A 144179-nucleotide genomic window follows, 5' to 3' on the forward strand; every position below is an offset into this window, starting at 1 on the left:
AACTCTTGGAGTTATTTGGAATGCTGATACTGCTCTTGAATCTCATATCAAGTAATTGTCAAGAGTTCATTCCATTTTCTAAAACTGCTCAGACAAGTCATTACCCATCATGCACTACATGGAATAAGACTTCTCATCCTCAGCATCAATTGTCCATCTGTAGCCTTCGCTTAAAAATCATTCTCTGCATGGAAATTCCATACAAACAAAGGTCTCAAATAAGTAGCTCAATTTTCCTGGTTAAAATACAAAATCGAACACCCTTACATTTACCAACAAATAGTGGTTAATAACATTTGTTAACACCAAACTGATTCACGACAATCTGTTATTTTTCAGACCACCACATTACGGCCCTAAGTATCCACTCCACGAATATCTTTGAATACTGAACGCCTACAGGGAGAAACGGCCATTACAACGCGGCCGTAAGCATGTGTGCCGTTTCCCAACAAGCTGAACAATGCTTGCCATAACCATGCATATGCCTAAAACAAGCATATGTGTTGTTAAGGAAGTCGCTGTTCCAGCTGTTGTTCTAGTGGGGAAAGGAACCGGAAGGAACACTGCAGGAAGGACCGGGACGCAGTGTGGTAAGTTAGGCTGGGGTTGGGGTAGGGGTAGGTTTTAGGGGTTCAGGGCGGTCAGTTTTTAGGACAAGGGGACAGTTTTTAGGGGTCACCACGGGGGGAGGGCAGAGATGTTTTAGGATGGGGGCGGGTTTTAGGGCTCAGGGTAGGGAAAGGGCAGTTTTCATGGGAGGAGCCAGTTTTTAGGGCTCGGGCGGGGTGCAGGGGTCGGGGTAGTTATTTTGGGCTAGGGGACCGGGTGTTAGGGCTTAGGGTAGGGGGTCGGGGTAGTTAACAGGGCTGGGGAGGGTATATTACAAAGCAGGAGGGTCGAATTTTAGGGCTCAGGGCAGGAGGCGCTAGGGTGGGCTCTCAGACACATTCGCCAGCTCCCACATAGTTCTTGAATGCCCCTCCAACTAGTCTACATACTTTGATGGACAGATCCCTCAACATCAATTACTTCCTGTCATGTTTAATATGCCTGTTCCTGGTGACATCAGCACATGCTTCCTCCCTTCTCTCCTTCTGCCTGCAGTTTCCTTCTGTGAATCGTGCCCTGTGCAGGTGAACTGCACATGCACAGTTCACGTTGCATACACCCGCATCACTTTGATGAATCAGGCCAATGATGCTGATTAAACCTCAGTTTCCTTCTAGCTGCTGTGTCCCCTGATCTATCTGCTCTGATATCCTCAGAATCAGCCTTCAAGGCACTGGATCCTGTTAAAATACTTGTGTGAAGCATGTGAGTAATTAAATAGTCTAAACATAAGTGTCTGTGTGTGCATAGACTAACGTAATATTACTTTTTGGTTTGCAACCCTGTTGTATACTATGCTACTTCACTCTGTACGAGCTTGCCTTAAGTCAATGAAAAGTCCCAATGTTATGCAATTTTGAATCCTTAATAAAAGGCCCTTTGCCTTTTCACTTCCCCGTTTCCTCATAAATAAGTACAATTACCATTTTCTGTCTATACTCGGGGTTAAAGGTCAAACCAAGTCAGCAGTTAAGGCTATTATTATTCGTATAAATCTGCTGAAGTAGGATTGATTCAATTCTGAGACATTGTGTGCATATAGGGTGGCCAGAGAACATCCATCTGAGAAATGTCACATTCAAAGGCTTTTTGTCTTCGGTTTGGCACCAAAGGCAAATCTTCTCTGGACAGTCGGGCCAATATACTGCGGTTTAATGAAATATAATCACGCCTTCCCCACTGCAAACAATGTCATTTATAGAAGATGCAATGATCCCGGGTGCTCGGGTCTGCCGGCTCATGAGGAGGTTTAAATAACTGCTGTGTCCAGCCCAAGACAAAGGGGAACAAGCATTGGAAATGCAATAGGTCTCGCACCATTAGAGTTAGTGTTTTTAGAATTGTTTATGGGTTTTTTTTGTAAATGTTTACCATTTTTGTTTCCTGTAGCCAATGCTAAAGAATTACAAATAAAAAAAGCCATAAACATTTCTAAAATCTCTAACTGAAATGGTCTGAGACCTATTGCACTGTGTGAGGGTGAGGGGTTGAGGGTGAGTGAGGGTGAGGGTGAGGGTGGGTGAGTGAGGGTGAGGGGTTGAGGGTGAGTGAGAGTGAGGGTGAGTGAGGGTGAGTGAGGGTGGGTGAGGGTGAGTGAGGGTGGGTGAGGGTGAGTGAGGGTGAGTGGTTGAGGTTGAGGGTGAGGTGTTGAGGGTGAGTGAGGGTGAGGGTGAGTGAGGTGTTGAGGGTGAGTGAGGGTGAGGGTGAGTTAGGGTGAGGGGTTGAGGGTGAGTGAGGGGGAGTAGTTGAGGCTGAGTGAGGGTGAGTGAGAGTGAGGGTGAGTGAGGGGTTGAGGGTGAAGGTTTGAGGGTGAGGGTGAGGGGTTGAGGGTGAGTGAGGGTGAGGGGTTGAGGGTGAGTGTGGGTGAGTGTGGGTGAGTGTGGGTGAGGGTGAGTGAGGGTGAGTGAGGGTGAGGAGTTGAGGGTGAGTGAGGGTGAGGGGTTGAGGGTGAGTGAGGGTGAGGGTGAGTGAGGGTGAGGCTGAGGTGTTGAGGGTGGGTGAGTGAGAGGTTGAGGGTGAAGGGTTGAGGGTGAGGGTGAGGGGTTGAGGGTGAGTGAGGGTGGAGGGTGAGGGGGTGAGGGTGGGGAGGTGAGGGGGTGAGGGTGGGGGGGTGAGGGGGTGAGGGTGTGAGGGTGTGGGGTGAGAGTGAGGGGGTGAGGGTTAGGGGGTGATTGTTAGGGGGTGTGAGCGTTAGGGGGTGTGAGTGTTAGGCGGTGTGCGGGTTAGGGGGTGTGAGGGTGAGTGTGAGTGAGGGGGTGTGAGGCTTCGGGTGTGTGACGTTGCGTGAGTGTGAGTGTGTGTGAGGGTGAGTGAGGGTGTGAGAGGTGTTGTTACGCAGAGGGTGTGTGACGGTGTGTGAGGGTGAGGGTGTGTGAGGGTGAGTGTGAGTCATTGTGAGGTGTTGAGGGTGAGTGAGGGTGAGTGAGGGTGAGGGTGAGTGAGGGGTTGAGGGTGAGTGAGGGTGAGGGTGAGTTAGGGTGAGGCGTTGAGGGTGAGTGAGGGTGTGGTGTTGAGGGTGAGTGAGGATGAGTGAGAGTGAGAGAGGGGTTGAGGGTGAGGGGTTTAGGGTGAGTGAGGGTGAGGGTGAGTGAGGGGTTGAGGTTGAGTGAGGGTGAGGGTGAGTGAGGGTGAGGATGAGGGGTTGAGGGTGAGTGAGGGTGAGGGTGAGGGTGAGTGAGGTGTTGAGGTTGAGTGAGGGTGAGGGTGAGTTAGGGTGAGGGGTTGAGGGTGAGTGAGGGTGAGGGGTTGAGGGTGAAATAGGATGAGTGAGAGTGAGGGTGAGTGAGGGGTTGAGGGTGAGTGAGGGTGAGGGGTTGAGGGTGAGTGAGGGTGAGGGTGAGTGAGGGTGAGTGAGGGTGAGGGGTTGAGGGTGAGTGAGTGTGAGTGAGGGTGAGGGTGAGTGAGGGTGGGTGAGGGTGAGGGGTTGAGGGTGGTGAGGGTGAGGGTGAGTAAAGGATTAATTTGATTGCAAAAGGTATGGACCATTAAAGAATTAAGATCTAAGGTGGAACAAATAATACTCAAATAAAAAAATAAAAAAATACCCTGTGCAAGCGTGCTACCAGTAGGGATGGTACATGGGTATCCAATGCTAGGCTGCGCATTAGGAAGATAAACGCGAGCAAGCCCCAGGCGAAGCTCGCTGGCAGCCAATCAACATTCAGATCTCCAGGGCGCCCTGTATCATGAAGAGCTGAGCCCGTGCAGCGCCCACCGGGAGCATATTCTATTTGTCTCATACATGAAACATGGTCTAGTGGGTAAATTGTTGGCTGCTGAACCGGGAAAAGCGCGTTTTAATCCCAACTTCCCGCCTTGAACCAATTGTGTGATCCTGGGCTAATTTGACTTCAGTCGCCTGCGCCGCAGTTCTCTCAACTCACTCAATTGGGAGTGCGAGGAAATAGTTTAAGCCGCAGGGTTGAGTGCTATTCAGAAACAAATAGATACCTAATTTTGACAGAGCATTACACTAAGATTTCAAACAGCAGTTTTCTACTATATTTTGTAAATAAAAGATGCTGGTGCCGAGCGTATGTGGCGCGGCTATCTGCCGGCGTAAATAACACCTACGTCCGCAAAATGGAATTTCATGCAGTACGGCAGTGTAGGAAATTTTCCATTGCGCGAACAGGGCGCCAGAGAGCTTTACAAATTTAAAAAAAAATGCGACACGGCGGGCAGGGGAGGGGGCGGAGCGGGGAGAGGGAACAGACGGAGGGAAGGCCAGATAAGGGGAGGGGGGAGGAGATGGTTTAAACTCAAAGGATGTAGCCACTAGGCCTGGGATGAGTTCGCAGAGTTCTGCTACGTGGAACTCCAAAAAGTGACCCAAAAACTCAGCCTCGCTACACAGAGGTCCGCAATCGGCAGTCCATTAGGTCACGCCGTTCGAAAACCCGTTGCAAGATGGCTATTAAGTTCGCACAGACTTCAATGTTTCTGAAGCTCTGGCAGTAAGCGGTCAAAGATATGCAGCCACATTCCTATGAACAGAGCCTGAACCGTTATATTTTAACGGATAACTTGTGAATGATATATGATTTTTTTCTTTAAAGTAAGTTGAAATGCTTGCGGCAAATTCGGAAAGGGTACAACATTGATAAGTTAGCTTTTTTTATTTTGAATACTCATCAAAACCGCAGTACAAAATAGTTCTAATATTTTGGTCTTGTATCAGGAGTTTAAAACATGATGAGGTTTAGCACAGGTTTTGGCCCATTTCTGATATTTCAGTGAGATTCCTACCCATGATTATGTGTACCAGCACCACTCAAAGATGGCGCCGTCAACGTCTCTCGGGAACAGTCCCTTCTTTCCTGCTTCAGTGACGGCTGCCTTGTTGCTGGTCCCTGGGACTGTACTGTCTGAAGTGCGAGCTCAGCTGGGCGGCCGCCGGGGCAGCGAGTGGCCAGGAACAGGAGCAGCCACCGGGGCAGGCTGGGGGCTGGGAGAGGCAGTAGCTATGGAGGCCCAAAAGAAAGCCGTGGTGGTGACTGGTGAGTGTGCAGCAGACTGATCGCAGCCCCTGAGCCCCTTTGTCCTCTCTTCGAGTCCGTGTCTCCACCACTCCTTTGTTAGAAACAAAAAAACAAGTGCAGAGGACTTTACAAAGGATACCTGCCTGGGTTCCAAATGAAGTGCACTTTGTGTCCCTAACATGTACCTTATGCTTCCGGGTCGTCATAAGAAAGCTCTGGACCAAAAGAATGGCAATTTTGGGCTGTAAATAGATGCTTTAGAGGTCTTTGACGTCATAACATTTATGCAGGGCTAGACAAAGTACATTTATGTTTTTAACTGTAGGGTGCTGATAATAAATCTTATTGGAGTACAAATAACGGGCCCTTAAGGGCTTAAAAAAGTACACATTGCGGGGGTGTGGGAGGAGTGCGGCTGGCTGCCTGATAGAGTGGAGAGCGGGCGGGCAGAGAGAGTGAGGGGGCGGAGCGGGGGTGTGGGAGGAGTGCGGGAACAGACGGTAGGGGAGGAGAGTAGGAAGAGGAGTAGGGGAGGCACGGCCTAGCGGCCGTGCAATCAAGAAGTGAGGGGGCGGGAGAGTAGGCAAGGCAGGCGGCTGGGGCCATGTGCACGCGCTTTTAAGCTCAATGCGCATGCGCATTGAGCTTAAAAGTCACGGGCACTGCAAGGAATCGCCACGATTCCTTACAAGTTGGGTAAAGAGTGGATAAGTCCCAATACTCTCGCTTGCTCGATGTGCATGCGCATCGACAGGAGAGACCTAAAAAGCAGCACAAGTTGATTAGCAAAACAGAAAGAAAAAACACGAGCAGACACTTGAAATGGTCTTCATGACACGCTTTTTTCTGTGAAGCTTGCACTAAACGTGGGAGTTTTTTAACTCTGTCAATCAGTACCAAAAAGCCAATATGCTTGACTTTCATTATGAGCATGCGCATTTCCAGACAGGCGCCCAGGTCCATGTACACATAAACACATGTTTTTATTTATTTATAATATCCTATTTTTCTGTTCCTGATTTCACGAGTTAAAATGTGTTGCCATTTACATCTTCACAGTTCTATGCACTTCTATGACAGTGCCCAGCTGTCTATCCATCTGTTTATTTTAATTCCTGAATATTGCTTCCATGTAATCAACCAGTGTAAAGGGGGCTCTGCTTTGAAGCGTTACTATTAGCGCTGAAAGGATCCCCAAATCCGAAGGAATGCCTGAATGGGAACACACTCCGTTCAAATGCACTTCATTTCTACCCTTGCCAGTGTCCCACGAATGATGACAACAGAGAATGAACGAATATGTAAAAGAACTAAAGGCCACTCCTGAGCCATGACATTTGCATAACTATCTCTTTTACTCTTCTTCTAGTACATTTTAAGCCAGGCTTCTCCTTTGTTGGTCCTGTAGGGCCAGATCCAGATCCAGGCCTGATTTTTAAGTTAACTACATTTATCTAAATGTGGATATGCTAAAAATCTGGCATGGATCCGGTCCCACGGACCTAAAATTGGAGAACCCTGTTTTAAGCGATAGTTTGCTAGGAATGGCACGAACGGTGTTAAATCACACCTAAAAAGATAACAAACACCCTAGTGAAGTAATGTAGAAACTCCTAGTACTGCTCTGAGCTGAAAAAGTAACTGGTAATCTGGTATCCATGGATGCTGCTACCCTTGACTTGCTCTTTGGTTCCCTTGGCACAGCACTTACTTCCCCTAGTCACAAAGGTACTATGTTTAACCACCTACCATACTGCGTTTTCATAGCTGTTGTAGAAAAGGTTTTAAATAGCTTGGAAGACACATCAAGCAGGGCCAAAAGTTTCCGGGCCAGCACAGCAGTTCTTGAAAACCCTAAAAAGTTAAGAAAAGCAAGTTATTAAATATTTAGTCAAAGAAGGTTTATCATGCAAATGCAATGACCAAAAATGCAGACTGCCTTCACTTAGCAACACGTTATCTCCTCAGATTTGTAGCAGTGGTTTGAACTGATATCTTCAAGATACCTGAACATTCTCTTGTGTTATTTTATGTATCTGAACATTCTCGTGTGCTATTTTGCGTATCTGAACATTCTCTTGTGTTATTTTGTATATCTGAACATTCTCATGTGCTATTTTGTGTATCTGACCATTCTCTTGTCTTATTTTGTACGTCTGAACATTCGCATGTGCTATTTTGTGCATCTGAACATTCTCTTGTTATTTTGAATATCTGAACATTCTCTAGTGTTATTTTGTATATCTGAACATTCTCGTGTGCTATTGTGTCACTCTGAATATTCTCTTGTGTTATTTTGTATGTCTGAACATTCGCATGTGCTATTTTGTGCATCTGAACATTCTCTTATTATTTTGTACATCTGAACATTCTTGTGTTATTTTGTATATCTGAACATTCTCATGAGCTGACTTGTGTATCTGAACACTCTCTTGTTTTATTATGTGTATCCCAACATTCTCTTGTGTTATTTTGTATATCTGAACATTCTCATGTGCTGTTTTGTGTATCTGAACACTCTATTGTTTTATTATGTGTATCCCAACATTCTCGTGTGTTATTTTGTATATCTGAACATTCTCATGTGCTGATTTGTGTATCTGAACACTCTCTTGTTTTATTTTGTGTATCCGAACATTCTCTTGTGTTATTTTGTAGAGGTGTGCTCTCAAACAGCCATCAAGCTCACACCATTTTGTTGTGCCTGAGCTAGGGTGGTTGACCATCAAGCTATCTTTAAAGTTAAAACCACAATGACGAAGTGAAGGGCTAATTTTCAACAAACATCAGCTAACATTTCACGTTTTTCTGCTATTATTGTACAAAAAGCAGTGGTTCCAGAACGGATATTTAATGAGGATGATGTCGTACACAATAATTTATTTTGCATAACTTGGGAAATTAAACTATTCCCATCTACTGTGAATTTCCTTACACCCAGTTCATTCGTTTCTGGAATAACAATACCTTTAATGAAAACGTCAAAATACACCACACAACTTCATCACGGCCCTTTGTTTGACAGCCATTTTCCCTACAAGAGAAAAGCCTGAACTTTGTTTCTGCAATCAGTGGCCAATTGTGAGTTGAGTATTGCAGGGAGCAGCTGCAAAATCTCTCATTCTACAGATAACATGTTCTTCTCATGCAGCATTTAATGTTTTCCCTAATGTCCCAGCTTCTCACAAACATACATTAACATGTTCTACTATTGAATTTATTAACAGTATTTTCTGCCCACAATGCAGAGTATGGCTGCCTTTCACACAAAAAAGAAAAGTTATGCGAATAGAAGACTAAACATCGTAAGATAAAAACACTTATATAAAAAAGGCATAAAAACATGTTAAAACATGTTATATATTTACAAAACAACCTTTAAAAAGCCAATTCTTCCTAAAACAACGCAGTCCAGCTATGGTCGTTCGAGTAGTTAAAACCAAGAAAGGGTGAGAATGTCTGCAAACCCTTGAGTAGTTTATCTCAGAACGATCATCCTGGTTCTCCTCTGGACCAGTTCCGACCTGAGGTCCCAGTTTTTTCTCATATACAATCCTGGTTCTCCTCTGGACCAGGACCGACCTGAGGTCCCGGTTTTTTCTCATATACAATCCTGGTTCTCCTCTGGACCAGTTCCGACCGGAGGTCCCAGTTTTTCTCATATACAATCCTGTTCTCCTCTGGACCAGTTCCGACCTGAGGTCCCAGTTTTTCTCATATACAATCCTGCTTCTCCTCTGGACCAGTTTAGACCTGAGGTCCCAGTTTTTTCTCATCCTGAGGTCCCAGTTTTTTCTCATATATAATCCTGGTTCTCCTTCTGGACCAGTTCCGACCTGAGGTCCCAGTTTTTCTCATATACAATCCTGGTTCTCCTCTGGACCAGTTTCGACCTGAGGTCCCAGTTTTTTCTCATATACAATCCTGGTTCTCCTTCTGGAGCAGTTCCGACCTGAGGTCCCAGTTTTTTCTCATATACAATCCTGGTTCTCCTCTAGACCAGTTTCGACCTGAGGTCCCAGTTTTTTCTCATATACAATCCTGGTTCTCCTCTGGACCCGTTTCGACCTGAGGTCCCAGTTTTTTCTCATATACAATCCTCATTCTCCTTCTGGACCAGTTCCGACCTGAGGTCCCAGTTTTTTCTCATATACAATCCTGGTTCTCCTCTGGACCAGTTTCGACCTGAGGTCCCAGTTTTTTCTCATATACAATCCGGGGTTCTCCTTCTGGACCAGTACCGACCGGAGGTCCCAGTTTTTTCTCATATACAATCCTGGTTCTCCTCTGGACCAGTTCCGACCTGAGATCCCAGTTTTTTCTCATATACAGTTCTGGTTCTCATCTGGATCAATTTTGACCTGAGGTCCCAGTTTTTTCGCATATACAATCTTGGTTCTCCTCTGGACCGGTTACGACCTGAGGTCCCAGTTTTTTCTTATATACAATCCTGTTTGTTTGGCTGCATGCCCCGACTTGTCGCTTAAAAGGAAACAAAAATGTTAACCTAGGTAATCTAGCTATTCTCTATGCAGCAACTTGCTAGTTGTACGCAATCTTATGGAGTTTTATAGGTTGCAGTCCAGCATGAAATGTTTTAAATCCTCAGTGGCGCCACAAGCATTTGCACAAGATTGCTGGATTTTTGCTACTCAAGGTATATTTTAACAGTAAACAGCTTCCTCTCACTACATTAAACAGATTCCTTTCTCTTTGGTTAACCTCTTCGACGCTCATGACGAGCTGAGCTCGTCATGAGCCGCGGCGCTCCGGTGCTCATGACGAGCTCAGCTCGTCATGGCCCGTGGAACGCTCAGGTGGGGGGAGAATTCCCCCGCTGTGTTGAACGTTCCACGGAGCCAATGCACCTGAGCACAGAAGCACTGTAGCTCATGACGAGCTCAGCTCGTTATGAGCATGGGGCGCTGTGCGCGCCCCCTCCCCCCCAGCACAGCGGGGGAATAACCCCCGCAGCGAAGGGGTTAGAGGGTAGGATTAAGTATTGCTGCGCACTACAGAGGGGTCGAACATCCCAATGTGGCTACCAAGAGATAGATTTTCCAGTAAGCCCGATTTCCGTTCTGTATCTAGGCACGCGCATTGTTTGCTTACCATGGAGATTATTTTCTTTTTCGAGACCGAATGGGCTTGAAGTAATACCAGGCTGAGTTTCTTCTTTTGCTGACCCAGATCATTGCAAAGGGGGACTTGAAATTCACTTTAAAATGTTCCTCCCAGGTCCAGTCGACTAGGTTGGTACAAGATGCTTTTAGTCTTTTTAGCACATACTTTATAGGGGCCATCTGACAGCAGCCTTCAGCAGAGGTGTTGTCACATAAAATTCCAAGACGGCCAGGGGAAAACATGATGGTAGATTGAGGACTGTTTTCCAAAATGTCCTTTTGAAATGCCAAATGCAGCATTCAATCTTATCCAGGCCTCAAAGTTCTGCACAATAAGAGATTTGGCTTCCTACCGTTGCCTGGAAAACAGGCAGTTGGAATAACGGTACCTATGTAGTCTAACCATCCTTATGATGGGGTTTGCTGGTGTCTCAGCTTGTTCAAGAGTGTTCTGGATATAATGGTAGACCAGTTGAGGTTTCTGTTGATTGCTACACATGTATTTAAATAATTCCATTCTTCCAATTTAGTAACAAAAATGCGGAAGACAGATTTGTTCTTTCTGTTTGTCTTCAATGTCAAGATTTTGGGTTTTCCTGTATTCATTTTTAGTTGATTTACTTTACACTATTTTTACATGGCTGCCAGTTGAGCCTGAAGACTCTTAGTGGTCTTGGAGATTAAGGTTGAAAGAGTGGTATACAAAAGAGCCGGTATTTTAAAGACTATCACAAGGATATCATGTGGGGCCATTCTTACTTCCTATATAGGTTGTTGATATACAGGGAGAACAAAAGGGGCTCCAGTAGGCACTCTTACTTTACCCTCTTCCTAATGTAATTGTTTTTAATAATCAGCCCGTTTTGATTAAGTTTAACTTGTGATGGTCAGTGTCCAGTAGTTGTAATAGAGACAAGCGGGCTGTGCCAATGCCCACGAATGTTATCATTTACCAAAGGCGATGTCTCGGCACCAGGTCAAAAGTCGAAAGGATGTCTAAGAATGCTACAAAAAGAGGCATTTTGTGGCTGGGCTGAATTTGTGCACGATTTGTAGAAATGTAAATATCTGATACTTGAAAATCCTTCTCTGAGTCCGCCTTGCATGGGAAAAAGGATGTTCTCTTTGGTGACTCAGTCATCCAGTGTCCTGAGAACCAATTACGAGAAGATTTTACCATAAATGTCTAATGGGCTAATCGGACTAAAAGACTTAGGGCCATCTTTCAGGCCTGTTTTGAATTGAGACTATGATACTGTTTTGGCAAGAGGATGGACACGGACCTCTGCCAAGATCTCAATGATTTCGATCAAAGTGTCAGCCCACTAATCCAGGCCAGAGAGAAACAGGGAGTTTCATGTTGGGGCCGGGGCCTTCCCCTTTTTCAGATCCACAATTGCACACCTCGCTTTTTCTTTGCTAATGAATTCGGACCCCAGGACCTTATTCTGAGGGTCAGTCCTTGCCTGCTCTTCACCATGAAGCCATTTAAAGACATATGGAGAATAATGTGCCTGATGATCTGAGTTTTTTCTGGTGGCAGCTTTGACTCATCTAAGGTGGCATAGATGGTTAATATGCCTGTCACAAAGACTGTGTACTATGCAGATCACAGAGCAGTATTTTATGTGCGTAGCCCAGTGGGTTACTGCTTTTGTCACAGAGAATCTTTTATTACAGTGCAGTTCATAAGTTACACTTGTAATCTAGGTTAGAAAGTTATTTTTTCCCCGTCTTTCCTTATTCATGTTTTTAAAAAAAAAAGGTTTGTTTGGGTAGAAATAGATTCTTATTTGTAAAGTCAACCCTGATCACTGTGTTATGTTCTGAATCCTGAGTTTGTGCTTCCCCAGACCAAGCATGTTTAAAAAATGCCTACCAGTCTAGAGGATATGTGAATCCCTCCATTTTTAGTCCTCTTTGTTTTATGGAAATTTCCTATACACTGATTTACACACAAATTATTAATTGTCTCTGTATGTGTGTGTGATGTCAAATGCTCTGACACCCTACACTGGTATCAGAGGCGCTATAAAACAAATTAAATATATGTGAGAGATGGGCTAAGGAGAAATTAGAGGCACTCTTGAAGGGTGATAGTAAGAGAATAATTGAAGAGCTCCAATAAAGATTACTGTATCTTGGTGCACTGTAAGGTCATCATTTACAATGCTTTAATAATTAATAGAATTGAATATATAAAGAAAAATGTGTTGTAGAATGCACCATTTTTACAATTATTTCCAAATTGTTTTGGGAGGAGAGCCGCCCAACCCCTCTTGGTGTGGTCAGGCTCGCATGCTGCGCTCGCTCGCTATGCACCGTATGGGGGCTGCTCTGACAAAATTTGCCAGGGTTGCTTTGGGTTCCCAGGCCAGCCCAGACTGTGCTACCCTATCTCAGCTCAAGCCTCCTCCACTGCAGACTTCATCCTTGGACTCCACACAATGAACCCTGGTCTCTCCCGTATCCGCCACTACTGGAACGCCACTTTCCCACATACAATAAATACCATTCACTTCTCTTTCCTCAGTGTTAAAATGATGGTCAGATCTTTGTATGGTATGTTAGAGCATCACAGGAACAGCACAAATTCCATACTAGAAGTCTCGAGGCTACTGAATAAACAAAACAAACATTCTTACTTTAACCCTCCTCGCTCCTTTGTTTTCCAGAGTTGTGTCACGCCCAGCTTTCTTACTGCAAAAGATGCCCGCCTCCCTTCATCCCACACTCCTCTGTCATCCTTTGAAACATCTCTTGCCCTCTTGTTTTGTGTCCCCATATTTATCCTCAGCCCCTTCCTTGTCCTCTTCTACCACTCCCATTTCAATTTACAGTTATCTATGCCCTCCTCACCTTCTGACTCCAGGATCGTGAAGCACTAATGTATTGTGGTGTTGTAGCCTTGCTTTGCTTCCACTGAGGTTTTTGTACTAACACACCTGAGCACAGTGATTTGTAGGAGAAAAGTTGAGGATTGGAGAGAGTGTCCATAATGGCCTGGTGTGAGGTGGTCACCCTACTCCTACTCTCTACTTTTCCTACCTGTGTACTGAGACCCTCCCCGATTCCCTTCTGTGCTTCCTATCTTCTTGTCTCCTGCTTTGTCTCCTGTTTCTCGATCACTCTAAAGTCAAAGTGCTCTGAAGCGGTAACATTTTATATAATACCAAATAAAGAGTTTTAGAACTTCTATTAATGCAGTTGAGTTCACAGATACACACTTTGTTAAAATATTTGTGTGCTGTTCTTAGAACTTGTGGTATCCATGATAGGCATTTCATTGCTTTTTGGCTTTTTGTCGTCGGCTGGGGGATTATTTAACTGTCTATCTTGCATTTTCCACCCCGGCTCATTATTTTACCCTGGAAATAAGCACGTTCTTCTGGACCACTGTGGAAAAGAAGCAGCAGTATGTGTAAAGATTCTGCTGACTAAATGATTAGTGGTATTGGGTAATTAGACTCTAATTACTGACTGGATGCCACCTCTGAATCCATTGCTCCTTCCACCTTTTCATTTGGCCTCGCATTTCTACTTGCCACTTTGCAGTTAATTGCCTTCCTCTGCATTATATTTCTGATCTTTTGTAAGTCTGAGAATGTGGGGGAGCAAGGGGGGGGGGGGCTAGAAGGGGCGGGGCAGCCTAGACTATCCCCACTGCAGTTTGTCTGCAAAGCATAGAAAATGTGCACACCTTCCTTAATGGCCATTGGAATGGTTCATACCTAAAATGGTGTGTGATCGAGTGGCTAATTTCAGTGAACTGATTGGCTTTCTTTTCCCTTCAAGTTCTGAATTTTATTTTGTTATTTCGTCGTCAACTAGCATAATCTGCTGGGTGGCACAGACTTTGAGAAAGATCCATGCTATTGTTTGTTCCTGCAACATATGGGCAACTGAGTAATAAATATTGCAAGTAGATAACTGCTCAAGAGGTTATTGCTCTATTCTACTAATTATTGGTGCTACCTTCTTTTTCTTCTTTTCATATATCCATGCCAACACAACAGGGTGCTTTTCCTTAAGCCACATCAACACGGTGGCCGTATTAGAATTCTAATAATGAATATGTCTCACTTCTTCGAATTTTTCGATTGGAAACAGTGTCACTTTAAAATTACCTCAAAAAACACCTTTTATCCTTATAAATCCAAATCGTCTTTGAATCGAATGTGCCTGTTTTTAGGACTGGGATTTGACAGTGCAGCTGTCAAAGAGACCTATTACTAATATATAAACAGTGCGTGTTTTAGGTCTTTCCATGGCAACCATTACGTTTCTTTGATCAGCCTCTCTTAGCCATTTTCTTGAGACATTGTCAACCAGTTCTTGGCTCAACCCAGTGGAGAATCCATCTCTTACCTAATGCTATTTGTTGTTCGCATGTATCCTTCAACTTCCACTCCAGTGCTTGCATTAAAAAGCATGAGGGACTACTTTATAGCTTTCTACTTCTGTGTCCTCTCCTGCTGGATCCTTTCCGTGTCTCCCTCTAATGTGCTAATACGGTATGTGTTAGCGTTTTAATCCAAGACCTACTGGCTTTCTTATTACAGACCAATCTCTCCCTAAGTCTTTGCACCCACTTTCTTACTCATCCTTGCTGAGGTGTTGTGTTCTATCATCAGATTTTGGGTGATATGCTAACTCGGTCGTGTGGGGCGCTGTGTCCCTTTTTCTCCAAACCATTCGTTTCTCGCATGATGATGCCTGTTGTCCATTTCGTCTTACGCTTCCGTCTTTTGCTGGCACCACCCTTACTCATGTCGCACGGGCTGTCTTTGGCTTGGAAAGGCTTCTTTAGAGATCTTTTCAATCATGAATTAAAATAAAATTTCACTTTGTTGTTCCTAGATTAAGGATTGTTGTTTTTGTTACTAGATGGGAAAGAACCACAGAATCAGCCCTCCCTAGCTTAAAGAGTGACTGCCCCAGTTGCTGTGACAAAGTGTCTAAAATGACTGCCCTTGTTCTAACCTTTTAGCTTCTATCATGTTGGCTATCGAGCTACAGTCTCACAGGATTTAGAAAAAGAAGCGACCAAGCAGTGAGAGAGCAGCAGCCATGTATGGGACAGTGCGCTTTTCTGTTGTGCTTTATGTACATATATCACAAATGAAGACCACTTCTAGAAAAAGACCAAGTCAATGTGGATTACCGAGCAGTGCTAAGGGCATCTCACAAAAAATGATGGACTGGCATCACACGCCACCAGGTGTCATGCTTCATCATCTGCCAGTCCTCGCCCTCCAGAAACCCCGTTTGGTGGAGGACAGGCATACACCTGACGACAGGGATGCACTTTCTAAAGTGAGTGGGGGCCCTAAGGGAATAGTGAGTTAAAAAGCCATCAAGAGTTCCCCAATGAAACTTTATTTAGTGAAGGAACCATGTGGGATCTAAAAACAGAGGTGCGGTGAATAAGAAAACAATCATCCAATCACCGCTATGTGAGTTTTAAAGGTAGGTCAACATGTTTCAGCCAAAATGTCACAAGGGTACATGGCTTTCATAAGGACCAGGTTGGGGGGCTCCAATCTTACCATATTGTGTAGGTAGTGCCACTCTGTGGATATGGCCTATAGCCTTTATCCACTCAGGGGGTCCATTGACCCTTTAGGAGGGAGCGACTTGCCCCATGGGAGGCGACGGTTTTTGGGGTACCAAGTGGTCACACTCGTGCGTGCAGGGTGGTTCCCCGTGGAATCACCTATGGTGTACGTCTCTCTGTTCCGACAGAAGGCAAAAGGGGCACAAAAACAAGGGAACAACGAGTGGCACAGAAGGCAGAAGGGGAAAAAAAACCGAAAAATGAGTGGAACAGAGGGCAAAAAGGCACAAAAACGAGTGGAACAGTGGCCAGAAGGGTACAAAAAACTAGGGAACAACTGGTGGAACAGGGGGAGAAAGGCACAAAAAACAAGTGAAACAGAGGGCAGAAGGGCACAAAAAACGAGGGAAAAACGAGTGGAACAGAGGGCAGAAAGGCACAAAAAACAAGGGAAAAACGAGTGGCACAGAGGGCAGAAGGGCACAAAAAACGAGGGGAAAACGAGTGGAACAGAGGGCAGAAAGGCACAAAAAACGAGTGGAACCGAGGGCAGAAGGGCACAAAAAACGAGGGAAAAACTAGTGGAACAGAGGGCAGAAAGGCACACAAAAAGAGGGAAAAACAAGTGGCACAGAGGGCAGAAAGACACAAAAAATGAGGGGAAAACGAGTGGAACAGAGGGTGGAAAGGCACACAAAACGAGTGGAACAGAGGGCAGAAAGGCATAAACAACGAGTGGAACAGAGGGCAGAAAGGCACAAAAAAGTAGGGAAAACAAATGGAACAGAGAGCAGAAAGGCACATAAAACGAGTGGAACAGATGGCAAAAATGCACAAAAAACGAGGGGAACAGAGGGCACAAAAACCACAAAAAACGAGGGAAAACGAGTGGACCAGAAGGCAAAAGGGGCACAAAAACAAGGGGAAAAACGAGTGGCACAGAGGGCAGACGGGCACAAAAAATGAGTGGCACAGAGGCAAAATACAGAATCCAGAAATTTAGGGGCAGCTCAGAAAAGAAGGCAGAACTGGCAGAGAGGCACGGGGGCAGCGAGGGGAACAGAAGGGAAAACCGGGCAGAGACACAGGGCAGCGATGGGTACAGAAGGAAAGACAGGGCAGAGAGAGCACGGGGACAGCGAGAGGAACAGAGGGAAAAAAAGGGGGCACTGACCACGTACAGGCAGCGGGGTAAGACAGACAACAGCAGTCCCAGACACAACAATGAAAATACAGGCAATACAATAAAAGCAATGAAGCGTTGAAATGCACATGTGTATAGGTTACTGTCACTTGGCAGGCAGGTAAAAATAGATGCAGCCAGGATCAGAAGTAGGATTTCGTGCTGCTGTCTGATTGCTCACTTTCCACAAGCCCTTGGGTGAATTATGTGTGCTGTCAAGCTTTCATATTCAGACATATCAAGCTCTTATTCGGTGTAGCCTTTGCAGTTTGTTGTTGGCAAGGGACGGGCAGTGGGCATCCTAACAGGAGAGGGTCATGTCAGGTGCCACGCGAGGCCTCTCTGAAATATGCTTAACTGCACTGCTCACCCCTTGGTGGTAAAATGTTGTTCTGCTGTCTGTGACTAAAGATTATGTCTAACAGGGGTTTATGGTAATTGGCATTGCATTGTTCCATGATCTGGCTGAAACAATATGCCTCTTGTGCAGATACCTTCCTGCCATCTCTTGCACTTCCATGATGAACTCCTAATATAGACCTTGAATTTGCTCTGTACACTGGACTCATCGCTTTGTGTACTATCTCGTTAGAATTTTCACAATATTGGTTGCTCCTTGGGGCATGTCTTTATTATAAAATGCTTCATAATTGTATAATATTTTAGACCTTCTTAAACTGTGAATAGGTAAAAATGCTAATAATTCACAATCATTCAACCTGTTGCTGTAAGGAAGTGTCACCACTCCAAGGCTCTTGAATGAGAATGTAGAGGTGCTGCTATGGCTGAGAGCAGGAGACTTGTACCTCTAAATAATACACTGCTGTATGCATACATGTCCATGCCAATAGACCCAATTCAGGCTGTCTCCCTCTTGAAATTGCCTCTGCTTCAAAAGGCATTTTTAAAAAGAAATGTAAATTGTACAAATTGCTTGGGGGTCCCCGGCTTCCAGTAGTGATTCAGTGGGGGTCCTCAGGAGTCGAAAGTTTGGGAACCACTCTCCTAGGGGGTTTTCACACCCCTTAATGGACGTTGGCAGTTCAAAGCTTTGGAAAACGTGCTGGAAAACCACTATTTACAGTGGTTTCAACTCGTGTTCCCTGCCACCATGTGATATTGGCTCTTCACTGGGTGACCGTGTGATGAGAGCCAATATCATGTGTCACAAGGTGGTACTGTGTGAGTTGGCAAGAATGGTTCACCCCCAGGTCAAAACTAGCCTGAAATCAGTTTCTATCCAGTAGTAAAAAAATCTCAAAGAATATCTTTTACGCTCTCCTTGACCTCAGTCAGCCATGCAATTAAGCTGAACGGGCCTGGTATACGTTTTTTCATTCCAGAGCATAAAAGTAATGCGCACGAGAGTAGAGAGAGAGAGAGATGAAGGAAGAAATGAAAGAGTTCAGCCTGCAGGTCCAAGCCATGGCACCCCTGGCTCTCTGGAAATCTGATGGGCATCTATTGTTGGGTTATGTTCATTTGCAGCGTGCAGGTTTTTTAGAGGCAATGCATACCGCCATGTCTGTTACTAACAAATTGGAAAATGCCAACACTGTGGTCTGCCTTCTCCATGATGCATGAAGGTGTATTATTTGCCATCCAGCTTTGATTCATGCATTGTAGAAACATGAAAAAGAGGAGCCGCTGCAAGACTCACAATAAATAATTGATTCTACAGCACTCTATCTGTGCAGACAAGCACACACCGGGTGTACATAGCTCAAAGGAATTCAAAGATGCATGCTGCAAAATTATTAAGCCTTTCTGGTTGACATACTGCATCTACCCATCTCTCATAGCATGTAAAGAGACAAAACTAGTTATTTTTGAGATAACAAAACCGCTAACAGCCATGACAGAAATCTGCAGGGTATGCTGCTAAAACTAAATACGCTTTACTCGCATCTTCCACAGTAACACGCTGCAGACTCACACATTTTTTATATATCAGTCTTTCATGTGCAACCCTTTTTGGATTTTTTACATGTTCATTCCTCTTATTGTATACTTCATGCAAGTCCCTCTGGAACGAATTTGCTGTTTCGGATAAGAATGAACCAGGAGCAGCCTGATTCTTTGGCCCATCAGCAATGCACCTTCATCGCATGAGCTTGACAGTTTGTTACCCGTCCGTAGTCGGTTCTCAAAGCAAAATTCTGGCAAAACATTCCTAAGTCCCGGGTTTCATGAAACTTTTGAATGAGTACACTTTGACACCAGCCGAGGGTCCAGTGCCTTGGGGACAGCACTTGGGTGTCAAGACTCACTCCAGTAGAGGCCAGCAGCAGGGTCCAGGGCAGGGCTAGTTGCAAATGGTTAGCTGGGAATTTTCAGGAAAGGAAAGGCCTCTTGAAGCATGTTGTGTCTGTGTATCTCAAAGAAGAGATCATCCAACTGACCCATGCAGTCACTTTTGGGGTCCTGGAGTCAAGACAAGTGTGTCTAGTCTACCCTCAGGTTTACAGAGAGCAGGGCAGCCCTTCCTCTGAGTATTCTTAGGTCCAACAATGTTCTGAGATCCACTTTTGCTGCACTTCCAATGTGTTTTACTGTAACTATCCCACATCCACCTAAATCCAACAAGGTGGAACTCTTCTTCTCTTTGCCAGAGCTCTCTGTGTTCCCTGTGCTCACCTAGAGCTGTGGCTATGATAATGGCCCAACTCACCCTTTTGAGGGGGGCATATCCCCCCTTTCACTAGGTATGGAACCAAGCTGACTAGGAAGACAAAGAGAGGAAAGCCTAGCTGTGAGCTACATCTGAAAGTGACAGGATAGGCACCGTTTCATGCTCAAGACGGAGTTGTGCACACCCACCAGGCCATCCTGCTCATTGAAGGAAAACACATTTCAACACCTAAACTTTTTAGCCACTGTGTGGGGACAGTGATGCTTCGGTTGGGGAGGTGATGCGTCGGTTTCTTACTGCACTTCCGTGGCGATGCAACCAGCAACGCTGTGATGAAAAAGCGTTGCAACTAAACAAGATGGCGTCTTCTTTTTGAAGCGACAACAATGTGTGCATGCCGGACAGCCGGACGGCCGTGCGGCGACTCCACTAATCTTCTGAGCCACGACAGTCCCTGTGACACGCTTCTCTGGTGATGCAACAGCGTCTGCTGCGACGGTGACACTCTTCTCTGGTGATGCGAGGAGCTTCGTGATGCGATGCAGCAGCGGCAACACCTTTCTTCAGTGATACGATGACAACAGCTGCGGCAGCGTCGCGCTTCTCCAGCGATGCAACGGTGTCTGCTGCGACGGCAACACTCTCCTCCGGCGATGCGAGGCTCTTCTCCGATGTGATGCGATACGACAGCGGCGACACCCTTCTTCAGCGATGCGATGACAGCAGCTCCGGTAGCATCACGCTTCTTCTTGGTAAGTCGCGCTTCCAGCTCCTTGCAACACTCAGTCCCTCAGGAGGCCCAGCACAACAGTAGGCACTTCAAAGTCCCAGCAAGGGAAATCAGGGGAGCTGACTCGTGAAGTCTGTTGTCCCTGAGGCTTCAGCGGGAGGCAAGCTCTATCTTCAAGCCCTTGGAGATCCTTTACACTTTGATGAAAGTAGGAAAAAGTTCCTTTCTCCTTTCTTTGGCAGTCAGGCAACCGCTGCAGGCCAATTCCCCAAACAGCACTAAGCTTCGGGATAGTCTCCTCCTCAGTTTCTCTGGTTCCTCTCCTCAGCAAAGGTTCTTCTTTTTTCCCAAAAGTGATCTAAATTTCTGGGGTCTGAGTGCCCATGGTTATACTAGCAAATCCTTTGTCCTCTGAAGGCTGAGGGTACCCAGTCCAAACCAGTTCTGTGCAGTCCTGGAGCACTTTGTTGACAAGACTCCTTCTTTCCTTTGACAGTGTGGGCTAGGGACATCAGACGCACCATAGTAGGTGGAACCAGCATTGTGGAAGGCAGACACAGCACTATTCAGATCCCAGGTGCAACTCCTCCCACCCATCTACATGCAGATGGGTCCATTCAGCCCTGTGCTGACTCCCCCTGTCTCCTGGAATGCCCCAGCCCCTGTCACTCAAACTCCAGACAAGGAATACACAACCTAGCAGAGGCAGGTTTGGATAGTTAGGCAGGAAAAAAACCACTTTCTAAAAGTGGTATTTTCAAACACAGAATGTCAAAACCAACTTCACTAAAAGGTGTATTTTATCATTCTGAGTTCAGGCATACTAAAATTGAATGTGTACCTAGTTCCCTGAGTTCAACAAGAAGTAAAGAAACCTAAAAACAATGCCAGATGGTCAGATTTTAAAGTGGTCAGTGAATTAGACATCTCAAAAATCATGTCGACCACTAAACCCAACAACCACTATAATGATCCCTTACCAGCAAAATGCTGGTCCTCCTTAAACCATCTGTTAATCCCATTTTGGACAAAGATCAAGGATAAAGCCTACCTTAAAACAGGACAAGTCATCCCTTTAAAAAAAAAACCTTCAGAGAACCCCTCTCTTCCAAACAATTTCAGACCTGTTACTGATATCCCCATGTTAGCCAAAGTTCTGGAAAAATGGGTCCGACAACAATTGAGTCTACACATTTCTGAGTTCAACCTGCTAAATGTTTGTCAATCGAGCTTCCTGCCAAACCATAGCACAGAAACTACAATTTTGCACATCGTAGATGACGCACTGCTGGCTCTTGACCACAATGAAATCTGCCTACTAATCTTGCTGGACCTGTCATCCGCGTTCAACACGGTGAACCATGAAAAAATTATAGATTGGATGAAAAACAGTATGGGCCTAGAGGGTACAGTCCTTGACTGCTTGAGCTCCTTTCTTAAGAACAGATCACAAAAATGAATGGTGAACCAAACCCTTTCTGGCCCAACAAATAATACAATAGGAGTTCCACAGGGATCAACGCTCTCACCGGCGCTATTCAGACTATACGTTGAACCACTCACAGAAACACTACAAAAAGCAACCATAGCTTTCCACATGTATGTGGATGACACTCAGTTGTACATCAAGGTCGACGGCAGCGTGAAGAGTAAAGGATGCATGCATGGAAACACACATTTCCATAGTGCGTACAATGTTTGTTCGTGCACACTGCGTGTGAAAATTACTCGACTTCACAGTTCTAGATAATTACATACTGCTGTAGGAAGTGGGCTACACAACGCGCACAAGTCACCGTGAAGGGACGCTTTCCGGATCTGCACTGCCCTTCATTCTGTGTGGACTGCGGATTCCTGTGCTGAGAGCCTGCTGCTGTGCCTGACTCGCAGCGAGGAGCGCTGGGCTGAACTGGTGTCTGCTTAGGGCGCTGGTGAGGAGCAAAGGGGAAGAGCTGCAGGGCTGCGAGCAACAGCAGGGACTCCAACTACCAGGAGTCCCTGCACGGCCAATAGTCTACACCTGGCCCGCTTTCCCTGCAAGCCCCGCCCCCCAGCGAACGGACCTTCAAATCCCTACCTGTTTCCTGCACCGGTGGGACGCTCTCCGGATCTGCACTGCCCTTCATTCTGTGTGGACTGCGGATTCCTGTGCTGAGAGCCTGCTGCTGTGCCTGACTCGCAGCGAGGAGCGCTGGGCTGAACTGGTGTCTGCTTAGGGCGCTGGTGAGGAGCAAAGGGGAAGAGCTGCAGGGCTGCGAGCAACAGCAGGGACTCCAACTACCAGGAGTCCCTGCACGGCCAATAGTCTACACCTGGCCCGCTCTCCCTGCAAGCCCCGCCCCCCAGCGCGTCACCTCCCTTATAACTCCAACACCATCTACCGCTGCGCGGGAGCGAGCGGGAGCGACCGGGAGAAGCCCGGGACAAGGGCGGGACTGTCTGTGGCCGTCCGGGGCCGTCCGGGGCCGAAGGAGGCCGGGCCGGGCCCCTTCTCTTGATCCCACTCTCCAATACAAGTAAGGCTATGCCCTCGCCACCATCACGAGAAACCCCATCAAGGGATGGGGCCTCCAGTACAGGGACACTGGACAATTATTTTAAATCCGCTAAGGGAGACGCGGGCAAGGAAAGCTCACTAGAGAAACGTAGGGCGGAGCGCAGGCGCTCCATTGAATCCATGAAAAACAGACCATTGATTGATATCATCCCTTACCCCAGTTCCCAAGAGGAAGGCACGCCCCCTAGCAGCCTAATTAACCCGACACTCGAGGACTTCCCCCTCTTACTAAGGGAAATCCCCTCCACTCCAGGGAGAGTGCCCGGAAAAAACGCAGAGCTAGCCCCTCAAGAGTCATCTCTTACCCCTGTCAACCTGATAACCCAAACTCCCCCTATGCAAATAGCAAAGAAGAGTAAGGCCAAACTAAATGTAGTGGTAGAGTTGCATAGGCCCCCACCCAGTAAACGCGCCCGGAAATCAGTAGGGGGACGGGGGAAACCCAAAATATCACATCTTGACTTTGGCAAGAAACACACTAACAGCCTTCTACCGGGGAAGCCTATGGAGATAGTGCCCACCACTCCACTTCCTAAGCCTCCAAGCCCCAGTATAATTGCTACCACCAAAGAACCAGAGGCTATTTCATCGAACTTAACCCTTCCACTCACTGCCACAGGGAGCATCGAATTCCTACTCCGCTCCCTTCTGCAGCCCATTAGCGATAGTCTGAAAAAAGTTGAGATCAGGCTCACCTTACTAGAAACATCTCTCACTACTCTGAACACCCTAGTAAGTAAGCAGACAAAGCTAGCGGGAACCTATCCTTCTGCTGGGGACCCCTCAAAAGTAGAAGCTGTAACAAATGCCAATAAAGCCCCCCCCCGGAACCCGCCATCTGCCCCTCCTCTGCAACCCCTTATGGCCATCCCACTCCAGGCACGGCACAACAACCAAAGCAATAGACCTATTCAACCACCAGACCATGCCCCCCATAGCTCTCAAACTGAGACCCCTGGAATAGACCAAGAACAGGTTAGCGCCCCCCCACACTCTCCGGTCTGGCCAACCCCTAGACCACGGAGGCCAGACCTCCCGCCAGAAGCCAATAGATTAATGGTGGTCTTAGCAGGTGCCCCCCATTTAAGATCAGGGGAAAATGAGGATTATCAATCCCTCAAGAAAAAGGTCATTAAATGGCTTAATTGGAATCGACCCCTACCATCCCATTTTAACAACGAGATCATTATGGTGAGAAGGGTCCCTTGGTTAGGGAAGACCAGGAAAACCATAGTTGGGGACTGCATTCTGGTAAATTTTAAAGACCCGGGCACTGTTTGGCATATCTGTGGAGGAGTGAACAGATCCCTGGATTCTACCATACAGACCCTCCCAGTATCTTTCTTCTTCCCCCCCATTCGCAGGCACCAGGTTCCATCGCATGATGATTGGACAAGGGTGGAACACAGACGTAGACATAAAGGCTATGTACAACGCCCGCATTTCCAACTGCCGGACACACCCTTTTGCCATTTCAATCGCTTTAATTGTCTGAACGGTTTGGACGGGGTCGACTGACTTACTGTTTGCAAGCCAGCGACCGGGGATAATGGCTCTTGCGGACTCTTGGAACTGCCCATTTTGTCCCCTGGCACAATCCCTAGCCCATTGAACGATCTAGCGGCTTTTGACTACGGCACATTCGAATCTTTTCATCTAGCCACTGATAGTGTAGCCGTAGATGAGGGGACAACCACGGTCCCTTTTCCTGCGGACAATGGTGAGCCTAGATCCCCTGTGCCATATACATCTCCTGCTGCCCTTGCCCTAGGCCCTGCAACAGAAGTGGGGCCTGGAATCATCTCCTCTAACCCCTATGGTATGGCAACCTCCACCTCCGAACACTTGAAGCTAATCTCCTGGAACATCGCGGGATTGGCCAATAAATTGGAAGAGCCGGACTGGGCAAAGTACATAGAGACTGGCGATATATGTATGTTCCAAGAAACCTGGGCCAGAGAGGATTACGGACACCAAGGCTATTCATCATTTTTCATCCCAGCAAGGTGGGAAGGCAAAGGCCGCCCATCAGGGGGGCTTACGACGTGGGTCGCAGCTCATTTGGGCTGTGTGGCCACACGGCTGCCACTCAACTCTGATGATATCCTTGTGGTCTCACTAACATGGCCAAACAAAGCTAATCTTCTGTTGGTTAACATCTACTCCAGGCCGATGGGAATGGCAAAGGAATCACCAACCATTGATGAACTTTCGAATTTTTTATCTGAACTGCCGATTGATTCATACTATGTGGTGGGTGGGGACTTTAACTCTCATTTCGAGCCACTCCCCGGCCTTCTTGAAGGTTTTTTATCGGAAGAAGAGGCTAGGTGGGCAGTACCATGGGTGGAAGCTCCACCCCCGAAAGCCTGGACCCCACTGGCACTGCAAATTACTGCCCTCACTCTAAGGTTCGGACTCAGAGCCTGTAATGGGCGAATGAAATCCGACATACCCAGCAAAAATACTTACAATAGACGGGGGAGAGAGTCTCATTTGGACTATGTCTTGGTCCAAATAGTGAGGTGGTCGACAATACAGGATTTCAGGGTGATGGACAGGACGGACAGTGATCATAACGCCCTTGAGCTAGACCTTGTCCACCCAGGCCCCCAGGCTCCAGTGTCTTATGAGGAAGGGAATAACCCAACGCTCCTCCTGGACAACAGTAGGAGAAGAATCAGGTGGGAGCATATGGTCACAAATAAGGATAAACTCCCTCTGCTCTATGCGGAGATTACTCCCATCTTGGAAATCGTTGGGAGCCTTGACATTGAGGCAAACAATAGAGATGCAAAGAGCAAACTGTTTGACGCCCACGAGGAACTTATAAAAGTTGCGGCACCCCATTTCATTCGTAGCTCACGAAAGCCAAGGGAGAGGTGCCAAGGTAAAACACAGTGGTACAATGCAGCATGTAGACGGGCCAAAACAGAACTGCTTGGAGTAATTAAGGAGGGCATAGGAGGGGAACGCCTTAAACAAAGCAGGCAAGCCTATAAGAAGCTTCTTGCTCAGGCTAAAGTAGAATGGGAGGAAAACCAGTGGGAAGAACTTACAAAGGCCTTAGCAATCCAAGATCAACGCCTGTTCTGGAGGACCGTGAATGGGGGATCAGGGAGTCTTCATTCGGCAGTAGAGCCCAATATAGCTCCTGGAGTGTGGCAGGCCCACTTTCAGTCCCTATACAGTTCTGTGCCCGGAGAACTCCCTGCTCCTATTGAACTGGAGAGGCCGGGCTCCCGAGGGGATCCAATAACATTAGGTGAGGTTACTTCTGCTATTTCAGGTCTGGCTTCGGGGAAGGCGCCTGGACTGGATGGGCTACCGGGAGACCTGTTTAAACAGGAGCCCACCGTCTGGGCGCCTTACCTCGCTGCTCTTTTTAACAGTGTCCTCGGTGGGATGGAAATCCCTAGTACTTGGCTGGGGGCTGAGGTGGTCCCTATCTTTAAAAAGGGATCCCCCCTCCTCCCAGCCAACTACAGACCGATTAGCCTGATAGATGTAGCACAGAAGCTGTTCGGCAGGGTTTTGCTGAACAGGCTTCAGGATTGGATGGAGGAGGTGGGCGCCCTCAGTCCCTATCAGGCAGGATTTAGGAAGGGGGTATCCACAGTGGACCAGGTTTTTAGACTGAATCTGGTCTACTGGAGGACAGCGAAGTTCGAGGGCGGCAGTTTGTACACAATTTTCGTGGACCTACGGGCCGCCTTCGACCTGGTGCCCAGGGGGAAACTTTGGAGCGTCTTGGAAGGGATGGGTGTGCCCCCAGATATCTTACTAACCCTGCAGAGGCTGCACCACAATAATTACGCCCGTGTGAGGTGCGGGAGGTCGGGGGAACTGACTGACAGATTCCCCGTTGGCAGAGGGGTAAGACAGGGCTGTGTGCTGGCGCCGACCCTGTTTTGCCTCTTCGTCAACGGGGTAATCGCCCATCTTAATGCCACTGACTACACAGACGCCGCCAAACTAAATGGCAACAGGGTGCCCCCAATAATGTTTGCGGATGACACACTGTTGCTATCTAAAACACCCATGGGCATACAAAGGATACTAGATGCCTTTGTGGCCTTCTGCCTGGATAGAGGGCTAGAAATCAATGCCACAAAAACCAAATTCATGGTATTGAATCCGAGCCTGAAACAGCGCCCGAATCCACAACTGGGAGCTGTGCGACTGGAAAGAGTAGCCACTTTTGAATATCTTGGTGTGACGCTCAACGAAACTATGACCTGGGGACCCCACCAGAGTAGGGCCAACCTTAAATTAATACAGACTACCGGGGGTATTTCCCGGATGATGACTGGCTCGTTCTACCGCCCATTGGGGGCCTTAATCCAGATATATAAGGCCCAGGCCAGGGGGGCGATCATGTACGGGGCTGAACTGTGGGGCCACATGCCATGCCGGAACCTGTCTTCCACAGAAAATAAGTTCATAAGACAGATAGCCGCACTTCCCCCAGGCATTCCACTCCTTCCCCTGAGGCTTGACCTAGGGCTACGACCACTTGCTGATGAGATAAGCTTGAGACCCATTGCCTTTTGGCGTAGGCTATGGAGCAGCAATGACCTCGCCGACTATAGGGCGGAACTGGTCGAACTACTAAACCACCCCAAGGCGCTTAGTATTCCCTGGGTCCAAAACATCCAAGCTATTTGCACGGATCTGGGGCTCCCTGAATTGTGGACTGAGCCGGCAAACGTAGCACCAAGAATCTCCAAGAGATCCCTGGCGAATCTGTATCATGAACACAAAAGGGCAAGGGCCCAAGCTACCCAGAGAGAGGGGTCCCTATCATCCGTGTTCCTGCAAAGCAAGGATCTCTACAGATTCGAGAAGGCTTTGGATCCTATACATCCCACACTTACTAGGAAGTTATTCCTCCAATGGAGATACGGTACATTGCCCTTTCGGTCCTTCACAAGTTCCTGGTCAAGGCCCCCTCCACAAAGCACTGTCCTCTCTGTGATGATAAAGAGGAAAATGACTTGCATGTGGTCTTTTTCTGCCCAGCCTACAAGGCAGCCAGAAAACACTGGCTCCTTCCCCTGATTAAGAATTTGGGTGGCAGGGAATACGCACCTATGTACAGGATTTTAAAATCCGATGTTTCCGGCCCAACTGTTTTTGCACTTTCCAAATTCTTTACTAATGTTTGGTACACACGCAATCGCTTTTTAAAAAATGCTGGGTAGTCCCTATAAATGCTTCACCTCTTATAAACTGCTTTTATGTCTGTGTTCCTTTTAACTTATGTATTGATGTTTTATCAGATTTTGACAGAGTTCCATGTGATTTTATCTGTAATGTGTATCTTTTATGACCGAATGGTCGAAATAAAGATTGAAAATGAATGACATCAAGGTCGCATCGACAGAAGAGATTAAAACCATGAACCATGCTCTATCAAGAACCCTCCAATAGCTAACCAAGTATCACCTGAAACTAAACCCACAGAAAACCGAATTCCTACTGATTACACCACATAAAAGCAAACTAAATTCAACAGAATGGACCAACCTTATCACTGCTCTAAACTGTACTCCAAAGATTGTAGATTCCACCAAATCAGTGGGAATTACCCTGGATAAAAACCTGAATATGTTAGCACATATTAATACAATGGCAAAAAACGCCTGGTTCCTCTTGAGCTATTTGCGAAAACTTAAAACTTTCCTAAACAAAACAGATCTTAAAACCGCAGTTCAAGCGCCAGTCGTATCAAGAATCGAATATGGGTGCACTACCCTGGCTGGACTCCCTAAGATCTCAACTGCCCCATTGAAAGCTTGTCTTAATGCAGCCACAAGGCTGATAGCGGGATCCAAAAAATTCGACCACATCCCCCCCTCACCTGAAAATGCTAAATTGGCTGCCTCTCGAAGCAAGAATTCAATTCAATTTGGCATGCATCACTCATAATGCAATTCACCACAAAACCCCAGGTTACCTGGCCCAGATACTTACGCCATCCAGAGGTAATCGACCTTCTAGGAGAAAATCAGACTTTCTTTTGAAACCGGCTCGCTTCTGCAAGAAAAGGACTTATGACCGAGCATTCTCAGGAGCAGCACCGAGAATATGGAATGCACTCCCACCAAACATCAGAAGAATTACATCCATTGCAACCTTCAAAAGGAAGCAAAATCGTACTATATGAGCAAATATTTTCCATAAAGACTATATTGGAGGCCTGCTATCTATAAACTGCCCAATTTTATTACTGAATGTATATATGTCTATATGCTAAACTGAAGTGTAAAACATTATGACGGATGAAACACTATTTTAAAGAGCTCAGCTACACCACACTGTGTCATGCTCAAATATGAATCTGTATTTTAACTGCGCCATGGCAACTGTATTATTGAATGTATATATGTCTGTATGCTAAACTGAAGTGTGAAACATTAATGACTGATGAAACGCTACTGTAAAGCGCTCTGATACCCTACACTGGGTCATGTTCGCGCTATAGAAAACACTAAATAAATAAATGAGTAAGTTAGGATTATAAACATGTAATAATCTAACAGCCCATTCTGGCCTGTGGAGAACAGGTAGCCACAATAGTGAAAAAAGAAAATGGCTGTAATTCACTATCAGGACATGCCACACACTTCAGGGCATGTCCTACATTTGACCTACAATGCACCCTGCCCTTGGGCCTACCATGGGGGTGACTAAAGTGAAGAAAAGGGAAGGTTTAGGGACTGGCAAGTGGGTGCACTTGAACAGTCAACATGGCAGTACCAGACTGCACACAGGCTCTCCAATGGCAGACCTGAGACACACTCTACAGGCTGCTTCTGTGGGTGGCACAACCAGTGCTGCAAGCCCACCAGCAGTATTTGATTTACCAGCCCTTGGGCACACTCAGTGCACTGTACTAGGGTCTGTCAAGTAAACAAAACCAGCCAATCATGGAGTCAGTAATCCATACATCAATTTACCATAGAAAGCATATGCACTTTAGCATTGATCAGCAGTGGTAAAGTGCCCAGAGTCATAAAACAGCCAATAACAGGTTAGAAAAAATACAGCAGGAAGGCAAAAAGTTCAGGGATGACCCTGCTAAAAGGGCCAAGACCAACAGACACAAATTAATATTAAACAATAAAGTATGGGAGATGGTATAAAATTGGTAAAAAGAAATAAAAAGATGAAAAGATGAAATTATGGCAGTTATGCTTAAACACTGCAGTAACCATGGATGTGCCACCATAGCCCCATGCCTGAAAAACCTCAGATGTCTGATTCATTACAGTTTCTTTAGTGCACAAGACCAGATAAGGTGTTAGGTCCTTCTCAGTCCAAGCTCGGAACATTTGGAACTCTCTTGCCTCCTTATTCTGACCACTCAAAATCCACTTGTTCATTAGTTAGCGCCTTCTCAGCTCACACCCTTCGGTACTATATCTTGTATCAAGTGTCCTGAAACTATCTTGATAACATGCATGTGTCCTTTACCAGTTGGAATAATACTACAATAACTAATACTAAAACATCTACTATAAACGCTAATACAATGGCTCCTACTCATCCTTCTTGTACTACGGCTATTGCCTTTAATAATACAGTATTACTACTATTATAACTAATTTTAAATAAAAAAGACTCCATCTACTACTACTGTAATTGCCTTTATTATTATTGCAACTGCTACTACCACTACTTTATCTATGGGGGTTTCAGAAAATGCTATATACACACAAAAATAAAAAACTATATAATTTTTACGAAGCATAACTCTTTTTGAAACTGTGCTAAAGAAAATGAATTTACAACCCTCTTTTAAACAAACATTTGCAATGCAATAGGTCTCGCATTAGGAAAGTTTGAGCTATTGGTCTTGTAAATGACAATTTTTTTATTTATGTGTTGTTTTTGAAAATAGCTGAATTAATAGCTTTGTCATTTACAATGCCAATAGTTATAACTTTCGCAAATGTGACACCTATAACCTGGGGTTGCGCTGAGTGATGCTGCGGTGGTGCTGAGTGGTGCTGAGTGATGCTGTGGTGGTGCTGAGTGGTGCTGAGTGGTGCTGTTGTTGTGCTGAGTGGTGCTGTGGTGGTGCTGTGGTGGTGCTGAAGGGTGCTGAGTGATAATGTGGTGGTGCTGAGTGATAATATGGTGGTGCTGAGTGGTGCTGTGGTGGTGCTGAGTGGTGCTGTGTTGGTGCTGAGTGGTGCTTGGGTGGTGCTGAGCGGTGCTGTGGTGGTGCTGAGTGATAATGTGGTGGTGCTGAGTGATGCTGGGGTAGCGCTGAGTGATGATGTGGTGATGCTGAGTGGTGCTGTGGTGGTGCTGAGTGGTGCTGTGGTGGTGCTGAGTGATAATGTGGTGGTGCTGAGTGATGCTGTGGTGGTGCTGAGTGATAATGTGGTGGTGCTGAGTGATGCTGTGGTGGTGCTGAGTGATGCTTTGGTGGCACTGAGTGGTGCTGTGGTGGTGCTGAGTGGTGCTGTGGTGGTGCTGAGTGAAAGAAAAGGGAGAAGAACGCGAGAAAAAAGAAAACTGGTAGGGAGGGATGGGTGAATGAGAGGGGACATGCCGGAGGTGGTCTCCTGGGAGGACCACCGTGTGCTAGGTGGGGGAGGGGGAATGAAGCTATCAAGAGGGGACAGCATTCAAAGTGAAAGAGCCCGACAGAGGACGGGACGTGTTCAGAGACACCCGAGGAACGCAGATAAAGGTTAGGATGGTGGAGAAGCGGAGGGTCCTGGGGCAAAGAAACGATTACTAATCAATTTAAATTAAGTCTTGCCATGCTTCTAAATAAATTTTTCAGCGTGCACTTTCTACATTTTATAATAAAAATATTTAAAAGTTTTGCTAAAAATACCCGAAAATGTTTACTGGCAAGACATTTCCTAGCTGTTTATAAAGTTGTCTGATAAATATTGTACAAGCATGTTGAACGATTTAATGTGCACTGACTCTTAAAACAACATTGACAGCGTTCTTGCATAAAGGAAATTAAAACTTTCGGAAATAGGAATTTGTTTCGGTATATAACATAGTTTGCCCACAAATCAAAATTAAAACATGAGTACAACGTGTGAAAAGGCGAGTTAGGTACAATTATTAGCGGCAGAAACCTTTGGCTTATTGCACCCAACGCATTCTAAAGCTTACACAAATCCTACTAAAAAAATTAAAGTATTATCTCAAATTGAAACAGCACATGTCTAAACAAGAACATCGCCGAAAGAAAAAAAAGCGGCCGGGAAAGGATCCCTTTGAAGTGGCCGTGAAAGTAAAAGCAATTAGGGGGGAGGAGAATTGAGGCCAGCGCGCACTGCGCACGCTGGAGAAGCCTGTGGGAGGGAGGCTGATGGCTTTGAAGTGGGGAAATGCGCGTGCTTGTGTTCACGTGAACTGTTTGAAATCCGCCCGATGGTTTGAGAACTTTTTTGCCTCCTATAATTCTCGACTATCCATTCCTTGCTGAATGGGATAGGCGAGACCGAAAAAACATTTGCATATGTGAGTAACTGTTTTGGTGAAATGGGACCTGAGATTAAAGAAGATAAATGGAGTTAACTGGATTCACAAAACAACTTGGAAAATTGCTGTCTTTTCCCAAGATGCCCTTTCTAAAACATTAACAAGTCCAAAAAACAAGAGAATGAATGTAAAAGCAGCAAATACCTCCAATGAGAAGCAGAGATTCCAGGATGAAGCTCAGAGGCACTTCTCTGATGCTGACAATGCGGAAGCGACTCAGCAAACTGGCTGGGAGCATGCAGCAGGAAGCAGGGGTGACCCTCCAGGCCTGGGTGCCTGTCACACTGCTGATTAGGGCAAAGACGAAACTGCAGTTAGAATATATAAATGAGGACATGTATATTTTTTCAATGCACGCTTCCATCTCTGGCTGTAGTGTTTACCTTGTATTTTAATAAAGAGCACAGAGCTCATTTAGAAAAGGGTTTTATCCTAGTAGGAAACTTAGGTGCTGATCCCATGGCACCTGTGTGTCTAAAAGCAGGTGTTAACCTAATCTAAGTGGAGTGTGTAAAGCACTGAAGTCTGGAGCCAGTAGCCACATTACCTCTTCTGTCGTTACACTGTTTGCGATGGTGTTTTAAGCAGAATGGGATTTATTAAATCACTTCCATAACAATGCCGTTGTTATTGCATCACTCAGCTTGGGACCGGAGCTGGTTGCCACCAGGCAAGCTTCAAGCTTTCTATTTCACTTGATCCATCTCATAATTGCCTTTTATTAAACATTTTGATAAATAATTAGAAATGGGCAACTTGTAGTGGTCCCAGGATGCTTTTCCTGCAATACTAGGTCATAAGAGCCACTGAGTGCACTTTATTGGCAACCATTTTTTTTAATACGGCTCTCGTTTATACCTATAAACTATGCATAATGACAGAAACCATATGTGACACGGAATTCACGAAATACAATGACAGCTCTTTAAATTACCTGTCATTTCCTCCTACCGGCTGGCACTGCAGCCGTCCCCGCATCCCCTGCTAATTGTAAAGGGATATATTCCCAGCATTGCGACATTGTGCGAGGGGGCATCAATGTTTTCTTATGAATAAAAAATATTTTTCATTTAAAGCAAGTGCAAAAATACAGAAGCGTGCTATAAAACTAAATAAATGAGTCCATATCGTCAAATGAACAATAAACAACTAAGGTATATTTTGCCAATCCTGACATACCCATAGCAAGAACAAAATAAAACAAAAAAACTCCTTTAATCTTGAGGAAAATCAGTTCATCAATAACTTAATTTAACCATGCAAGACTGTACAGTTAATACAATTTTATAACTCGGCTGCTCAGCATCTATACGCTATATTTTATTAGGGCTGTTAAAGTTATCATTTTGAAGGCTGCCCTCGCCAGAAGCAGTAATTAGTCTTTTATACCTGCCAATGACAGCCAGGCACGCGCCTGCTGGGTTGAGGGGGATCTCCTCCAATGGCAGACTGGCTGTCTCTTTCCCAGAGTGCCTGGCGGCTTGAATCTGGCCGAGCAGCTGTCCAAGGGTAGTGAGCTCTGACAGCGGTAATTGCTCCAGTCCATTAAAGCAAATCCAGGCTCCTAAAACATAATGACATATGCAGATTATACAAGAACTGTGCAGAGACAGGCATTTTTCCAGATGCTATTGGGAAGGGGAGGAGGTTTGGAGAAAGCCGAGGAGTGCTAGAGAGACGGTGGCAGGGTCAGGGCTCAGATCTCCTAGAAAGAGTCTCTGGGGCTCAGAGGGCATCCCTGTGTCAAATGATCAGATGAAACGTAACTGGGAAGGTGTGGACACAACAATCAATATGATGTTCTAACCGAGACATCACCAAAAAAACAGGGAAACCAGAAGTGACATCAATCACCCATTGACAATTGACTGCATCAACCTCTTGTCCAACCCTAGCTCCTCAAGAGGCTCTAATTTACTGCTATTGGGAAATCTTGGGGTAGAAACTACAGGAAGAAAACAAAGGCTCTTAGAGAAGGGATTACTTTCTGTTTGTACCCCCGCTTTCATGACTCTTGAGAGGCGAAGTAGCAAGAATAGTGCCAGGTGCAATCGCTGCTACTCCTAGTCAGTGCTTGAAATGGAGAAATAGAAGTGCAGGTACCTGTACCAGAGTACCTGCTTGTTTCAGATAAGTGCCAGTAGTCTCCCATCAATATTAAGTCACTCTTGAGAAGTGCCGGTACTCTCCCTCTCAAAATAAAAAAGAACTGGTACTCCGTACGGGACAGTGCCGGACCATTTAAAAGCCCTGCTCCTAGCTATGCCTTACTGACATTCATATGTGGACGTGGGCACTCATGTCAGGCTGAATACAAGAAATGGGATAAGAAGTGACAAATCTGGAACTTCTTTTTAAAGGAGGGAGCCTGTAATTTACTAAATACCTTCCTAACATTGAATAAGATTTAAGTGATGGATAATTTATAGACAAAATGTAGATATTGTAAAGATGGAACTGAAGATCAAGGCATTATTTGCAGTTTGGCGGAAGGGATATTCCATCAAAACGTGACGGATATCCTGTCCGCTGTACTACAAATGACGAATGCAAAAAAACAATTGTCACCCTGAGTGGGATGGGTATGCTCAGACGTGAGTCCCATGCTCTCCACACCACTGGAGTCAAGCTAACCTGACTGAAGACGGCTGATAGCCAGAAACCGGTCCTAGGATGCTTGATTCCGGTCCAGGAAAGACATGGCTTGGCAGTTCGGGCTGGACTGTTCCCATGAGGCACAGGGTCCAGGCTGATTTGCTTATTGCCATGTCTGAACTGGGTGGTGTAAAGTGCAAAAAAACGATGGATTTAGGCCCAGATCTCTGTACTGGGGTGAATGTATGACATTGTTCTGCATTCTGTCCATCAATTGTTGTTTTTGCATTTGTCACCCCGAGTGGGATGGGTATGCTCAGACGTGAGTCCCATGCTCTCCACACCACTGGAGTCAAGCTATCCTGGCTGAAGATGGCTGATAGCCAGAAACCGGTCCTAGGATGCTTGATTCCGGTCCAGGAAATACATGGCTTGGCAGTTCGGGCTGAACTGTTCCCATGAGGCACAGGGTCAAGGCTGATTTGCATACGACCATGTCTGAACTGGGGTGGTGTGGAGTGCAAAAAAACGATGGATTTAGGCCCAGATCTCTGTACTGGGGTGAATGTATAACATTGTTCTGCATTCTGTCCATCAATTGTCGTTTTTGCATTTGTCACCCCGAGTGGGATGGGTATGCTCAGACGTGAGTCCCATGCTCTCCGCTATCCTGGCATAAAACGTCTGTTAGCCAGAAACCGGTCCTAGAATGCTTGATTCCAGTCCAGGAAAGACATGGCTTGGCAGTTCGGGCTGGACAGTTCCAATGAGGCACAGGGTCAAGGCTGATTTGCATATGGCCATGTCTGAACTGGGGTGGTGTGGAGTGCAAAAAACGATGGATTTAGGCCCAGATCTCTGTACTGGGGTGAATGCATGACATTGTTCTGCATTCTGTCCATCAATTGTTGTTTTTGTATTACAAATGACAGCGCCTATATTGCACTTGTAATACAACACACATAATATCTGCCACATTTGTGATGAAGTATCCCATCCGCCGAACTCTAAATGAGGCCATTACTACTGTCTGATATGTAATATCAGAAGCTGAATGTAAGCATTAGTCAATTGGAGAATTTGTGTCCAATTTCACTTCTGCCTTACTTTGCCAAAATAGTAGAGAAGGTGGTCAACACTCAACTGACAGCCCATATTAATAAAAACAACTTACTTCACCCTACACAGTCAGCTTTCCATGCAACCTACGCTACTGAATCAGCACTGCTCCTGTCTACAGAAACCATCCACAAACATGTAGATGAGGGCCAGACGGTCGCCCTTGTCCTCTTAGACCTCGGTGCCTCATTCGACACTGTAGCCCATTCAACACTTCTTCAGCGCCTCAGGAAAGGAGGTCTGGGTGGACGAGCCCTAGAGTGCCTGGGGTCCTTCTTACATGACCGCAGTTTTTAGGTGTTTCAGAAACCATACTACTCCAGGAGCATTAAGCTGAGCTCCATACTCAGCCCCACTCTTTTTAATCTCTACATCACCCCATTGGCAGAGATTATTGGAAAACTTGGCATCAGTGTCGTGTCATATACTGATGACATGCAATTGTTGCTGTCTCTAACACAAGCCCACGATGAGGCAGCCATCAACTTCTTGAGAATTGGCGGCATGGATGTCGAACTGTTTGAAACTTAATGGCAACAAAACAGAAGTGCTAGTGATAGGCAGAGCCCCTTCGATTTGGTCCTCATCATGGTGGCTTCAGACACTGGGACCGACCCCACCCCCCAGCGAACAGGTTAAGAACTTACGGATGCGGCTGGATACTAAACTATCCTTCGAGAGCCACACCTGGCGGGTGTCAGGGAAATATTTTGGGGTAAAGCGAGGACTCTGGAAGACCCTTCATGTACTGCCGGTGACAGCTAGGAAAACCATGGTCCACGCATGATACCTTGATACGCGCACGGGTGAGTAGCGCGCTATATAAACCCCAGATTGATTAATTGATTGAGCTACGTATTTACATCCCTGCGACGTTGGGAAGGCAAACACTTAGGGCCCGATTCACAGAACTAACTTAAGACAAAATCCTAAACTTACTACTTTTGGTATTCACAGAAGTTAGGATTTTGTCTTAAGTTTCTCTTAAGTTTGTCTTAAGAAAGACTTAAGACAGACTTAAGACAGAATCCTAACTTAAGTCTGTCTTAAGTCTGTCTTAAGACAAAATCCTAACTTCTTAAGTTAGTTCAGTGAATCGGGCCCTTAATCAATTACTCTCATGTTTTGAAGTCACACTGATCTCTAGTCTTCCATTTGATTACACTAATTGCTAAACCAGGGGTGTTCAGCACGGGAGGCACATTTTTAGGATACACACATGGACATATTTACATACAAGTCCTGTAAATGGGTATCATTTCCTTCATTAGGGATTATTCGGAAAAGCGGTCTTGATCTGGCCCTCTAGGGTCACTGGTGGATACGCATGTGCTGGTGGGGGCATTCTTCCGGATATTCAAGTGGTTAAGACAGAACACCTCCTCTCATCGTAGGATCCAATTTCTTTCTTCATCCTACCTTGTTGTCAATGCCAGTTACTATTGTGTGTAATATTCTTCTGCACTCACCTGCAGATGCCAGTCCTTTGCATATGTCTTGAAGGATGCTGTGGTCCATAGACCTGGTACAGTTGAAGGCAAAGAGCGCCATCCCAAGACAGAGGCTCAGCTCCCGCACGGTCGATCTTTTTCCAGATCCCTGAGAATAAAGATAAAGGAACACAATAGTGGAACAGACAGAATTATAAGTGTCTTGATGCTTGGGCCACGCATCTTTAAACAGCAACTCCTAATGAGGGCAGCGGTGAAAAGCACTAGTAAGCACTACGGCCCTCACTACAAGTAGCATGGGAAAAGGTCCGGATTTTACAAGTGATATTGGTAACTCACAGGTTGGGAAAATCTGGACCTGTGCAAGTGGGACTCTTGGGGGCAGCTTAGAAAATTGTAAATTTTAGATAAAATCCCCCCATAATTTCTCATTTTCACCTAGTCCCCCCTTCCGAGATTTCAAAAGATCAGAATTAAGATGTTACTCGTAACGAGGGTCAAAGCCCACATTTTAGAAGATTAGAACTAATCAGAGATAGCAACATTATAAAAATGTAAACTTAATGGTTCTTTTTTTTTAGATAATTGAAGTATTGCATCATTTTGCAGCTCTCCATAATTTTGCGGTATCCAGATCAGTATGTTTATTTATATATTAATTTAGCGCTATAAATATGATAACTTCGCAGCGCTGCGTTGTATTGTGGAAAAACCAAGCAAAATGCTAAACAATTGATCAGCAGCTGGTACAGAGCCCACCAGGCTGAAGTAAAAACCATTAACCTGCATTTTTCTAATATGAAACACACAAACACTGGAATCAGGTAAATGGTGTATCGAGGAGTTCACTTTATTTTTTTGTTTGATTTTTTTTTTAAACATAAACATGGTTAAGGGGTGGGCATTCGAGGACTAGGTGCATTGCCAATTATACATCAAATTCACATGTAAAACATATGGAGGTAGCATAAGAGCACAGGGATCACTTTTAATGGGTTTCCTGAATCAGATTGTCTTCGTTCATCTCTAACGTGGGAGGCCTGCACTATTTTTGTGTTGCGGCTCGTTTTCTTTGAGTATTGTCTCTTTTTCATTTGCATCGGACGCACAGTATGCATGACTCTGTCCTCATGATGAACATGGACAGGACAAGAAAGGCCTGGCGCAGGCTGTAGAGAAGCAGATGCAGCTTTCTGCTGTTCTTAAAGCGAATGATAACGAGGTCGGATGAATGACTGTGGGCCAACAAACCCATTTTGGGTCAATAGTAGGTAGAAATCCTGTCAGTCACTATTTGGATGTGTTTTTGTTTTCCCTGCTCGTCAGCCTCCAGCTTCACTATTCTACGAGTGATGTCACTGGAGGGGCAAGCGTGGGTTGAGTATTTACCTGCAAATGGTAAGTGTTTCGTGAAACTGGCAAAACCCCTTAATGGGCTGACTAGTAATATGGGCAGATTCCAAGCTGTATCGCAGGAAGACCACTGTATTCGGCCCTCCTTCACCTGCACGTACAATCCAAGAAGCGCAGTGTCACTGGAACGAGGGGCACAGAAGGCGCTGCAGCACCCCCATAAAATATGCAAACGTTTAGATGGAGAATGAACAATAAAGAGGACACACATGCTTTTAAGGCAGCATTTTTTTTGTCTTCTATAGAGCCTGCCACATATCCCGCATGCCTTTTAGGAAGAGGCGCCTCCACCACATCAGAGCCAGCGTTCCCACCCCTTCAGTAAAAATTGTCACAGCATCTATGCTGGAATGTGGAAGGCACTGATGAAGTATGGACTACACTGACGGAGTGTGCGCTGACAAAGTGTGGACAGCACTGACGGAGTGTGCGCTGACGAAATGTACACAGCACTGATGGGGTGTGTGCTGACGAAGTATGGACAGCACTGATGGAGTATGGAGATCACTGCTGGGGTGTGCGCTGATGGAGTGTGGACAGCACTGGCAGAGTGTGGAACGTACTGATGAAATGTGGGCAGCACTGACGAAGTGTGCGCTGACGAAGTGTGGACGGCACTGATTGAGTGTGCGCTGACGAAATGTGGACAGCACTGATGGGGTGTGCACTGATGAAGTGTGGACAGGCCTGACGGAGTATGGACAGCACTGACGGAGTGTGCAATGAGGAAGTGTGAACAACACTGACGGAGTTTGGAACGCACTGATGAAATGTGCGCAGCACTGACGGAGTGTGGGCAGCACTGACAGAGTGTGGGCAGCACTCACGGAGTTTGGACAGCACTGACGGTGTGTGCGCTGACGAAGTGTGGACGGCACTGATTGAGTGTGCGCTGACGAAATGTGGACAGCACTGATGGGGTGTGCACTGATGAAGTGTGGACAGGCCTGACGGAGTATGGACAGCACTGACGGAGTGTGCAATGAGGAAGTGTGAACAACACTGACGGAGTTTGGAACGCACTGATGAAATGTGGGCAGCACTGACGGAGTGTGGGCAGCACTGAGAGAGTGTGGGCAGCACTGACAGAGTGTGGGCAGCACTGACAGTGTGGGCAGCACTCACAGAGTTTGGACAGCCCTGACGGTGTGTGAGCAGCACTGATGGAGTGTTGGAACTGACAGAGTGTGAGCAGCACTGATGGAGTATAGATAGCACTGATGGAGTGTGCACTGATGAAGTGTAGACAGCACTGACGGAGTGTGGGCAGCACTGATGGAGTGTGGAACACACTGACGGAGTGTGCATTGACGAAGTGTGGACTACACTGACGGAGTGTGCACTGATGAAGTGTGGACAGCACTGACGGAGTATGGACAGCACTGACGGAGTGTGCAATGAGGAAGGGTGAACAGCACTGACGGAGTGTGGAACGCACTGATGAAATGTGGGCAGCACTGACAGAGTGTGGGCAGCACTGACGGTGTGTGGGCAGCACTGACAGAGTGTGGGCAGCATTGACAGAGTGTGGGCAGCACTGACAGAGTGTGGGCAGCACTGACGGAGTGTGAGCAGCACTGATGGAGTGTGAGCAGCACTGACGGAGTGTGGGCAGCACTGAAAGAGTGTGGGCAGCACTGAAAGAGTGTGGGCAGCACTGAAAGAGTGTGGGCAGCACTGAGAGAGTGTGGGCAGCACTGAGAGAGTGTGGGCAGCACTGAGAGAGTGTGGGCAGCACTGAGAGAGTGTGGGCAGCACTGACAGAGTGTGGGCAGGACTGACGGAGTCTGGGCAGCACTGATGGAGTATGGACAGCACTGACTGAGTGTGCAATTCTTTATTTATTTATTTATTTCGAGTTTTGTATAGCGCGTAGTTACCCTAGAGCCTCCCAGCGCTTGTTCCAGGGCAACAAAAAGGTAGCAGGCAAGCGTATTCAGAGGCATCAGTTAGGAAAGAGGTGCGTTTTGAGGAGTTTGCGAAGCCGGAATAGACAAGTCTCCGAAAATTATGAAGTGTGAACAGCACTGATGGAGTATGGACAGCACTGACGGAGTGTACACTGATGAAATGTGGACAGCACTGATGAGGTGTGGAACGCACTGATGAAATGTGGGCAGCACTGATGAAATGTGGGCAGCACTGACGGAGTGTGCATTGACGAAGTGTGGACTACACTGACTGAGTGTGGTCAGCACTGACAAAGTGTGGGCAGCACTGACAGAGTGTGGGCAGCACTGAGAGAGTGTGGGCAGCACTAACGGAGTGCGAGCAACACTGAAGGAGTGAGGGTAGTACTGACGGAGTGTGCGCAGCACTGCCGGAGTGCGGGCAGCACTGACGGAGTGTGGACAGCACTGACGGAGTGTGGGCAGCACTGACAGAGTGTGGGCAGCATTGACAGAGTGTGGGCAGCACTGACAGAGTGTGGGCAGCACTGATGGAGTGTGAGCAGCACTGACAGAGTGTGGGCAGCACTGAAAGAGTGTGGGCAGCACTGAAAGAGTGTGGGCAGCACTGACAAAGTGTGGGCAGCACTGAGAGAGTGTTGGCAGCACTGAGAGAGTGTGGGCAGCACTGAGAGAGTGTGGGCAGCACTGAGAGAGTGTGGGCAGCACTGAGAGAGTGTGAGCAGCACTGACAGAGTGTGGGCAGCACTGACAGAGTGTGGGCAGGACTGATGGAGTCTGGGCAGCACTGATGGAGTATGGACAGCACTGACTGAGTGTGCAATTATTTATTTATTTATTTCGAGTTTTGTATAGCGCGTAGTTACCCTAGAGCATCCCAGCGCTTGTTCCAGAGCAACAAAAAGGTAGCAGTCAAGCGTATTCAGAGGCATCAGTTAGGAAAGAGGTGCGTTTTGAGGAGTTTGCGAAACCGGAGAAGACAAGTCTCCGAAAATTATGAAGTGTGAACAGCACTGATGGAGTATGGACAGCACTGACGGAGTGTACACTGATGAAATGTGGACAGCACTGACGGAGTGTGGGCAGCACTGATGAGGTGTGGAACGCACTGATGAAACGTGGGCAGCACTGACGGAGTGTGCAATGACGAAGTGTGGACTACACTGATGGAGTGTGGGCAGCACTGACGGTGTGTGGGCAGCACTGACAGAGTGTGGGCAGCACTGACAGAGTGTGGGCAGCACTGAGAGAGTGTGGGCAGCACTAACGGAGTGCGAGCAACACTGAAGGAGTGAGGGTAGTACTGACGGAGTGTGCGCAGCACTGCCGGAGTGCGGGCAGCACGGACAGAGTGTGGACAGCACTGACAGGCAGCACTGACAGAGTGAGAGCAGGACTGACGGAGTGTGGGCAGCACTGACGGAGTGTGGGCAGCACTGACGGAGTGTGGGCAGCACTGAGGGAGTGTGAGCAGCACTGAGGGAGTGTGAGCAGCACTGAGGGAGTGTGAGCAGCATTGAGGAAGTGTGGGCAGCACTGACGGAGTGTGGGCAGCACTGATGAAGTGTGGGCAGCACTAACGGAGTGTGGACAGCACTGACGGAGTGTGGGCAGCACTGACAGGCAGCACTGACAAAGTGTGAGCAGGACTGACGGAGTGTGGGCAGCACTGACAGGCAGCACTGACAGAGTGTGAGCAGTACTGACAGAGATGGGCAGCACTGAGAGAGTGTGGGCAGCACTGAGAGAGAGTGGGCAGCACTAATGGAGTGCGAGCAACACTGACGGAGTGCGGGCAGCACTGACAGAGTGTGAGCAGCAGTGACGGAGTGTGGACAGCACTGACGGGCAGCACTGACAGAGTGTGAGCAGGACTGACGGAGTGTGGGCAGCACTGATGGAGTGTGGGCAGCACTGACGGATAGTGGTCAGCACTGACGGAGTGTGGGCAGCACTGACGGAGTGTGGGTAGCACTGACAGGCAACACTGACAGAGTATGAGCAGGACTGACGGAGTGTGGGCAGCACTGATGGAGTGTGGGCAGCACTGAGGGAGTGTGAAGAGCACTGAGGGAGTGTGAGCAGCACTGAGGGAGTGTGAGCAGCACTGAGGGAGTGTGAGCAGCACTGGCGAAGTGTGGGCAGCACTGACGGAGTTTTGGCAGCACTGACGGAGTGTGGGCAGCTAGTAGCCATGCAGAATAGAGCGGTCTCAAACCGATCATCCTGTCTGTCACAGGATAGGAGGACACATACTTTTGCAGCAGTTTGCTGCCCGCAGGATGCTGCACTGGATTTTCTATGTCCACATGTGCAGAAACAAAATATTGAAACAGCAGATTTACCCATTAATTTACTTCCACGTACCACAGAGAGAGAAAAATGAATCTGCTCCCCACTGTTTACTGTGAAGTAGACAGGAGTGGGCCAGAGGTAAAGTGGGGCCCTTACTGCAGTGCTGAGAGGGTGGGTGAGAAACAACGTATGAGAAAGTTGCTTCCAGAGGGCCCCACCTTGTGCTTTCTGTTTTGAGAGGCCACACACCCCATCTGTAGGGCTGTGGAGCTTTAACTCTTCTCCTCCCTGGCTCCGGACAGAGGCTGCAGAGGCTAGGGAGCCAGTATAGTCAGGGCCGGACTGGGAACCCCAAACGGCCCTGGCAAAGTGCTCGGCCGGCCCATCCCCCCCATGGGGGGTTGGGGGTGCAGCCGAGCTCTTTGCTGGGGCCGATTTTTGGCCGATTTTGTTACAGGGCCAATTTTGCAGCTATGCTGCAAAAAAAGCACTGTAACAAAAACGGCCCCCACCCGTGCGGCGCACTGGGGGATTGCCCGGTGCCCGCAATGGCTAGTCTGGGCCTGAATATAGTGCAACACTGCTTTGAGTGCGTCAGCCATCTTATACTCGACCGCAAAGGTAATGTGGAGGGAATTACCCTCAAACTTCTGAGGTCCCCAGTATTTCTTTCAAAAATTAAAAGACCTTGAAAAGTCTAGCATTTCTTTTAATCTTATCTCTCATAAGTGTGTGTACAAAAAGTTAATTGATAGAGAAAACTTGTTTTTTTTTTTTTTTTTTAATTTTTGAAAACCTTTATTGTGCACAAACTCAGTACAAATACGGGCCTACAACCGTCCGGCCGGCCACGAACTCTCATGAAGCACTAGTGCATGCAATACGGTGACAAGGTAATGCAGCTTAGCAGTAGGTGCAATGCGAAGTACAGATCAGGAAACGCCGCAATACCTAGGCGCAGGAGCAATGCAGGTTAGTTTTAAACTTTTTTACGCGACTATTGAGATCAGGTCATAGTACTCCATACATAAGCTATTAAAAGATAAAGAACGAGGTCCATGTAGGTGGGACTTGACGAGTCACAACAGCATCAAACAATTCGAGTCACAACATGCAAGTCCCGACCAGAGGAGGGTCACAAATTAGTCATATCACCAGAAAACTGTCTCAACAGCCCCTAAACATTTGCGCCGCCACCCATCCCCCAATATGCCTAACACGGACCAAAGAAGAAGGAAAAATCATAAAAAAACAAAGAAAGGCACCATAGAAAAAAACCTCGAACCAAAAGGTAACCCCCCACCCTACACACATGCAGAGGCTATGGCCTGCCCCCCCCCCCCCCTAGCAGAGTGTCTGTCGCCCCATAAACCCGAAATATAGCAAGAGAAGAGAAAAGAGGAAGAAGAGAAAGCAAAGGGGAAAGTGAAAGTAAAAATAATCCTGTGATATAGGGAGTAGGAACAGTAATCCATCCCTGGACTCCCACAACAGTGAAACCGGGAGGAGGACCAATCATATATGCATGCGGACTCAGCCGGCCTAATAAGCATTTCCCGCCCCAACAACAATATCAAGCAAAGCAACAACAGTAGATCAATCAGGGAGAGTCAATGAACAGTCCGTAAAAATCAGGCCTAAGTCAAGGTCCACCTTGCCTCCACCCATCCGCCCGGCTATTAAACCAAAGAAAGTCTCCTAGCCCTGGCCCGTTCTGGGACTCGGCCTCTCACCCCTCCTACGTGGTAGTCCAGTGCGGTCCAGGAAGACGAGAGGAAATGGCCGCCCTAAGGAGGGGGGCGGTGCGTAGACAAAGAAGGAATGGCGTCCGCTCCTAGGAAAGGGTTTTCCCTCGGTATCAGTCCTCTCTGGCGAGTTCAAGCCACAAAAGTCACAAAGCAGAGCAAACCAAGTTCGCGACAAGAATGCAGATAAAAAAACAGGAGGGCAATCCGCCGGTAGCCAATTCTTCCGCGTCTCAGACAGTTGCACACAGTTGAGCTCGGAGCGAGGGGGAAACTCTGTAGCGACGACTGAGCTATGAAGTGGCAACAATCCGCTACCCTCCACAGCGGTGGCTACTGTAGCATCCACTGTATCCCTTCGAGGAAATGTTGTGGCATTAGGCTGTAACAGCTCCCGTCCGGAGCTTTGTGGGAGACAGTTCCCCTGCTCCTGGCTGAAAGCTTGGGCGCAAGCATCGAGCCGTACCCCCAACGCGGTATAGGTGCTCTTCATTACTGATTTCAACTCACCCAGGGCTGCCAGCACATCTTCAAGGGTGAAGTCAGGCTGTAGTGTCCCCGTTCTCGCACGCCCATGGGGAGAGCGTGCTCCGGCCCCCTCAGAGTCGATGTGCTCGCTGTGTCGTGGGGAGGCTGCATAGATTTCCACACCATGGCGAGCCACCGGCATCGCCATCTTGTCTTCTCCCCAACGAGATGCTGTGGGGGGGGGGGGGACGGGGGAATTCGCGGGTCGCGATATTGCAGCAGGAGCAGTCCCCGGGCTAGCGACAGTCCGCCCGATCTGGGGTAGAGCCTGTGGGTCAGTAGCCAAGTGGTGAGGCAAACAGTGCCCGGCGGGGGTAGCAGTCAGCGGCCAGAGGGACGAGGAGTGCGGAGCAAAAACATGGCGGCCGGGAACAAAGGACTCGCCGGGCAGACACCTCTTCCCCCCGTCACCACACTGCCCGGAGCGTGCATAGCGTTCACAAGTGGCAGGTAGCGCTAAGGCCGCGCTCCTGCAAGGAAGCGCCGTCCAGTCGCGCCACCCCCGCAGCGGATCGGCTGTGCAGTGGACGTGGGGTCTGGGCGCACTGCGGAGCAAGCTGGTTCCCGGGCCGGGGCAAATCGGTCCGTAGCTTTCGAATCCGGGCGAATGGAGAGGTCGGCGGAACACCGGTGGCAGCAGCTCCGTTACCCGCACCTTTTAGGACAGAAACTGGTGAGCGGAGCAATCAGGATTGTGGTGCGGGATTCCGGGGCCGGCGGAGCCGAAGGCTGCGCGTCCGATCAGGTCGCCATCTTGGCTCCTCCCCGAGAAAACTTGTTTTAAATGTGTGGCTCACTGGTTAGAGGAGGCAGACCTGGAAGCAGAGGTCAGCCCGGGACCAGGGTTCAATTCCCGGCTCGGCGGGGTCTTGAGTCCTAAAATGTCCATGGACTCGACAATTCTCGCTCCGGTGCCTACTCGATTCACGGGTTCACACTCTGCGACTCTGGGCAATAGCTTGCTTAATCTCCACAACGGCCCCTCGCAGCAGGATGCCTGGCTTTCACCTTGCGGATACCCTGCCGGGGTTATCTCACAGGGGAATACCAGGACGGGTTCCCTAAGCAAGCGCTTAGAAACCGCTCGGTGATTTGCGCTATATAAATTCCTGTACATTTACATTTACATTTACAAATGACAGCCTCAGATAGTTTATTATTTTCAATGCTATTACCCTGGCCTAGAAACTTTTCCAATTCAAAATATCGCCAGGGTCTACATTTAACCCTTGGTACGATGTTCACATGCGTCTTCGAGAAAGTCTCCTAAAATAGTTTTAGTCTCCATTAATGCTTTGTAAAAAGCACAAAAAATCTTTCATCAATGAGAATTATTTGTCTTTCAATATTTTTTAAAACATACAGATTTTTCAATGATTCTTCCAGCAAAATGGATCAATAAATTCTTGATTATTAAATTCTGAATCTGAGTACCATCTGGACAACCCCAAATAAAGTGCACAAAAGCTGAATGAATCAAGTGGCGTAAGGGGAAGTCATCTTAATAACTCTCAATCCCCAAATACAAGAACATACCTACTATAAATCTATCTGTCTCAGGCAAGAGGCAACACAGCTAAACGTTTGAGCTTGCCCCCACCCAAGATCGGCCTGGCCACGGTCCTCGGCGAGTTGAAAAAGCGCCTAAACTCCCTTCCTAGCCATCGGCTAGCTAAAGAGATTATTAGCTTTCAGAAGGGTTTCACCACTACTCTTTTGAATAGGCGGACCATGAATCGGGATTCAAATGTCATTTTACCCATCAGGCATAGGTAAAATCTCATTTTACCTATGCCTGCATCACTCAGTGTCACTCTTCTATGATTCCTCTCTAATTGTACTCCCAGGTTTCTCCGGTTTTGTACAAAGCTCTGCCACCCCCACCTATGCATAAGTGTGAAGAGTAGGTCTGCACAGCTTAGCCAGCATTGAATTAGATGTGTAGGGTGCAAAGGAGCACTAATTGCCAGAGCTGCCGTTTCGAGCTGGGTAACCAGGTGCGATCCTTGGCGTGGGCTCAATATCATGTAATTCTGGTAAAATCACTTAATTTCCCAGTGCCTACTAAAAATAAATGTGTCCTTGTGTAATGTAACTTGTGCTCATGTAAAGCGCTCCAATACCTTCAGGTTGAGTTTGCTCTATATAAAATAGCAACAAAAACAAGCATTTGCAATGCAAAAGGTCTCACATTAGGAAAGTTTGATCTATTGGTACTGTAAATTACACATTTTTTATTTATGTTTTGTTTTTGAAATTAGCTAAATTAATAGCTTTGTCATTTACAATACGCAAATGTGACACCTTTAGCATTTGTAATGCTATATGTGTTGTATTTACGTGACTTACATGTATTGATATTACAAATAACAATGGTTTTTAATTTTTTTTCAATAATTAATACTTAAATACAAGTTATTGTAATTTATAATAGCAATAGCTTAAAGTTTTGTAAATAACTTTTGTGAAGATTATGTTCAGTGTATTTTATTGTGACGAGAATCCAAGAACAGAAGTGAAATATTAACATCTTTTTGTTACATTTGTAATAAAGCTTGAAACATTGAGAGAACATATTTGAACCGGATGTTGTTGAATGGTTGCACAGATTGATGCTGTGGTGGCGCTGAGTGATGTTGTGATGGCGAACGAGTGATTCTGTGGCATTCATAGATGCTGTGGTAGCACACTGTGATGTTGTGGTGCCCGTGAGTGATGCTGTGGTCGTGCGGAGTGATGCTGTATGCTATGCTATGTTTAGTTTTGATATCCTATGTTTTGTTTTGTTATGCTATGCTATGTTTTTCTATCCTATACTTTTATTTGTTATGTTATGCTATGCTGTGTTTTGTTATGCTATGCTATGCTCAGTTATGTTATGCTATGTTTTGCTATGCTACGCTTTGTTATGCTATGCTATGTTTTGTTATGTTATGCTATGCTTTGCTTTGCTATGCTATGTTTTGTTATGCTATGCTATGTTTTGTTGTGTTTGGTATGCTATGTTTTGCTATGCTATGATATGTTTTGTTTTGTTATGCTATGTTTTGTTGTGTTTTCTTAAGCTATGCTATGTTTTGTTGTGTTTTGCTATGCTATGCTTTGTTATTCTATGCTGTTTTGTTAAGCTATGCTATGTTTTGTTGTGTTTTATTATGCTATGCTTTGCTTTGCTATGCTTTGTTTTGTTATGCTATGTTTTGTTATGCTATGCTAAGCTTTGTTTTGTTATGCTATGCTATGTTATGTTTTGCTATGTTTTGTTATGCTATGCTATGTTGTGTTTTTTATGCTATGCTATGCTTTGTTGTGTTTTGCTATGCTATGTTTTGTTATGGTATGTTTTGTTTTGCTATCCTAGCCTTCGTTTTGTAATGCTATACTATGCTATGTTTTGTTATGCTATGCTGGCGAGGGTGTGTGAGTGTGTGTGAGGGTGAGTGAGGGTGAGTGAGGGTGAGTGAGTGAGGGTGAGGGGTTGTGAGGGTGTGTGAGGGTGAGGGGGTGTGAGGGTGAGGGTGTGTGAGGGTGAGAGGGTGTGAGGGTGAGGGGCGGTGAGGGTGTGTGAGGGTGAGGGGGTGTGAGGGTGAGGGGTTGTGAGGGGTGTGGGTGAGGGGGTGTGAGGGTGAGGGGTGTGGGTGAGGGGGTGTGAGGGTGAGGGGGTGTGAGGGTGAGGGGGGGTGAGGGTGAGGGGGAGTGAGGGGGTATGAGGGTGAGGGTGTGTAAGGGTGAGGGGGGTGTGAGGGTGAGGGGTGCGAGGGTATGGGGGTGTGAGTGTGAGGGGGTGTGATGGGGAGGGTGTAGGGTTGTGAGGGTGTGGGATTGTGAGGGTGAGGGGGTGTGAGGGTGAGGGAGGGTGAGGGAGGGTGAGGGTGACAGGGGTGAGGGTGACAGGTTTGAGGGTGAGGGGGTGTGAGGGTGAGGGGGTGTGAGGGTGAGGGGGTGTGAGGATGAGGGTGTGTGAGGGTGAGAGTGTGTGTGAGGGGGTGTGTGAGGGTGAGGTGTGAGGGGGTGAGAGGTGAGGGGGTGTGACGGTGAGGGGGTGAGGGTGTGTGAGGGTGAGGGGGTGTGAGGGTGAAGGGGTGTGAGGGTGAGAGGGTGTGTGAGGGTGAGTGAGGGTGTGTGAAGGTGAGGGTTTTGGGGGTGTGAGGGTGTGTGATGATGAGGTGGTGAGGGGGTGTGAGGGTGAGAGGGTGTGTGAGGGTGAGAGGGTGAGGGTGTGTGCGGGTGAGGGTGTGTTAGGGGGTGTGAGAGTGAGGGGGTGTGAGAGTGAGGGTGTGTGAGGGGGTGTGTGAGGGTGAGGGTGTGTGAGGGTATGAGGGGGTGAGGGTATGAGGGGGTGAGGGTGAGGGGGGGTGAGGGTGAGGGGGTGTGAGGGTGAGGGGTGTGTGAGGGTGTGTGAGGGTGCAGGGGTGTAAGGGTGAGGGGGGTGAGGGTGAGGGTGGGTGAGAGGGGGTGTGAGGGTGAGGGTGGAAGGGTGTGTGAGGGTGAAAGGGTGTGTGAGGGTGAGAGGGTGGGTGAGGGTGAGAGGGTGGGTGACGGTGGGTGTGAGGGTGAGTGAGGGGTGTGAGGGTGAGGGTGTGAGGGGATGTGAGGGTGAGGGGATGTGAGGGTGAGAGGATGTGAGGGTGAGGGAGTGTGAGGTGAGAGGGGGTGAGAGGGTGTGTGAGGGTCAGGGTGTGTGAGGGTGACGGGGTGTGAGGGTGAGGGTGTGTGAGGGTGAGAGGGTGTGTGAGGGGTGTGTGAGGGTGAGGTGTGAGGGGGTGTGAGGTGAGGGGGTGTGACGGTGAGGGGGTGAGGGTGAGGGGGTGTGAGGGTGAGAGGGTGTGAGGTTGAGAGGGTGTGTGAGGGTGAGAGGGTGAGGGTGTGTGCAGGTGAGGGTGTGTGAGGGGGTGTGAGAGTGAGGGGGTGTGAGAGTGAGGGTGTGTGAGGGGGTGTGTGAGGGTGTGTGAGGGTTTGAGGGGGTGAGGGTGAGGGGTGTGTGAGGGTGTGTGAGGGTGCAGGGGTGTAAGGGTGAGGGGGGTGAGGGTGGGTGAGAGGGGGTGTGAGGGTGAGGGTGGAAGGGTGTGTGAGGGTGAAAGGGTGTGTGAGGGTGAGAGGGTGGGTGAGGGTGAGAGGGTGGGTGACGGTGGGTGTGAGGGTGAGTGAGGGGTGTGAGGGTGAGGGTGTGAGGGGATGTGAGGGTGAGGGGATGTGAGGGTGAGAGGATGTGAGGGTGAGGGAGTGTGAGGTGAGAGGGGGTGAGAGGGTGTGTGAGGGTCAGGGTGTGTGAGGGTGACGGGGTGTGAGGGTGAGGGTGTGTGAGGGTGAGAGGGTGTGAGGGTGAGGGGTGTGTGAGGGTGTGTGAGGGTGCGGGGTGTGAGGGTGAGGGGGGGTGAGGGTGAGGGTGGGTGAGAGGGGGTGTGAGGGTGAGGGTGGAAGGGTGTGTGAGGGTGAAAGGGTGTGTGAGGGTGAGAGGGTGGGTGAGGGTGAGAGGGCAGGTGACGGTGGGTGAGAGGGTGAGTGAGGGGTGTGAGGGTGAGGGTTTTGGGGGGGTGATGGTGAGGTGGTGAGGGGGTGTGAGGGTGAGAGGGTGTGTGAGGGTGAGAGGGTGTGTGAGGGTGAGAGGGTGAGGGTGTGTGCGGGTGAGGGTGTGTTAGGGGGTGTGAGAGTGAGGGGGTGTGAGGGGGTGTGTGAGGGTGTGTGAGGGTTTGAGGGGGTGAGGGTGAGGGGGTGTGAGGGTGAGGGGTGTGTGAGGGTGTGTGAGGGTGCGGGGGTGTGAGGGTGAGGGGGGGTGAGGGTGAGGGTGGGTGAGAGGGGGTGTGAGGGTGAGGGTGGAAGGGTGTGTGAGGGTGAAAGGGTGTGTGAGGGTGAGAGGGTGGGTGAGGGTGAGAGGGTAGGTGACGGTGGGTGATAGGGTGAGTGAGGGGTGTGAGGGTGAGGGTGTGAGGGGATGTGAGGGTGAGGGGATGTGAGGGTGAGGGAGTGTGACGTGAGAGGGGGTGAGAGGGTGTGTGAGGGTGAGAGGGTGAGTGAGGGTGAGGGTGTGTGAGGGTGAGGGGGTCTGAGGGTGGGGGTGTGTGAGGGTGAGGATGAGGGGGGGTGAGGGTGAGGGTGAGGGGGTGTGAGGGGGTGTGAGGGTGTAAGGGTGAGGGGGCATGAAGGTGAGGGGATGTGAGGGTGAGGGGGAGTGAGGGTGAGGTGGTATGAGGGTGAGGGTGTGTAAGGGTGAGGGGGGGTGTGAGGGTGAGGGGTGTGAGGGTGTGGGGGGGTGATGGGGAGGGTGTAGGGTTGTGAGGGTGTGGGATTGTGAGGGTGAGGGGGTGTGAGGGTGAGGGAGGGTGAGGGTGACAGGGGTGAGGGTGACAAGTTTGAGGGTGAGGGGGTGTGAGGGTGAGGGTGTGTGAGGGTGAGAGGGTGTGTGAGGGTGAGAGGGTGTGTGAGGGGGTGTGTGAGGGTGAGGTGTGAGGGGGTGTGAGGTGAGGGGGTGTGAGGGTGTGAGGGTGAGGTGGTGTGAGGGTGAGAGGGTGTGAGGGTGAGAGGGTGTGAGGTTGAGAGGGTGTGTGAGGGTGAGTGAGGGTGTGTGAAGGTGAGGGTTTTGGGGGTGTGAGGGTGAGGGGGTGTGATGGTGAGGTGGTGAGGGGGTGAGAGGGTGTGTGAGGGTGAGAGGGTGAGGGTGTGTGCGGGTGAGGGTGTGTGAGGGGGTGTGAGAGTGAGGGGGCGTGAGAGTGAGGGGGTGTGAGGGGGTGTGTGAGGGTGAGGGGGTGTGAGGGTATGAGGGTGTGAGGGTATGAGGGGGTGAGGGTATGAGGGGGTGAGGGTGAGGGGGTGTGAGGGTGAGGGGTGTGTGAGGGTGCAGGGATGTGAGGGTGAGGGGGTGTGAGGGTGAGGGTGGGTGAGAGGGGGTGTGAGGGTGAGGGTGGAAGGGTGTGTGAGGGTGGAATGGTGTGTGAGGGTGAGAGGGTGGGTGAGGGTGAGAGGGTGGGTGACGGTGGGTGAGAGGGTGAGTGAGGGGGTGTGAGGGTGTGAGGGGATGTGAGGGTGAGGGGATGTGAGGGTGAGAGGATGTGAGGGTGAGGGAGTGTGAGGTGAGAGGGGGTGAGAGGGTGTGTGAGGGTGAGAGGGTGAGTGAGGGTGAGGGTGTGTGAGGGAGAGGGGGTCTGACGGTGAGGGTGTGTGTGGGTGAGGATGAGGGGTGTGAGGTTGATGGGGTGTGAGAGTGAGGGGGTGTGAGGTGTGTGAGGGTGAGGGGGTGTGAGCGTGAGGGTGTGAGCGGGTGAAGGTGAGTGAGGGTGTGAGCGGGTGAAGGTGAGTGAGGGTGAGAGGGTTGTGAGGGTGAGGGGGTGAGGGTGTTAGGATGAGTGAGGGTGGGTGAGGGTGTGAGGGTGAGTGAGTGTGTGTGAGGGTATGTGAGGGTGAGGAGGTGTGAGGGTGAGGTTCCGAAGTAAATGGTGGCAGGGCAGACATCATAAGACAGAGAAGAGACTGTATGGTGACTGCGTTGGTCAGTTTCAGAATCAGGAGGGGCAGAGTCAGCACAGTCTGAGAGGGATCAACGTGTCTAGAGGCAAAGCATAGCGGATGTAGCATTGCAGCTAGCAAGTCGAGTGTTTTGAAGCTGAGTGTCCCTAGAGAGATGGCAACACAGCAACAGCATTTGAGGAGCAAAGCTACTGTAAACAAGCACAGTAGGCTTTCACTTTCGTCCAGAAAAAAAACGAGAAAGGTGCAGAGAACGCCAAACAAAACATGGCTTCCCCGCTAAATGGATGCAAAAAAAACCAAGCTCTCTGCATTGCTGTGGCGGGGGGTCAGGGGAACGGGAGCTCATTCTTTTGAAGTCTGATTCCAAGGCTCAGACAAATGGTGGTGTGCGATGTGCACGCGAGGAGGCAGGGGAGTGGCAGCCTTTGAAGTCTGATGCCGAGGCACAGACAAATGGTTGTGTGTGATGGATGTGGCTGGCTCTGTGCCGCGCATAGCTCACATGAACTGTACGCGATCCGCAGGCTAGGTAGACTTTTCTTTTCCGCTTGCTATAATCTCGCCTATTTATCCCTGCGGGATATAATAGGCGAGACCTAAAAATGTTAGACAACCTCACTGTGCACCTCTCACCCCAGTCACTTTGAGGCCTTGTACACACAGCAGCCCGGTTCAGTGGGATCTGGTAAGGATGCCCGTTGTCTGCTGGATAAGGTTAGCGTCAAACCCTTTCCAAAGCTATGAATAGGAATCACTATGCTTGAGCGTGCACTGTACCTCGGGCCCCATGCACAGGGCACCAGCCATGCAGGAAACCGCTGCAGTAATATTCAGAAAGGCCCTTTCAGTAAGAGGTGTGATGAGCATGTGCTTCGCAGACCCTTGGTACTCGAAGCCATAACCAAACTCTGCGTCACCAATCTGCAAACAAAAGAGAAAAAATGTGAAATATAAGTCAGTATCTCTGCAAACAGTATTAACAAAATTTCAAATTAAGCTGAAGCTACAAGAGAGCAGGCCTTAAAACTTCTGTATTTATGTATGTGTCTTTGTATCGGGCAATCTTAGCCACACTTCAGAGGGGCACCGTAGGGTGTAAGGCTAGTATAGAGTCATGGAGTGCCAAGAGAGGTGGTGGGTTCTGGAAGTGGAAGTGGACAGTTCCTGAATCCTGATGTACTGTTCTTTAAAAAGAGGCATCTTTAACTATTTGCTAAACTGGAGCAGGATTGCGGAGGTCGTCATGGTTACAGGGATGTTGTTCCGGACCCTATGGCCATAGAAAGAAAAGGCAACAAGTCATACCTGAAGTACTACACACATTGACTGATATATATTTTTTTCCGCTCCCCTCATCAGGAAAAGATCTTATGTCATGAATAAGTTCACCCATAAGCACTGGGTAATGGGGTGAAGGGTGTTTCCTGACGTGTCTTAGCTATATGTAGGAGACACAAACTAATGAACAGCTGGTGGCTCATCCTGAGGAAAGCCTCTATGGAACATTAATCGCTGATAATATTTAAAGGTTTCAGACAGAGCAGGCCCAGAGGATAAGTGGTCCTCCCCTCTTGATGTACTTAAGTTAAAGTCTCCACCCAACACCTTTCAGTGTCATAGATCTCTTCCTATGGGATGCATCGGAAACACCTCTCAGCATCCTATCCCTCTTCATATGGCATACAACTCAAACACCTCTCAATGTGATATCTCTCTTCCTATGAGCAGCATCGGAAACACCTCTGAATGCCATATCTCTCTTTCTATTAGATGCATCGCAAACACCTCTGAATGCTTACCATGAGATGCATCCCAAACACCTCTCAGCATCATATCTCTGTTCCAAGGAGATGCATTGCAAACACCTCTCAGCATCATATATCTCATCCTATGACATACATATATCGTGTGAGATACATCTCAAACCCCTCTGAATGTCATACCTCTCTTTCTAATAGATGCATCGCAAACACCTCTCAATGTCATATCTCTTTCTATAAGATGAATAGCAAACACCTCTCGATGTCATATTTCTTTGTATAATATTTCGCAAACAGCTCTGTGTTTTATCTCTCTTCCTATGAGATGCACCCCAAACACCTCTCAATGTTATATCTCTCTTCCTATGAGATGCTTTGCGAACACCTCTCAATATCATATCTCTCTTTCTATAAGATGCATTGCAAACATCCCTGAATGTCAAACCTTTCCACCAATGAGCTACATCACAAACACCTCTTGTTCTATCAGATGCATCGCAAACACCTCTTAATGTCACATCTTTAATCCAGTTATTAGAGCTAGATTTCATCAAGATTAAGCATCGCTCTGTTTTGTGTTTCAGACAAAATGCATTTAAAATGGCACGCAGATTTTGGTGCAAGTGAATACTCATGGCACATGAAACATGAAATGAGGCCAAGTCAAATACTTTTTAAAAGTGGCATTTTTGGTGCATGCAAAGTGAAAGACATGAAATGATGCCTGGTCAAAATGCTGTCAGTCTGAAATGCTTTCATTTAAAACCATGCTTAATTAATTAATCATGGATATTAATGTGTTGAGTTTAGATTTAACCTCACTATAGAATGTACATTTAATTTAGAGAATTCTTAAAAGTAGCACATAATTGTGCTGAATTAACGTGTTTTTGCAGTGTGGAAAAACTACTGATTTCAGTTTCCTCTTTGGCTTTGAGGATAAAATGGAATGGGTGTTCTCACCTCCCAGCTCCTTTTCCTTGTAATCTACGCCCCCTGTTCCTGTCTCAAGAGACTTTGGTGCATATTTAGACAATACATATTCAGTTCATAACACATCTTTCCTATAATGTGTATTAATTAATCAACCATGCACCAACACTACATGTGGGGCAAACGCATTTTGTATAAAAGCTATTTAAAACATTAGAGCATGTTGCTATGAGTATGTATTAACTGTCTGTGCTTTGAAAATTTGCACTGGTGCATCTTTATGCTATGTTGTGCATTGCACATTTTGCAATGTTGTGCACATATAATAGAAAAGCTGCTTTAAACTAATAGCTTTTGCTAGGTAATAACTAATACAGGGTACTAGTATGGGGGAGGTAAACATAAAGGATTTTATTTCATAAATTATTATTCTTTTGTGTTTATTTGTTTTTGGTCACAAAATAAAATGGATGCCTAAGAATTCAGCATGGCTTAGAATTGTTAGCAGTGTGCTGAATGAGAGACGCATGCGCAGAAGAATGTGCCAGCTGCATGAACTGCTAAGTGCCTCAAGTGTGGACACATGGGTCAAGGCAACAATGAACTGTACACTCCTATCATCGTGCTGGTGCACCAGTATTTGTGGGAGAGTGTCATCCCTGCATGCAATTTGAAAGCAAGCAGGAAATGGACTGACACAATCACAGTGTAAGTTTCTAATGAAACTGCAACATTATTAATATAGTCAGCCAAGATTTAGAGTATAAATAATGACCCTTAAGGGGCGTGTCAGTTTTAGAGGAGGGATAAGGAGAGGGAGCAGATCTGACCAGACATCATATGGGTTAGGTACGTGAATGTCGCCGGTGCAGCCTGGGAGGAGATTGCGTCCGAGAAGACAGTGGGAGGTGGGGGCAGAGAGGCATAGGCTAGCCTTGCACGTCTTCTCTTTGGCAAGGCAGATCACATTCTTCTGTGGTCTTGTGAAGGGAGGGTAGCCTCTCTGTGTGAGACACAGAGAGGCTGATGAACAGATCAGGGCAGAGAGAGCAGCTGATAGAACAATTTTAGATGTAAATGCTAAAACTCTAAATTTATGCTTTAACTAACTAACTATTTTTGAAAAGATGTATTTGTCTTATGCATTTATTTCTCTTTACGAGAGATTTTTGCCAATTTTTAATTATTGATTAGCCTTGCAAAATTCACTTTTGAATTATATTTTCCTGAACTCTTTAAAGAATTCTGACTGACATTTGATGCCTCATTCCCTTCCTTTATGGAATGTCTTATATTCAATCTGTAATATGTTCCGTATTAATTCAATTTTTCCTATTTTCAATTCTGTAACCTTATTGAAATTTGACTAATGAATAAAGGGTCAGAGAACCTTAACTTTTAACTAGAAAATAAAACCATTTAAAACAATTCACAACTCTCATTATTGGCTTAAATATTAATTGCATTTTGATTGTTCATGTTTATGTAAAGTCTCCTGAAGGTGATACACAGTGGCAAAGGTCCATTACCTTTAAAGCGGTAAACTAGAGGTAAAAGATGTTTTGCATTGAGAAATTACCGTTGGATCACCATGAGATCTATCGCAAACATCTCTGAATTCGTATCTCCCTTCCTAGGAGATACATCAGAAACACCTCTCAGTGTAATATCTCCCTTCCTATGAGATGCATCGGAAACACCTCTCAGCATCGTATCCCTCTTCCTATAACATACATCTCAAACACCTCTCAATGTGATATCTCTCTTCCTATGAGCAGCATCGCAAACACCTCTGAATGTCACATCTCTCTTCCTACGAGATGCATCATAAACACCTCTGAATGTCACATCTCTCTTCCTACGAGATGCATCATAAACACCTCTGAATGTCACATCTCTCTTTCTATGAGCTGCATCGTAAACACCTCTGAATGTAATATCTCTCTTCCAATGAGATGCATCTCAAGCACCTCAAAATGGCATCCTTTCTTCCTGTAAGATTCATCGCAAACATCTTTCAGCGACATATCTCTCTTCCCATGAGATGCATTTCAAACAACTCAGAATTATTGCCCCAAATAGTATGAAGTTCCTCAAGGTGGAAAAAGTGCTAAGAAGGCAGGAGGAAGGGGATCCTCCTAGTCGGACATAGAGTCCTCACACACCCAGCAAGCTAGGTGTCATGCTTCATCATATGGGCTTGCTCTTCGTCGGATCTGCGCTGCAATACCCGATGGGCACCCATAAAGGGGGTCTTTGGCAGAGAACTTCTGTTCCTTGCCATATGGTGTTGTGAGTGTGAGGGCTCTAAAATATTGTAGATGTTGTGAAAGTGAGTGACATTAAAAAAGGATGGATAGTCCAAATAAACTTTATTGAGGAGCAAGTTCATATGAAGAAGCATGACACCTAGCTTGCTGGGTGTGTGAGGACTCTAGTTCTGACAAGGAGGATATCCCTCCTCCTGACACTAAGTACATCTGAGAGATCCACTCTTAATGAGATACGTGCTGCCTATGAGGCATTAGCGCAAACAGTGGGTGAATTGCTAAGTGTTCCCGCCAGAGGAAACATCTGACATGGCCCCAGATGGTTTGACTATCATTGCTTCAAATCAGCTAAGCGGCTGAGGGAAGCTCTGGCAGCCAAACCAAGAATCCAATCTGCGGTCCGTGTATGCAGCAAGGAATACAAGTAAGCCCTGCTAAACATAAGGGGGCACTGAAGGAAGATACCTGGAAAGAGCTGATTGACTCTAGTACTTTGAGGAATAGCTCGAGGTTTTGGAATGTTGTGAATGGGTCCCTGTTCGACAAGGAAGGGGGAGGGCCTTGTTGCTCACATCACAGAGGAGGAGTGGGTACTCCATTTTAAATCTATGTTTGACTACCCGACTGAGCCTAGCCACAGAGAATGCCAGATTAGGAAGGACGCTGTGATATGTTTGTTTTGATAGGGGTGAGATCATGGAAGGGATTTTAGGGCTAACTATTAATAAAGCTCCAGGCCCAGATGGGATTCCCCCCGGATCCATTTAAGTCAGACGCCTTGTTCTTTTTAACGCCGCGGCAAAAAATGTGTGTCATCAGTCCTGGGCTTCTTCAACCATAGTCCCAGTTTTTGAAAAGGGCAACAGAAATAGCACTCACTGCTATAGACCTATTTTGCTCTTTGATTCAGTGGTCAAAGTGGTGGGACGTGTCCTTTTACAGAGTTTAACAACCTGGGCAGATGAAAATAGGATCCTGTCGGACGTCCAGTATGGCTTCCGGCCGGAGCGCTCCACTGTTGCTCAGTGCCTTAATTTATTTATGATACTGAAAAAATACACTGTTGTGCATCCCGGAACCATCCACCTCGCATTCATGGATTTGTCATCTGCTTTTGACTGTGTGAATAGGGTTACGCTATGGCAGTCCATGAGGGCAATGGGGGTGGAAAACAGCATTGTTAACTTTCTTGAGGACCTGCATTCATCGACTAGAGCCAATGTCCGGTTCTCTCAAGATCTGCAGGTTACAAGGGACTTTGAGATTAAGAAGGGAGTCCGACAAGGCTGCATTCTGGTGCCTTTTTTATTTAATTTTTATATTAATAAATTAGAAAGTGTCTTGAGAGCAACTGGAGCCGATTTCCACTATGTAGCATGACGAGACATTCCAGTTCTGCTTTACGTAGATGATGACGTCCTAATATCCAGAACTGAACTGGGCTTACAAACCCTTTTATCTACATTTTCGGGATTTATGACAGATCGAGACTTGGCCATCAATAACTCGAAATCTTATGTCATGAAGGTGGGGAAACATATGAAAAAGAGCTTTCAGTTCAGTACTGGCAATGACAAGATTCCCCGTATGAATGTTTTCTCCGATTTAGGGGTCCTATTCGACGACCAACTTAAATGGGACCCCTTAATTCAGAGAAAAAAAGGGGATCTGGCGCGGGTCAATGCAGCAATTTTTAACGTTGCCTCTAAAGTGGGGAAGAAAACCAACAGGAGCTATGCTACAAGTGTTTCAAGCTTAGCCATAGCAACTTATGGTAGTGAGATCTGGGGATATGCGGTTACAGAACCCCTCCAGGTAGTGGAAAATTGATTTTTTAAAAGACTATTATGTGTCCCGCAAGGATTCTCAAACTTGGCGGTACACAAGGAATTGGGGTTTACCTACCTAAGTGATAGTCTTGCTCTACGTCCCCTGATTTTCTGGCTAAAGTGTTGGTTAAATGAAGATCTAACCCTTACTGATTTGATCTTAAGAGAATGCTTGTCCCTACATAATGTGACTCATATCCCCTGGTGCAACTATATCAAAAGAGGGTTTGAGTGGATTGGGCGGGGTGTTTTATTCTCCAAGCAATATGTCATCACAAGAAAGGATGTGGAACTAACCAAGACAGCCTTTCTGAGCCGAAGGCTAGCAGACCGGGAAATAGAAGAGGCACGGAAACCTAGTGTCCGGGCACATTTATTGCTTAAATCGACCCCATTGTCAGAACCATACCTCATGGTGTCCTTGACGACACATGAAAAATTTCTTTTAACCAGGTTTCAGTTGAATCTCTTCCATCTCTTGCTAGCAAGACCTAAGGGGGCTAACAGAGGCCAAGTGCTAGCATCCTGTGGCTGCGACGGAAAGTCTCCTCAGGATTTGCTGCACTTTGTGTTTTTTTGTAAATTGTATGAAGTCCCCAGGAGGCATTTTTTAGTCCCTATTTTAAAGAAATTTAATTTTATTCAAGTCAGACCAGCCCTGGTCAGGGCCGGACTGGCCTTTGTGGGCACCGGGCGTTTCCCTGGTAGGCTGCTAGGGTGAGGGGCCGATTTTGGGCCCCTGGGAGCCGGTTTTTTTACAGGGCCGTTTTTGCAGCCCTGTAACAAAATAGACCGAAACCGGCCCTGGCAAAGAGCTTGGCCGCTCCCATGGGGGCCAGCCGAGCTCTTTCCCAGGGCCAGTTTTGGTTCCCACTCCGGCCCTGGCCCTGGTGTATCTTCAATTGTTGAAGGATGACTGTATCATTTTTATAGTAGGGTTTTTAAAAGCATCTATGAAATCTAGGCACTATATGGACATGTAGAGTCTGCTGGTTTAGACATGTTTTTAGATGATCTATTGTGAGGTAACTCCGTTTTTTTTTTTATTATGTTAACAATTTACTGTTTTTATGCATCGCATCTGTGTAACCTTTATGGTTTTGTAATCAAAAACCGAATAAAGTTTATTGACTGACTGACTGACAGGTTTGCATGCCATTTAAAAACTTTTCGGGGGGAGGAGCCAGGCCGGCGACCGCGATGGCCGCTTAGGCGCCCGGCTCCGTAAACCTTTCCGCCTCGCGACCATATCCTGCCCGCTATCCTATGCCCGCATCACGGAATTGTGCGGGGGAAAAGAAATGACCGCTGCTTGTTTGCCTCCGGGACTCCTACCTGCCCGGATGCCAGAGATACGTCCCATCTTTTCTGAGGCCTGTGAAGACGTCGGAGCCGGGGCCTGGAGTGGAACGCTGTGCTGACCGCCGACACCACAATGGCGGCCACCAGTACGTGAAACCTGACCGATCGCCCAAGATGGGGCGCATTTGGTCCCGTTTCTTTGTTTGTGCCTCGACTCCGACGTTGGCGCCGTGGAGCGATCCCGACTCCTCCTCAGACGGGCTGCTGCTTCCAGACGGGGGTGCTCAACACAGCGGCCGCCGGAATTGGAACCCAGCTTTCCTGCGACCGGGGGACTTCCCCGAATCGTGCAAGTGAATATTTTCATTGCTCACGTGACCCGCCGGGTTGAGTTGACTGCCCGGACTGCTGCACTTGGTTCCCCTGGCCTGTTTGTGACGCCATGCACTCCCCCTCTTCTTTGTCTGGTGCCCGCTCCCGGTCCTCCACGGTGCTGGATGTTGACCGTGAGGCTGTTTGCGGTGGTGACTCCCGGCTTCAGCTGCTTCAAGGAGATGAAAGGAACGCATCTGGGAGGCGTGCTGACATTGCGGCGCATGGTGAAGGGCTAATGGTTTGCGACCTGGTTCTGGCTCTTGGCGCCCTCCGCGGTGCCCTACAACGAGACGCTCGGAACCTGGCAGAAAAGTTGGACACCATTATTGCCACCCCGAGGACGGAGGCGCCACCCATGCCCTGGGCATCTGCCACTTTGCTTGTGAGCACCACAGATGGCTGCATTTCTGATACCCTACCGACTTGGGAACTCGTTGGGGACCCGACTCATACCACTCCTGGTTGCCCACTGGGTGACTCCTTTGAGTCTGGGACCACTGGCTCTGTGACACCGAAGGGGTCGGTTGTTCATGTAGCGCCCTTGAGTGCTCCGACGAGGTTCCGACAGTGGAATGGAACGGTTCCTACATTTCAAACACCAATGTCCCCTTGTGCTGTCCCGCCGCGACGTCTGATGGACATACTGGAGTGGCTTGATCCCCGCGTTTCCTTTACGCAACATGGCCGACTGTATTCCCCACTCGGGAAACCTGAGTCTCCCGGAATATTCTTTTCGGACATTGACTGGTTGCTGCATATGGGGGAGCTGGATAGGTTGGGTCAGGGGTTATGGAGATTCCACTGAGCTGAGACTACTAACGGACTGATGGAAAAGGTTGGACTCGGAAACGTTTTAACTATGTAACTCTGCGGGCTAACAGTGTATCTTGTTCCCTCTTGCGGATTGATTGTGTTTGATTCAGTGTTGCTTATTGTGTTGAGGGTTGGCGCGGGGTGCGGTGGGGCCGGGGGCTGGCCTGGTGTTCCTCCTCCACTTTACTCGTAACTACCTTTCTTTCTTTCTTTCATGAATCTGTTTCTTTTGGGGGTTTATGTTCTTTAGGGCGACAGGCACACTGTTAGGGGGGGTAGGCCATGGCCATCTACAGGAGTGCAGAGTGGGGGGTTGGGGGGATGGGTCTTCTTAGTTTTGTCCTTTTATTGTTTCTATGGCCTTATTTTTCTTTCCCTTTCTTTCTTTTCTGGGATCTGGGTAGTGTATTCTATGATCTGTTCAGTTTGTTCTATTAGGGTGGATGTTTCTGGGATGTTCTGGGATGTGCTGGTCGGACAGCTATGACGACATAACGTGTAATGGTTTCACTTCTTATCCTGTTTAAGGCGTACCGGTGCTCTTATTTTAATTGCAGTCATCCTGTCTGTGAATATCCTACAATATCGTACTCCCTTCCTTTGTTCTTGATTGAATATACCGTTCCGGATCCTGTTCTTCTTTTAAAATTTTCAAAAGAAACCTTTATTGATCCTGCTATGTATGTGACGAGCAGTGGGCGAATTTTAAGTAATCTTGGTATTGTGTCGGTGGGCGGCGGACAACTGTTTTCAATGACATGCTTTATTTGCGTTGATCAAATCGTACTAGCGGCCAGCCGTGATGGTTGTAGGCCCATACCTGTACTTGCTCTGTGTGTAAATAAAGGTTTACCAAAAAATAATAATTAAAATAAAAAACTTTTCTCCATAGCCAAAGCCTCCACATCCCGGTCTCTTAATTGAACTGAAAGAACCAATCACATTAATTCAGAGTGGAACATTGTCTGATGATTGAGGAGGGACCATAATTCTTGCATATGTGACACCTCAGCTCATGTCAGAAAACTGGGCATACTTTACAGTTATTCTTGGTGATATGAATCTTACATCATAATTAGTAGAATTCTCATAGAGGAGCAGGTCACTTTATCATAGTACCATCCACTCACCCCAGTAGAAGTTAAGAAGTTGGTACATAGCCATGGGTGTTCTTGGGGGGGGGGGGCAAGGAGGGGAGCATGCCCCCCCTGGAGCACCTCTCCTTGCCCCCCCCCCACCCTGCACACACCCATGTGCACAAATGCATACCGGAGGGAGGCCTGGCCTGCTGGGGCTCATCCTAGGGTAGGACATGGTCTGCCTTAATTTTAGGCATTTCAGGGAACAGAGCTGTTCCCTGCAAAATGCCTCAGCTCCCTGATGGGGCCACCTTGCACTCCCCTGTGCACAAGAGCAGCCCCACCCCGCCCATTATCATTCTGTGTGGGGCTGATTGCCACATACAGAATGACAATGGGTCAGTCTGGGCTGGCACAGCATATGGTGGCCTCCTCCAGCCTCGGGCCAGGGCAGGGCATTCTGTCACATTAAAGTGCAAAAACGCCCATGCTGCTGCTAGGTGAGAATCCAGTTAGCCAAAAGAAGGTGGTGAAAGAAGTTGAAAGGAAAGGATTATAGTTATAGTATAGCAGCCATGGTTGCTGCTTTTTTATTTTATGTAACTAACAACCATAGACAAAGCCAATAGTTCTGGCTTGTTGTAGGTGTAACGTTACTTGTTGTATTATATATCTGGATGCAATGACAGAAGCAACAAAAATACCAGTCGGGCGGCACATTATATTAAGCACAGATTTATAGCTCATGTGTTTTAAGCCACGCATTGTATTACATCAAACACTCTTTTGGAGAGACCCCCCTAGTTTTTTCATCCCACTTAACGCTCTGGAAACAACACCATGCCAGTCGCCCCACGTCAAGGCACTGTGCATCATGCATGACTCATGCCTCCCACTTTTTCGGATTGCCTATGTGCAGGGGCATAGTGAACCCTGCTCCACCCCACCCCTTGCTTTAGGAACTACAGCAAGGGTGGAGTTCTTGATAGGTCTCATAATTAATGTGAAAGGGTGAGTGAGTAAGTAAGTGAAGGGATGGGTGGATGGATGGCTGGATAGATGAGTGAAATGATGGATGGATGGATGTATGGATGAGTGAAAGGGTGGATGACGGGCGAGTGAATGGGTGGATGGATGGGTGAAATGATTGATGGATTGATGAATTGATAAGTGAAAGGGTGGATTGATGATTTGATAAGTGAAAGGGTGAATCGATGGGTGGATGTAAGGCTGGATGAGTGAGTGAAAGGGCGGGTAGATGGACAAAAGGATGGATCAATGAGTGAAGGAGTGAAAGGGCGGATGGATGAGTGAAAGGATGGATGAATGCTAGGTTCCATGGATGGATTCATGAGTGGATGAGTAGATGGGTGGGTGGATGGAAGGATGGATGGGCAAGTGAAAGGGAAATTGAAAGAGGAAGGGGGATGGGTAAATGGATGACTGAACGGGTGAATGGCTGAATGGATGAGTTAATGGATGGATGGGTGGAAGAGTGGATGGATGAGTGTATGGATGGATAGGGTGAAAGGGTAGATGGATGGATGATGGATGAGTAAAAGGGTGGATTGAGGGATAGATAAGTGAAATGATGGATGGAAGGAAACGTGATGGATAGGTTTATAAATGGATGAATATGGACATTGTTGGGCACACAGATGGAAGGACAGAATGAATGGTGAAAGACTGAATGATGAATGAAAGTATGATTACACATTGTAAGCCCCATTATTTTAAGCAACATTTCCTAAACATTGACTTTCCCATTTATATGAGTGATTGTCTCTTTATAATATGTGTGTGTTGTAACGCACTCCAAAACTCTGCCCCACATACTTGGGATGAGTAGCACTATAGAAGAAGTTAAATACACATGAGAGAGGGTCTATGTGAAGATGAGGGGCGTCATTGGAGGGTGTTATCAAGGCCAGACTGGCCGGACCGGGCATCAGGTGTTTTCTCTGGGAGCTAGAAAGGTCGGGCGGTTTTGTTACCACAAAAAGACCTGCACATTTGCTTAAAGCTGCGCGTATACTGACAAACCATGAAGTGCACAATTGTCTCAACCTAATATAAACTTATTTTCACTTGTACTTTAGTGGTTGTCCATTTACTTACTTACATCAGAGAAGGTTGCACAATAGTATATGTCTGTAAACCTTACATTTTGTCCTGAATTTTGACATGCTGTCCTGAATTTTGGTCCCGAATTTTGACCCTTTGTCCTAAATTTTTACACTCACTGTCCTGAATTTGCACCCATGCCAGTTAGCTTGTAAATCTGCCCCATAGTGTTCAGCTTTTGGGATGCCAGGGGGTAATTTTAGGGTTCAGGGTAGGTATGGGTTTTGGGGTGGCAGTGATAATTTTAGGGTTCAAGGTGGGTATGAGTTTTGGGGTGCCAGGGGTAGTTTTAGGGTTCAGGGCGGGTATGGGTTTTGGGGTGCCAGGGGAAATGTTAGGGTTCAGAGATGATATGGGTTTTGAGGTGCCAATGGTAATTTTAGGGTTCAGGGTGGGTATGGGTTGCAAGGGGGGACATTTTAGGGTTCAGGGTGGGTATGGGTTTTGGGGTGCCAGGGGGACAATTTTAGGGGTCAGGGTGGGTTTGGGTTATGGGTTTTGGGGTCGCAGGGGGCTAATTTTAGGGATCTGGGAATGTATGAGTTTTAAGGGGCCAGGGGGGTAATATTAGGGTTCATAAGTGTGCTCTAATTGTTGTCCAGTTTCAAATGCAGAATTCACCACTTTTTTTCTCAGCTTGACCTGAGCATTACCTGATCTTGATTGTCTGCCATTTTAGCCCCGCCCCTATTGATTAACATTAGCCATGCCCCTTCGTTTGCAAGGTTAGCCCGCCCCTGGAAAAATTTCTGCGGATGCCCATGTACATAGCCATGCATTCGCTTCCAAGTCCATCCTATTTTGAACCTGCTGTTCGGTTTTGCAACCTCAGTGATCCAAGTCATACCTAAGAAGGCAAATGTTTCTTTCCTGTTTACATCACTAAAACCAATGAGCCTGGTGTAAAGTTTGGCGGACTGATTACACCTTCACAAACGTGACGTATATCCCACAACCCACCCACCTTAAACCAAGTGCATTAGGACTTTTAATATGGCGAACGGGATATGTCACGTGTGTGACGTAGTACCGCGTCCGCCGAACTCTAGATCACCCACTAGGTCCTCTGTAGTTTACACAAAGGTTAATTATTTATTTTGATGGTGGTATTTACAAAGCACAAATCAGACCCTAAAGTTAAGAGAAGCAGCTACACTTGGAATGGGAATTCAGGGCGCCCAATGGGCACAAATTAAGATTGCTATCACTGGGCTTTGATTTCCCTTGATCTAGCGCCTTCGGTAGGCTTATCCTTATCCTCAGCTCTACGCTATGCCCAGAGGGTTGGAACACATGCCAGTGTTACCGGTCTGCAGGGGCACGCAGTGCCATTTGGATGACGCATGCAATGTGCCGCTTTTTACCCCCAGCCTAGTTCCGGATTGTGCAGTCAATGTCTCAGGTGCAGGCTTTCGGTGGCATTAAAATCGAACAGATTTTGCAAGGATTATGTTTACAAAAAATGATTTTCTTTTCACTCAAATCTTTTAAATTAGTTGACATGATCATGCTGAAACAATTAACCTGTATGTATGCATATTATCTGATATAGCGCAAAGCTAGCCACAAAGCAATGTAATGCTATACATTGAAGTGTTAAATAGAGCAATAGGTAAGAGGGGAGAGGCGTGCAGTGCATGCAGACGTGGGTTGCCGTGAAACTACTCGGCTCAACAAAAGAACAGTTACTCCACACACAAAAAAACTCTTTTAGAAAAACAATTAGTGATTTGTATTACACTGAAAGTGAACCAGTGCTTTTTGATAGAGACAGTGCAGCAGCGCATGCGCGTCAGGTACCTTGACAACCACCTCCATGGTGTTCTCGTCATAGCGGAAGCACAGGTGCCGGCTGAGCGCGAGGGCGGGGGCGTGGGTCTCTTCAGACGCAAGCTGTTGAATGACGTCCCGCTGTAATTACAGAAGCAACTGTTAATGCAGCGCTCGGCGCCCGCGTACGGAGCCCTAATAACTTGCTGAGCAGGCCTACATTAGGTTTATTGTTACTCGTTTGCATAATTTGTTTCGCGGGTAGGCAGCAAAATTATTCTCAGTTTCACTGTCAGCAAAAATCCTCAAAGAGCTGATATTTAATGGAGCCGCCGCGGCCTGCTGGCGATCAGCGGCGGCAGGTGGGTTCGGCACACTCCGAAGCGCCGCGGAGGCATCTGCGGGGCAGCCGCGTCGTGCCGTGCCGTGCCGGAGGCAGCGCCTGGGACTGGAAAACGAGTCCTTGCGAGCAGCGGCGGCTCCGGTCTGGCTCTAGGACGCCCCTGCGGTGATTCCGCAAGCCCTCGCATCCCTTTCACCTCCGACCCACTCATTAGAAAGCATCCATAGGCCCTGTGCTGGGCAGACCATTCCCGCCAATACCTGATCAGGGGTCCTCACAAGACTTAACCAACATATACATGGTTACTAAAATAACATGTTTACAGGCCATCACTTTTATACAAGAAAAAGAGCAGCCAACCCTTTGTTTACTGTTTTTAATAATTATAATTATATTTATTTGCATGGTGGGTTTATTATCCACTATGCAGTTTGAAGTCCAAGACAGCACATAACATGGGAATAAGGTCCATTAACAACTATGAGGCAATAAGGCCAATAGAACACAGACCAAGCCTCGAAAGACCTTCACTTCCCAAAAAAACGCGCCCACTGCCTCCAACTACTTCATAACCACTCCGCACTTACACTGAACCCAGCAATTATTGGAATACAAGCTTATCCGCCTTCTAACTCTTCTGCTTGGGAGAGCTAATCTCAGCATCCCTTAGAACATGTGTTATCGCCCCCTGATAAAAAATTTAAAATACTATTTAATTGCCCAACCCAAAATTGAAGGACTGAGGCGACAGATTACAATGTGAGTGACGGGTAATTAACTTCTGTTAAGACCTGGCAAGCTGTCAGCAATAAGGCTATCATCAAACATTGCCAGTATCTTAACCACACACAGACACACATCTGCCTTCCTCTGCTTTGTGTGACCGCTCCATGTTTTCCCTCAATTTACAATGCAAGCAAACAATAAAACATTACGGCCGGCTGCGGAGATCTGTATTGGTTGTTAAAGGACCTTAACCTGAGTTATAGGCCCGAGTCGTAGCTGAGGATCTATAACTAGGGAGAGAGCCTTTAAAACCAGCGTAGCCAGAGGCAGAAGGGCTATCAAGTTACTACAACTTTCCACCCACTGAGGATAGAATGTCCTGAAACAAAAAGGGCATCATGAAAGACAAAAATTAGAATGTTGGTCCAGAAGGTCTGTACCATCTATTATTGGCCCTGGACCACTTCAACAGAAGTTTCAGCATGTTAATCTACAAATAATCATAAATTGTCACATTCTAAACCTCCTGACTGCGTGCATTAGAACATTCCAGAGAAGACGCTCATAAGATTTTGGCGGCCCGTGATTTAAAACTATACGCATGGGCATTCCAGCTCTCCCATACCCGAATGCTGTTTAAGATTCCCAAGGATCACGGGTTGGGCTTAATGTTTTCTGCTATGTTGGATGGTGAAGGTCTGGTTCACTCTGGTTTTCTTTTTAAATTCGGTAATCCGAAATTCTTTAAAAAAATCAAATTGAAGGTCTTGCAAGGGCTTGCAAAAATGTGGGCAGATGTAACAAAATCCATAAAACAGGGGTACTTTTGTGACAAAGCACCATTATGGGGGTTGCCTGAAAGTCTGGCTTGGCTAGGTGATACCTTAGCGACACCCTTGAGAGATGCAGGCTTGGAAGTTTGGGGAGACCTATTTTATGATGGGGACCTACTCTCATGGGAACATCTTCGAACTAAGATCGGCCCCAATCTCTCACGATTTAAATACCTGCAAATGGCCAGCTGGTCTCAAGCACGTAAACCATCACCCCATAGAGGGAATAAACTTGTTCTTGGTGGCTACAGCCTCCTTATTACCAATTTAGTGAACAGAGAACCAGCAAAAAAAGAGGTCTCTCAATGGTATAAATTTATACTCGAGGAAAGGGATGGGGACTTTAGCTTACCGGACTAGTTATGGGGTTCTTTAATCACCGATCACAACTTGCAAGAACTGTGGGCTGCCTCTTTTGAGCTTTTATGGAATATTGTGAAGCCGTCTTGGCTGCGTAGAAATCATCTTTATACACTTCATAGGGCTTATTATTCCCCACTTAGGTTATCTAAATTCACCGAGGGTAACTCAGTCTCATGCGCTAAGTGTGGGCTTATCGCTGCATCAGACGCCCATATGTTTTTCGAGTGTCCCCGATTAGGCTCTTTTTGGGCAGCCATTGGCGACACCCCTACAACATCATTGGGGTTCAAGATTACTGTAAACTTGCCTTTGGTGATATTTGGGATTTTAGATGGACTTCAGATTTCAGCTAGGAGTTTGGTGTTCTACGCAGTACTGCTTGCAAGAAGGGAGATATGCAGAAGATGGAAAGACCCTTTGCCTCCCTCCTTCAGTGACTGGCAAGCCTATCTCTTGCAGACCTCCCGTATTGGCCTTGCTAGATCTGGTAACCAGAGTAAAAGGGCCTTTTGGTATTTGCTCTCATGGATGTAGTAGATTACCCGTTTTTTTTTTCCCCCGGGTCCGATGATTACACTACCATGGGGTCTTTTGGCACCACCATCCACACAGCCGTTGCCCAGTTTTAGCCCGGCCCGTGTTGGGTGCCATTCTGACTTAGATCTGGTCTTTGCCTTTCGGTCGGGTCAGTGACAGCTGAGGGAAGTTTGGCCCCCACCTTGTCCGCTTTTCTCCCTACCAGTTTGGATAAACTGAGACAGCTGTTCGTCGGCTAATCCGTTTTGGCATATAGACTCATGGTGGCTATGAGGACAAAAAAAAACAAGACGCTCATAAGATTCATAACTACTGAACTGAATGTATGTATAGGTATTTCTACAGCACAAACCCAGCCAAAAGACAGTGGAGCACTGTACATAGTCAAACTCAGTGATAGTCTAATTTTCCCAATTTAAGAATGATGCCAGATTAACTTGGTCTTCTCAGCAAATGAGCCTGTCCTCTGCTGGCTTACATAGGTAAGCAGCATCCCATCTGCCTGTATGTTGACAAATGCTGCCCTACCTAAAATCAGACTTTAGTAGGGAGGAGACAAGAGGCAGATTTAAAAAGAGAATTGCTATGGGAAAAGTGGTCCCAACTCGCAATTTCATGCAATTTTCTAAACTACAGGAACCTTCGTAAAATACCTTTTATGCCACAGCAGAGGCCTCATAGTAAGCCTAAATTCAGAAGACAGCCAACAAAAGAAACAAGATGGAAACCATATATATTTTAGACCTAGCAGTCCATTGCCAACATGCTGCATTCGGCAAAGAAAACAGACTTAGTAGCAGCTATGTAACAAACTTAAAAAGGGCAGCACAACTTATTCAGCACTGAAACCAATTCCACTATCTACACTTTTCCAAAGGAATATCACATTCAGTAAATAGATCAAGCTTTTTCAACTAAAATATGTTTTGACAGATGGCTTCTCTTTTCTATTACACTCATAAAATACAATATTTTATCACTTGAGAACATAACACTCTATTTCCTAATAATTTGACAGGTAGTTATACCGTCAGTAAAATACAAAAAGAGGCCAAAGTCTGAAAAAGTACTGAGTACAATTATATTATTCCAATAAAAAAAATATTTTGCTAAAGATTTCTGAGATACAGTTAAACATTGCAACCCAAAACATGGATTCTATGCCATACATCAACAATTCTTTGTAAGCCAATTCCATATCCTCGTTGTAACCCAATCCTGATAGCAGTACCAAGAAAATACAGACAAAGAACAGAGCTGACGGTCTATTAGAGTCGGGGCTGCCCAGGGAAATGGGGGAATGTCTGGGACTACTGGCGCAAATACAGAGGCAACTAAGGGATAGGGCAGGGGGATGGCGGGGCTCCACTCGTAGGACCCGGAGAGTCAAGAAATCAATTCTTGTGTACACACGCAATTCTGTCTGCGTAATGCAATCTCTGTCCCGCTGTGATAATGTCATGACTCTGATAATTTGTTTTGAGGTGAAGTCCTTTCGAAAGCAGGTACTATGTATTAATGCTTTTTGTATACTGAGCAAGAGTTAAATAAAAAGGATTAAAAAAATACAGACAAGTAGAAATCTCAAAAACAGTGTAAATAATATCAAGTTCCTATTTTCTAGGGAATCTGATATGTGACACAAACTTGAAACATTCTTTCAATTGCTTGTGAGAAAGCTAGTTTTGACTTGTAAAAATCCCCAAAGTGTTTTGCTTTTTGGACCTCCTGGTTCTTTGATCTCTGCTACAAGCAAACCGCCCTAATAGATTAGTACGCATGGTAAGCTTCTTTAACATCAGACTTGGGCTATAACCATCTTTTAGATAAGGTTAGTTATTGCTCAGCTAAGTTAAGAGTCTGTGCACTGATTATAGAAGAGCACAGGGGGCATACGTGTTCAGGTTGAGTGAGAAATACTGTGTCTGTCTCAGTCAGGTATCTATGCACAGGTAACACTTTAAAGGGATTAGCTTTCTACTAGGAGAGGAAGGGAGATAGGGAAAATAAAATATCCATAAGGCTACTTCACTCTGACAACCCTAGTCATATTGTTTCCATAGAAACAAAGGGAGATGGGGTACAAGTCACCCCAGAGGTTTCGTTTGAGGTCTTGGAGGGAAGAAACATGTTCTTCTGGCTGGGAGGAGTAAGGCACATAGGAGAGGTCGTTCTCAACCTTGGTTGAAATCATGTTCTTGAAAAGTCTGTGCAGGGAGGTGTGACAGCCCAGGGGACATTCTCAGGAAGTGTCAGTTAGGGTTGGAGGAACCACAATACCCGCTGGACACAAGGCCATACTGCAAGTGGTGTAAGTTCTAAGGTGCTTGGGGATGCAGGCAGGCAATGCGTCCACCTTTTGGGCTGCAGGGTTTTGTTGCAGGAAGACCCCAGGAGGAAAGACTACCAAAGCGCCAGAACAGGAGGACAGGATTTGAGTATTACAGCCACAATGCCACAGGGGTGGCAATAATGCCTCTGTGGTTATGGTTAATTCAGACATTCCTTCAAAATTGTTTTTTATCTTTTCTTAATAACTTTAGCATTGTTTACCAAATCTAAACGAGGACGGGCCTTTTCATTAACCGTACCTCTTACCTCCCCCTGTTTTTTTATATGCGTTTTGTTCAGGACCAGCAAATGGGGGCCTACAAATAGGGGTTGGTGAGGTTCCCAAAAGTGACACTTCCCATTTTAACTCCCATAGGATTCTTTGACCCTTGATAAAGGAAACAAAACGGAAGGGAAGCACACCAAACGAATCATGTAAATAGATCTTTACTCAAGGAAATGTCTTTACTGGGTTTGGTGTGACACAAGTCAGTAGTTTTTGAGAAATTAGTACTTAAAAAGTGTTTCAGTCTGGGCATGAAGAGGTTACATTTTAGCGGTATCCAAATAGATGAATCACAGATCCACCACGGATTCCCAAAGTCACATAGAATTCACCAAGCCAATTCAGAACATCATGGACACCAGTGGAATGTTGGACTTTTTCTACTGTCGTCCATTCCGCATCAATTTGCGGATGGGCAAATCCTCCACACTCTGATTTGCTGACTGTCACAGAAAAATTTCTCAACACGGTGCATTGAGTTGGGAAAAAAAGGCATAAGCGAGCATGGTGGCCCTCCTCGGTCTCCTGATTTGCAAATCCAGAACAGGATTAGTAAATCCTGTAAAAAGAACTGTAAAAAAAATGAAATGCAGAACTGCTGCACGTGGCCAATGGGTGCAGTCCAGGCCCTTCAGCTAATTCCATATGGGGATTGGTTGCCCGCAAAGGGTTCAGCGTAGAGCCAGGTCGGAGGCCAGGTCCAATGGTCAACTCAGCTGCTCATGGGTAAACCCTTGTGCGCCGGGGTACTGCCTGCGGAGTTTTGAGTACAGGGCCTGGTCGGATGCCAGGTCCTAAGGCCAACCCCACTACACATGGTCTGAGGCTTCGGAGGGTACAAATAAAAGTATTAGAATACAAATATAGTTTAAAAGACCGACTTAGATAAAGTATGCCAAAATCTTGTCTCTAATTCTTTCTACAATCTGAACAGTCTCCATGAATTTCTGGGATACAACCATTCAAAGGCCATGAGCCAAAATAAAAAAGGGATTAGACTAAGCATGGGCGAATTTTGCGGATCTCGCGTTCGCGAATTTTGCGGATTTGCGAACTCGCAATCCGCAAAATCCGCGAATTCCCGCGAATTTGCGGATTTTTTTTTTGTGTTCGCCCGTGTTTCTGCCAGTTCGCGAGGGTTTTTACAATTTCGCAATTTGCGAACTTACCTGTCGGGTCGCAAGTTTTGCGAACTTGTTGTTTCTATGTGTCCAGCCTGTTTGGGACACTCTTCTTCATCACTGCCACTCTCTGTCACCACTGCCACTCTCTGACTACTCATGCCACCCTCTGGCCCACCCATGCCACCCTCTGTTTCATCACCACACCCTCTGGTTGTCCAGTGTACATTATTTTCGGCAAAGCAAAGCACACCTTCCCTGCCTCAAGTGACCTGAATTAATTTGGGGCTGATTAATGTGTCACAGAATATTTTTTTAGCTGGCACCTGCTTCCTTAGTGCGCCCTGATTAGTGATCTTTTGCACTTGCTAAGTGCTTTCATTGTTGCAAAATTAGTTACAACACCTGCCCTGCCCCAACTGACAATAATGAATTAGGGGCTGATTAATGGATTTTAACTTCCAGCCTGGCTCCTGCTTGTCTCCCTTAGCTGTAATTCAGGACCTTTGTGGCATATGTGTAACTATTCTGAGGTTCAGAGCAGGGTCACATAATAGTTGCAACTGGCAACTGAACTCTGGAGGGGCCCCTCAGGAAGCACTACAGGAAATGGCTACTAATGATGAGCCTGAACTTTTGAACCTGGCAAGTAGTTTCAGTTTTGCTAAGATCGTATTTCTGCAATTTAGCACTTATTCGCGGGGCGCGAAGTTGTACTGGGAAGCCGCGAACTCACGCGAACAGTGCGAGCAGTGCGAGCAAAATCCGCTGCTCGCGGATTTGCAGATTTTGCGGGAGATTCGCGAATCTCGCGGATTGCGGATTTCCCGAAAATCCGCAAAATCCGCGAGCGAAACGGATTTTCCGCCCATACCTAGATTAGACCACATCCCAATAAGGGATTTCACCTGAATATTGTCCCAATCTGTATAGTGTATCACACAGTGATAACAATGATCTGGCCCACAGTTCAATCAAACAGTTGCTGCAATAGTGAAAATTCTGCTGTGAATTTAAATATTGCATCTTTACCAATAAATGTGAAGAATGTTAATCTAAAATAGCTACAACCCTTTCATTTTTCGTTTGAAAGTACCCCTTATTGCTTACTCTTAAAACCAACTTATGAGACTGATAGAGTACTGTGTTATTTTGAAAATTGTAGGGGTGCGCCATAATCATTCGTAGTCAGCACCTGCATATTGAATTGGGACTGTTTGAATGTGTGTTTCTTAGAAATGTAGAACTAATCAAGTGTACTGCAAAATGTAGAAGTGTGCTCATATCATTGAAGACTATTGTAGTGCTAGATTCGGGAAAATACCTTAAGTAAAGCAGAAATTATTGTTTAGTGTTTAAAATGTTGCATTAGGTTTGAACGTGCCATATAAAAGCTGCACGTGTAGGTTGCCTATTAAAATGCGTGATGCTCTAACATGAGAAGGAATAATGTTTAGAAATGTAATAAGAATAATGCCTTAGAATGGTTTAAACTTAATGCTTATGTTGTTGTATTAGAAATGCATTTAAAAGTGCAAGGGCCTGAGACATGAGATTGCCAGCAGAGGCCTAACTGAATTTTCTTAGTTTAGCTAACATGAAGATTTGCAATGTGTAATTCTTCCATTGGGAAAGGCTCCTTTTCGCAGTTGAATTTGAAATGTAACTTAGAGCGTGTGTAAGATTGGTTCTCATGTATTTCTTTTGCAGGAGTAAGGCCACATAGCTTGTTAGGAAAAGTGAATGAGCTTCTAAGGGAGCCTTCACAGCTGACACCTTTTTCTCTTGCCTGGGAGGTATGTTATGTAGGGATGTCACCTAGAGTGAGTGTAGGGACAGACTTACCTTTTCTTTCCCATTGGAGCAGATGCAGTCAAGACTTCAAGTAGGAACGATCATAGTATGCCTAATGCTTCTGGCACTTACTCTGCTTTTCATTTTGAGTAATCTGAGACTCCTGCGTAGGATTATGTTTGTATTAGTGCCAGTTTATTTCCTGAACCTCTTGCTGAGGTGCTTGTATGTTGAGTTATTTTTGGCTTTGTAATACATTTTTAAACTTTACTACGTAGTCAGTGGTCCTTTGGATTGGGATGTATTTGGTCTCTGGAAAATTGTAATAAGTATGAAAATAGAGAACTTCCCTTTACACTTCTTTGCAGACTAAAGAGATTCCGTCGGCCAGGGATTCTAAGGATTGGTAAGGAAAAATCTGTATGAGAATCCCAGCGTCATCAGTTGGTAGCCAGAGGACGGTTTCCTAGATTAGGATGTGAGTTTCCCCAAGGCCCATAGAATTCAGGCGATGACTGTCCAGTGGATTACCGGCGGAAGACAGCGTTTCATGGAAACTGACGGAGAGTGACGGTGCGGTGAAAGCAGCAGTTCGTGGGAGAGTGAGTATGAATCGGGTACGAATAGGGTTATGTGTTGTTAAATTGCGGTGTTTGCGTTTTGATGTCTTGCGGAGTTGGAATGCCTGTTGTATGAAAGGAGATCAGGCTGTGAGCGCGCGCAGCACGGGAAAGTATTAGGTTCAAGGAGTAGCTTAAGCAATTAGGGTGTAGCAGACATCCACCGCAATTGTCGACCATTGTTAAAGAAATCGTGAGGTACCATTGATTACCCGCTGGACCGAGATAGGGGGAACAAGTGTGTGAATGCGTGAGTAACTGACGCTGGTCGTGGGTTGCTGAGTATTTGTAATCTATCAGTTGAGGTGATTGTCCGGTCGTTTCGTGGACAGACAGTTGGCAGTTTTGGGTAGACAATTACACGACTGTGGACGTACAGTCAGACTGTGGATGTACAGTCAGCGAAGTAATTGCCTGGAAGTACAGGTGATTATTTCAGTGTATGTATGGGACGTATGCGTGAGTGAGAAGTGAACAGTAAAGGAGGGGAACTGCTGCGAGCCGGCGAAAAGTGACGTCAGAAGGTGCAGCGCTGTGATAAGGCGGTTGGTGTGAAGCTGCGCTGGGATTGGTGGATTGTCATCAGGAAGTAAACAAGCGCTGCGAAAAGAGAAATGCTGGTTTCATCATGAAATGTTTCAAAGTTTTGAGAGATGTGTTCAAAAGAGAAAAAAATGTAGAGCCTTGTGGGGAGAAGCTCCGCCCGAGGACACTCCAGGTCATTATATGGCTACGAATGTGGGTTTGCATACTATACTGTGGCTTGAAAATTGGTGTAAAATGACTAAAGTAAATGAGGAGTTGACCTTTCCCAGATATGGAACATTTAGATCGGAAGTGTTATATCCGTTGAAATCGATTATGGCCTAGACCAACACAGTTTGAGGCATTACATGCGTGGATTAGGGCGGCACACGAAAGAATCAGGGACAGGAGACAGGAACGAGTGAAGAGGTCAGTTAGGGCATTTCAAGATGCAAGATGGGGTGCATTGGAAAAGAGATGGAGAGTACAGACTTTCGAGCGGGATAAATTGTATCCATTGTTGGTCAAGTCAGGGGACGCACAGAAAAAGAAGGCCGACGATGAGGACAGTGATACTGATGATAGCTTGATAGAAAGACTGTTATCTGAGAGACCATCTCCGTACAACCCGGAGTAAGAGGGGGAGAGATCAGCCCCGACAGAGGGAGCTAGGGAACCACAAGCTCCACCGAGTTCTGAAGTAGTTGGAAAAGTACTGGAAAACAAGGGGGAGAGCAAGGGATGGTGTTCACCCGTGGTGAACGGAGAATACTCCTATTCCCCTGGTCAAGGACTAAGTCAAACAAGTAGAGGAGTATCACCCGAAGTAAAGCTGAAGGTTTCCTAAAGGGGGTTTTCAATAATGAAAGGAAAGGATTCATCCTTTTATAAGAAACCCCTCACACACCAACCTAGTGGTGACATGCTTCATTATCGGAGTCCACCCTGGTGGCCTAGCGTCACCAGGGTGTCCTTCGACACCTGAAGTACAGTGGAGCAGGTTGTGAATGTAGGTGCAAAAAAAGAAATGTTAAAAATTGTCCTGGTTTAACTTATAAAAATACAAATTTTATTTTAAAGCAACTGGACAATGTTAAAAAAAAGGGGTGGCGAGATACTGAGAGGGGAGTTACGACCAAGGTATCTCTATATGTGTAATGGCCAACCCACCATTACACATATAGAGATACCTTGGTTGGTGAGTGAGGGGTTTCTTACAAAAGGATGAATCCTTTCCTTTCATTATTGAAACCCCCCCTTTAGGAAACCTTCAGCTTTACTTCTGGTGATACTCCTCTACTTGTTTGACTTAGTAGTTGGAAAAGTCTCAATGGGGGAAATGCAGAATGCAGAAAGTGTAAATTCTCAGAGGTTACCGGATGCTCTTAGGGTGACGGTTACCATTGGTCCCATAGTGTCAGTGGACAATCGGGAGCAGGTGAGGAATGGAAGCCCATCACAGACAGGAATGGAAGGGAGTATTAGCTTTGGAGGGTACAGTTTAGTGAATGAGTTGGTAGAGTCAAGCACGCTGTTGCCGGCTACAGCAGATTAGTCAAGAGGACCGATAGGTCTGAGGGCACCAAGACCGAAATCCCTGGGAGAGTTGAGGTCAGATTTGAGGACATGGGAGTCAGTTGAAGGTACTCCGAGTGACAGGCAAAGGGAGAACTGGGATCATGGGAGTGCCGAGAATAGAGTGGCTTTAAGGGGCACATCTGAAGTGAGTAGGTGCAGGGAACAGGACAGTGACTGCAGAGTCAAGTGGTGCATCCAGTCAGGGTATCTTGAAGGCAGCAATAAGGGCAAAAAGGCTGGACGTGATGGGGTTAAAAGCAGAAGTTGACGAGATTGTTGAGGGAAATTTGCCTTTAAAGAGGGTGGAACTTTATGAATCAGACGAGTTATTGTTTGTGGCAAAGGATGTGACCCGCAAAGCACGGTCGGCACATGAGAAACTAACTGAATTGGCAAATAGGTATGAAGTGGATTTGTCTAAAACGAAAATGTTGCAGGGTGGTCACCGGTTACAGAATACTGATCAAGAGTTTGACGAAAAGAGGGTAATTGGACTGAAGACACACATCAGAGAGCTGATTATAGTTATACGAGCATGGAATAGTCTTGATAAACGGGAAGAAAGATGGTCCAAGAAAAAGAGTGTTAAGAGAAATGCGGCAGAACCACCTCCCCGGGAAGGGGGAGTACAAGGAATTGGGAACTACCCTTCACAAGAGATAGCTACTGGAGGGTATGTGCATGTGCTTTGGGGAAGAGGAGATTTGGCGGCATTCACAAATGACTTCCCAAAACTGAGAGAAAGTCCAGTTGAATGGTACAAACAGGTTGAGAGGTTTGTCAAGATCTCGAAGGTGTTGTGGATTGATTTGAATACATTGTTTGACATTGTGGTTCAGAGTGACTTGTGGGTAGCATGTAAGGTTGCTGTCGAATGGCCCACCTCTGAACCTGACAGGGATGTTTCCACGAATGGACCATCACCGATTGTTATGAAGAAGTACGAGGAAGTGATCTTGTGGTTGAAATCTAAGGTACCGCAACAGGATATTGACTGGGTGAAAATAGATCGGACAGTTCAGGAACCAAAAGAGACAGTGCATGAGTATTATGAAAGGTTGTTGTCTTTAAGCAGTACAGTGGGTTGGATGTAATGGATCCTAAGGATATGGGATAGCTTGTGTCGAAGTTTGGTCTAGGGTTGAGACCTGAGATTTGTCTTAAGATCCAGCAGCATTTCATTTGTTGGCAGAACAAACCGCTGGACGAGATACTGAGGTATGCTAGATATTGCAGTGATGAGGTATATTCGAAGCATAAGAAACTCAAGGACAAGCTGTTGCTGGTTCAGATGCAAGCGGCAGACAAGTGAGGCCAAGTACAGTTAGGTGGAGGTACGCTGGGAAGGAAACAGAATGGTCAGAATAAGGAAAAGGGGAATACAGAGGATTCTAGGCCAAGAGTCAATCTGGCAACTTTGAAGAAGACTAATGAGTGTCATCAGTGTCATCAAATTGGACACTGGAGACGTGAGTGTCCTTTGAATCCTGCAAATCAGATGCAGCAGGAGAAGGAGGTAGTGCAGGTACAATTGCCTGAGGTGACAAAGACAGTAGTAAAGCCAAAGTCGATAAAAGGGGAGACTTCGGCTACGCGAGTTCAGGTTCTCCTGCCTCCGAGGATCCTGGCAGGGACTCCGACCTACCAGCAGATGCCTCTTTTTGATGACAGCGAGGATTGTTACCTAGACCCGTTCATGATGGTGCCTGAGGGGGGAGGAAGACTGCGCTCTTGGGGCAGTCTTGGAGGTAGACCAGAGATGACCCTTTGTGGAAGCTGATGTCGATGGTCACCCTACCACCTTTCTGGTTGATACTGGTGCTACCCGTTCTGCTGTGAGATCTGCAGTAGTCCCGTACCTACCTCTCTCGGGAAAATCTATCCAAGTTGTAGGTGTTGCAAATAAGAAAATAACAAGCCTTTTGACTGAACCGATTCTGTGAAAATAGGGACGTTCGAGATAGACATTAGTTTGGGGTGTGCGATTCGAGCCCTGTTTGTTTGCTAGGGAGGGAACTCCTGTGTAAACTCAATTGCACCATTTATTGCACCCCTAAAGCAGTGCAACTGCAAACCAATGACGATGATGCTGCTTTTAAGGTCACAAATCAACATTTGTGCATTGAAATGTACCCTGTAGTGACAGTGGAAGAGCTTTCACTTGATTTGAGAGATTCAGTTTCACGGGAAGTGTGGGACTTCACTGGTGAGGACATAGGCTTGATCAAAGGAGTTGAGCCAGTTAGGATTCAGGTCAAGCAAAATGTTGAGTTCACCAGAACACCTCAGTACAATTTGATGCCAGAGACAGTTGCAGGAGTAAAGCCTGTGATTGAGTCTATGCTTAAGTAGGGAATTCTGAAGGAGATAATGGGCAGTCCATGTAACTCGCCTATTATGGGATTGCAGAAACCGATAGAGAAATTGAGAATTGTGCAGGATTTGCGTCGGGTTAACAACATAGTTGTTCCATGTTGTGCAGTGGTACCGAATCCATATGTGATACTGTTTCAGATTCCATGTCAAGCGGAGTGGTGCACTGTGATCCACCTTTGTCAGGCTTTCTTCTTGATACCATTGCATGAGGAGAGCCAATTTCTCTTTGCGTTTAAACTGGAAAATCGTGTTTTAACATGGTGTTGTATCCCACAGGGGTACACAGAGAGTCCATCGATCTTTAATCAGATCTAGAAAAATAACCTTGAGAGTCTTGTGCTGCCGCAGCACCCTGTTCTTGTTCAGTATATAGACGACCTCCTTCTGGCGTCAGAGACTTAAGATGCATGCCGGATTGATGCCATTGCCTTACTGAACCGTTTAGCAGGGAATGGACACAAGGTGTCGCCAAATAAGCTACAGTACTGCTTGAATGAAGTGCAGTATTTGGGTCACCGGATAGAAAAGGGCAAGAGGAAGGCGTCACCAGACGAGATAGAGGCGATTATGGGTATGATGGTGCCTTCTTCTCAGAGAGAAGTCAGGATGTTCTTAGGGATGGTTGGCTACTGTCGTCAGTGGATTGCCAACTTTTCATTAAAAGCGAAGCCTTTACAGAGACTGACACACAAGGATGTAAGTGATCCGGTACCATGGGATAATGACTTAATGAAGGCGTTCGTTCTGAGGTAAATGAAATTTTACATGACCAATATGTCCCCTGCGTGTACCCAACGTTTAGTGTATGTGCATGTCACCCATGCATTTTCCCTTAGTGGCCTGAATAATGAGGCCTCTGCATTTACGTCCTGCATTAGGATGCCAGTCATCAAGTCTCCCATGAAAGAAACGTTAATTTTGCATTGAGGCCCATGTGTTTGCGTTGTGCACTTTTAAAATCGAGATGAACCCATTTTGTGGCTCAGCCTGAGCCAGTCTCCGAATTAGGGTTTCATGGCCCCAGACACTCTGAGAGCTGCAGTTACGTATCCCTGACCTCGCATACTTCTTGCTCAGCCGAGAGAGGCCCAGCACGGGGTGCCAAGACAGTATTTTGCACAACAGTTATCTGCTTGCTCTACAGAATCACATTCCTGCCTGGTGAAGAAGGTAAACAGAACCTGTCTGCAGAGATAGGGCCTAGCCTTTCTGTCTCCGTTTAAGTGATTTGCAGAGCTCGCATCCGTAGAAAGCCCACGGCCCCCACGCAATGAACGAAGAAATATATGCCCACACCGGCTCTTGGTGATGAGCGACCTTTGCTTCAGATGATACATCCCCGGACTTAAGATATCAGATAATACCAGACGTGCTGGTCGCCCTGACACTGAAGGCCTCCCTACTAGACCGAAAGTCAGCTCCCCCCAGTTACACGTCAGTTGCACGTCATGATCAAGTTGCGCACACAAGTAGGGCAAAGTTCCAGCTGGCCATGCAACCCCCCTCCATGTATTCACCCACCTATGACTCACCTATGACTCCTCAAGTGTACGCCCACATGTACGCCCTCATGCACGCCCACATGCTCTTTTCTCTCTTTCTCTTGCTCTGCCTGGAGCGCTCCTCCCTATGTACGAGATTGAATGTATAAATATTGTACTCTGTAAATAAAGTTTAGAAGACCCTTCCTGAACCTTAGTGGTGATGGAACCGATTCTCCCCTAACTCGAGTTATTGAAATAAAGCCCTTTTGAATCGGACACCACGGACTCTGCCTCTCATTTAATGCATGACCCTTTGTTTATTTATAGAAATTATTTCAGGGTAATCCTTTATTTACCACATAAATCTGGCGCCCGAATAGGAACAAATCCCCTTCCCCACGCGCCGGAGATGTAGGTCCAGCCCTTGCCCCCTGCTACAGCTGTGACGGACTTCAAAGTGTACACGCCAGCGGGACTTTCCGCTTACTCCCTCAGGCCCACGGAGGAGGACGGACTGCGACCAGGCATCCATACGAGGCGGTGAGGATCGCGGATCATCCCAACCAGAGCCCAACCTGTGAGAGAGCAAGGTCCGAGGTTTCCAGAGGTCCACCTGTTCCGTGCATGCGCAGTATCAAGTTTCCGAGGCCTTCAAGTTCTGCTTCCCGGTGAGTACCACTATGGGGAACGCATAAAGTTAAAGACGGGTTCATTTATATGAACACGGTAAAGACGTGTCCGTTCACACGAACACGGTAAAGACGGGTTCGCGGTAAACGTGAACACGGTAAAGACGTATCTCATTTACGAGACTGGTATGGCTGTGCTGTATTCCAGTGCATAAAGTTAATTGTTTTCAAGTACATGTTTAACTCCATGTATCAGTTTAGACTGTATCTGTTTTAGTGTTTGAGTGTTTTAGTGTGAATGATTGTTTCAGTCAGTCTATTTTGGTGTGTATTGTGTTTTCATTGTGTTGGTTTCAACATGCCACTGTTTTCGAAATTACGTCAGATAGGGACCAGGAAAGGTATATTAGAAGAGTCAGTTAACATCCCGCCTAGAGACACACCTGGTCATTATATGTATAATAAGCACGGGCTAGATGCCATTTTGTTTTTAGACTTATGGGTAGATTACACAAAGGATTTAGAGGAGAAGTACAGATGGCCTGTCTCGGGAACATGGGATTCTGAATGCATTATGAGAGTAGAGGAAGCGCTATGGAAAAAGAAATCAAGACCCTCTCAGAAAGATGCCATTGAGTTATGGCGCAAAGAGTCACATAGGAGAACAGAGAAAGAATTCAACAAAGCAGAGAGAACTAAACAAGCAGCGGAAAAAGCCAAAGAAAAAGAACTGCGGGAGGAGGGGGAACGGGTCAAAGCAGAACAGGCTGATAGAGAAAGAAATGCCGTTGTTACTGGTATTTATCCCGTCCTCTCAGAAGAACTAGCTAGAGTGACCCCCTCAGAAACACCCCGTAGGTCGCGAACGCCACCACCTGTACCATATAGAGTACGTAGAATAAAGCTGACAGCATCCGAGGCGTTTATTTCCTCCTGTCTAGAAGAGTCCCCACCGGACTACGCAAACGCAGATTTCCCTCCGCCCCCACGAGCGTATCAGCTCCAGCAGCTCGTGAAAGAAGACGTGGGGCCCGGGGCAGTAGGGGGAGGAGGGCCTACTGTAGATGTAGCAATTTCCCACTGTATATACGATCCAGAACCAGGAAAGGGCTCAATGCTCGTGATTTCACTAAGACTAAGACAGGCCGTCGCATATTTGGACAAATTACCAGACATGAAAGAGCACCTAGATAAAATGTACCGTTTCATTAGAACGGGGGAGGGACCCGAGTGTATAGTACAAGCCATGCAACACAGAAAGGTAGGGGTTAAGAACTACATCCTCCGTTTTATTATTAACTGCCTGATCAGGGAACAAGACGAAGGAGACGGAGATGTAAAGCCTGGTTTGATAGAATGGAGTGATCACATAGATGCCGGTCGGCATGATAAACAGGGACAGACAGATAGCATGATGAAGAAAATACGAAAGGAAATATTAGCAACACATAAAGTAGAGTCTGACGAGAAGAGTGAGTCATCAACGGAAGAGGTAGACGAGGCAAAGGACAAAATGAATTATGTAGGCAATGCACGACGGTTTGACAGGCCCAAGTGCCTCGACTACCGTAAACAGGGGCCGGCTATAAAAGAAAGATATTCCCTTGAAAATCTATTCCAAGCTACTGAAAAAGCACTGAACGGACGGATAAAGAGCGAGCGATCTCACACCCCACACGAAATGGAGTTGGCCCGGTCAGCCACCCAGTGGGTGTCCAATTCCAATATATATAGCAATGATATCGTGGCCCAGGCTCTGCCTGCGTGCCTGAAATCGATTGCGGCAACAGCCCTAGCCATAAGACAAAGTGACTCGATAGTGCTGGGACACCCCCTGACAGTACAGGTACCGCATGCAGTGGAAGTTCTCTTGAACAGGACACAGACACAACACTTGACTGTAGCGAGACTGATAGGATATGAACTGACGTTATTTCAACCACACATAGAGATCAGACGATGTAACATTCTGAACCCTGCTACACTTTTGCCCTCAAGTACAGTAGACACCGCACCACATGACTGTGTGGAAGTAATGAATATAGTGACGAAACCAAGACAAGACCTGACAGATGTTGCACTTCCAGACCCTGACCTAACACTCTATGTAGATGGATCATGCATGAGAACGAGTGCAGGAGAATTAGTGGCAGCATATGCCGTGACCACTGCTACTGAAGTCATAGAGACACAAAGAATAGACATACTGTCAGCACAAGCAGCAGAGCTCATCGCTCTGACACAAGCCTGCATAAGAGCTAAGCACTTGAAAGTGAACATTTATACAGATTCACAATATGCTTTTGGCGTAGTTCATGATTTCGGAGTACTGTGGAGGGAGAGAGGTTTCTTGACCTCTCATGGGGCCAAAATTCAGCACGGCCCGCTTATTCAGGCCCTGTTGGAAGCAATACATTTACCTGCAGCCATAGCTATCCTGAAATGCAAAGCACACACCAAAGTTACAGACACCATTTCCCAGGGTAATGACCTGGCAGACCGAACTGCTAAACTTACAGCCCAGACACCAACAGACACAAGGACAGAGGTACCATTACTGACAAAAAGCATGACAGTCAGGGATCCTTCTCAAGATGTACTCGACATACAGACACATGCCACTTCAGATGAAATAAAGAAATGGACTGAACAAGGAAGGGTCCAGACTGACCAAGGTTGGATGACTAAGGGAAAAGCCACATGGTTTCTTCCAGATTCCATGGTACAAGTGATCATAAACACAACACATAGTCCAGCACACTTGGGAGAGAAGGCAATGATAGACAGCTTACAGAATATCTGGTTTAACAAGTACCTGCGTGCAGCAGCGAAACAAAAAGTAAGAACATGTATGATCTGTTGCCAGTTCAATCCAGGTAAAGGCATCCCGGTGGAACAAGGCGGATTTCATCCTCCTGACCACCCTTTTGAGGTCCTCCAGATGGATTATATCCAAATGGACAGATGTAGAGGTTACAAGTATGTCCTGGTAGTTGTGTGTGCACTAACTAGATGGACAGAAGCGTATCCAGTCCCAGATTATACTGCTGTGACAACCGCCAGGCAATTGGTGCGCGAATTCTTCCCTAGATACGGATTGCCCCGTGTCGTTTACTCAGACACTGGTCAGCCTTTTTCCTCTGAATTAATGAAACAAGTGTCTCTTCTGTTAGGATATAACTGGAAGTTCCATTGTGTACGACACCCTGAAGCAGCAGGCCTTGTAGAAAGACATAATCAGACAATAAAGACGAAACTAGCAAAGATCTGTGCAGAAAAAGGCGTGGATTGGATGGTAGCCTTGCCGGTTGCCCTGTTTTACATGCGTATGGTAGCCCATTCCAGAACAGGCCTATCTCCATATGAAGTGGTTTTCGGTAGACCGCCGAATATGTGGGGTACGCCTATGCCTAAGAAAATAACTGATGTTGACAGTAACATGCTTACAGATTACCTGGCTTCCTTGATGTCTGCACTACTCTCTTGTCGTTCACAGGTTGCCGCCGCCTTCCCTGACAACACCCAGGTCAAGGAGCACGCCATAGCACCAGGCGATTACGTGCTCGTCCGGAACTTTGATCGATCAAGCCCCCTTTAGCCGCGTTGGAAGGCGCTGAAGTTAGTGTTACTAACAACGAGGACAGCCATCAAAGTCGAAGGGAGAAAAGGATGGCTTCATGCCCATCATTGCAAACGGTACTTTGGAGACTCTGGAACTTTGGTAAAGAATAAAGACATTACAGACTTTGGGCCCCCTTTGCTAGAAAAGACTCCACAGCAAGAGTACAGGTCCAAATTACGATCTAGAAAGCCAGACGACGTTTAATCATTTAAGTCCACTAGGTGGTGAATCGGTTAGACAAGATTTCTGACATGTATAAGATCGCGGACAACAATAGTAAAAAGAGCAAAATGAAAGAGAAATACTGCAAGATATTATGTAGTAGATGTATAGTATCTTTGATTCTTCTTTCTCTTCTGTGCATCGCTATAATCTGTGTCAGCTTAAGACTACATGTTTTCTTTCCTCCTATTGCCTCACATATACACTCTTCCATTATTAACACCGTAGAGCATACATTTAGTGAACTGCCACCCCATGAACTGTCATATCGACTAGCCCTGCGCAACAATACTTTCATTCGGATGTTGCACCGTTCTCATCAGACCAGCAATGCGACTGATTGCTGGGTATGTGGCCAACTCCCGCCTTATCAAAAGACGAAGGGAGTTCTGCCCTTCTTCCCTTTACCGTTCTCCCACAATGGTTCGTGCGGAGCATGGTTTGCCTTAATGTCATCACTAGACAGAAAGTCCATAGTTTACCAGGGTGACTGGATATATGGAAACTTGAATAAAGTAATGAATGAGGCATGTTTTCCAGACGAAGACGGACTCCCCCAAAGGAAGGGGACCGATCTAGAAAATGAAGAGTACGAGCAAGGAAATGCTTCCCTCAGCTTTATAATGGCAAAATGTAGGTCCACCGTTTATTTCAGTCCTACCAGTAAAAGGTGATTTGTGCGTTAGAAAGAAAGGCTCAGTACATATGGGACACAGCGAGTGTAATGCTGTAGTAGAGTTTAACGATAAAGGACAGTCTTCTTTCAAAGCATCTCGCCATACCTATTTCATTTGCGGTCAGACAGCCTATGTACATCTGCCCTTAGACTGGGGTGGGACATGCTATATAGCGTTCCTGCTGCCACCCGTCTTTCTGGCCCCATCCCATTATCATCGAGATTCACGACTAGAGCATGTTAGACACAGGAGAGAGACCGATGCCTCAGAGATTGATCAGACTGAGACAGCTCGGGAGCAATATACAGATTTCAACAAAGGATTCTTTTTCTTCATAGGTCCCGTCCAAAACAGTAAACTCATACGCAGGTTAACAAGAACTCTGGAAGCAGTTATGAATGAGACTGCATCTGCCCTGGCGAACTTGACCCAGGAGCAGTCTGCCATGAGACTTGTTGTTCTTCAGAACCGCCTTGTTCTTGACGTCATCCTGGCGGATAGGGGCGGGGCCTGTAGCGTGATCGGCTCCAGTTGCTGCGTTTTCATACCAAATAACGCGCCATCTGTGTACGCAGCAATAACAAGGCTCCACAAGATTGCTCATGATATACATCAAGACCCAGGCACATGGACTTGGTCCAGTTGGCTCTGGGGTGTAATATCGGCTTGGGGATGGAAAGTGTTGTCGTTCCTAGGAATGATACTGCTTATGATATTCGGCTGCTGTCTCTGTCTGCAGTGTGGCCCGGCCATTTGCGGCCTGTGTGCGACTGCCTGTGTTCCACATCCACGTATACAAAGTATCAAAGATGAACAAATGATGCTGTATGAACAAATATACGGTCTCATGAATATAGATGTGTCCTGAAGGGTACAGTAGGGGACAAGGAGGGAATGAGGAAAATGAAATTTTACATGACCAATATGTCCCCTGCGTGTACCCAACGTTTAGTGTATGTGCATGTCACCCATGCATTTTCCCTTAGTGGCCTGAATAATGAGGCCTCTGCATTTACGTCCTGCATTAGGATGCCAGTCATCAAGTCTCCCATGAAAGAAACGTTAATTTTGCATTGAGGCCCATGTGTTTGCGTTGTGCACTTTTAAAATCGAGATGAACCCATTTTGTGGCTCAGCCTGAGCCAGTCTCCGAATTAGGGTTTCATGGCCCCAGACACTCTGAGAGCTGCAGTTACGTATCCCTGACCTCGCATACTTCTGGCTCAGCCGAGAGAGGCCCAGCACGGGGTGCCAAGACAGTATTTTGCACAACAGTTATCTGCTTGCTCTACAGAATCACATTCCTGCCTGGTGAAGAAGGTAAACAGAACCCGTCTGCAGAGATAGGGCCTAGCCTTTCTGTCTCTGTTTAAGTGATTTGCAGAGCTGCATCCGTAGAAAGCCCACGGCCCCCACGCAATGAACGAAGAAATATATGCCCACACCGGCTCTTGGTGATGAGCGACCTTTGCTTCAGATGATACATCCCCGAACTTAAGATATCAGATAATACCAGACGTGCTGGTCACCCTGACACTGAAGGCCTCCCTACTAGACCGAAAGTCAGCTCCCCCCAGTTACACGTCAGTTGCACGTCATGATCAAGTTGCGCACACAAGTAGGGCAAAGTTCCAGCTGGCCATGCAACCCCCCTCCATGTATCCACCCACCTATGACTCACCTATGACTCCTTAAGTGTACGCCCACATGTACGCCCTCATGCACGCCCACATGCTCTTATCTCTCTTTCTCTTGCTCTGCCTGGAGCGCTCCTCCCTATGTACGAGATTGAATGTATAAATATTGTACTCTGTAAATAAAGTTTAGAAGACCCTTCCTGAACCTTAGTGGTGATGGAACCGATTCTCCCCTAACTCGAGTTATTGAAATAAAGCCCTTTTGAATCGGACACCACAGACTCTGCCTCTCATTTAATGCATGACCCTTTGTTTATTTATAGAAATTATGACAGGGTAATACTTTATTTACCAAAATTCTTAGAGTTGTGAGAGGATCTTTGTCATGCTCCAGCACTGAGGATGCCTGATTACAACAAACCTTTTTCACTATTCTGCTGTGAGCGAGACGGTTGTGCACTGTCAGTTTTAGTTCAGGAACATGGAGGTGTCTGTAGACCAGTTGCCTACTTTTCAGCTACTTAAGATCCAGTAGCTTCAGCGTTGCCCAGATGTCTCAAGTCCGTTGCTGCAACTGGTGTCAGCACTGAAAGGTGTGAGAGTATTGTCATGGGTCACCAATTGACTGCTTTTGTTCCACATTCTGTTTAATTGTTGATGACTAGGACCAAGACACAGCACCTGACCAATTATAGGCTCACACGCTACGAGTAGGTTATACTTGCTGCGGAGAATGGGATCCTTCAGAGGTGTTCTGTTTTGAATCCTGCCACATTGATGCCGTTGCCGAACACACTTGTTGAAGATTGTGCGGACCATGATTGTCTTGATGTGACTGAGCTTTGCACCAAACCGAGACCTGACATTGTTGATGAACCATTGCCTGACCCTGATGAGATTTTCTTTGTTTATGGTTCATGCTTAAGAGACCGTGTTGGTCAGTTGAGAAGAGCATTTGCTGTATGTACCATTACTGGAGTAGTTGAAGCTGCATGCCTGGAAGGGGTATACTCCGCTCAGGTGGCTGAGATCATCGCTTTGACTTGTGCCTGCTTGGCGGCAGACCAAATTTGAATTACCATTTACACCAACAGCCAGTATCGGTTTGGTGTGGTTCATGACTTCAGGCAGTTATGGTCCCAGAGAGGTTACATGACATCATCTGGAGCACCCATCCGGAATGGGGAGTTTGTGAGCTTGCTCCTAGAGGCCTTACAGCGCCCCAAAGGCAATCGCAGTTGTTAAGAGCATGGCTCATGGAAAGGGGACAGATTTCGTGTCACTTGGGAATCGCTATGCGGACGAAGTTGCACGATTCTGTGCTGAACAAGGTTGTTCATTCACTGAAAGTCATGTAGATCTAAGCCAAGAAAGAACCGAGTTCAACATGATGTTGGCCATGGCAGATACTTGGTATGAGCTCAAGTGCTTCCAGGAACAGGTTTCAGATGAGAAGAATGTGTGGATCAATACAGGCTGTGAGAAAGGGGATGTGGATATTTGGGTCTCAAGTGATGGAAGGGCAGTGTTGCCAGATGAGTTGTTAAGCCCAATGGCAGGACAGATTCATGGTGCGGTACATCTACGAAGAGATGTGATGGTGCGAGTGTTCAGACAAACTTGGTACAATCTGCGATTTCGTGCTGTGGCAGAAACTGTGTGTCAGAGGTGTGTTACATGTCAGCAGATGAATGCTGGAAAGAAACTGTGGTTACAATGAGTTACATTGGGAGGTTTGGGGGACCTTTCAACTGGATGCAGTTGGATTTCATTGAGATGCCTAGGTGTAACGGGCTGAGGTACATTCTGGTAGTGGTGTGTGTGTTCTCAAGGTGGGTGGAGGCTTACCCTACCCGTAGGTGCGATACACTCACTGTAGCAAAGCTGTTGTTGAGGGAACTCATTCCCAGGTTTGGGATTCTGACCTCTTTAGAATCATCGGACAGAGGAACACACTTCAATAGCAAAATCATGAAGATGCTTTGACCAGCATTGAAGGTTGATCAGAGACTCCATTGCAGTTATCGCCCAGAGGCTTCTGGGATAGTGGAGCAGATAAATGGGACTTTGAAAGCTCGAATGGGGAAAGTGTGTTCATCCAGGTCTCTGAAATGGCCTGATGCTTTGCCTTTGGTGTTGATGAGTATGCGCAGTACCCCAGACAGGAGAACAGGTCTTTCACCTCATGAAGTACTGATGGGGAGGGTTATGAGCTTACCAGCGGTTCCATCGACAGCCTTGATTAACATCACAGATGATCTGATCCTTGATTATTGCACGGGACTAGCTGATGTCGTCAGTTCTGTGTCTCATCAGGTGCAGGCTGCTGTGGTTCCGGCTTCAAGTGATCTCTGTCACAATCTAAGTCCGGGGAACTGGGTGCTGGGTCGCAAGCACGTGCGAAAGAGCTGCTTAGATGTTTGCTGGAGAGGCCCTTAGCAGGTTATCTTGGTAATGAACACTGCAGTAAAGTGCAGGGTATTGCAGAATTGGGTGCATGCTTCTCACACCTGTCGTGTTTCAGCACCCTTGGAAGAAATAGCTCCTCTCCCGAATGAAAATCCAGCTGAAGTGGCAGGGCCACATGAGGGGACAAACCAAGCTGTGAGGGTGTCTGAAGAAGCTGGTTGCTCACCAGATCGAGCTGAGGAGGGTCATGACGACTGTGACACTGAAACTGCCTCTGAAAGGGGAAGTTGCTGTGAGAGTTGTCCAGAGTCAAACTCAGCCGGGAAAAGTTGTAAGTAGGGAGTAGGGGTGTAGGGAGAACAAGCGGAGCAGAAGAACAGTGGCCCGAGAGACAGAGGCGACTGAACTTGAGACTGGTCTCTGAGAGAGATCTTGCTCTGGTGTCTGAAGAGTCAGAGTCAGATGAAGGTGAAGATGAGCAAGCCCGTGGAGGTCTGAGGAGATCAAGACGAAAGAGAGTGCCTTGCCGAAAGTACGCAACTCCGGAGTGGTCATACGTTGTGACTGATGCCAGGAGTGTTGAAATCGAGGAGACTGAGGGCAGTGACAGTGATTAGTCCAAGCCCTACCGTGAAGTTGGATGTGGTGTTGTTAGTACCAGAACTTGAAACTGAAGGAGTGCTGACCATCACAGTTCCGAATCCTCCGATTCTGAGCAGATTTCGCAACTTGATCTTCAATAGACTGATATTCCCTACCTTTGGAACTGAGATACCAACTCATGAATCTATTGTTCTTCGTCTTGAACTTTTGAAGTATGTTCTAGAAGCTGTTGCAGCAAATCTTTTTTTGGATTAAAGAGACTTTGCTGAATTAAATAACCTAGGTCCGAGTGGAAGAAGAAGAAATTTAGGGGCTTTCCACAAAGGACGGAGGAAGGTTAAGGTTGTCTTTTGCTTGCTGTAAATAAGGAACTGAAAGAAAAACGGGACTTCCAGCTTTCCGAGGTGTGGTTTGAGTTGGTTCACAAGCATCTGAAGAAAGAGAAAAGAGATTTTTGAGTGTTTATTGCTGAACCAAGAAGCTGAAAATATTTCTGAGACCATGGAGCCTGGAAACCCTAACCGTAGGGCTAGGTGCATAGTAGGCACACTTGTAGGAGGAGTGATACTCTTCATAATTATAGTAGTTGTAGTTTCGTATTTAGCACCACAGGCAGTGGAGGTAGAGGGAACACCTACACCTACTACTCCTAGCAAAGAAGAGGTCACAATAGGAAACGAAAGAGCTTTGCTGCTAGAGGAGAGTCGTAGGTTACATGCAGATCTGTCTAGAGGTGACTTTAAGCTTAATGTGTATGCAAAGTTGTTGTATGAGTATATCGATGCAATGGATGCAAAAGATTGTTATGTGTGTATGCAGTTGCCAGCTTCAGTGGATGAAGGTATCAGATACCATCATCTCCCAATGACCTATGGTATTTCATGTAGTTTGCTGGTTAGTATTTTCTATAGACGAAATCATTTTGAGTATTTCTTTTCAAATTATGATGCAGGACTTCCTGAAGTACCAGCTTATAAGCATTTGAATAAGTATGATTATTACAAATCAGAGGATAGACATAGAACGTATTTCATTCCGACTCAAGAGTTTGATACATCCTTTGCTCATCGCCAAGATCTGACGTGTCTATTGTCAGATGTGGAGAAGAAATTCATAGATCAAGTAGAACATAGATACAGAAAACAAAAGCAGTTGCCAGATTCAGCACAAGGTAGAGTAGACTGGACAGATGAGGAGAAGTTGCACAAGTTGAAGGTAAGTTATGGTCCGATAGCTCTAGATGAAGTGCAGAAAGGGAAGTTGTGCATAAGTAGACGACAGACCTACTATGAGAATGTCAGTGTGGGGCAGACCACATGTGAGCATACCTTTCCATTGGAATATTACGCAAAGGACTTTTTGCAAAGTGTAGAACAGATAATTCCCATAGTGTATTTTGTTTGTGGGAGGAATGCCTATGTGCGATTGCCTGACAAATGGTATGGTACGTGTTATTTAGCGATCATTTTTCCCAAGATTTATCATACCGAAGATTTGGAGCTCTTAGAAGAAGGACAACATGTAAGAGTGAAGCGCGGTGAAAGTGCAGCAGCTGTGGTTGGAGATATTTTTGGAGCAATGATACCAACATTGGAAGTGATTTTGAATGATGTGAAAATTAGAAGGTTGGCGACTGTTGTGGACGAAATGTCAATGAATACAGCTAAATCGTTGGTGTTGGTAGAAGAACAGATGTTATTGATAAGGACGATGGTTTTGCAAAATCGTCTTGCTTTAGATGTCCTTCTGGCAAAAGAGGGAGGAGTCTGTAAACTTTTGAAGGTCCAATAGGGCTGTACCTATATACCACATAACAGCAAAGATCTGGAGAAATATATAAGTAACATCACTGCCATTCTCTATGAGATTGAGGATTTGACTGAAGAAGCTGTGTGGGAAAAGGTTGGTAACGGTTTTGGCAAAGTGGGGAGTTGGCTTGCGAACCTTGGAAAAGGGTTTCTTGGCTATGTGTTGAAACCTCTTATCATAGTTGGGGCCTGTGTGATTGGATTGTGGGGTTTGATAAGAGCCTACAAGTGGTATAAATCCAGCAGATTGGAGAAATCGCTGAGAGTGCAAGAGAGACAAATGGAGAGGCTGCAGGACAGTCAATAACAGAATCTGTATAACATGGAAATGCTCAGGAGAGGAAGAGTGGCAACACGTTCTGTTTAAGTCGGTTCTTTCCCCAAGGATGGTGTAGTTTGTGATGACACTGGTCATCAAAGTGAAGGACTGATAGAGTGCCATGTTATTTTAGTTTCGTAGTCAGCACCCGCATATTTAGAGGACTGTTTTAACATGTGTTTCTTAGAAATGTAGAACTAATCGAGTGTATTGCAAAATGTAGAAGTGTTTCATATTATTGAAGACTAATGTAGTGCTAGATTCGGGAATATACCTCAAGTAAAGCAGAAATTATTGTTTCGTGTTTAAAAAAAAATCTGCACGTGTAGGTTGCCTATTAAAACGTGAGATGCTCTAACATGAGAAGGAACAATGTTTAGAAATGTAATGAAATAATGCCTTAGAATGGTTTAAACGTAATGCTTATGTTGTTGTATTAGAAATGCATGTAAAAGTGTAAGGGGCTGAGACATGAGATTGCCAGCAGAGGCCTAACTGTATTTTCTTAGCTTAGCTAACATGAAGATTTGAAATGTGTAATTCTTCCCTTGGGAAACGCTCCTTTTCTCAGTTGAATTCGAAATGTAACTTAGAGCGTGTGTAAGATTGGTTCTCATGTGTTTCTTTTGCAGGTGCAAGGCCACGTAGCATGTTAGGTAGAATGATCCATTGTTTAGGTGTTAGGTTGTTAGGAGTGAGAACAAAGGGAATCTACTGATATGCACAACTGCAACGTTTGGCGGAGAAGGTGCCTGGGACCCAAGGACACAGCAACGTTTTTTGGAAGAAGATGAACCTGTACTGGAAAAATACGAGGGGCTGCACCTGTCCAGAGGGGTTGTGCCCAAGGCGTGTCTATTGTTTTGGGATTTTGTATTAGGGAAAGTGCCCAGAGGGAGGAGAGGCAGTTCAGTCTAAGGCAGTCCAGCTGGAGATGCATTTAGACAGAGGGCTTTAGTGGGAACTAGGCAGGAGAAAGGAAGGAGCATCTTAGAACGAGCTTGGTAGCTTTGGCTACTTACCTGGAAAAGTGAATGAGCTTCTAAGGGAGCCTTCACAGCTGACACCTTTTTCTCTTGCCTGGGAGGTATGTTATGTAGGGATGTCACCTTAGAGTGAGTGTAGGGACAGACTTACATTTTCTTTCCCATTGGAGCAGATGCAGTCAAGACTTCAAGTGGGAACGATCATAGTATGCCTAATGCTTCTGGAACTTACTCTGCTTTTCATTTTGAGTCGTCTGAGACTCCTGCGTAGGATTATGTTTGTATTAGAGCCAGTTTATTTCTTGAACCTCTTGCTGAGGTGCTTGTATGTTCAGTTATTTTTGGCTTTTTAATAAATTTTTAAACTTTACTACGTAGTCAGTGGTCCTTTGGATTGGGATGTATTTGGTCTCTGGAAAATTGTCATCATATGTATGAAAATAGAGAACTTCCCTTTACACTTCTTTGCAGACTAAAGAGATTCAGTTGGCCAGGGATTCTAAGGATTGGTTAGGAAAAATCTGTATGGGAATCCCAGCGTCATCAAGATCCACAAAAACAAACCTGCTGGGGAAGTGGGACTAGCGGGCTCTAAATTGGCTGCGATTCTGGAGGTTTTGCAGTGGCTATAACTAAGAGTTATAGCCACTGCAAACCCTCCATAATCGAAAAAGATTTTAGAGCATATTCCCATTTCTTATCGGCAATATATCCATCTAGTTTCTGCTGTGACTATAGCTACCTGCTACTCTAGCTTACTAGACTGGTGACACAAATAAAAAACCAGGTTTCCATTCAAAAAATAATCCTAAATGTTCTGATGAATGGTATAGAGATTTATAATGGCTTCCCTCATTCACAACACCTGCAGGCCTATGTCTAATTTGCCTATGAGTTCCAAACCCTATCTAGGGAAACATGCCATTCATATACATTTATGAAATCAACTCTTCTAACTTTAAGCATAGAGTTTCTACATTTTGATTAATTTCTTCCTTTTGCAGGAACACGATTTTCCATTTTAAAAAACACGTCCTTCCTCCATATCCTAGGTGAAAATAGGAACTGTTGGTGCACTTTGACATACTTACTGAACCACTTACCATGGATCACTGAAGTGTAAGCTTGGAAGAACAAATAAGTTTGAGAAATTGATTAGAAGTATGTGAATTACCACAAAATCTTGCCTTGTTGTTTACATTACATTTCACTGACCATACCAAAGGCGCTTTCTTGAACACTCACGCTTCTACACATCTGGAAGTTCCATCGCTTTGCGCAACTCTGCATGCATCTATGACTCCTCCATGTGGAAGGATGGCTTTAATAATTACCACTGAGTCCTGCATGTATAATTCCCATTTATGAAATTAAAAATCTTCATTGAAAACGGTCTACTGGTCCTATGCATAGTTGCAAGACGTTGGCATTGGCACTTTACCCACAAGATTGTCTAATTTCTCATCAGCTGTTATCCAGTCCAGCTTTTGCTGTTCCTGATCTCTGGGTTCAGAACCAATTGCTCCACCCTTAATGGTATCTCCTTCCATGTCAAGCTTCGGGTTTGTACCTACACTGACACATTCAGCACATCTACTGCTACCAAATGACTCCCTCCATTTTCCTCTCCTGGGCTTTCCTTTAACAATCTATTATCGTCTGGATTTTGTATTCCTGGTATCAAGGTGCAACCCATTTGAGCTACACACCATATGATAAGTAGGGCAGTTCGCAAATACATTTATGAGCACCTGAATTTACTACAGAAATACTCATAAATGACTTTGTGAATTGCTTCTCAAATGTCCAACTTCCTATTACTAAAAGTGCAAACAGCCAGTGTCATCCTAAGTATTTTAGTGTCCCTATGAGGGACATTTCTTAATTTTCTTTACCCATTTTTTATTAATTTGTGCCCCCAGGAAGCTAAAGAATACTAAAGTATGTGTTATACTTTAACAAGGCAACACAAAACAGCTGAAATACATCTTGTCTGGGAACCTAAAAATCCTTAAGATGATACGAGGTAGAAAGGCAAAGTCAGAGATAAAGATAAGCAGAGCGCTTTAGATAGAGAATAGAATACACAGATAGTCAAATACAGAGAAGGTGCAATTTCCTACTGGGGCCCCTGGAAAATGGGGGCCTTGGGCAACTGCCCATTTGAAATGCCTTAAAACATCTCTACAAAGAGACCCACTGTTTCTATTTGTACTAATTTTATATAAATAGTTCCTGATTATTGCCATTTCAGATGTTTTGGTGCAGATTCACAAAAGCATTTATGAGTACAAAGCTTCCCGTTTGCATTTCTTAAACAGCGATTCTTAAATAGCGACACTGAGGAATCGCTATTTAAGAAATGCAAAAGGATTGCATTCCCGCCTATGGGCAAAATAGGAAATGGTTACCATTTTTTAAATTGCGATTTCCTAACAGAAAATCGCAATTTAAGAAATGCAATGCCAAAGGTGCCTCTGGATTTAAGGCACCCCTGGAGGCAACCCAAATTTCCTAGTGCACATATAAGGGCACGTATGCCCTAGGGTCATATGTGCTCTTCATGTCACATTCAAAAATGCCTTTTTAAATGTATTTTTGAATTTTGCATATGATTACCATCGACTTTGAGTCAATGGTAGTAGCACTGCCTAAATGCTTGATTCATAATTAGGAAATTCTTTAAGAATCGCAATTAGGTAAATCCTAATTCCAATTCCTAAATCGTGGTCGCAATTTGTGATTTCTACCGGGTAGAAATCGCAAATTGCAACTATTTTTGGCCCTTTTTATATCTGAAAAGGTCATTTAGCCTTTCTTAAGGGGTCGAAATAGCAATTAGGCCCATTAAGAAATGCTAAAGACTTCGTACATCTGGGCCATATTATGTCTGGAGCACTGAAGGAGTACTACTTCATGTGCTCATAAATGCCTTTGTGAATTAGCCTTAGGGGTTTGAGAAAGGAAAGACCAGGACTTTGATACCATGGAGGCGCCTGGTGCGTCTTCACTGAATATGCTGATTTTGTTGCATAGACATCACAGACTAATGTTACTTTAAAGCTCACACCCTGGGATTGCAAAGTACCTGGTGAAGCAATAAAGTGAGGTGGTTCGTTAGCTTCAGCCTTCCTGCGGGTGTGATTCTCTCTTCACCGTCTTTGGGCACTCTGCCACCCTCATTAGTATCACTCTTCCAATTATCAGTCGAGGAAGCTGGTTTTATCGAGTAACCTTTGGACAAAGAAATTTGAAAGTCAGATAGCGTGTGCCTGAAAATTGAAAATGCAAGTATTCTCTTTTACTTAAGCATTTGAATATTTATTGAGTCGGCATCATGGCTACCAGACACATTGTACACAGTAAAAGGTGGTACAAATGGACAAGATCAGATTTGATAGATACTTTTAGAAGCACATCAAGTGGTGTTTAGGAGAGGATGAGTGGAGACTATCAAACAAACATAGAATGTATACATAATATACAATGTGGGTCACTGTTCAATTTAGGAGATGTGGCCCATGAATGCCAAGTAGGGCTAACCAGGGCTACCAGCTTCTAAGCAAACACAATAAGATGATGGTCGGAGTGCTGAAACTTTTCAGACACTCACCCCCAGTCACAGATCTGGGTTTAATCCATCATTGTTCTTCTGCTCACTATGCCATCACAGTTTGGACCCAGCCATATGCAAATCAGTCTTGACCCGGTTCATCATGGGAAGTCCAGCCTGAAGTGCCAGGCCAGGTCCTCCCTGGACCGGAAACAAGCACTGGGACCAGTTTTGGAGTTTCACCCCTCATCAGGGAACCTAGCTTGAATCCAGTTGCACTGTGAGCACTGGGTCCACGTCTCAGCATACCCCTTTGCACTTAGGAAGACAAAAGCAAAAAGAACAAATGTTAGGGTGGAATGCTAAAGAAATAATTCACCCCAGTCACAGATCTGGGTTTAAACCATCTTTTTTTGGCTCACCACACCAACCCAGTTTGGTCCCAGCCATATGCAAATCACTCTTGACCCAGCTCCCCATGGGAACAGTCCAGCCTAAACTGCTAGGCCAGGTCCTACCTGGACTGTACCAGTCACAGATCTGGGTTCAAACCATTGTTTTTTGGCTCACCACGCTAAACCAGTTTGGACCCAGTCATATGCAAATCACTCTTGACCCAGCTCCCCAGGGGAACAGTCCGGCCTGAACTGCCAGGCCAGGTCCTACCTGGACCATAAACAAGCATCCTGAGATCAGTTTCGGTATCACCCTACATCATATGTCACTGGATTCAAGCTAGGATGGCTGATGAGGGGGTGATAACCCGAAACCGGTCCAAGGATACTTGTTTTCCCGTCCAAGGAAGACCTGGCCTGGCAGTTTAGGTGCAGCGTCAAGACTGATTTGCATATGGCTGGGCCCAAACTGGGGTGGCAAAAGAACGATGGATTTTACCCAGATCTACAACTGGGGTAGGAATGTTTGACAGTGTTTAGCATTCCCGTGCCTCATCTTTTTGTGTTGCTATAAGTCGCCATGAATGGGAAGGGTATGCCCAGACATGTGCCCACTATGCCACTAGATTCAACCTAGCCTGGATGATGAGGGGATGATACCCTGAAACCTGCTCTAGGATGCTTGTTTTACAGTCCAGGGAAGACCTGGCCTGGCAGTTTGGGCTGGACTGTTCCCATGGGGAGCTGGGTCAAGACTGATTTGCCTATTGAGTGGCATAGAGAGCAAAATAATGATGGATTTAACCCAGATATGGGAATGTGGGTGAATGTTTTACAGTGTTCAGCGTTCCATCCATCATCATTTTGATTTACCTATGGTCAAGCATCTTGAAAAACAAAACCAATGATATCGCAGACACAGAACAACACACTTTTGCCACAAAACCTTTGCATTCGCACTTCCTGTGAACGCACCTTGGGCGACAAACTGCCCCATGCTCCCTCTTCCTTCCGCCAGTCTACAGTGAGTGTGCGGTTGTAAGTACAAGCATTACTGCACATCAGAACATTCAAGTGACATTTAAAAGACTTTTATGGATATTCCATCCCCAGGGAGGCTGACGCAGATCAATGGACGCCGGCAGAGATCATTACGAATGACTAACCTTGCCCGTTGCCTTCCTTTTCTGCCTCGGAGGCTCTTTTAGCGCTCGGGATGTCATCGGGGGGAATTTCATTTAATATCTTGGCAGCGCACTCAATTCCTCCTGTCAGATCGCTCAGGCAGTCCTATAAATAAAGGACGGCAGGCTTTATTGCGGGAGTCAGCAGAAGAATGGTGCTCGACGGCGGACTCAGTCAAACTGCACCCAAGTAAACAATGGCTGCCTCTTTTTCTGTATTGGAGCTTTTAAGACCCAGTCAAGAAAGCAAATATCACCCCCCTCAGGCCCATTCATTCACTAATCACATTTGCGAATGTCAGCGTTTTTAATGTGATCGCTGTTTTCCTGTCCTTCGATTGATTCCAACGTTTGGACTGCAGCTCGAGGGAGCCCAAAGTGCTACAAAATGGCGCCCAATGAAGGTCATAAAGCAAGGGCCCGGGTCCTACCCATGATTTTTGTGCAGTTTTATTGAATCGTTTCTGCATACTCTTCTTTGCCAATACATTACAAGTACTTGATCGCAGGGCAAGCACAAAACTACATGTACAGATTGGAAAATAAGTGAATATACAATGCAAGGAATTATTTGCAAGTGATCTGACTGAGCAGAAAATAAAATGACATTGCTTGTACACAATTCCCTTTCATCAGCTACAATACATTCCAAGCGGAAGATTGGACCTGAAACATACAAAATGCAAGTTAATGGACAATTTCTAAAGCAGACCAAGAAATAAACGTTTTTCCATACCCAATAAGAGCAGGCGAATTTGTGACAGAAAGAAAAACACAGATTAAATCTATACATAAAGATACTCTATTTGAAGCTAGTTTATTCCGTTGAAGTCTTAGCACAGCTGACCACTGACACACGTGACCTTGTGTAAGGCACTCATCTTCATCTATTCTAAAGCTACTTAACTGTAAACTGGAAGGGGCTGACATAACAAATATAAATATACAATCCTCATAGTTACAATGCAGTTGTTCCATAGATTTACCTCCACAAGTGAACCATGTGTGTGGTATTCCATATAATGAGTGGACAATGTATTGGCATTTTAAGGACTTTATACTGGGACTTAACTCTTAGAATTTGTCAAGATATGATTTCTCCATGCATGTCACAGATATAATCACAATGGACAGGGAATGTACATATGAAATCCAACTAAACAATCTGCAGTGCAGGGCAAAGCTGTCACGCATCCCACTAAATCCAGTTTGTTAGAGGCCGTAGATAGTGGACTTAAGGTGGGTGGGCATTAAGATTCAAATAGTGGGGCTGTGCTATTGGATTACAGAAAACCAGCCTCTGTCCTCTCTTCAGTTCAACCTCTGCATTATTATGGATATTTCCTCTAGTAACTAAACTTTAGAACCAGAATGGCTGAGTTGGCTAGCACATTTAAACACACTAAGTAGGCCTAGTGAAAATCCTTTTATTTTTCAATGCCGCTATCTCATCATGTATGAACATTGGCGGCTTTCAGACACAGGTTTACTCCCATAATCAAGTCCTATAGAAGAATGGATATTTACAATTATACCATCTCCAGGAGAGTAGCTTCATATGGGGGTTTCTAGATTGCCCCCCTCCCCACAATACATGTTGAAAGTTAGGTTGTCGGTGGCTCTATTGGGTCCGATAGTGTGTGTCAGCTTTCTCCCGAATAGTGCCTATTCTATCAGTGGTGGACGCTCCCAATGTCGACCACCAAACGCCTCTAGGCATTAAAAAGAGGCTTGGGTTTGCATATAGTTTTGTACGTGCTCACATTTACATATACAGGCAGATGTATCAAAGAAAATACCGGGAGCAAACGGCCAGATTCTCAGAATCTGGCCGTTTGCTCCCGGTATTTTTGCATTTGGGATTCATCATCCCAAATGCAGAAATCGCAATTTAAGGAATCTCAAAATAGCGATTCTTTAAATTGCTCTTGCATTTAAGGAATCCCAAAATGAGATTCCTTAAATGCAATGCATGAAACCCAAAAAAATAGCGATTTCGCTAATAGGGGGAGCAAATTACCATGAAGTTGAACTTCGTGGTAATTTGCTAAAACTTTGAAAAATGCACTTTTGTGCATTTTTCAAAATTACATGTTGCGCACACACATGCCCTTAGGGCATGTGTGTGTGTAAGATTTGTGCACAGGTCCATTTCAGGGGTGCAACAGGGTGTCCTTCGGACACCCTGGCACCCATGAAATAGCGGAACATTAGCGATTCGGTAATAGCTAATCGCTAATAAGGAATGGCTTTCCCATTCATTCCTATGGGCCTAATGGGAAAGCCATTCCTATAGGCCCATAGGAATGAATGGGAAAGCCATTCCTTATTAGCGATTAGCTATTACCGAATCGCTAATAAGGAATCTGTAGGAATCGCTAATAACATTGCGATTCCTACATGCATCCCGTTTTGCGAGTCTTTAATAGCGATTCCTTAAAATTCGCTATTAAGGACTCGCAAAACATAACTTTGATGCATCTGCCAGATAGTGAGACACTAAGCCCTGCAACCAGAAACATGAGAGGGTGGCATGATGATAAGTCGTTGAGTGAAAAAATGAGAACGAAAGAGTCTCTGGGCACGTCTTTGCCATTTTAATACGGAATCAATTCCTCATCTCGTTAACTGTAGTGCACTGATACATTCGTGAAACATGGCAGGGTCGTCCGATGCCCACAACTTTATGCCACACACATAGGTAAAGAAATTAGTGAAATTAAAAAGAATGTGCCAAAGCTTTCTGCAAAGCAGGAGGTGTCTGGTGCTTTGCGGCAGAGACCACACAAATCTGCAACCACTGATGTACGTACAAAAATGGCAGGATTCAAAACAAACATAAAGTGAGCTTTAACCGTGTCAACGTGTCTGTAATGCTGCAGAGAAGATCCTTCAGGAAAACCACTGCCTCGAGTTTTGTAGGCACAAAACTAGACATTGCAAGACGAAGACTAAATGATAATGGAAAGCAACTTTTTTTGGCCTATCACTATATGAAGAACTATTTTACCTTCCGATCTCAGAGCTTTTTAACGTCATCCATTATTTTCAGCTTGTCATATGCATGCTGAAGATGACGTTGTGAACGTACTGCATGTCCTTACTTCCAGGGCACAAGTCCTGAAAAAAGGTGGGGTCTAACCTAGTTAGGTAGTATGCATGTGACATCACGGCTCACAACATCATGGCACGCGACTTCACGGCGCACAACATCACACATGCCTTCACAGGAATTGACATCATAGAAAGTGGCATCACAAGCCATGACTTTACAGAAAGTGGCATCACAAGAAGTGACATCATATCTAAAGCCCTCACATATATGTTTAGCAGGTCAACCATGTGTACCTTTGAGCGCATTGCGAGGATAATAGCACTGTGAGCTATGGAAGATGATATGTGACTTCTACACCTTGCAGTCCCCCAGTTTATGTAACACATCCTGTACATTCACTTACAAACATATATAATTTATTGTACATGTAACATGCACGTGTTGATGTAAAGCACTCTGACACCCTGCATTGGGATGAGTAGCGCTATACAAGAAAAAATAGTGGTACTTAAATCATTTCAACGCCTCATCAGGTGTAGTAAGTGCTGTATAAATTACATTTATTTTGTACTAGCAACCCGTACCGACGTTGTCCTGGTATGAACTGCTGCCTGCCAGTAGTATATTGTTTTGTAGGATTTCGTTTTGATAGCATTTCTTATCTGTGACCGGCCTGTGAAGCGCTCCGATTCACAGTGCACTGCTGATGCACTTAAGAGTGCGCGTTCAGTAGTGTGTGAACTCGAGTTTCCCTACTTTATTTTTCCTTGCAATATTATATAGCGCAAACTCGACAACATGGCATGAGCACAATTTACATCACAGAAGAACACATTCATTTGTGGTAGGAATGGGGAGACAAAGCGATTTGCCTGGAATCACAGGATGTTGAGCTGATGCCGAGATTCTAACGTAGCTCCCCAGCTCTAAAGTTCGCAATTCTAGAACTTGTGGCAGGAGGTGAGTCTAAAAGTGTATGTCGGTGCTGGCCATCAATGAGAGAGACCTGTGCATTTTTCAAATGGGTGGTGAAAAAATATGAGTTTGTTGCTGGAGATGTGGGCCCCCGTGCCACCAATGTACTTACCGGGGGAGGGTAAACACCCATTATTCCGCAACTTTCTTTCCGCATACCATCACTCCGCATACTTTCATTACGAAAGTACCATGACTCCGCAATGCCATTATAACGCATGGCATTACATTTTATATGTTTTTACCACTCATACATTTACAACGACATTTGTTGAAAATGCATGAATGGTAAAAGCATGTTTTTTTAAATGTTTGGATAAGGTAAGTATGGGTATGGGGTATATGTTTTGGGGTACTGAGGTATATGTTTTGGGGTGTTTGGGTATTTTAAGGGTTCAGATATAGTTTTGGGTAATGGGGTACAGGGGTAGTTTTAGGGTTTAGGGATAGGTAAGAGTTTTGGGGTACAGGGGTATTTTTAGGGTTCAGGGCTAGGTTTGGGTTTTGGGGTATAGGGGTATTTTTAGGGTTCAGGGGTAGGTTTGGGTTTTGGGGTACAGGGGTATTTTTAGGGTTCAGGGCTGGGTTTGGGTTTTGGGGTACAGGGGTATTTTAGGGTTCAGGGGTAGGTTTGGGTTTTGAGGTATAGGGCTATTTTTAGGGTTCAGGGCTAGGTTTGTGTTTTGGGGTACAGGGGTATTTTCGCGCTCACCAACTTGATGTTGACAATCACGAACAAGGAAATATCTCGCTTGGAGATGGATTTTCCTCGCTCGCGCTCGCCAACTTGACGTTGACGAACTGCAGCAAGGAAAAAAACTCTGCTCTGCTACGTGGAGCGGAGTTTTTCAGAACTCTGTGAGCTCTGCGTAACGTGGAGTGTGGAAAACTCCGCAAACTCCGCAAGCAGAGCAGAGTTCTCCGCCCAGACTTAGTCAAAACGTCAATAGCTAGTCATCTTTGAAAAAAGAATATAAAAATTAAGAATGAATGTCACTGTTTTGTAACAATTGCTTTGCCTTTATCTACTGCATGTGTTCTTTTTCTGCATAAGGACCCACTTTTCGAATCCAATGTGATTTATTAGGCAGCTGTGTCTTACTTCATTAATAATGGACTGAAACAATCACCTTTGTATTATGTTTCGGGGATCGCAGACCTGCTCTGTACCGGGTGGTACCACCAGGGAGTGCTTGGAGCGACTGGCATCATAGTCTCACTCACAAAAAGAACTATGTGTTCTTCTCCTGAGACCAGAGGTGAAAGACAGAGAGGCAATTCAGACTACTCCTGTGTCTACAGCTGTAGAAGGACCCCTAAGCCGAAAGGGCATTCTTGGGAAGTACGCTGTCTGCTGCTGTCTAAGTTGGACCGAGGGCCTCGTGAGAAGCTGTTTGCCCTTGTGACCATGCCAATAACACAGTGCAGCCACACTTGCAAATAGCACAGAGAAGCCACACTTGCACATAACACAGAGCAGGCAGCTTGCAAATACGCTCACTAATTTGCCTGAGAAAACATGCCCATGAAAAGCAGTGAATGCTTCTTTACAATGCAAGGTCACAAAATATGTGCCTGCTCAAAGTGCAGCATTGAAGCAAGCACTTCAAACCCCTTCAGTAATACAAAAGGGATGTGGGGGTGCAAACCAGGACCTTGTTGGATGGACCCTGCTGATGTTAGTGTACTTCTGAAAAGACTTAACACTGAGGACCCAGGTGAAGAGAAAATTTGCTGTTTGCCACCAAAACTTAATTGGTAAGAATTTTAGTCTAGTTATTTTCATGGCCTCGTGAAAGGTGCCCACTTCTGCTAGACTTTCTGCAGATATGGACCTTCAGCTGTGGCGATTACAATGGTACTATCCACTGCTACAAGGGCTCTACTAGCTCTGGGTTCTCCAAAGTCAGTACTGGAAGGCCGGATCCATGCCAGATTTTTGGCATATCCCATTTAGAATAAGGTAGTTATCTTAAAAATCTGGCATGAATTCGGCCCTCCAGGACCAACATTAGAGATCCCTGTATTAGCTCATGAGCATCTTTTTCAGGTCATACTGCTTTACAGCATCAAGTTGTGTCCTTGAAATCCAGATCCCATAATATATAAGGCTGTTGGGTACCTCCCAAAGTGGAAGTAGAAGAGGCTTTTTAGAGGAGCCATTCTAAAATACTTTCAGCAGCTTCTCATGTCCAAAGGAACAGAAGCGTGAGAAGGGGCCTGGTGACATTAACATCTCATGTACAGTTCATCCACTAACCAGAGTAGGTGTAAACACATGCCCATGGAGTCTCAGTGGTGCATGGGGACAACTCACATCATGAGAGTCTCTGTCTCAGCGGTGAGGGCCTCGGCCACAGGCTAGAATCGATTTCAATGAAATAAAAACCTACACCAGAAGCAGATCAGGACCTCATAGTCCTTAAAAATGAGTCTTTTTAGGTGGTGGAGTTATTTACTCATCATTCTGCAGCCCTGAGAACATGAATCCAGTGACCACAATATATTTTGCAAGAGGCTTAATAATTGTGTGCTCTGCCGCTGCTACCGTTGTGACCAGAGGTTGAAGTAGGGATACCAGGACACGCTTTGCCATAAACTCCTCATTCCCCTGAAAGTAAATGTAGCTTAGATTACACGAAAAACCCTCTTTAACTCCTTTTGAGAGAGGCAAACAACGGCAACTGAGTGGTCTGACATTGTGTTTGCTGCTTAAAGTCAGTGATGAGTAGAATGGGAGAACTGTGGTGTCTAAACTGCCACATAACATGCCTAAGACACATGCAATGGGACTGTAAGTGGACAGAGTTTAGGCTTGTTTGGTAACACTGTGAAATGTTTGGCATGCCTTGTTGGTTAGGTACCAGCCCAGTCAGCCCTGTGCCAAAGAAAAGAGGTCCTGCCTAGTTGTCTCCAAACTCATTTTCAGGGTTCTATTCCATCCAGGACATAAGGTAGAAATCTGTTAAGCACTTGCCCAGGAAGCATTTGGAAGTATTTAAATGATGTGAAAAGTGCAGAGTAATAAGTTATGCTCACATTAAACCTTGAGGCTTTCCCAAGTTAAAATATTACATTGCTTACCTTTGGTAATACTCTTTCTGGTTGATACTCTATCTAACTGCAGATTCATCAGCATTACAGCATAGCCTCTGTGCACAGATAGCTGCCACTGTGTGGCTCAATGTTATCTTAACTGCCCCAGAAGAGGTGACTTGAGCTCTATATAGACTTCATATAGGCGTGTTGACGTCAGTTTCTTTCCGGACATCATCCACTCCCTCGGACCAGAGCCCCACAGTAATCAACTATGCCTGTGTGAAGATTTCTAAATTGGGAACTTTTTAGAAAGAATAGTCCATTCCACAGAATGGAGAGGTAGGAAGGCAGTGAGGAATCTGCAGTTAGATAGAGTATCCAATAGTAAGAGTGTTACTGAAGTAACTTATATTTCTAGTGGATACTTCTAACCGCAGATTCCTCAGATTCATCACCTTTAGAATAGCTACCAAAGCAGTACTTCCCCAGGTGATGGGTCTGTGTAATGCCTCAGACCAAAATGTCCTGCAGAACTGAACAGTGAAAACGAACTTTCCATTGGACTTGGCTGTCAAGGCAGTAGTGCTTCATGAACGTGTGCACTGGTGACCACTTTGCAGCCAGACAGATATACAGGATAAGCACTCTGACTGCTACCATGACTTAGCCCTAAAAACCTGGACTTCTTGCAGCTAATTGCACAAATAGTTCTCTAAAAACCTCTCTGATGTAGATGTGGTAGGTGACGGGATGAAATGAATAGCAAGGAATAGCCCATTTGAACTAGCTACAGGACACACCTGTCAGGCACTATTACTTGCCACCTATCGAGAATATGAGTGACCATGCCTCCTATGGGATGGGTATGTGCCACTAAGGGTAAACTAAAGCAGCTTAGAGGCTGCTGCTGAATGGGCTGGGGACAGGGAAGTCCATTGCCTCTGCTGACCTGAGCTTTGCTTGCTAGATCTCCTCCTGTGATGCTGAAAGGATGGGGGTATCTTCTGTAGGGTGGGTAGCCTTGGCACTGTCTAATGGTGAAGCCCCTAGTGATGCCTTGTAGGGGCAACATTGATATGGATACTGCCTTGCTGATGTAGAAAGGCAGAGGGAGCACGCAGTTGCTCTGCTTTCTTTAAAGAGCTTTAGGGTGAAATCAGCTTTCTCACTAAGAAGACGAGACCCATCGAATAGCATATCTATGAATAATACTGGACCATCTCCCGAAAAGCCTGTGGTCCAGATCAACATATGGCATCAGAGTGCCACACTAGTACTAGCTGCTCTGCTCAAGCCATCTGGTGTTGCTAGCCCTGATTGGAAAACATACTTGGCTTCATCCTGGTCATCCGGATTGGAAGGTGGCAAATTGACATTGAACTCCTCTGGGACTGCAGATACAATTCCAGCCACAATGTATGGGAATAGTCTTCCAGCAAATATGTGGCATTGATGGACCTAAGTACAAGGCTGGCAGAGGAAAACATCCTCTTCCCAAAGGCCTCCATTCTCTTAGACCTCCTGTCCTGCGAGGTTACAGAAATGGAATTGGGGTTAACCAAGCTGGTGGCAGCCTGTAGCCTTTCTTGAGTAGAATTCTGGGTGAGGAAGGCATGGGTACCAGGAGGTGGCCTATGGTGAAGTGCCAGTGGAGAATAACAATATTCTGAACATGTGCCCATAATGATGAAAGCCAGGGCTTCATTCATTGGTAGGAAAGATTCTAAAGAAGATTGTTCGGGCCGCAGGACTTCGATGAGGACTTTACTGAAGGCAGTTGTAAATCTAGAACTTCGCCTGCCTTCAAATTACCATGGCAAAGGAGGCAGACTCTTCCGTGCAAGGTCCAGGGGGCACCAGGCCAGTGTTAGGCAAAGTATCCAGCACATTAGCCTCTAGTAGGTCCATCTAAAAATGATCATCCTCATACTGTGGAGAAAAATCATCCCCCCAGTCTCCATCATTACCAAAAACTGGTTGGCTCTTGGCAAAGTCCAATCCAAAGAGTTGTTGGAGTACCATAGGATGGTCTACAGGTAAAGGCATTGCCTTGTCTGAATTAGAAGGAATGAATGGGGCCCGGGTGTAGGAATCATACTTGCGCACAACTTTGGTGGAGGTCGAGATGTATTCAGTTTGGAGTCAGACCGAACTATGGGCTTGCCATCCTCCTATGGTGGCATGGGTAGCGGCATCGCAAGAGGAAGAAATGGCACAGACCGTGGTCCCTGGAATGGATTCCAGAGTCAGAGCTTAATCTGAAGCAGATTTAGGAGGCACAGCGGGCAGAGAGACACAGAAAAGTGCCAGAAATGCAGAGGATGGCCTTCTTAAGTGCCATAGTTTGTTGCGGCGTTTCTGATGGACCTACAAATGTAGGTCTGCATCAGAATCAATAGTGGAATTGGCTCCTAAGTAGGCAACCAGGAGCGAGACAGCAAGGGCACCTTGACGACCTCACAACTTCTCAGGAGAGTGGCAAGGATCGTGTGAGGCCCGCCTGGACTTCTTGTGTTTCTTTTTTTATCTGAGTGTACCCAAAAACCTGTAACCTGATGAAGATCTGTTGCAGGACCGGCCCTGAGAACGAGAATTAATCTATGTTCATAACTTCCGGTGGGAACAACTCTTAAGGGATTTCAAGAAATGTATAGCAATGTAAAGCTTGGTTATATTTTACCGGATCTCTTTAGCTTCATTAGGACACATTCTTTGCATGACCTGGAGTCATGGGCCAACCCTAGACACCAGAGGCATGCCTCATAGGGATCCATCATAGAGATTTGTTTGTTACAATCCTTTCAAAGTTTGAAGCCTGTAGCTTTAACAGGTGACATTTCTCTTGTATACTGGAAAAAGGTTTTTGAAAAGGAAAAAGCGTGTCAGTAGATGAAGAAAAGTTGGAGCTAGCTCCTGCATCCACCTACAAAAGCGTGGGAAAAAAAGAACTGACAGGATCATGCGTGGTTGCACCCATATAGGGCTTAAGGCATCACTTCTGGGGCAGAGTGGTGTTGACACGGAGCCATACAAGGGCACCTATCGGCGTGCAGAGGCCAAGCTGAAAAACCTTCTGGATCCAGTCCGGTGCCTGGTGATATGCTCCAGAGAAGGAATCTACAGTTAGCATCAAAATAAACTACATATATCAAGAATCAAAATGCTTTCGATGTAAACATGTCCGTAAAAATTCTTTGGAACTTAATTCACTGGTAAATGCGCATTGCAGCAGTTTTGTAGTTATGTGGGTTGAGTCTAAAAAAACACTTGCAACACAGAATGAGAAGTATGAGTCTTGAGGAAAGTTGAGACTGTAAGATCTCTAGCTGATGCCAAAGACAGTGGGAACTTGGGCAGGCAAAAGTGGCATGGGAGCCCATTTCTGTTGCCACTTCTCATGTAGTTATCCTGGATATTTATGACATGCTTTCCCTCATATAGGTAACATGGACAGCCCTACATATGCCAGGTTCAATAAGAGTGGGCTACAGATAAGTACAAACAACACTGGTCCAAACCTTTGCCCAGAGGGAGAGATCTCATCTCATCTCATCTCACCTGGATGACGTCTTTTGTCCTCGTGTTGTCCTTATCCACAAGTTGGTTCAGAGTGTTGCTGAATTTGATGCAGGTGCTGAGCTGTGCCACCTCGCTGACTGTCTCAAGAACCCAGTGCTGTGCCTTCTGCTCAACCCCTGCTTCTTCTCCATCACGTGCCTCCAGGGCAGCATTTTCCTTCATCACACTGGGTGTTAAGCTTTTTTCTACAAAACAAATAAACAGATCAGCGACTTTAGAAGCACAGTGTCAGAAGCAAATTAATACTGATTCGAACAACGTTGTTAACTGTCTTGCATTAAGGATGTTGTGAACGTGTGAAATACAAAAATTGAAATTTCCTGTTAAGTACACAGCTATAGTAGGAGTCAGCATGTTTGCAGGAGGTCCTAGATTCTGTAGTGTAGTTCCTATATGCTCAATAGGCTCTGCGCAGTGGAATAATATATCCTATAGATTTGACATAGGACTGAGGTCAACTAGGTCTCTATCGAATATACTAAACTTAATAGTGAGTGCCAGCTAGCTCAGAGGTCACTAGAAACTTTCTCGAATTCACAAGAAGGGATTCGTTTCTAACAACTGCATAAACATGACAACTTTCTTTCCCAAGAATAAGAATACATCTCTCAGAGTCTCGGAAACAATAGATAAGTATTTCACTCAGTCAATTGTGCATGCTTAGTTTCTACAGAGTTGCAGAGATATACAGAGACGGGCTTTTTCCATAAAAAATGTTTATCGAACAGTCTTCTTTCTCATGCAAGAGAAGTGAACTGCTACAATTGTTAGGCAGACTGTAAAGTATAATACGTACAGTGTAAACAGTAATATGAAATAATACTGTAGGAGCATTGTATGGTTTCTAAGCAATATAAAAATACATACATAAATACACAGGCTAAAATACTCAACTTGTGCTTCTAAAATACGCCTACCCCATTGTACCTAACCTAAGTCTAGTACGCGGGAAGAAGTAAGTATTGTGTAGCATAGGTTTAGTTTTCTTTGCCAAGAATCTACCAAAAGTTTCTCTAGGTTCTAATCAGCTCCATACCTTGGTTAGAATGAAGGAGGTCTGGTATCTCAGTCTCGGGACTCGATTTCCCAACACCCCGCAAGGGGAGCTTGGAAACACTGGAGCTGGATTCTTGGCAGGAGAAAGGCAGCTTCCTGATCAGTGCGTCAGCTGGAGAGTCAACTTCCTTCAGCACTTGCTGTAGCGAGCTCCGTCGGGCAAGTAGATAGTCGAACTGCTCCGAACCACTGTAGTTTGCTATAGCAAGTGAAGGTATATTTATACCTTGAAGGTTTAGGAATGCCATAGTTTGACGTAAAGTCGGGCATACGAATGTCACAATGAATCCCTGTGGAATAGTTGTTCATTGTAAAGTAACCGAGTTCTTGGAGAAATCAATATTCAAGCAAGTGGAAGTCCCTGACAGCTTAAGCTGGTTTTCCAAGAAATCGTTATGCCGTTTGGTACGGGTGGAAGTAGCCATGCCTGTATTTGGGTAGCATGGGCTATGCCTAAATAAGGGTTTGATATCTATGCCTAAATAAGGGCAATGTGAATTGTACCTATATAAGGGCATGAATCGGGAAAATTCACTCGGAGCCTAAAACACCACACACAATTCACCCATACCCAGGTATACTGAGTGATTTTCGTAACATCAAATAATGTGTTCATGGGGAGAAGCCGGGCTCAGGACCAAGCTCCATTTTGTTACCTCACTTTGTTCCCACATTAATAAAAATGTAACACACCATGGCTGAGGCAGTTTTTAAATCTCCAACCCTACAATTGAAATAGATCATATACATTTGTTCAATAAATTCAATGCATGTTTCTCTCCAAAAAGAATGTTGTGATAATTGTGCAGCCACTCCACTAGAATGTGGTAAATAAAATTACCCGGTTACCATTGTTTTTATACATTAATAAAGAATAAGGATAGCTCATAAAATGAGAGGCAGAGTCTGTGGTATCTGAGTCAAAAGGGCTTTAATTCAGATGACTCGAGTCATTGAGAATCGGGTTCCATCACCACTAAGGTTCAGGAAGGGATATCTAACGTTTTATTAACATCACACATTGTATACAGTAAAACCATACAATTGAAATGAATACAGTAGGCGGAACACTCCAGGCGGAGCAAGTGAAAAGAGAGAGATAAGAACACATGGGCGTAAAGGAAGGCGTGTAAGGAGGCGTACACGTGGGTGTTCACTTGGTGAGTCATAGGTGTGTCATAGGTGGGTGGATGCATAGAGGAGGTCTGCAGGGTCAGCAGAAACCTTTACCCTACATGTGCGCGCAACTGATCATGACGTGAATTTGACGTGTAACTGGGGAGAGCTGGGGGCTGACTTTAGCACTAGTAGAGGAGTCTGGAGTCTGGGATGTCAGAACGACCTGCACCTTTGGCATATCTGATATCTTGTGTTTGGAGGATGTATTGTCTGAAGTGAAGGTCTCTCGAGCAAAAGGCCGTTCATCACTAAATGCTAGTGTGTGCATATATTTCTTCGTGCATTGCGTGGGGGCCATGGGCCTACTATGGCAACGGGTTCAGTAAATCACTTGCATGGAGACAGGAAGGCTAGGCCCTATGCTCTGCAGGCGAAATATGTTTACCTCTTTCACTAGACTGGAATGTGTTTTTGCGGAGGCTGAGCAGATAACTGTAGGCAAAATACCGTCTTGGCAGGCAGGCCAGGCCGGGCACCTCTCGGCTGAGCAGGAAGTAAGGGAGAGGTCAGGGATGCATACCTAAACTGCAGCTTTCAGAGTCAGAAGAGGCTCGGAGCCTGAATTCAGGGCCTGGCTCGGCTGGGCCACAAAAACGTGTGCTTCTCGATATTTAAACGTGTACCATGTAAATGCATTGGCAACGTAGGCCTCAGTGCAGAATTAACGTTTCATTCATGGAAGGCCTAATAACTGACATGCTAACATTAGACGGAAATGCAGGGGCATTATTGTGACAGGCACGGGAAGGGAATTACATGATAACATGGACATACATGGAGCATAGGTACATGGATAGGGTGCGAGGGGGGGGACACACTGACCACATAAAATTTCTGTTTCCTCAAGAACTCATCATACACTTGTTCTACAACATTATAAATAAAATAAAAATATCTAATTACAGTCCTACTGAGCAATATTTTATTTTGTATGATGTTTAGGTCATGGAGACTAACAGCTTCAGCTCTCAGCTGGCCAGACCTGTTTCTTCTACTATACATACAGTGGGCCTCGGGTCAGCTCTTGCCTATGACTGAATGGCTTTGTTGTCTCTATCAGTTGTTGCCTCTTGATTCAAATGCTTTCATCCCACCCAAGTTCATTTTGGTGTCAGAATGTTCTGAGTGGTTAAGTTGTATCCTTTAACTGCTGACATTGCTTGCACTCAAGGATTTTTTTTCTTTTTCTCTCAGCACTCCATGCGATTTTCTTCCTATACCCTTTTGTGCTGCTTGGGCCCATTCACTTTATTCCCAAGCCATCTCCCTCTCTGTGTTGTCGCCCAATATTTTTAAAATATCCTCCTCCCCACATTTGCTACTACTTTCACATTTCATTGTTCTGTATTTTATTTTGTGTGTGTCCATCGCATTATCTTGAACATCCATCCTAAAATGGATTTTTTGCCCATTTTAAGATGGCTGCCCGCACTTGCGTCCCCCCAGCGGTCTTTGTTTAGATATTACTAATACATTCAAAGAAGGCTATTGTGGATGAGCGTGCAATCACCGGGGTTATCTTTGAATGAGTTTGGTAAAGTATTACAAATGGATTTAAAGACGGTCTTCATGGATGTGCATACATCCATGGAGGCCATCTTTGAAAGCATTTGTAATGTCTTAATAAACCTGTTCAAATATGCCCTCTGAAAATGCACACATGTCCACACCAGCTGACACAAAAATGCATTGACAAAGCCAAAATGTTTCACTGCCAAGGCCTGTTGACTTTGCAAATGCATGTCTATAGTGCAAAGACGGTGCAAGGATTATCAGAGAGCTGTATATTTATGATACTGTTCCTCTACAAATTAAAACAAACCTACTTGCAGACCAGATTCTAATAAACATTTTTAAAGATGGAATACGCCAGAAAGATATTGAAGCAGTCTAAAGGTTGAACAATTCCTAATTCCGAACACATTTGTCTGGGATCCGTAGACAATGGCGATGTTCTCTACTGACGAGTTAAGACTGTGCCACATACCACTACAGCAGAGCTCATATTACGTCTAACACACATGTAAAACCCGTTTTATGGAAATGAGAAACGTAATGCGAATTTCACATGGTGCCTCACCTATTACTTGATTTATTAGTCATGGAAATCATTTACTCCCAAAAATGTTTAAGATGTAGTCTTCCAAAAACTGTGGAATTAACACTTTCAATATTTTTATTGTGAAGTTTTATGCCTTTTTCTCTAAAAAGTTAGCTGAACCTCTCTGACGCACACATTATATGTGTATAAAGTCACAAACGCCACTGTCTAGGGGAAGCTGAAGCATTCTACAATACAACTTTCTAGCCCAATGCCCAGGGCTAGAACGGGTGGTAAAGGCCCTCTTCCAGTTAGGGGCCGCTCCTCTATTTGGGCAGAGGAGCGTCGCCACACTTAATTGCCCCCTGAAATGCCCGAGACAAAAAATAAAATGGTAATGAAGTTAATTCTTTGCCATTTTATTTTCCGCCAACTCGTCTTGAACTGTGTTTGTCAGGACGGGCGAGGCCTGCTGAGTTGGAGCAGTGGTGGTGGGCAGCCTGGGCACTAGTTTATAGAGCGCATGTCCCTTTGGCCGGCTGTCTTGCGACGGCGAGCCTGACATACATATATAAACGTCTCAACCCAGTGGTCTTAGACCGCTGGGTTGAGGGCAATTATAGGCCTCCAATATCTTCAGGAGCGCCAAGAGAGGCCGCTCCCTCCAGTCCTTGCACTGCTCTGATGCTGGTTAACAGCATGAGAGCAGCGTCAGGATTAGTTAAACCCAGCTGGACGTGACGTCAGGAAAAGAAGACGACTGGAGCGAGGACGTGTCTCCGGAAAGCATGAATAAGTACATTTTAATTTATGTATTCTATATTATTCATGAATGTTTTTTATGTAATCACACATTTGCATGCCCTTCCTTTTGCCGCAATTGCCAGCCGCCACTGCTTCTAGTGAGGGATAGTGACTTTAAAAACCGTAATAGCTCGGGCAGAGACCAATAATGCTAGTAGAACATACCGCTCACTCAGGGTAGAATGCTGAAAATAAACAGGGAGGAGAAAACTGCTGGAATAATGGAGCAGAGCGTCTTTACCATCCGTTATTGGCCCTGGACCAATTCATTGACTTCCATGGTGTCTCAAAATGTTCTAACACTTTTTCAACCTAACACAATGTGTTCCAAAATAATGATTATTCTATGTTATTACATTTGAGGCAAACCAGGGACACAAAAAAAGAGATTGTTAAACTTAAAACTTCAGATAGCAGATGCAAAATGCAGCGCATGCTTTGCGCCATCTGTCAAAAGAAAACGACTTGGAGAAAAAGAGCAATTTTTCCAGACTGTAAATCATGTGGAAGTAATAAAGTTCCATGACAGCAATTTTTAACAATTACATTTTCTCGTTCGCCTGGCAGTCATCATAGTGGATGAGTTCCATTTTCTAAGACTTACATATTTCTCTTCATGGAAATCTGCCCAGCTTCTCTTTCGGAAGTTGTTAAACTGATGTCTTTTGACAGACATTTATGAAAAAGAGAAATATGAGCAAAGGGTAATAAATCGTGAAGCGCGGGCCTGGAATATCTATATCACTGAGGATAAAAGTGAAGCTTCATATTTCATTCGAGTTCCTGAAGGAAACAGTTCATTGGCGAAGAAAAAGGGCAGATTCTATGGCAGGACCGGAGGCTTCTGATTATGCTTTCTCTATTTCTTTACTGCACAAACAGCAGCCAATGAAATTACAATAACAGTAAAGAAAAACAACATTTCCCATGAGGCTTTGAACCACGCCTCCAGTAACATTAGCCAATCACAGCAATCATAAGCATATAAGGAATAGAGACACTAATCTGGCCTCCTCTTTCTTTGCTGCTCCGCAGCCCAGATAAGTGCTCCCTATCCTTATATGCTTTGACTGAATGTATTTCGCCTCTGGCGTATGCTTAGTGTGCCTATTCATAACTGTATTGCATAACGTGGTTGCGTTATTGGTATTGCTTGCTTTGTATGCTTTGTCTCACTGTGGCGCTCCCCCTCCTCGCGGAGGGCTCAGGTCGCTGTCAGCCTCCGGGTTGCATTCCCGGTGCGGCGCTTTTGCCCGCTCTCCCCTCCCCCCCCCCCGCATCCTAACTCCGGTGTGCTGCGAACGCTGCCCGCGTCTCGCCTGCTTCCCCCCCTCCCCTCCGATATCGGAGCTTCACTCCGTGTCCCTAGTTTCCTTGTTAAGAGCGCGTGTTGCGCTATTAGGCTTACCCCTTTGCTGCCCGCAGCGCCGGCCGCTGCTTCATCGCGGTCCCGGTTGGTGAGGGGTTTGGCCCCCCCTTTGGGGAGAGGACGCACGCGGGAGCCCGGCCGAGGCCCGGCGTGCGTCTGCAGGGGCTCGCGCACGCAGTGTGCGCGCGCAGCCTCGTGTAGTGCCGTGCATGACGCTCTAGCCCCGGCTGAAAGGGGAATACACGCAGTTTCTGGCCAGGAGCCGAGGGCCTTTATTTTGACCGCAGAGGCAGCGTTTTCACCTCTTTCAACGATCGAAGGTCTGGTGCATTAACCCCTTGCTTCCCTGCGACAGAGGAAGCAGGATAATTTTTTGTATACCCCTATTTCAGTTGATTGGGGTTGTTTCTCCCTCCATTAGTCCTAGAGTGGGACTTATTTATTTCTGACATTCATATTTCCGGCTCCTGCGCCTGGCACTTCCCCTACTTGACGCCCCTGCTTGGGCTGACGCTTTTGGCTTCCCTCTGGGGATTTGGAGTGGGATTTTCCTATTATCCCTTATGATGATGGCAGGCAATGAGTACTGCGATGAGGAGGGTACTGCGTGCGACTACCAGGGCAATGATGATTACTACGGGGAAGAATCTATGGAGGATATCATTGATAAAAAGCTGGACGCCAAGCTGGATAAGGCTCTCTCCTCCGCCCTGCTCCCACTAGCCAAAAAGTTAGAGATGTTGGTCCCTGGTAAGACACTTCCTATTCCTGGTCATGATCCCTCTCGACCCCCCCCGCCTAAGAAAGTGGCCCTTAACCCCTCCTGGCCCCACGCCCACTCCTATGAGAAGATTTACAAGTCCAAGGAGTCTTCTTCTGGTGACACTGCCTTGCCAGCCCGAACCCCTCCCTCCCCCTCTCTGAAAGACACCACCACTGACACTGATACGGGCACTGATTCTTCTGGCGCCGCTCCCCGCAAGCGCTCCAAGAAACGCAAACATGCCTCTCCGGCTGGTACCCCTTCGCCCTTTTCTTTTGAACCTACAGAGATTGTGCATCCCAGATCCTCTGACTGGCTCCCTCCCCCAGCTGTAGCCGAATATCTTGAAGCTCACCTCCGGAAAGGTTTCGACAAGGAGGTGAGAGCCCGACTTAGATCTGAGTGCCCCCGCCCCGACCTGGCCCACAAAGTAGCCCTTACGCCCGACATTGACCCTTCTATGACAACCTTCCTAAAAAAGTATAAGAAAGACCCCAAGAAAGGGATTGATCGCGCGCTCGGAGCGTGCCAAGATAAGGTCCTTGACCTTTCAGGGCCGTTAGCCAAAATTCTAGAGCTTGCCCTCCAGGCTCAAGAGACTGGCGATGCTATCCATCCGGAAGTCTTGGCGGGCTGGGCACAACGCGCCATCTGTATGTTGGGGAACGCCAACTGTGCGTTAGCGGCGGAAAGACGGAAGTCAGTCCTGCTCCGGATTGACCCTCAGTTGGTGGAACTGGCCTCTTCTGAACCAGGTCCTTTGGCGGAAGGACAGTTGTTTGGGGACAACTTTGTAAAGGACATTGCCGGGCGTGGTAGAGGACGCTCGACCGGCCGCTACTCGAATACCAGTCCTCAGAGAGGCTACGCCCCTAGACGGGGCAGAGGCTACACACAAGAGCCGGACCAGGCCGGTTTCTATCCATCAAGATCACGCGGCTTCCGGGGCCGATATAATCGAGGAGTCAACAGGGGTTACAAAAACTTCGACAATCAGTCCTCTGGTAAGTCAAATGTGTCCTTTGTTTCCTCTGGGAGGAAGGTTGCGTCATTTTGCAATGAATTGGTCAAATCTTACTACAGATGCTTGGGTCCTTCGGACCGTCAAGGGCTACGAGATAGAATTGGTGGAATGCCCCCTACAGCCATTCCCTCCCAGGCCTCTCCTTTTTTCCCTTCTCGAACAGAGTTTTATCGACTCAGAACTGGAGGAGCTTTTGTCGAAAGACGCGATTGCAGTCGGCCCCTTCACTCCAGAGGGCTTCTGCAGCAACGTCTTTCTGGTACAAAAGAAGGGTGGCGGTCAACGCCTTGTGTTAAATCTGAGAGACTTCAACCCCTTTGTAACATACCGTCACTTCAAGATGGAGGGCATCCATCTTTTACGAGACCTTCTGTTGGAAAACGACTGGATGGTCAGATTAGACTTAAAGGATGCATACCTGACAGTCCCTATCTGCCCCTCTCATCAGAAATACTTGCAGTTCCCTTGGAAAGGGTGTTGGTATCGTTACAAAGTTCTTCCCTTCGGACTGTCCTCTGCCCCTTGGGTGTTCACCAAGCTTCTCAAACCGGCGATATCTCGCCTTCGAGAGATGGGAGTGCGTCTCATCATTTATTTAGACGACATGCTCATCCTAGCCCAAGATCAGTCCCTTCTCCTCTCCCACTTAGAGTGGACGACGTCCTTACTAGAGAATCTGGGTTTCGTGATCAATACCAAGAAATCGGTGATGATTCCGAATCAACAGATGGAGTTCCTGGGCTTCATGATAGACTCTGTCTCGGCCCAGTTGCTTCTTCCCCTTCCCAAGATCAGGTCAATCAAGAGGGAAATAACTTCCACCTTGGCCAAGGACAAGATATCCTTACGGGTGCTAGCAAGGATCGTGGGCCTTTTGGCTTCGTCGATCCAGGCTATTTTCCCCGGCCCTTTGCATTACAGGGCCCTGCAGAGGTTGAAAATCTTTTACTTACAGAGGAAGTTTCATTACGATCATCTTATCCCTCTTTCCCCCGAGGCGCGAGAGGAACTCCAGTGGTGGCTAGAGCACATGTCGGCCTGGAATGGTCGAGCCATCTTCGGGGCGGCCCCAGATGTGATCATAGAATCGGACGCCAGTCAATGGGGCTGGGGCGCTCGCTGTGGAGATTTTTCCACAGGAGGACGATGGTCAGCAGACGAACTGTCCTTACACATAAATTGTCTGGAGTTGTTGGCAGGGTCCTTTGCCATCAGGTCTATCTCACCGCTGAAGAGCAACTGCTGTATCCTCCTTCGGATGGACAATGTCTCAGCGGTGAGATACATCAACAGACTGGGGGGGACGAAGTCCCGAATGCTAGTCCTCATTGCGAAAGAGTTCTGGCACTTCTGCCTGGATCGCAAGATCTCTGTAGTGGCGGAGTACCTCCCGGGCAAGTTCAATCAAGTGGCAGATTGGAACTCCCGTTTTCTTCAGGACTTCAGCGACTGGAGGCTTCACCCATCGCTGTTCTCGCAGATCATGACTATGCGAGGCCCCTGTCAGATGGACCTCTTTGCCTCTCGACTCAACTCCCATCTCCCTCTTTTCTACAGCTGGAGACCGGACCCAATGGCAGTCGGGACGGACGCGTTCCTTCACCATTGGGGGCATCGGAGGAATTATGCGTTTCCACCGTTTGCAATGATTCCGAGAGTAGCGGCGCTGGTGCGCCGGCAGAGGGCGACGGTAGTGTTGGTGACTCCGTTCTGGTCAACTCAGTCATGGTTTCCCGCACTGCTGGAGTTATCTGTGGATCTCCCCTTCCGGCTCCCAGTCTTCCCGACGCTTCTGCAGGACCCAGTGGGCGCATGCCACCCCTTGGTCCTGCAGAACCAGTTGACCTTAATGGTGTGGACGCTCTCAGGCGACATGAACGCCTTGCGGGCCTTTCACGAGAGGCTTCCAGCTTTATGCAGCAAGCGTGGGCTCCTTCCACCCGGAAACGATACTCTGCATCTTGGAAGAAGTGGGTGGGTTGGTGCCTTTCAAAACAGGTGGATCCCGTGGGATCAAATGTAACTGAGGTTCTAAATTTTTTATCCCAACAGGCGACCGCTGGTCTGGCTTACCGGTCGGTTAATAACTTCAGGTCTGCAATTTCTGCAGGTCACGACCACATAGATGGTAAGCCTGTGGGGATGCATCCCCTGGTTTGTACATTGCTTAAAGGTGTGCGGGTGGCCAACCCTCCTCGGCCCAGGTATTCCACAATGTGGGATGTTAATAAGGTGCTTAATTTGTTGGAATCCTGGCCCGATAATGGTGATTTGTCATTGAAGCAGCTCTCCGCCAAGCTCACTATGCTATTGTGCCTCATCTCATGCCGCAGGGTTTCAGATGTTAGGGCATTGGATTTAGCTGGTAGAATGTTTTCTCCTCAGGGTGTTTCATTTGTTATCTCACGACGGACTAAGACCATGTCTCGTTCAGTTGAGTATCCTGCTTTTCCGCATAACCGCAAATTGTGTGTATTGCAATGTCTTAAATGTTATGAAGAACGTACTATTGCTCACAGGCTTGATCCTTTAGGTCAACTGTTGATCAGTGTTCAAAAACCCTTCAAGCCGGTCGCGGCTGCTACTTTAGCCAGGTGGGTTCGCTGGATCATGTCTGAGGCAGGCATTGATGTATCTGCTTATGGGGCTCACTCAGCGAGAGGTGCGATGGCTTCCAAAGCCTATTTACTGGGGTCCCGATTGGAGGATATCCTCAAAGCAGCTGATTGGTCTTCGGATTCAATGTTTAAAGTGTTTTACTATAAACCTATTCCTCATGTTTCTGATGCTGTGATTGATGAGCTTACTTGATGAGCTTTGAACCAGCATAATCAGAAGCCTCCGGTCCTGCCATAGAATACAAAATTTTCTAGCTATCGCGACAAGAATTTTAGATTCTATTAAGGACACGGAGGCGAGGATTATCCCACCCGTTGGGACAGTTTGATCACTGTAAAGTTGTTTTGCTATAATGTTGTTTAACAACTTTGTACCCACCCTGTGAGAAATGCAGTTGGTGAGCTTCTTTTCTCAGACTTCCTTTTTCTGTTTCAGGAAATGACTCTAGCAAGAGTTGATTGCCTTCTTTGGATGGTGCTGCCCTGCCTTCCTGTTGGAAGAGGATTCCCCGTGGTTATGGATCTTCTCTGTTGAGAACCCCCTTTGGAACTGTTCTCTCCGTTGAGAGTTAAGACTGTGTTTCACTTCATACAGACTGTTTGCGCAAAGAAAGAGGAGGCCAGATTAGTGTCTCTATTCCTTATATGCTTATGATTGCTGTGATTGGCTAATGTTACTGGAGGCGTGGTTCAAAGCCTCATGGGAAATGTTGTTTTTCTTTACTGTTATTGTAATTTCATTGGCTGCTGTTTGTGCAGTAAAGAAATAGAGAAAGCATAATCCTCGCCTCCGTGTCCTTAATAGAATCTAAAATTCTTGTCGCGATAGCTAGAAAATTTTGTATCCTGGCGCCGAAGTCAGAACGGAAGCTGCCGGCCCGGGTAAGTCATCAACACAAAGGCGGAAGAAAAGGGCTCCACTATGGAGCCGAGAGCTGCAATCACCGCCATTTTGCTACGGGGACCAATTCCAAAAAATGTTGCTTAGAAAACACCATTAACATTGAAACAGCTAGTATTTCCCATTGCCATTACAATTCCACCGTTTTATTTGACTTTAAATCTACAAGAAAAAAAATTGTTTAGTTCTTATGCCATCCTGGAAATGTTATGGTTTATGGCAATGTTTGGGAGGCAGGGCTGGTCCAAAGTCAGGAAGCAAGGTCTAAATCCATGCCATATGATCGTCATAATCAGAAGGGATTCATTTGTTTACTGTGGATATTTAATGGTAACAATTTAGAGATCGCGGTCGGTCGTGATTCTGAAAGATTGATATGGGTATATGTGTAGTTGACAAACAATGGACTTCCCTGCTCTGAATCCTGATAAACCAAGCGCTATTGGTAAATATTCGTTATAGAAAGACTAGCAGACATGTTTACACGTAACCAAAGCTAAAAAAACAGGATATCCAGAAGGAAGAGACCTACAGCATCATCAATTTTATTTTTCATGACATATTTTATTTGAATTTGATACAATACAAACGGGGTATATCCAGGCAACATTTACCTCCAAGACTTATCAATTTTAACCTCAAATAAAACAAGATGCGCGACATGCGACATCCATTTTGGAAAGTCGACAGATCACAGACCTAGTTTCTAAAAGCAGTAGAGGGCTTTACTTTACGGGGAACATTTCTACTGCAACAGGAGTGTCTGAAACATGAGTTGTACATTGTAGGACATTGGGTTATTAGATGTGCAGCATGTGAGGCCTTCGCAAGTCATAGGTCCACAATTTCCCCTCGGAACCTAGTACACCACTGTAGCAAAGTTGCACCAGTAAATGGGGGGGCGCTAGAGGGCGCACTGCAGCATGGCCGCACTGCTGTGAGGCTCCTGCAGCCCGGAGCCTTTAATCCGTCCACTGATCCTTTTCAACATCATCAGTCCCTACTCTGACCCCGGATCCTTGTAGGGGGGGCCGCTGTCCACACTCGGTCCGACTCCTGCAGTGATTGGAGCTTGCTAGCCAGAGCTGCGAGTGCCTGAAGGTTCCCCCGATGGACGCGCTGGAGGAGAGGTGATCAGAGGTCCGGCGTCCCTGCCTACTTTAGGTCGCGGCGTCACACGTGGGGTGGAGGCCCTATCTCCTCCCCCGAGGAGAGACTTCGCAGTTGGACCCTCTGCCGCGGCCGGCGACTGTGGCTGGTGCTGGTATCCTGCAGAGCCTTGTGTGGGGCGCTGGTGAGGGAGCCCCGCTGTGCTGTGGCGGTGGAGGCGCGTCGAGGACATCGGACGGCCGGCCTTTGTGAGTGGCGGCCATAGTACGGACGGGAGTGGCGGGGTGTTCGCGCCTGCTCGTGCCCCCGTCTATGGTGCTTCTGTGCCCGCCTGAGGGTTTGCTGATATACACGGCGGTAAGTGCAGTGGTGGGGGACGGTGCTGGAGGAGATTACCGGCCGTACCGCTGAGGCACCGCACGGACATTCATTGGCGCCATTTTCCTTGCGGTAACTTTTGGAAGGCAGAGCCGGCCATGGGGGATGGCTTTTGCTGCTGATGCGCTGCATTTTTAGTTGTGCATGATAGCACTATAGCCAGCTGACTGGGCTGTCGCTTATTACGTCCTGCTCTACACCACATGCTGCATGGTCCTGGGTGTGTTGACCTGACGTTTGGGAGACATCGCTGCTGCTGGAGCTAAGTCCTGCGCACCACCCTTGGTACAGCTCGTAAGTGGCGCTTCCTTTTCTGCGCTATTGTGTGATATGCTGGGCTGCTGTCGTGCCCATTCAGGCTCACTTCACGTACTGCCGTGGGGGCTATCCACTGCTACTTCAGGAGCGGCTGCTTTTGGAACTGCCAGGGGGAGCTGATCTCTGTGAGGTGCGACAAGATTGTGTTGTGGAACTGCTCGCTACACCCCGGTTTGGGACTCTGTGGTGCTGCATATATTGGTTGGGGGAACGCACCGTTTGGAGCGCGTGGAGGTGGGACCTGCAGTCTCTTTGACTCTCCTTTTACATATCTGTGGGAGCTGCCACAGTCAGTGTGTGTGTTACCATGGGGAAACCGGACAATAAACAGCCTATGTTATCCTTTGACTCTGCGGCGGCCAGGAAAGGGTGCTCGTCTAGCACAGGAGGCCGGGAGTTCGCGATCCCCCCCCCCGCCTGTCGCTGACGCTGCTCCGCAGCCTACCACCCCCGACTTCCAGCAGATGATGCAGGAAATGCGGCAAGGCTTTGCCACCATAGTGGATAAGGTGGATAAATTATCCTCGTGCATGGACACTGTTGTGCAGAAACTAGATGTGCATGAAGAGCGCCTCATCACGGTGGAGCAGCGCATCTCGGATCATGACGATACTACAGCTACTCATACGTCTCAACTGGTGAGAATGGATAATATCCTGCGGGTAATAGCCACTAAGAATGAGGAGTTGGAGGCGAGAAGTCGGCGTAATAATATACGCGTGGTAGGTGTGCCGGAGACGACGAATGTGGGGAAAATGGAGACGTATGTACAGAGACTCCTAGTTGGTGCGATTGGAGCGGAAGCGTTCTCTACACAATTCATTGTGGAACGGGCACACCGTTCCCTTGGTCCACGGCCGGCCCCGTGTGCCACACCGCGCCCTATTATCGCGCGCCTCCTGAACTACCGAGACCGAGACGCGGCTCTTCGGGCGGCTCGCACTGCCCGTACGCTCTCCTTTGAAGGGGTCAATTTCACCATATACCCAGACTTCACTCCGATGGTACAGGATCAACGGCGCAAATTCCTGGCGGTTAAGAAAAAACTTAGAGAGCTGCAGGTAGACTATGCTTTGCTGTACCCCGCGAAGCTGAGGGTGACCCATCAGGCAAAACAGCATTTTTTCACGAATCCGCAACAGGCAGAGGACTTTGTGAAGCGCCTCAGGAGGGAACGGACTGCGAACGACCGGCAGGATGAGGTGGGGCGGGAAGGATACCGATCAGCGGAGGAAGAGGAAGCTTGACCCCGCTTCTCTCAGCACGGAGGCTGCAGTGCACGCTTTGCACGGACATGTGGATGGCTGCTCCCGGGGCCTGTACTCTCCTAGCCTTGTACTTCTGAGGGTTGATGTGAGGATTAACGGATTGGACCGAGTGTACGCTATTGAGGGTCGCTGAGGGGGCAATGGTTGATGATTATGATACGCTCCGGGCACCCACCCCCCTACTGCGCCTGGGCCGTGTATACGCCCTGTGGGAAGGAGTACGGCGAGGTGTGAGGGGGTGGTAATGTGTACCTCTAGAGGGCACCCCAACGGGAATGCCCCACTCTTGTTGAGTTTCTTTTTGCGAATGACTTGTTGGATGAATGGAGGGAGGGGGGGGGGGTGAATGGGCGTCCTGACAGGTTGGGGTTGGTCAGGTGGGTGGGGGGGAGGCACTGCGTCGGCAGTGCATGTTTCACTTGGTACTTGTGGTTGGGGTGATGTTGGTTGCGACTGTACTACGGTCATGGCGATATATTGGGATTGCTGTTCTGCTTCATCCAAGTCCGTACCGGGCCTGGATTGTTTACATGCGCGTAGAGAGGGGCCTGAGTGCCCCGCTCATTGTTACCATTGCTGGGAGGGGGGAGGTGGACGAAGGCGGACTCCCCTCGCTACGAACATTGTTTATGCTGGTGGGACACAATATGTAGAGATTGCATTATTTTTGGGGCTGACTGCGTGCCTGTTGCACGGATGCTGTTGTTTGGGGCTGGGAGGGGGGTGTCTGGTTCTGGGGATGGAAGATGGCAGGGATGAATGCGGTGTGAGGTTGGCGTGTGGGATGATGTGTGAGACGGTAACGGTCCACTGCTTTGAGCCAGGGACGTGGGATTGTACAATGCTTACGTATGCCCCATTGCACATTGATCATGGGTGATGCCAGTTGATGTTTTGGATAGGATATCGATTTTGTCCTGGAATGTGCGTGGGCTTAATGATGCCAGGAAATGTCGGAATGTCTTACACTATCTAGATGTTAATGTTAATGTTAATGTTAATGGGTGACTTATATAGCGCACGGCTACTCCAAGGAGTGTCCCGGCGCTTTCTGACCCATTACTGAAAGAAAGGAGAAGGACAACAGAAACAAAGCAGAGTTACTAATGAAAAATCCAGGTTTTCAAGGCCTTTCTGAAGGCAAACAAATTGGGAGTATGGCGGAGATCAACGGGAAGGGAGTTCCATAATGTGGGGGCGAGATATTTAAAAGAACGTCCACCTATTCTGACTTTCTTAATAGGAGGTACAATTGCCAGGCCAAGATTTTCCGACCGGAGAGATCTGCTGGGCTTGTAGAAAGAAATCCGTTTCTGAATGTATGAGGCCCCTACCTGATGGAGTGCCTTATGGGCCAGAGTAAGTGCTTTGAATATGATATGCTTCTTAATAGGAAGCCAGTGCAGGGAGGAAAGCAACTCAGATGATCTGGCATGCCGGGGTAGGCCGAAGATGGCTCTTGCCGCAGAATTTTGAACAACCTGGAGTTTGTGCAAGAGATAGTCTGGCAATCCCAAGTAGAGGATATTTGAATAGTCAAGCCTGGAACAGATCAAAGCTTGAACTGTCAGCTTCCTGTGGGCCAAAGGGAGCATAGGAAGGAATTTGCGCATCATTTTTAATAGACCAAAACAGGTGCCCGTGAGGCCTGTGATCTGTGTTTTCAAGGCAAGGGTGTTATCAATTTTAACCCCGAGGTTTTTAGCGACCAAGGATGAGGAGGAAGGGGGGGACATGCAAACCGGCCACCATTCCTGCCAAGGTGGTTCTGCCTACAGCCGAAGAAGAGCACCTCAGATTTATCTGGGTTGCACTTGAGGCTGCTTCCCTGAAACCAGTTGAAGACAGCCCCAAGGCAACCACGGATGCTCTCCCCGTCGAACTCCATGCCCTTCTTGCAGGTGAAGAGGAGCTGGGTGTCGTCAGCGTAAGATATGATCTGGGCACCCATTGACTCCGCCAGTACCGCCAAAGGAGTCATGAAGATGTTAAAGAGGGTCGGGCTCAGCACCGACCCTTGTGGGACTCCGACATCCATAGGCGGCACCTCGGCGGAGTACGGGGGGGCCCAGACCACTTGTCGACGACCCGCTAGGTAAGATCTCAGCCAGCTCAACACCGTCCCTCTGAGACCGATCTCGTGAAGTCTTCTCAAGAGGGCCTCATGCGGGACGGTGTCGAAGGCCGCCGACAAATCCAACAACACCAGCATTGCTCTTCCACCTGCGTCGAGCACTTCCTTAATGGCTTCGTTAACTTCCAAAAGAGCGGTCTCAGTGCTCAAGTTGGAGCGGAAGCCAGATTGGGTAGAATGGAGTAACCCATGGTCTTCAAGAAAGGAAGAAAGCACAGAATGAACGTGCTTCTTGACGATCTTAGCCAGACTGGGCAGGAGAGATATGGGCCTGTAGTTTGCATGTATCTCAGGATCGAGGCCTGGTTTTTTTAAAAGGGGGACAACCATAGCCTTCTTCCAGGCTGGTGGAACCATGCCACAGGACAAAGAAAGATTCAGGATCGGGGAGATTAAGGAATTCAAAATTTTGGCGTTCCTGGCTAAAAAGCTCGCCGGACACGGGTCAAGCGGGGAGCCCGATTTAATCCTGAGTAAAAGATCCAGGGAATTAGATTCCAATAAAGGAGGAAACTCCGATAGAATGGGGCTAGAATCAGGAGATAAAGACGTCAGATTGGAATCGTGCAATGATGCATTAGGGGTAACTGGGGGAAAAGATTCTTGAATTAATTTGATTTTTGTATTGAAAAAGATGGCCAGCTCCTTTACCCAAGGTTCTGAGAACTTATGCTGAGCTATGCTGGATTTGGGAGAGATAAACTCTTTAACAATGGTAAAGATTTCTTTACTGGAATTTGATGCAGACTCAATTCTATCTGCAAAATAGTTCTTTTTGGCCTCAAGAATGTCAGAATGGTAAGATTTAATAGATAATTTATAGGCAGACTTAGCTTCTTGGTCATAATGCTTCCGCCAGAGTCTTTCGGCTAACTTACAATTACGGCGTGCCAAGGCAAGTGACTTCGAAAACCAAGGAGCCGAACAGCGCTTAACAGATGAAGGGGGGATTGAAAGAGGAGCAAGATCATCGAGCCTTTCAGTTAGCCATTCCTGGAAGGCTTCAAGATCCCTCTCCAGATGGCCAGATAGTGTACAGGGATAGTCCTGAAACGCTTGAGCAAGATTCTCGGGGGTAATTTTATGCAAAGGTCTTCTAGGATGCCTAAGGTGGTCTGAGTTAGTATAAGAAGATTTACTTTTACCCTGAATTAAAAAACTGATCAGAGAGTGGTCAGACCAGAGAACAGGGGTGGACTGGGGCATAATAAGAGGAAAAGTGGAGAACACTTGATCAAGCGTGTGAACCTTATCATGAGTCGCGCTTGAGATGTAAGGAGTTAGACCGAGAGGAACAGTGATGTCCTTGATTTTAATAGTTTCACTGTCCGACTCAACGTCCATATGGATGTTAAAATCTCCTAACACTATACAGTTTTCCACCTTCAGGCAAAAAGCAGTGATAGCAGATTGAAGGTCATCAAAGAAAGAACCCCGCAGACCCGGAGGTCTATAGACAAGAAGCCCAGAAAAGGATTGATGCGGGGAGAGTGCAATGGAAAAGGCGAGGGATTCGCAGCCAGATATAGGCAAGGATGGAATAATTGTGCAGGCAAAAGATCTTAAAACTGCAAGAGCAACACCACCACCTTTTCCCACTGTCCTATCCTGTCTATAGACGATATATTCTGGCGGAAAAGCTGCCGCGATGTCAGGATTCGACGACTCGCAGAGCCAAGTTTCCGTGAGCAAGAGACAGAGAGGTTTCTCAGAGGTAAGTAGCTCGAAGATGTCTAAAGCGTGCCTATGTAGAGAACGAGTGTTAAGCAGTAAACACTTAAACTGTTTAGGCGGAAGTGGACGGAAACTCTCAGAGGCCCGGTAAATGTTAGGGAACCAACCACAGCCTGGGCAGCAACTTTTACCCTTGAATCGGCCAGGGAAGACATACCACCGACAGGAGGCTGTATTGTGATTAAATGATATTAGATCCGCTGCAGAGTAAGTGAGCCTATGGCCAGAGCCTGCCGCCGCGTCGTCCGCTGCCGTGACGCGGACGGGCGCAGACGGGCAGGACTCTGGCACGACTCCGGCGCAGATCCGGCGCGCCCGCTGATCGCGTCCGCTGCGCGGAGTCATCCCTGCCCGTTTTTATGACGCTGCAAATCGCGTCAGGAAGCCCAACCCTACCCAAGATGGCGGCCAAAAACCGGAGCCTGCCCTCGGCGTCAACACTCGCCGAGAGCAAGTCCGGTGCTAGAAGGGAGAGGGTGAGAAGGGGGCTAAAGCGCTACGAGTGCAGGGGGGTCACAGCACAGAAATAACACAGTGATAAAACCACCTTTAAAGCACAATTAAAACGAAGTGCAAAAAAGCGAGTAACAGTTTTAAAATCGAGTACAATAAAGGGGAAAGGCAAGAGACCTCCCGGCTTCCGCCTCAGGAGGGGGAAAAGCGTGCAGAGTCAGAAATTACCTGCACTCGCCCTCTCGTCCCTTTTATGACGCTGCAAATCGCGTCAGGAAGCCCAACCCTACCCAAGATGGCGGCCAAAAACCGGAGCCTGCCCTCGGCGTCAACACTCAGCCGAGAGCAGGTCCGGTGCTAGAAGGGAGAGGGTGAGAAGGGGGCTAAAGCGCTACAAGCGCAGGGGGGGTCACAGCACAGAAATAACACAGTGATAAAACCACCTTTAAAGCACAATTAAAATGAAGTGCAAAAAAGCGAGTAACAGTTTTAAAATCGAGTACAATAAAGGGGAAAGGCAAGAGACCTCCCGGCTTCTGCCTCAGGAGGGGGAAAAGCGTGCAGAGTCAGAAATTACCTGCACTCGCCCTCTCGTCCCTTTTATGACGCTGCAAATCGCATCAGGAAGCCCAACCCTACCCAAGATGGCGGCCAAAAACCGGAGCCTGCCCTCGGCGTCAACACTCAGCCGAGAGCAGGTCCGGTGCTAGAAGGGAGAGGGTGAGAAGGGGGCTGAAGCGCTACAAGCGCAGGGGGGTCACAGCACAGAAATAACATAGTGATAAAACCACCTTTAAAGCACAATTAAAATGAAGTGCAAAAAAGCGAGTAACAGTTTTAAAATCGAGTACAATAAAGGGGAAAGGCAAGAGACCGTCCGGCTTCCGCCTCAGGAGGGGGAAAAGCGTGCAGAGTCAGAAAGATAGACATGCAATACAGATAGCTTTACTGCAGGAAACGCATCTGCGTTGAACTCCTGAACCTACGTTTGGAGGGAAGTGGGCCGCAGTGAGGGAGTTTTCATCATACTCCTCGTATGCACGTGGGGCTGTTATACTGATTAAGAAATCACTCTCATTTCAGGAGCTGGGGACGCGGGTGGACCCTGAAGGGAGATATGTGTTATTGTGGGGGAGGCTTGGGCAGGTCACTGTGCTCTTTGTGAATTGTTACGCACCGAATGTTGATACGCCTGCATTCTTTCTTACACTCTGGGGTTTTGTCCTTGCTGTGGAAGCCTTGCACATTGTTTGGGGGGTGACTTCAATCTAGCACTGCGGGCCCTGGAGGATAGGTCGGAGGGGAGCTCTCAGTACAATGTACAAGCTAGAGATGTGTTGCAGGGCATTGTGGAAGAAGCAGGCCTGATAGATAGTTGGAGATCCGCTCACCCGAAGGATAGAGAGGGCACGCACTTCACGGCACAGGCTCGCACCTGGGCGAGGTTGGACTATGTTTTCATCTCCAGGGGACTAGTGGCAGGTTTACATGATGTAGCACACCTCCCCAGAACGTACTCTGATCACTGCCCAGTGAAGGTTATGTTGTTGGTGCCAGGGCTGCACAGACCGCGGCCACCCTGGAGGCTCTTCCCTTCTGCCCTTTTAGATCCCATTTTCAAGGCGGAACTTGGCGAAGAAGTGGAGGCTTTTTTTCCAAGTAATAGGGGCTCTGTAGATATTGTGGAGGTGATATGGGAGGCATTTAAGGTTACGATCCGTGGTATCACTATCTCCAAGAGCTGTGGGGTGCTCAGGACTATTGTTCGTACTCTCGCAGGATTGGAGGCTGACTTAAAACGGTTGGAGCGCAGAATGCAGGCTGGTTCTGATCCTGAACTCATGCATCAGTTTAGGGGTAAACTGTCCGAGTATGAGGAGGAGGCGTCCAGGGAGTTAAAACACAGGGGGAAATACTGGACGGCGAGGAAGTACTGCGAGGGTGAGAGGCCTGGGAAGGTACTTGCCGCACTCACGAGACATCAGAGGTATAGTGCGGAAGTGTTGGAACTGGTCTTGCCGGATGGTATACGTTGTAGGGACACGAAGGAGATCCAGGAGACGTTTATGCAACACTACACACAGTTATACACTACACAGCAATTGGGAGAGGTGAGATATGGGGGATTTCTGGATGATCTGGCGCTCTGCTGGCTATCGGACGATCACAGGGCGTTCATAGGTAGGCCCCATGAGGTAGAGGAGATCAGAAGCGCCATCATGTCTCTTAATAACGGGAAAGCTACGGGGTTGGATGGGCTTCCTGCCGAATTTTACAAATGCTATGTGGATATTATGGCCCCAGTTCTCCGTGAGGTGTTTGAGGAGTCCCTTGAGGTGGGGAAATTACCAGGGTCCATGAGGGAAGTGGCTATCACCTCGTTACTTAAACCGGGTAAGGATCCCCTAGACGTGGGGTCCTACCGGCCTCTCTCATTGCTTAACTGCGATGTCAAGATATTGGCGAAAGTATTGGCGACACGGCTCTCGGAGCTTATGCCCGTTATCGTCTTACCTGATCAGTCCGGATTTGTACCTGGACGGGCGACATCTCACAATCTTCGAACGCTATTCTCCCTGATTCCGACGATAGCTCCGGAGCTCCCGGTGGCTGCCATTTTCTTGGACGCTACGAAAGCGTTTGATTCAGTGGAATGGGGTTACCTGATAGATGTTTTATGTAGAATGGGGTTTCTTCGGATCTTTATTTCATGGGTCAAACTGCTGTATACTGAGCCGGTAGCGAGGGTGGTCGTGAACGGTGTCCTTTCCCCCCAATTCCCAATCACGAGGGGGACCAGGCAGGGATGTCCTCTTTCTCCTCTCCTATTCGCCATTGCCATAGAGCCTCTTGCATGTAGGATTCGCCAATTACATAAACAGAGTGCGTTTAATTGTTTTCAGCGCCAAATAGGGATTTCTTTGTATGCGGATGATGTTACGCTGTATGTGAGAGATCCGCAAGCGAATCTTAACGCGCTTTTACGAGAGCTTGTTGCCTTCAGAGGTATTTCTGGAGTACATATTAATTGGCAGAAATCCCAATTTTTCCCGCTCACTGCGGCGGTTCATCGATTCCCGCTGGACTACCGTCTTGAGTGGTGTGATTCGGAACTACATTATCTTGGTATTGTGGTGTCTCTAGACAGGGAGGCAACTATTAGGTTTAATTATGGTGTCGCTATCACTAAACTGGCGGATAACATTACGAGATGGATGTCTTTACCTCTGTCCATGGCGGGTAGAGCGTCCCTGATCAAAATGGTGATCCTACCCCGCTTTCTGTACTTATTTCAGAATATTCCCTATCACCCGGGGGCGTATTTCTTCAAACGTCTCCGGTCGGAGCTGATTCGTCTGTTCTGGGGGGGTAAACAACCGAGATTGGCAGGGTCTACCTTAACGCTGCCCTATGATAGAGGAGGCTTTGACGTCCCTGATTTTGAACTTTATTATAGGAGCGCTCAAGCGCACTATGCGTACCACTGGATGCGCCCCACGCCATTTATGCCTCAGATAGCTGCTGAACAGTGGGTCGCCCATCCTCTCCCATTGGAGGGCATGGTAATGGGAAATGTTGGAGATGTGGATACACACCAGACTATGGTGACTTGTACGGTTGATGCTTGGAAACGTGTTGCGAAGGCATTGGATCTTGCATTCCTCTATTCACCTGCACTGCCCCTAACATTTCACCCTGCCCTGTCCTTGTTGCAGGAGATGGGGTTCCAGCGTATGTGCAAGCGTCTTGGGGCGCTTACGTGGGGGGACCTTTTCCGCGAGGGCAACTTTCGTACCCGTGAACAGTTTTTTGGGGGTATGGAGTATTCCCCTTTAGATACGTTTTATTATGTTCGGTTAAGACAGGGCCTGCGGACGCTACTGCCTGGATTCCCCAAGGAACCGGACGTGGCTTTACCACTTCACGTGATGTTAATCTTGGACGGGCGTCACTTGGTCTCTAAATTGTATGGCGCCATCAGGAAACAACGGGTTACACCGACTAGTCGGGTACGTGAACAGTGGAATGATGAGCTCGGAATCTCCATCTCTGATGAGCAATGGGCCTACTGTTGTGGTGTGACTGCCAATATTTCATCTAGCTGTTGTTTAAAAATCATACACTATAAATTCATACAAAGATTCTACTACACTCCAGCTAGGAAACTTAGATTTCGGTTGGCGGAGGACGATAGATGTGCTCGTTGCCGGGCGGCAGGGGCCGATTTCCTTCACCTGGCATGGGAGTGTGGGGACATTTCTGAGTATTGGGTGTAGGTCCATGACGCCCTTCAGGTCATGACTGAGGATGGGGTATTGTTCGACCCCGTAGTTCTGCTTTTAGGGTATACTAAGGAGGTGCCGGTACTTTATCGTAGATTTGTGGACGTGGCTTTATTGTTGGCAAAACGGCGAGTGACCTGCTGTTGGGGGCGGGGTAGGGTACCACGGTTCAAGGATTGGCTGGGTGATGTCATCTATTGTCAGGACCAGTACAATGTATATGCAGACATGATGCCTGTGCGCTGTAGGCCTAAGGACTTCTGGAGCCCGTTACAGGTGTACCTACTTACTAGGGCTGCGCAAGATTCTGAATCGGATAGTGAGGATCGGGTTGGGATTGGTTAGAAGCGCGACATTTGCTGGAAAACCAGTTATACGTACCGGACACCATGTACCACAGCGGATGGGGCTGTTTCTATGTTCTACTGATGTGCTGCTTGTGTGGTTTACACTGTATAGTCTCTGGGGGTAGGGTGATAGGCCAATGACAGCTCTTCTGTGGAGGTGATGGGGGTATCTCAGCCGAGCAAGTGTTGAACTATAGGTATACGTTAACAATGTTGATGCTGATGTCCTTCATTGACTAGTGCGTACTTAAGATCTGTACCCCTGCGGTTCCAGAATGTTCTATGCAGATGTATTGTACTTTGATTGTCTGCAGATATCCTGCTCCTACAATTGTCTATGCTGTACTATGTTTCGACATGGCACCTGGACTTTTAATGTCTGCTGCTGCATTGCATTATCCCTGCATCTGTTTATGCTTTGTATATGCGCCACTACTGTCACCTGCTTTTCTTCCAATAAAGGTTTAAAAAAAAAAAAAAGTTGCACCAGTAAATAGGCAAACCCGGCACATGGTAAAAATCAACCAACATTTCACTGTGGCTGTTGATGTGTAAATGCGATCATTGATGTCAGTTAAACATTTTAACATTGATGAAGACCACGTTGAGCATAAAGGGTTAATAAAGTATTGAAAATAAGATCATATCTGTCTGTGTCTTTTTTATACACCGTCAGGCCTCAATAAATGCAACCATAGAACCCGCCCCCATAGGCTGGTAAACTCCCAGCTAAAGAGCAAAAGCTCCAGCAGGGGAGTGCTTTCATACATGACTACAAAGCCTGGGTGTCCTACATTTTGTGACACCAGCAAGTTAGGGGTGTGGTTTTAAAAATGTATGAAGGGGGGTGGCTGATATGCCTCCTGCAGCCCCCAGGACATCATTGATGGTGCCTCTGGCCTCATGGGGCCACACCAGAATGAAGAAACACACTCTCATCAAAGCTCTGCAGGACTTTACGGGGCTCTCTCTCGCTGGAGGATGAATTTTCAATGAGGGTCTCTGGTGGCATTCTTTTCTGTGCCGGGCAGCCTCACGCCGCACAGTTTTTAAATAAATGTTTTCATTGGGGATGCATGGTCCCTCCCGGGCACCCCACATGACTAACTCATTGGGGGCAACCTAGGGAGTCCACCCCTGGCTGCCCCTGCAAACTCCCCACCTGTCCGGCATTCTCCTTTTGCCGCTGTAGGAGCTAGCAGTGATGTTCTGCCTTGCACACTCCCACGGCCAAAAAGTCTTATTTTGTGACACAGGCATGGGGAGCGGGAGAAGGCTCATAACAGGAGGAGGGGAGATCAAATATGCGCTCCCTCTACTCCATTTGGTTTTGGTGCCCGGAGATGGGGTCCATTACCCCTCCTATTCTTCTTGGGGGAGTGCAACAGCGCTTCCCCTCCATGCATTTGTGTCTGGCCCGGAGATGGGGTTCTAGGCCCTTACTGTTATTGGGGGTGGGCGCAACAGCACTCCCCTGTTCTATTTGGTGGTAAGGGCCTGGAAATAGGGTCCCGAACTCCCAGAAGAGGAACCGGTCTGGGGTTGGGAACTCGGGACCTGTTGGGCTGAGTTGGACAATTCTTGGCTTATTTTACTCCTGGTGGCGAGCTCTAGCAACCAGGTGCATTTCTGGCAGACCCCCCTGGCCTCCATGTCTGTATACTCTGCAGGGAGCTGGTTCCACTGGCTCTCTGTTCCAGCTTTCTCTTGATCTTTGTATCTTTAGTTCCTATCCTTTTTCTGGAGCAGAAGTCCAAATATTTCCCCCAAATGGTCCTCAGGGAGTATTAGGGGACCAGCCTCACTGGTCCTGGGAGATAACCACCCACTGGTCCTGGGATCAACTGGGGGCAGAGGGTTTGTCCTTACAGTTGTTCATGTCTGTTGCAGTACCAGGGTCCAGCAGAAAAAAAGCACAAACAGCCCTCTTTCTCCCTAGTGAACAAGTTACTTACCTTCGGTAATATATTATCTGGTAGAGACACAGTGTAGCCACAGATTCCTTAACTTTGAATTCTCCCCAGGCGTCAGACTGGATCTGGCAAATTTTCAGCAGTACCTCTGCGGACGTCAGTTTCTTCTGGAAAACCTTCCGAGTCAGAACATGGGGCCACTATAGAAACTGATTGTGGAAACAGTGTGCCAAAAAAATAACACATCTTTGAAACATTAATAAAGGACAGCAAATGGTTTGTAAATACCAAACATTAAAGAAAACCCCAAAAGAACAAACAAAGCATACAGGTACGTGAAAACCCTGCACTCAGGTGTATACCCAACATGCAAGGGGAAATACCTTATATTCTATACACCATTCACTAATGGCAATACATAACATGGTACTATCCAACAAAACCTATAAAAATAACACCAAGCTGTTTGTTGAAACACATCATTACAAGAGATAATGACAGTGCCAATACGAGGTATGATCATATTAGAGAAAGACTTTCAAAGAAATAACCAAATGAATCAACACTGCTCACTGGTGTTTAATCCAATGTAAAAGAGAAAACACCCCCACTCCACCGATCACTCACCATTGAAAATGGATGGTATGGCAACATCCAAAACATACCTATGTGGCCAAACCAAGTGGTCTGTTGAGTCCTAACATTATTTGAGACGATGATCACCGACATATAAAACCAGTAGTGAAAAGAGGGTATAACCCTTAGCTCATAGGTCATTTGCAGAGTTGGGTAGATGGGCAGGGCAGTAACCCCTTCGCTGCTCATGCGTCATGCAGTACACTGGTCGTGTGCTCATGACGAGCTGAGCTCGTCATGAACAATTGGAATGCTGGAGTAACAGCACTCCAGTGGAATTCCCTTAGCACTGATGTGGTTAAGGAATCTGCGGCTAGACTGTGTCTGTACCACATAATACATTACCGTAGGTAAGTAACTTGTTCATCTGATAGAGACATCTAGCCGCAGACTCCTTAGCTTTGAATTAAATACCATAGCTATACCCACCCAGAGGAGGGTCTGCAAACTAATCCTACAAAAGTTCTTAAGAGAACTAGTCGGTCAAAACCAACAACCGGCCGAATATATGAATAGAAGAAAAAAGAGCTTGAGGTCTTAACAAAAACGGTAGCAATGACCACAGACAATATAAAGAATAAATAACCCAGCAGAAACAAAAGAACCGAGACTTAAGGGAAACAGGATAAACCCCTGTGTAAGAACATCTGATAACAGTCAGACACTAGTAAATAACCCACAAAGGGAAGGAAACCCCCTGGCCCAGGTGGGCCAAGGACACTCTATTAAAACCAAGATGAATACACCATCATTGCAAGGTCTGGAGACATGATACATGAACTAAGAAAGATGAAAAATAGTCCATCCCTGGAACAAAAAATATTCTATAGGTAAAATGACCACCCGAAGGTTCACATAATGATAGGAAAGAAGTAAAGATGACAACCAAACAGATTGGCATCTGCTATAGCTATTGATCAATTATGTAAAGATATATGCATCCGGTATCACACACCGACATTAGTGGTGAAAAGAGACAAATCACATCCCACAATAAAATCTTTCCTCTTTTTCTTCTTTTTTTATTTAGGAAATCATATCCTTCTTCATCTCTCTCCTTCTCTCGTTCTCTCTCTCTCTCTATATACATATACATATATATATATATATATATATTACCTACTGGCGATAGCCAGTAGGTATATATAGTTAGGATTTTTTCTCTATGGAACTTTTGAAAATTCTATGTCTAATAACTTTGGCGTTTGTGGACGGAATCGGCTGAAATTTTCAGGAAAATGGCACATTTTGTTTCTGAGCAGCCCCTGAAAATTTGGGGGGGCCGAGAAAAAAGGGGGGTCCCAAAACGCGTTTTTCCCATTCATTTTTCCATAGGGCGTTTGGCCTCACTTTTAGCTCGAACGGCTGAATGGATTTGCACGAAACTTGGCAAAATTGTAGGGACTGTTAGCCCGATGCGCCTTTGCTGGGTCTCAATATATGTGCTCCAGTGGATTTTGAGAAATTAACGTTTTAAAAAACAGATATATCTGTGACAGCGTACCGGATAGCGCACCAGTTCGCGTACTTTTCGCGTAACGGAGCTTTGCGAAGCGAAGCTGATTGGCTCTCCGGTGTCTGTCAACATTCTAAACAGTCCGGAGCGGCCGCCATCTTGTCTCTCGGTAGGATCGAGCGACAAGAGGAGGCCAAAACGAAGGGGGAAATGAAGGAAAGGGGGCAGGGTAGACCCCTTCTGACCCTCTAGGATTGATGAGGGGGATATTAAAGTGCCCCGCGGGGCCAAAAAATAAAAATAAAAAAAAATAAAAATTGCGATTTTTTGTCGTAGAGGCGCAAATTGGTACGTGAACCGGGCAGCTAACCGGGCAGCTAACCGGCAGCGTAACGGTAGTCTGAGGAGAAGCTGATTGGATGTCAACATTGTAAACAGTCTGGAGTGGCCGCCATCTTGTCTCTCGGTAGGATCGAAAGACAAGAGGTGGTGAAAAACGAAGGGGGAAATGAAGGAAAGGGGGCAAGGTAGACCCCTCCTGACCCTCTAGGATTGATGAGGGGGATATTGAAGTGCCCCACGGGGCAAAAGAAAAAAAAAATGCGATTTTTCGCGGTAGAGGCGCTTCCCGGTACGCCAACCGGGCAGCTAACCGGCAGCGTAACGGAAGTCCGACATCTTGTGTTTTTAGAGCGTCCGGTTTGCGTACCGGGTAGCGTTCCGGTAAGCGTAACAAGGGGAAAACCAAGAGAAACAGTAAAATAAAATTTAAAGGAATAGATTTCCACCAAACTTGGCAAAATTGTAGGGACTGTTTGTTTGATGTACCTTTGCAAGGCCTCAAGATATGTGCACGTGTGGATTTTGTCTAATTAAGGTTTAAAAAAAAATATATATATCTGTAAGCGTGCTCTGGCGCGCTTACGTTACGGGTTTTGTTTGCGCTGCAGAGACGATACGTCACGTTTATGCGACGTGTCATGAGGCGTCTCACGTGGCTACGTGATACGTCACGTAATAAAGAATATATTTTACAGATATAGATATAAGCTTTTAAAAAACCATTGAAATTCACTGAAAAAACCATAGGTTATAGACCATATATAGTTAGGAATTTGCATTTACAAAACCTTGAAAATTCACTGAAAAAACCATTGGTTATAGACCATATATAGTTAGGGATTAGCATTTACAAAACCTTAATTTACTCGCACAAAACCATAGAAATTTGCATATATAGTTAGTTGCAATAACTATATATCGCGCACCCGCAATCCACTGCTGATGATGTCACATATTACATCATTCATGACATGGTCAGTGACATCACTGATGACATCACTGATGACATCTCAAATGACATCACTGATGACATCACTGATGACATCATTCATGTGATAATACGATGAACCTCTTCAGACTCTAATATAACCTTAGATACACTCAGTGTAAACAGACACTCACAGACTGTCACTCATCCATGGAGTTACTCACACACCTAGTCAGTCATGCAAAGAATCAATCACACCTCCATTTCCTCAACTATACAGTTAAACACACCTTACTTATTCAAACATATACTAACACATATTTACTCTTTTATACAATCCTTGATTGAAGTTCACAATGATCCATACAGCCACTCACACATTCACTGGCTCTTATGCACAGTTATTTATATATGTCAACTCTCACATGTACTGTGTTTTACATATGTACTTACTTTGACATGTAGCACTGAGAAATCCATTCACTCACCAATACACTCATGCACACATTCAACCGCCCATACAGCTGTTTCCACATGCACTTTTGAACCCATACATCTAGTGAATCAACTGCTCACACATCTATGCACAGAGTCACACACCTCCCAGCCACCCACACACACACTCAGTCTCCCATACAAATACTTGGGCAACCAATCAATAACCCATATAGTTACTCATATAGCTACTGATCAACACATGCAGCAGTTTACAGAACAGATATAATGATGCACAAATTAAGACAGTTTAGTCACTAACCCATGCACTCAGTGAGACTCATTTAATCACTCTCTCATACAGTCAGTCATGCACCTACTAAATGCTTCATCCAGACACTTATACATCCACTCATTCTTTAATATGTAAGACATATTTTAACTTTACAGAAACATACAGTCACTGGATAATGTCATCAGTGATGTCATCAGTGATGTCACTGACCATGTCATGAATGATGTAATATGTGACATCATCAGCAGTGGATTGCGGGTGCGCGATATATAGTTATTGCAACTAACTATATATGCAAATTTCTATGGTTTTGTGCGAGTAAATTAAGGTTTTGTAAATGCTAATCCCTAACTATATATGGTCTATAACCAATGGTTTTTTCAGTGAATTTTCAAGGTTTTGTAAATGCAAATTCCTAACTATATATGGTCTATAACCTATGGTTTTTTCAGTGAATATATATATATATATATCCAAAGATCAGCGTTTCTTTCCGTGTACCAGGAATCCTCCACGCCACAGATCACATCAGACACGGACCAGATTAAGGTGCTGTTTTCTTTATTTAGTGCAAGTATATATATATATATCGCACCATATAAAATGCTGTCAGACAAAAGTATGTTAAAACATCGATAAAACCTAAAAGAAAACATAAAAAGAAGAATCCTTGCCAGCAGCAAGCACAAATGATCATACTTGCCCCTTGGAGAAGTGTGGCTCACTGGTTAGAGGAGGCAGACCTGGAAGCAGAGGTCAACCCGGGACCAGGGTTCAATTCCCGACGCGGCAGGGTCTTGAGTCCTAAAATGTCCATGGACTTGACAATTCTCGCTTTGGCGCCTACTCGATTCATGGGTTCACACTCTGCGACTCTGGGCAATAGCTTGCTTAATCTCCACAACGGCCCCTCGCGGCGGGATGCCTGGCTTTCACCTTGCGGATACCCTGCCGGGGTTATCTCACAGGGGAATACCAGGACGGGTTCCCTAAGCAAGCGCTTAGAAACCAGTGGTGATTTGCGCTATATAAATTCCTGTACATTTACATTTACATTTACATTCAAGAAGCAACCGATCATATGCTTACACCATGATGTCTCAAGAACTGTAGGTTACAGAGAATGACAGATGCATCCTAAAAGAGGAACAAATGTCCTCAAGAAAACAGGCAACAACTAACCTCCAGATAGAATAATGCATGTCACGAATATTGTAGGTAAATAAAGAGGAAGAATAAGAGCTTTTAAGAAAGCCTAAAATTCTCCTAATATGTAAGGAATGGTCAAAAACAGCCTGAAGGCAAAGTCTTCTCCGAAACTGCTTCTTTGATAACTTTAGATAACTTCAGACACAGAGTTCACACAACAATCATGTTCCAAAACTGAACACAGGAATTACATATACCCTCCAATAAAGGAGGAAACCAACCAAGAGTGTGAGCCTTTGAATACAAACACCGAGCCACAATGAGCATGCAGACTGCCTAAATAGCGAAACAGGACTGCGCTGATTTGCGTGACAAGGAAAAACAGAGTATATGCAAAAAATAGATCCACACCCTATGTACTAGGTATCATAATCAACATAACAATATGTCTCCATAAGAGAAACTAAAGGACAGAAGTCATGCAAATTCAGCAAACTGAGCTGCGTCAAAGAAGCATGTGAACAGATAAGCTTCCCAAACAGAAGACATATTCCTTTTAATACACTGCTTGAGGGTAAAGCTCATCCTCAGAGGTAAAAGACGAAAGGGGGAACACAACCTTCCTTTAAACACCAATAAAAACGATATTTATTTATTTTATTTTTTAAATTTGTATGGCGCACAGCTACCCAAAAAGGGTTTCCCGGCGCCGATGACAGGTCAGACACAGGTAGGAGACAATTGGTAAATGAATAGGAATTATTTACAGAAGAGCCAGGTCTTCAGATTCTTTCTAAATCTGGCATAGTTGTCTTCCTTGCGGATGTGAAGCGGGAGCTTGTTCCAAAGAGTGGGCCCTAGTACCGAGAATGATCTCCCTCCCATTCTCGCTAGTTTGAATCTCGGGGTTGTAAAAAGTGCCGAAGTCTGAGAGCGCAATTCTCTGGCAGGAAGGTAAGGGGTTGCAAGAGAAAGCAGATACTTTGGTGCGGTGCCAGATTTAATCTTGAACATGTAGCTCAGGGCTTTGTACCTAATGCGGTTTTCCACCCTGAGCCAGTGAAGGTCAATTAGGTGTTTGGACACACTAGATTTTTTAGGGATATTGCAAAGCAATCTTGCGGCCGCATTCTGGGCAAGTTGCAGTCGTTTGGTGACGGCTTGATTTGAACCCAGGTAAAGGATGTTGCCGTAGTCAAGCCGAGATGTTATGAGTGCATTGACTACGGTCTTCTGGGTGGCAAGGGGCAGCATCCATAAGATCTTTCTCAGCCATTTCATAATAGTGAAACAAAGGCCTACCACTTTGTTTGCCTGTTGTTTCATTGAGAGGGTGTTATCAATGATAACACCAAGATTTCTCACTTGCGTGGCCGGAGTAGGGATGGAGCCAAGTTCGGAAGGCCAGTGAGATGGATTCCACAGGTCTTTGTTTTTCCCCAGAAGAAGGACCTCGGTCTTGTCTCCATTTAACTTCAGCTGGTTTGCTGACATCCAGCTGAAGATATTTTGTAGGCCTTGCTTGAGACATGATGGAGTCAGTGGGTTTGCCTCTGATAGGGAGAAGATGATTTGAGAATCATCGGCATATGTCATCAGAGTAAGCCCTGATTTATCAGCAAGGTCAGCCAAGGGTCTGAGGTATAAATTAAAAAACAACGGGCTCAAGATAGAGCCCTGTGGTACTCCGTGAGGGGCATTTATTGACTCTGAGCAAGCTATAGGGGATGTGATTTGAAAGGTTCTGTGTGATAAAAAAGACTCAATCCAATTCAGTGCCTCACCACGGATACCGATTCTTTCTAGGGTGGCCAGGAGTTTAGGGTGGGAGATGGTATCGAAGGCCGCACTCAAGTCTAACAAAATAAGTGCGACTGTCTGGCCATCATCTAGGAGTTTCCTGATGTTTTCGGTAAATCCTAGTAAAGCTGTTTCTGTAGAGAAACCCGCTCTAAAGCCGGACTGTGATGAGTGAAGGAGAGAGTTCTCTTCAGTGAAGATGGTAAGGGCGGTATGAACGTGACGTTCCAGCAATTTTGAAAAGATTGGGAGAAGGGATATGGGCCGATAGTTTGTCAGAAGTTCAGGGTTGGCTGTCGGTTTTTTTAATAGTGGGCTGACCATGGCGTGTTTCCAGAGTGAGGGGACTGCGGAAAGCTGAAGTGAGGAGTTTAAAGTCTCAGCAATGATGGACAGAGAGGGGGTGTCCAATTGCTTAAGAACAGAGGCAGGAATTGGATCACGAGGGGAGCCTGATTTGACGGTTCTAAGAATGGAATTGAGTGATTCCAGGGTGATGACAGGCCAGTGTTCAAGAGTGTTAATAATGCTTGAACTGAGGGGGGTATCATCTACAGGGGTATGAGTAGGGAGGTTTCTTTTTATACCTGAGATGATTGTTTCAATTTTCTCACAAAAGAAGGAGGCGAGGTCTTGACATTGTTTTTTATCCAGCGGCTGGACT

General features: G+C 46.4%; 1 protein-coding gene across 1 annotated transcript; it reads right to left on the reverse strand.

The window, feature by feature from the left end:
- Positions 1 to 33710: 33710 nt before the first annotated feature.
- LOC147729702 (dynein axonemal heavy chain 9-like) lies at positions 33711 to 99946 on the reverse strand. The gene is made up of 6 exons (XM_086954022.1): positions 99925 to 99946; positions 98090 to 98235; positions 67203 to 67313; positions 53695 to 53838; positions 37581 to 37710; positions 33711 to 33961 (listed from the first exon to the last, which is right to left on the reverse strand). Exons 1-6 carry the CDS (start codon positions 99944 to 99946, stop codon positions 33711 to 33713), a joined length of 804 nt encoding a protein of 267 aa, XP_086810148.1.
- Between the last annotated feature and the right edge of the window lie 44233 nt (positions 99947 to 144179).

This window comes from Lissotriton vulgaris, chromosome 2_1 (assembly GCF_964263255.1).
Source record: "Lissotriton vulgaris chromosome 2_1, aLisVul1.2, whole genome shotgun sequence".
Taxonomy (NCBI): Eukaryota; Metazoa; Chordata; class Amphibia; order Caudata; family Salamandridae; genus Lissotriton; species Lissotriton vulgaris.

Excerpts from the sequence above, each read along its gene's own strand:
- LOC147729702 (XM_086954022.1), bottom strand. The coding sequence starts at position 99,946 with ATGGGGCAGTTTGTCGCCCAAG. Across the intron at positions 37,711-53,694 it reads CCCTGTGCATGGGGCCCGAG|GGATCTGGAAAAAGATCGAC; the intron begins GTACAGTGCACG and ends CTTTATTCTCAG. Across the intron at positions 33,962-37,580 it reads CAAAGGACTGGCATCTGCAG|GAGCCTGGATTTGCTTTAAT; the intron begins GTGAGTGCAGAA and ends ATTATGTTTTAG.